The following is a 119,996-nucleotide window of genomic DNA, read 5'->3' as shown; positions in this document are numbered from 1 at the left end:
GGACAAGGGCTATAAGACAAAAAGGAAGGACTGTAGCTTGATGACGCACCATCTGTTTTGCATGCTGAAGGTCCCATGTCCAGTCCTATCTGGTGTCTCCGCATAGGGATCAGAACAATTTCTGTCTGAAAATATGAAGAGCTGTTTTCGTCAACGTTGACATTGGTGGTCCGGATGGGCCGTGGGTCTTGCCCAGGATATGTCAGCTTCTTTTGTTCCTAAGGGCACCATAATTAAAAAAAAATGTTCTGAAAATGTCTTCCTGAAAAGGATAAAGATGAACTTTCAAAAGGTAGCTCACCATCTCCAGCCATGCATGAGAATGTGCTCTTTGCACAAGTAAAGTCACTTTGAAGCTTGAGCGAGACTTTGGGTTTTAAAAATACATTTTTGCTTTCTTTCTTTTATTGAAAGAAGGGCAAGCAATGGGACTGTTTCTCTGCTAAGATAACAGTCCTTCAGGCAGTACCGATAGCAGGGGCATAATTAATGTTTACTTATAATCAGCATCTTTCTGTGCCAGCAATCATGACAGGCTGAAGCGAAGCGGAGGGAAACGAAAACCCTGCTGCTTTCAGCTGTCTGGAGCAATAATTACACAGCGCCACAGCACCTCTGGGAGTCTGGCACCATTTATCCCCCATGACTTCCCTCATTGGTCACCTGCCACGAGGCAATCCCTGAAGCGGCCAATCCGTGACATCATTTTCATACAAAAGGTGGAGAGAATGGCACTGGGGAGTGGGCTGAATACCCACCCCTCTTGCAGGAAAGCTTGGTCTGGTGCCTTAAACGAGGTTACAATGAGCTCCAATCAGAGAGGTAAAAACACAAGGCCACTTAATCTTGTCTAAATACAGGAGAGAAGCAAGTGAAAGAGGAAGAGAGAGAAGAATAAATGTCTCCTGTAGGGTTTCTCTAGAGAATAATAATTCACTAGGCACTGAACAGATCGAACCAGGAGCAAGGCTGCTTAGCATTCATGCCCCAGCGACTCAGGCGCAGAGTCACCAGCTAATTTGAATTTGAGGGTGGGCTCCCCCCTCCTTCCTTTTCATCTGCAGAAGGAAAGCAGCATGGTACTTATTCTTCCCTGGACAGTGATGGATAAAATCAATTGTCTTCTAATCTGCAGGCTCTATGCAGTTCCATATGTAATGGAGCAGGGTTTTCTGTGGCAGAACAGCACCTAGCTTATCTTTGAAAGCTAAGGTTGCAATCCTACCTAGGCTTACTGGGAAGTAAGTGCAATGGCTATACATAGGCCACAATCCCGTTGCTTAGTATAGTGCATCACACTAGAGTAGAGCCATTGAATCAGTGGGGATCTGGTGAGTCAACTCTTCCATATACAGTGGTGCCTCTCTAGATGATGATAATCCGTTCCACTGAAATCGCTGTTTAGCGAAATCATTGTCTAGTGAAAAGCATTTCCCTATTGGAATGCATTGAAACCTGTTTAATGCGTTCCAATGGGGAAGAATCGTCGTCGTCTAGCGAAGATTGGCCATAGGAAAGCCGCTTTGCAAACTGCCGATCAGCTGTTTAAATAGCTGTCTTGCGAAGTTTAGGTCCCGAAAACAAGCATTTTGCAAGTGCGGAGGGAGCTGTCAAAATCACTGTCTAGCGAAAATTGGTTTGCGAAGTAGGGACCAAACATTGTTCAGCGAAATTCCCCTATAGGAATCACTGTTTTGCAAATCACTATAGCGATCACAAAAAGTCAATGTCTAGTGAAAAAACTGTCATGCGGGGTAACTGTCTAGCGAGGCACCAGTCTCAACTCAAGTAGACCCATTTACATCTATGAGATGGACAATAATGTTGGCTAATAAGCCCCTGTGATTTAAATGGATCTACTCTAGTTAGAACTAAAATTGGATTTAGCTCTTAGAGCAGAGGCCCAAAGGACACCCATCTGCATAAAAGGTGCACATGTTGATTTTTATACACAGAAATTTACTAGTTACCAGTTATTATTTAAATTTCATAGAAGATAAAAGTTAGTCATTTCATTTCTTATTCAAACCACCTCAGTAGAAATCCATAATTAATCTGCCCTCCACCCAGATCTTCCCAAATGAGTACTTCTTATGAAATAAACTTGCCATGGTGTGTTCTGGAGGAATCAGGTTGGTTTGGAAAATACAACTCAGTTGATTGCATCACAGTATATCTATTCAAATGAAAGCAGCTTCTGGACTGCCAACTCTATTCTACAGGGCATTATTTTTGGATCCCTTTTAAGGCCAACATCTAAGGTAGAAGTCTTACAAGAGCTCCTGAGATGACACAGGGAATAAGGTAATGAACTGCTTCCATTTGGAGAAAGGTGCTGTCAAATCAGGTTTGCTAGTAGTGGATCACAAATTAATGCTAAGTTCCCCAAATCATGAGACAATGAAATCCCTTAGAGGACATGCTGTTTTAACTGCTTGTGAAACAATTCCTTCATTTTTAGCCTTAGTAACAACTAATGCAGGAGATGCCAGAAGTTTCCCACTGTGGGGAAAGTAGCTGCTACATGAATAGGCATGACACCTGTAATCAACAAAGTACTGGGGATGCGGCAGCAAGAATGAGATGAACTGAGTGAGTATCATCAGCATACCGGTAGCACCCAACCTCCAAACTCCTAATGACTTCTCCCAGCAGCTTTGTATAGATATTAGCTAGCATGGGAGAACTCTGTGGCACTCCATAGCCTAATCACCATGCGGCTGAGCAGTCCCCCAATGCCACACTTAGGAATGGCTTCTGAAGATAAGAATGGAACCACCGTAGTATAGTGACTCCCATGGAGCCTGTCCATGAAGATACCATGATCAATGGTATCAAAAGCTACCGAGAGGTCCAGGAGAGTCAACAGTGCTGTACGCCCTCTAGCGTGAAGCAGGTCTTCAGTCAGAGCAACTAAGGCTGTTTCTATACTAAATCCTGGTCTGAAACGAAACTGGAAAGAGTCCAGCTAATCAGTCTCCTACAAGGACCTCTGAAGTTGCCCAGCTACCACATATTCAAGTACCTTGCCCCAAAAGGGGATATTTTCAATGGGCTGGTAGTTTCCACATCCCTCTCAGTCCAGGGAGGTCCTCTTCAGGAGAGGGCACACCACTGTTTCTTTCAAGGCAGAAGGCACTATCTCCAGCCGTAACCAGTATCTACCACCTCCTGGAAACCACCTAGTCAATCCAGCCCTGGGAGATCTTATCAACCACAACAGGTCAGGGTCAAGTATACATGTAATGGGACAGCCTGATTCAAGCATCTCAACCCCATCATTGGGCTGCAACTATTGAAGCGGATTAAAAAAAAAAACCTCTGATTCGACAGTGCACTGGAGACCTCTCTAGACACTGTAAAACTGGCGCATCAAGTTTCAGGCGAATACGAGTGACTTTCTCCTCAAAGTGCCCAGCAAATTTCTCACAGGTGACTGAGGGTTCCACTCCTAACCTTTTTGCGTCTGATCCCAGCCAGCTCTCAACTACTGAGAACAGTTCTTCAGGGCAGCAGGTGGAGGATGAAATAATATTAGCAAAGTTAAAAAAAAACTGCCCTCTTAAATGCAATATAGTAGGCACAATGAGAAGTCCTCACTAGTTTCTGATTATACTCGCCAATTCTGATTGGCAGCCTTTTCCCAAGGTTTCAAGCAAGATTCGTTCTTAGCTCTACCTAGAGATCCCTGTTATTACTTGGTGATTGCCCAATTCAAGTATTAACCCAGCCTGACTCTGCTTGGCAGCGTACACTCATTGCAACCACTAAGTCTGAATCCCTTCCAATGTACATAAAGGACATGCCTGTTATAAACACCCTTGGGCTTCAGTCCTATGCACACTTATTGAATACCATGGCTTTACTTCCGAGTGGACATGCATCGGATTTTAACAGCTATAAAGAGGAAGGGGAAATGGTTCTGCTTCACGTACATTTGATCAGTTGAATGGCTCTTGTTTCCAGTCCAGACTCATTAGAAGGCAACGGCAGGCCTTATTCAAGCCCCCTTTTTTACACTGTCTGCAGGCAAAGCAGCAAAGCAGGAGTGCTTGCCAGGAAGTGCACATTCCTGCTTACATTCTCAATGAGGAGATTGTACAAATAAGGAAGCAAACAACCTCCAGTCACACTGACTTTCAGAGCAGGCAAAATAGCAGGTGGGTGGGTGAAGAGATGGAGGGGGAAAAAAATCTATCTGTGCTTACCAAAAAGGGAAAGGAATGAATAGCAATAAAAGGAATGGTTGTGAGGGAGGGATGGGTGGGAATAATAATAAAAAATAAAATAAAATGAGAGCAGGATCAAGACACTGAACCAAAGGCCTGGGAAAGAGAACTAAAAATGTATTTGAATTTGCAATGCAATGGGCAACCCAGTCCTCGGCAAGCTTATTCAGAAATAAACTCTATGGACACAACAGAGTTCAGCTGACTTCAGTGGCTTTTCCTTGGTACCATGTTCTGTATCTTTCCTTCATTGTCCCCAGAACTTGGAAAGTTGCTTTTATAAGTGATTCTTTCCTGCTACAGTGCAAGGAAGTAATTTCTTGCTGATATTTGTTCCACTGATTTAAAAGGTTGCTTGTTGAATTGCTCCCTACTTTTCGTGGCTTTTCAACACAAAAAAGCAAAACCAAACACACACTGCCCGTATCTTAGGATCAATAATGGGATGGCATAAAACTTGAAATGCTCAAAATGCCTTAAGTATATCCATTATAAGTATTTTTATACGTCGTGAGCATTCTCATTTCCTGAAGATTGTTTTCACATTTTGCTTGACTTTTGACATGTGACGTCCTCAACCCCCTTGGTGGGAGGGAAAAAAAATTCCACTGCAAGTAAATATTTTTACTTGAAAAACCTTGATGGTCTCAATGATTCCAAAACAACTTCCATTGAATGTATTCGTTTTATTGTGCTCCAAATTATATAGATTGCAATCTTACCACTAACACAGTACTTGGGAATAATTCTGTACATCCTGATTGTCTTAATGATTCGAAAGCAACTTTTAGTGAATATGCTGGTTTTACTGCAGCCCAAAATACTTGTCATTTCAATATTACCAATACTTGGGAATAATCCTAAAGGGATTTATTGGGGGTGTACTTCTGCATAAGCATATATAACAGCATTATGTTATGCTGCATTTCCAGATAAAACCCACGTTCTGTGGGATAAAGCAAAATAAACTTCTGTGGTGAAGCACAAAATTAATATACATTTATGTACATCATCAGCAACAATACAGAAATCGTTGGAGACCTGTCAAGAAAAGATGGTATGAAGTTAAAAGTATTCGGAAGTGGTAAGTCATTCAGGAAGTCTCTGAAAGAGAATGTGTCCAGTTTCTGCAGATCCACAGGTCCACCTGTCTTTGTCGCTGTAGAGCCTGGTGAGATTCTTACACGGACCACAAAATTACTTACTGCCATTCAATAATATTTTAACATTCAGATTATTCATTCCACTTCATATATTTGGTTCACTGAGGTTCTTTACTAAACATGTGCACTGGGCCCCAACATGGTCTCTCCCTAAATAAGGGCACATACATTGGGGCCCACTCTGTCCTTGTGTCCTTTTGGAGACACTCCAGTCAGATCCTTGCCCATCTCTGTTTCAGCATTTGTGTGAAATTCTGTTCTGACAAACAGGGAAACACAAACAGTTTCAGTCTGGTGTGAAGTTATACAGTAACATTAGAATAATTTCAGGCAGAAATATTTGCTCACCTCTAGCCCAAGAAAAAGGGGCGCGCACGACAGCTATTATGACCATTGGCATAGAACAAAAAAGTCAAGGCTGGGAGAGGGATGGAAAGATGGACCCAAATGCCAGTCAAGTTCTAACTTAACTACAATGCAGGCAGCCATCTGCTCACACAAAGTCAGTCCTAAGAGCCTGATAAAGTTTTCAAAAAGAAGGGGGAAAGGCTGGCAACACTGCAACTTTAAAAACACACACTGCAACTTTAAAAACATGCAGAGTGACAGCAAGAGCCCAGTGACATCATTCGGAGACCTTTCCTAGTTGTTCAGAAATTGGGGTGTCCAGAAGTCTTAGGCCAGGGGTGTCCAACCTTTCACCTTCCCTGGGCCACATTAGAAGATGAAAATTTGGTTTGGGCCGCACATACATTTGGTTTGGGCCGCATGGGGGGGCAAGCCCTAGCCGTCCTCCGCGCGCTTACCGTCAGCTGCGATCTCAGACAGCAGAGGCTGCCAGCTTCGACTCCGGCGGCTTTATGGGGCCGGGAGGGGGTCCACCTATTGACGGGGATGGCGCAATGCAGTCATGCAGCCCCTGTCCCCTCCCCTCCCACTCCTTCCTTCCTTCCCTCTCTCCCCCTCTGCTGTTGTGACATGCCCGGGCCACATTCCAGCCGCAAGCGCCGGCAGTATAACTTGAAACTTTGGAATTTCTTTTAAAATAAAAAATTGCACTGGGCCGCATTACGAGCTGACCTGGGCTGCATGCAACCCTTGGGCCGGCCATTGGACAAGCCTGTCTTAGGCCTTATTGTGAGTTCAGCTGTCAATCTCCGTCTACTCACTTTGGTGTCTACTCACTCCTCTTTAACTTCAGTTTATAACTCCAAGAGCGTTGTATGGAATAGGAAGAATCTGTACGGGGAGCTACTCCACTCTGTGGCTAAACAGGGTCTACTTGCTTAAAACCATGCTTATGTTTGGATCTGTATTTAACTTCTTTTAAAAAAGTTTGTTAACACCTCTATCTTTTACCAAAAGATCTGGGAATGGTCAGTTGTGGGGTCGAGGGTGAGCTGGCCCCTTCTGCTTGCCTCCCCTGGACTCCTACTGTGCCTCTGCATCAGGCACAGCATCAATAATTTCATGCTGCATTTTCCATATGCTGGTGACTACACGAGTCCATTTCTGAAAGAAGCCACGGACACATGGCAAATTTGACAGGCTGTGCTGTCAGTGTAATTTGTGACACAACAACAGACATTGGTGTCAACTGCACTGAAGCCTTTTGCACTTTGGCAGATTCTTCTGTCTGCTGGGTCTTAAATCTCTGTGAATTTGCCTCATTCTAAAACATAACAAAATTCTACTAGCACTTATATATAAACCTGTCGTTTTGTATAAAATTTGCAGCAATTCTAGCAAAGGTTTTCTAGATGTGATTATGTACAGTATAAACTACACAGAATCTAGACTTACTAGAGGTTTTTTCCCCCAGATAAGACAATACTACAGGTTTAATTACACATTCTTGAATACTGTCAGCATTCTTTGGACTTTATTCAGATCCAGCAAGGCACAAATAAAGAACCTCTAGGAAGTCAATAGCTTCGAAAGAGTTGTTCTCATATTGCTCGGTTCATCTTGTCTCCCTTCTACAGGAAAAAAAAGGATACAAATATAAAAAGACTGCTTTTTATTTTCTCAGAGAAAAGGTTTCTTTTGTGCAAGTTATTTGAAGAGGCAGTATTAAATGGATTAACACACACTCTACAAGCCTCCATGAGGAGACAACCCGCTAGCTACACATTTGTAAGCTGTTTCCCTGAAAATAAGACCTAAGCTGAAAATAAGACCTAGTATGATTTTTCAGGATGCTCATAATATAAGCCCTACCCCCAAAATAAGCCCCAGTTGAGTGAAACCCCAGCCTCTACCATTGTGCAGCAACCAGAAGATGATGACAGAACTGTATTTGAATAAATGTAGATTGCCATGCATGAAAAAAAAATAAGACATCCCCTGAAAATAAGACTTAATGCATTTTTTGGAGCAAAAATTAATATAAGACCCTGTCTTATTTTGAGGGGAACAGGGTAAATATCGCTAACATTCTGACTACTTTCCAATGAAAAATGCAAAGCCAAGAGCATTTCTTTAAAAAAAAAAACTCCTTTAGTCAAACCATTAAAATCAAAATGTAAAATTCTACCTTGTCAATTCTAGTTCATGATCTTCTGTACAGATAAAGGTAAGTAGAGAGACTTCAAGATGGCACAAATGCCTCATTTAAGCAAAACTATCATGTAGAAAACACTCACTTAACCACCATTATTATAAGAACAAGCTATTTTGTAGAAGTTTGATCCAGCAAAAAAAAAAAAAAAAGTCTCAGCAGCTGCTCATCCACATAAGACGCCCGGCAATTGTGAAAACTCATTAAGATTCCCTACAGCAGCTCCGTTCTCTTGCATGGCTTTAGAATGCCTCATTAGACATTCAGCAACCAGCTTCTTCTTCTTCAGACCACTGTGTCCAGCTGGTCCTAGCCAAAGTTTAGGGTGTATAAAGTAGCAATTCCAACAGATTGCTGCTTTTTCTGCCTCTGCATGGTTTTGGTTACTCACTGACTAAACTACCTGTGTTTAACTTTATCCATAACTGGGAGTTAGCTCTGGTAAACCAGGGTCAACTTTGAATACATACTTTGATTCTAACTTCTCCCAGTTATCACAGTCTGGCTTAAGATTCTGCACAGCCGCAATACAAGTAAAGGTGCTATCAAGATTTGCACAGGGCTCCCCAGTGCTACTAAGCGGTGAAGTGCAGAAACACATCAAGAGTTTGTATTATGCAATAAGCATTGATGGACTGGTTGGAGGAATATAGCTAAGTCAAGAATTAAAACTATATTTTAACATACCAAAAGAGCATGGTCTTCAGTCTTGCTGTTAGTCCTTCACAGTAATCCACAGTGACTACAGAAAGTTACTTAATTTGCAAAGCTCAAGGTATTCTGAATGTCACTAATTAGTACCCTCCTTTCTAGCACTCCAAGGAAAGCAATGCAACTCTTTCTAACAAAGCAGTCCCTGAGACAGCTGAACCCATTTCTTCTGGGGCACATCCACACTTCAGCAGAATAGATGCTGATGTGTAAGAGCTGACAACTTTGATATGTTAATTGCAATGTTATGCTCAACTCCAATTATTTATGAGCCTTCCTTCACGACAACCCTTACTATGGCCAGTCTGGGACTTGCATCACTTCCTCCCACTCCAGCTTAAATTATATCTTTACCATTGTTTATATGCTACACAAATAGAAAGTAGAGACACTGTACAGATTGATAAAGTCTGTAAGGATTTGCTTGTTCTAGAGAATACAGCCCACTCCTGGCACAACACACATTTATTTATACCATACATTAAGGCCAAAATCCTGTTGCTTAGCACAGTAAATCGTGCTAAAGTAGGCCCATTGAATCTATAGGGACTTAGTGAGTCAACCGCTCTGTAAGTTCCATTGATTCAAATGCTAAAGTAAATGGCTAATCAAGTTGCAGTTAGAGTATGCCCATTTGAATCAATGGAACTTGCAGTCTTTAAGACTGAAACTTAGGATAGTAAGTGAATTACACAGAGCCATGCTCAAAAGGACTGGCTGATAGTTTTCTGGTCGGTTTCATTTAAAAGTGCTGGAATTACTTAATAATGCTTCCAATAATCTGATCTCAGTTTTTGTCATTAAAAGGTAAAGAACACGGTCAGGGGCTTCTCCCATAGTACAGCCACAGTTTTGGCATCATTTAATCAAATAAAATGATTGAGACAATGATCCATCTTCTTGGAGAGAATTATAGGAGTACACAGGCACCAACATAGAGATGATTGGTTAGCTTGCACCCATGCATTTCAGCATATTTAGTATACTGTATTACCAACCAAATTCACAGCACCAAATTCGAAAACAGCTAACAGTTTTCTTTATTCAGATTCCACATAGCAAATGTCAGATACAGCAGTTAGTCTAGAAAAAATACATCTTAAAAAAAATCTTTCGCAGACCATGTCTCTTGTAACAAAATCTTCTGAAACCTATTTTACAAATTAATCTACATTATTAATGTAAAAGGAATCCTGAAACTTAGCATTTTCATTATATCCAGGCATCCATCTAGTCAAACATAGGTCTTGCTATTTATAGATGTTAGAATTTTAACATATTTATCTAATGTAGCTCCTGTACATATTAAATAATATCAGAGGTTCTGCTTGTAGTGCCTTCACCATGTAAGCAAACACACTCAGTATTCTTTCAGTACCATAGGCATCACAACGACTTGCATGCAGGTCTAATTACCATTTAAAAGTGCAGTTTTCCAAGTAGTCCATTGTTATGTAGAAACCCAGAATCTGCTGGTGGTACCACAATATCAGTTGGATGTGGTTAGAAATATAGGGCTACAAACTACTCTGAGATAATTGCCTTGTGAATAGAAATATTTAAGAAACCAAACACAGTGAAGGCTTCAGTCTATATTTCTGTCCAATTTCAGTACCACAGGTTAACACCAACAATTCAGCTCAGTGTTTAAAGCAGTCTTTCGTTAGGGTTGTTTGGCATGATAACATTTCGTTAGGGTTGTTTGGCATGATTTAGTTTTGGGCAAAACATAGCACAAAACAGACCCTGAAAAGGGAACTTATTAGCTGGAAATTCTAGTTCATCACAGACCATGTTATATCCTCTGTTGGATGCACGTACCAGTTCAACATTTGAGTTAGTACTACTGTGCATCAAGAAGAACCAGCAAGAGTCTGTGCAACAGAAGTTAAAAAAAATGCCAACAGCAAAAAAAACAAACCTCTTGTGAGGAACCTCCACTGGCCACTTTGCAACATTTGTTTAGATCTATTAAATGAACACAGAAATCCTAAAGAGAAGAGGAATTATCTTACAGGTTTTGCGTGTAAGCCTATTTTATAATTATTCATTAAAAATGTCCATGGCGATTTTCCAAGTCAGTTGATGAGGTTTATCATCCCCCAAACAAGTGAGCTAATATTAAAAATGAGTATTAAGTAAAAAGTTATTCCGGATTATTCAGACTGAAATTGAGATTCAGCTTCTCTCACCACAGAATCCAGTGTGAAAATCTATATTAGATGTGCAGTTTAAGTGTTACTAAAAATATATATAAACTTTGAAATATTCCACAATATTAATTGTAAGGAAATTCGAAGTCTGAATAGCTTCCAGGAAATCCCAGCTGACATAAATCACACTCTTCCATCTCCCACAAAAGTGCAAAAAATATCAAGTTGCTGCTTGGTCCACAAATACATCATGTACAAAAGAGATGAAGTATTTGCCAAAGAAAAATGGTACTCCTCCTAAGGCCAGCTTCGTTGGAGAAATGTCAGCGTCCAAAGATGGAGTTCAATTCCAGTAGAATTAATTCTACAATCTGGTTTTGATACACCGTGTGGACGGCTATGTTACCAGTCTCTTTCTCGGGTTTTAAAAGGGTTGGGCCAAAGACTATGGCTATACTCTGGTAAGTCATTCGGTTCTTCTCACCATTTTCTACGATTCTGAAGGGGAACAGAAGGGGGAAAAATACACTTCAGTCAAAGAAACTAAAAACGACAAAATGTCATTTACCAAAGACAGCTCCCTTGCCTCATCCTTGTAACTGCCCAGTCTGAAAAGGCTGTGTGTGTGTGACAAACACAGAGTTCTAGCTTCTCTGGACTCTTTATGAGGAAGGAAAAGACAAAAATAAAATAAACAAACTAAGCAATGGTTGTTGTGGGTTTTTCGGGCTCTTAGGCAGTGTTCTGAAGGTTGTTCTTCCTGATGTTTCGCCAGTCTCTGTGGCCGGCATCTTCAGAGGACTGGAGTAGGAACTCTGTCCATGCTCTGTTGCTGTTTGTTGGATAGTTAAGTATTTATAGCTGTGGGAAGAGCTTTTGTCTTTTTTCAGCAGATAAGGGTGATCAGCGTGTTTTTTGAAGATGCCGGCCACAGAGACTGACGAAACGTCAGGAAGAACAACCTTCAGAACACGTCCTAAGAGCCCGAAAAACCCACAAACACCATTAGATCTCAGCCGTGGAAGCCTTCGTGAATAAACTAAGCAATGGCTATTCCTTCTCCCCGTTCTGTATATGGAGCTTTGCCAGTCCACAAAATTAATTACACAACCCACACGCCAAGAGGTGGAACTTTGCAAGGTGTCAGAGCTGTGAGCTACGCACATCCCCAACTGGCAAGGCCATGTCATGACATTCTGCCAACAGTATTTCCCTTTAGAACACTAGTTTCTCCCCCTCCCACAAAACACAAGGGGACACAATACAGAGCTACATTGTGCTTATGCTCGTTTTTTGGGATGCCAAGGTCACGGGATGGCCTCGGGCATGGGGACCTGCAAGGGGGGAAAAGCCCGTCTTCCACTCTTAGCCTCCCCCACGTTTTTCATGTGAAACAGGTAAGAGATTTCATTTCTCTTCCACGCACTACTTGCCTCTTGAGGTGTTTGAAGAGTACTTGCATGGTATCTTGATTTGGCTTTGGCAACTGTTTAATCAGCTCTCTTACAGCCTGAACACGCTGTCTTGGCTCTTGTTCTAGACAGGAGAGGAAAAGACACACGAAGGGTTGGAATGAGAGGACATTAGCTAATATGTACTGCCACCTGGTGGCCGCAGTGAACATTACTTACAAAAACCGAGGGCTTGGCTACTAAGAGGTCTGTAGCATCTTAAATACTAAGCAAAGAATTCTGTTTGGACACACAAAACATAATGGCTCTGTGGGCAGAATGTTCTGTGCGATCTCCAGCTCACAGTTACACAAGTCAGAGATCGACTCCTTTGAAAGCAATTATGTTATTATGAAGACAGGAGGGCCTGGCGTGCTCTGGTCCATGGGGTCACGAAGAGTTGGACACAACTAAACAACATGTTATTATGTGTGCAAGGGGGCAGTAAGTACCCCCTCACACAGTAAAAAATGATGTTTATAGAGGCACCATTTAGCCTTCACAATACTACACTGTATCAGATGCCTGAAGTATTCAGCTAATGAGAACAAAACGATACTCTGAATAAAGTGAAGAAAAATACCGAAGATGACAAAATATGCATCCTTCATAATGAACTCAATGCAATCTGCTAACTGCAACTTCCTTCCTTTTTACAAAGGTTTGTTTCCAGGCAAGTAGAATAAGTAGGCAGAAATAAAAAAAGAATAATTAAGTGGGGAAGCATTTTGACCTCCCTGGAATTTCTGCAGCTGATGGCTTAAAACAAACAAGAAAGTTGATTTGAGCATGTACTTCCCAAACTGGAGTTGTTACCAATTGCAACTGCTGTGGAATTTGGTGTCATTGAAGCCTAGGAATGGTTATTACACCAAAAAACAAAATATTTTACACTATTAATCTTCCCAAGGCTATCCGTTACCAGTGGCTTCTAGGCAACAGTAGGTAAAATACACATCATTTCAATTCTGTATTCATATGTTTAAATGTATGGACATAACACTCTAATAAATTTATTATTATCTCTGGTATTTCTGGAACTTTTGGCCTAATTATCTAAAGGGGAAATGGTACTCTTCATTTTTCTGTACTCAGGAATCCATAAATGATCACTTCATAATCTGAATCATGAATGCTTAAACATGCTTAATCCTTGAGTCCCACTGCCAGCAGAAAGGTGGCATAGAAATGCAATAAATATATATATATATATATATATATATATAAACAGTGTCTACACTACAGTACTAGACACATGATTTTCTAAACAGGAACAAAATTTACAATAAACAGTATGTCAAACAGATATTAAGTGGCAAATTTCCTAAATTATAGCTATTCTACAGCGGAATTGCTGCAAGGCTGCACTTGGGTGAAAGGTTTCTTTAGTAAAGACTTACTGATTGCATTGACAAAGTCATTGAAATGACTGAAAGTGAACAGTGGTTCTGGCAATTCTCTGAAAAACATTTTCAGAGCTCCTGTAATGACATGGATGTCCTCCCATTTACTGTCATTCAGGTCCAGTTTTTCATCTGAAAGAGATAGAAGAAATACACTGTTAGCTGCCTCGACTAAATCAAAATGAGCTTCTGTTGGCACAGTTCATTTTCTTCAATGCAAGAGCACCAGATAAGGTAGCTAAGAATATTCTGATAGAATATTAATGCTCAAAACCTTAGTGATTCCGTTTTTGTTAAGATCAAATAGAATACAATTCCTCTGCCCCACAATGAAAATACAGTCTGTCAGGGCCTGATGTGAAATCACCTCGGTCTTGCTTTACGAAAAAAAAAACATTGTTACATATAGGAACTTACCATGATTAACTGCAAATCGTAGCTTCTGTATAACTGCAAGATTGCCACTCACTCTGTACAAACCATCAACATTCAAACCTGTAACAAAATTAAATTTCGTTCAATACATATTTTTTAAATGTCTGATATCTGTTTTTATTTCTTATATCATACATGGTATTTTCTAACATTTAGAAATGTAAAAAAGTAAAGCTTGAAGAACAAATGCAAAATTACTCATTAACATCTAGGATAGCTCATTTTTCCAGAGATTTAAAAATAGGTAGGTAGAAGTTTTAAAGTGTCAGAGAAAGTGATTTTCTCAGATTTGTTTAGGAGTCTGCTTTTAACAAAGCAAGAGATATGAAGTACTACTATTAGTACATTTGCCTTTTTCCCTTTCTGATATTTTAGGACCTCAATTTGCCAAGTTTATAATTCATAGATTCTAGGAACACACCATCTCATTCATACATGTTTAATGAACATGTGCACTAAAACTGAGGCTATGGCAAGAGACGGTGGTGAAATCTTGTTATTCCCTGTAAGGCTGATGATGCCATCAGCAGCTGAGGTTTTTCAGAAATTAAATATTTCTGACTTCTGTCCCAAATCTCTGAAGCTCCCATGTAATTCCTTTCATCATCAGGAGCCCATGGGGGCTAAAGGCTGAGAGACAGAAATCTTTAATTACAAAAAAATCACTGCCACCAGGTTGACATGACTGGTGGCATCTATTTTCATTAATTAAAGACTTCCTCCTTTTGCCCTATGGCCCCTGCAGCTTCCTGACAATTAAAAAGATTGCTTGGGAGCCTTGGGACTCAAGTCAGAAATGTTTAATTAAAAAAGGCACTATGTTGCTTAGGTAAGCAACCAACCTCGCTTTGGTACAAAACTCTTACGTTGTCTCCTCCTTCAGAGAATCTTACTTGTGGCTATCTCTTCAATGTTACCATTCCAAGATAGCTTACTGCGTCATTAAAGCAAACGTTAAAACCTAACATTTTTAAAAGCCAACCTAGATGTAAATGATGCAATCTTAAATACTTATCAAATGGTAAACCACCGAATCCAGTGGAACTTATTTCTGAGTAGAAATGTACTGCACTGCACATCAGAACACAGCAGAACAATACAAAATTAGCAGCAATATGACCACACAAAATGTTACCTTTACAGAATACACGGGAGTGAGGAGAATGAAACTTCAGACATTCACAATTAGGCAGAAATCGTTAAAACAGTTTATAAAATTTCAGTCCCAGTTTACAAATTTTTTAGAGAAAAGGTTTCCAGCAGTTAAGGAAGAAACAGTGTCGAGCCAGTAACATTTCCCCCCAAATCTGCTATATGGACATAGTATTCACATGAACTACGGAAATTTATTAAGGAAAAAAATTAATTAATTATATTGAAAGTATCTTCCACCTACCATGTTCTTCAACATGCTCAATACAGAGCTTCACAAATTTTGGCACAGTGCTGTTTTCTCTTTGACATAAGCTGCTGAGGTTGCAGCCAAATACTTGATCTGAAAAACAGAAGGTTTAGAAGTGACTGAAGTGAGCTTCTTAGATCTGAAAGAATATGATAACTAAATTGATTGAGTTAGAATGTAAGGAAGTGATCTGGAAGTCCACCCATTCCTTCTGTTCGATCATTGCCTCCCCTTTTGCCCTGACTGGTCAGTGAACCCTCCAGGAAGGCAATGTTGAACACTTTAGAAATGCCAATCCCATCTTGAGGACAAGCCATTTTCTACATCCTTAAAGAAACAATTGCCCACCCCAGAAACACTAGACAAAGCTACCTCAGATTTTGTTTCTCACAAGTTCAGTGACAGGAATGCCTCTCTACTATCTGAAGAGGGGTGGAAAATAAAGAGAGAACCAGATGACTGAAGATACAAGTTTGAGACTGTAGCCTCTGGGCTTATTCTTTTGAATGTCTGAATTTATCACCCCCCTAACTTAGATCACCAGTTACATGTCCTATTTCGAATACTTCAACATGTAATTATTCATGTACGTACAGAATATAATACCTTTTCTTTTCTTAAAATACAGTAAATTTCTAGTTACTAGAACCAGAGGCCCTGTTTTCTTTTTCTAGATTTGCCATGGTTGCTGAGGGGAAGCTCTCTCCTTACTGTCATTCTTGAATAATCTCACTGAATTGCTATACATCAGCTAACATGAGGCTGTTCTAGCCCAGAACATCTGAACACAAGTTTGAGTTTTCTCTTCCTAATCCACCAGCTACTCAAGCCTGCCTCGCCTCCAGGCCTGCTAAATATACACCAGTCTAATAGGCACATGGGATCTCTCCATGTAGGCCAAGCCCCATAGCCAACATCCCACATAAAATGTCCGGTATAGCCACACAACTTAGACCATCAAATGCTGAAAGTGAAAGCCCGACAGTAAACTCAAGAACTAATAGTACCTAGGGGAATCTGGAAGTCACACAGCTGCCAGCCAGGGAATAAAAGCACAGTCTCTCACTTTGCATGGAGAAGACGGCTCAAACTAGCCACGGAGTCATAGATAGTAAACCACTCAGAGTGGCCTTGGCAGCCAGATGGGTGGTATAAAAGTCAAATAAATAAATAAAATGAGGCACACAGAGAAGGATCTTTTAGTGCAAAATCTCATTGCAAGAGAGAGATTAGAAGCACGCTTATGGAAAACCCTGGAAAACACTTCTCGCCTCTGAAAGACACTTGCCTTTCCCATTTATATTTGAAAGGAATCTACAGTGGGCCCTCGACTTACGAACTTAATCCATTCCGGGAGTCCGTTCGTAAGCTGAAACGTTTGTTAGTCGAAACCAAATTTCCCCATAGGAATGCACTGAAAATTAATTAATGCGTTCATATGGGAAAAAAGGTCAGAAACTTAAAAATAAATAAAAGAAAGCCACTTACCAGGCCTTGGTAGCCCCCGAACTACAGGAAAAACAGCACCAAACAGCTAAAAACCGGGAGCCTGGCATCCATTTTGTGCTCTTCTCCTCTCCTGCCCCCCCTCTCCCCGCCTAACAGTTGATCGGATGGCTCTTAAGAGGCTTCGAAAGGCTTGCTCAGCACCTAAAAAGGCAGGGGAACAAAACTCCCCCGCTTTCAGAAGCCTCCCGGGGGCAAAGGAAAAGCAGCAATTTTTATTTCCAGCTTTATTCCCCTGCCTTTTTAGGTGCTGGGCAAGCCTCTGGAAGCCTCTTAAGTAGGGTTGCCAGATGTCAGGCGAAAGAACGACATGTCCTCCTTTTTAGCCTAATGTCCTCCGTCAGGCAGGCAAAGATAAAAATCTTTAAAATGTCAGGCTTTTGTATACTTTATGGCTTTCCCCACCCCCACCTGCCCACCCACTCCCGGTATTTTGAAAAAAAGCCTCCATTGAATTTATTTTTATTTTTTTTTAACATTACTGTTTCTTTGTCAATTCACTAAGAGACATTTATTGGCAGCTATTGTAATAAAATTGTATTGATTGTGGATTTAATCTGGAATGATTCAAATGAAACATTCAATATGTCCTCCTTTGTCCTCCTTTTCGTCTTTCTATGTCCTCCTTTTAGTATCCGTGTATCTGGCAACCCTACTCTTAAGAGCCAGCCGATCAACTGTTAGGCGGGGAGAGGGGGGGCAGGAGCAGAGAAGAGCACAAAATGGCGGCCAGGCTCCCGGCTTTTAGCTGTTTAGTGCTGTTTTTCCTGCCATTCGGAGGCTACCAAGGCCTGGTAAGTGACTTTTTTTATTTATTTTTAAGTTTCTGACCTTTTTTCCCCTCAGCTGAGAGGCGGGGAGGGAGGGGGGCACTTTTTTTTCTGTTCGTAACTGGAGGGAACTTCGCATGTTGGGTTCCCTATTTCCCTATTGGAGCGGTTCGTAAGTTGAATTGTTCGTAAGTGGGGCAGTTCATAAGTCGAGGGTTGGCTGTAGTTATGTTTTCTTTCAGGGCCACTAGAGAAATCACAGCCTCTATTTATTTACCACAAAAAAGTTCCTACAAGCTTGGTTGTGAAACTGGGTCTAGAGGAATAATGCTACAATTTCACTGCCACTTCTCCATTTCCTGGGAAACAGCTATTGCAGGAGATTTAATAAATCAGAACTAATATTCACTCACAAATGCCACAGGCAGGGGGAAAGAGGAGAGAAATCTCTTACCTTTGATGTACCCTTTCTCACGGACTGCTTGTAACGTAGGTCGTCGGGTCAAAAATTTCTTTAGTTTTGTTTTGGTTTTCTTCTGTTCCGAAGAATCAATGCTGCCAGATATTTTTATAGCTGAAAGCATAAAGCAAATGGAATATGCATTTTAAAAAATTGATTGTGTTATCAGCAAAATATATCTACTGCACAGCTAGCACTGATGTTAGAATTCTCATAAGAAGAAGGAAGTGCCACCCGTCAAAGTTGACTTAGCCATGTTGTAGACCATCAATAGGCAATTTCTGGAAGTGTATGGTGGGAAGCTGAAATGTAACACAAGGCCTGAGAACAGCGCATCCACAGTAATAACCTTTATTGTTGTTGTTGTTTAGTCGTTAAGTCATGTCTGACTCTCCGTGGCCCCATGGACCAGAGCACACCAGGTCCTCCTATCTTACACTGCCTCCCTGAGTTTGATCAAATTCATGTTGGTAGCTTCAGTGACACTGTCCATCCATCTCATCCTCTGCCGTCCCCTTCTCCTCTTGCCCTCATACTTTCCCAACATCGGGGTCTTTTCCAGGGAGTCTTCTCTTCTCATGAGATGGCCAAAGTACTGGAGCCTCAGCTTCAGGATCTGTCCTTCCAGTGAGCACTCAGGGTTGATTTCCTTCAAAATGGATAGTTTTGTTCTCCTTGCCCTTCAGGGGACTCTCAGGAGTCTCCTCCAGCACCACAATTCAAAAGCATCAATTCTTTGGCGGTCAGCCTTCTTTATGGTCCAGCTCTCACTTCCATACATCGCTACTGGAAAAACCATAGCTTTGACTATGCGGACCTTTGTCGGCAAAGTGATGTCTCTGCTTTTTAAGATGCTGTCTAGGTTTGTCACTGCTTTCCTACCAAGAAGCAGGGGTCTTTTAATTTCATGGCTGCTGTCACCATCTACTGTGATAATGGAACCCAAGAAAGTAAAATCTGTCACTGTCACATATCTTCCCCTTCTATTTGCCAGGAGGTGATGGGACCAGTGGCCATGATCTTAGTTTTTTTTTATGTTGAGCTTCATACCATTATTTGCGCTCTCCTCTTTCACCCTCATTAAGCGGTTCTTTAATTCCTCCTCACTTTCTGCCATCAGAGTGGTATCATCTGCATACCTGAGGTTGTTGATATTTCTTCCAGCAATCTTAATTCCAGCTTGGGATCCACCCAGTCCTCCCTCTCGCATGATGTATTCTTCATATAAGTTAAATAAGCCAGGAGACAATATACAGCCTTTCTCAATTTTGAGCTAATCAGTTATTCCATATCCAGTTCTAACTGTTGCTTCCTGTCCCATATATAGATTTCTCAGGAAATACATAAGGTGGTCAGGCACTCCCATTTCTTTAAGAACTTGCTATAGTTTGCTGGTGGTCCACACAGTCAAAAGCTTTTGGATAACCTTTATACAAACATTTAAAATAGGTAATAAGATTTACAGAAGACTGTATTCCTTAACATTTACATCATCCTCACACTGCTTGAGGGGCTCACAGAAGCCATCTTTCTATGAAAAGAACTGTGCCCTTAGATGGAACAAAAACATTCAAAAGAGGTAGCCATCTAGAAAGAAGGGTGATGGAAACACGTGTCTCATCTCCACAGTTACATAACCAGACCTCACCCATGAAGACCTTTAAAAACAAAACAAGCAGTGTGGTCTGAAAATAAACCACCAATCCATAAGGCTAAGACAGAATTAGTGTTCAGTGTTTCTTTGTAATCAATAGTGGTAACATATGGTTGTTACATGCTGCGCTAGTTGTAGCTTCTACCCTGTTTTCCCGACAATAAGAGCTAACCTGAAAATAAGCCCTAGTATGATTTTTCAAGGTGCTCATAATATAAGCCCTACTGCCAAAATAAGCCCCAGTTAAGTGAAACCCCGCCCTCCACCACTTTGCAGCATTGTGCAGCCACCAGAAGAAGATGGCATGACTGTATTCGAATAAATGTAGATTGTTGTACATGAAGAAAATAAGCCCTACTGCATTTTTGGAGCAAAAATTAATATAAGACCCTGTCTTATTTTTGGGGAAACACGGTAGACCATTTTCAACAGCAGCCACACAGAAAGTGTCCTAGATTATTGTTTTTATTTTTATTTTTTAAAAAAAGGGGGGGGGTTTACCAGGCATGTCACCATTCAAACCTCCTTGTCTCACAAAGGGTTAGGCTTGATCATATGTCCTTCTGATTCAACACTCCAACTTACGAATCTGGTAGTATGTTCAGATCCAGAACAGCTCCTGAGCTATGAACCTGTTTCTCATATCCTCCTCTAGAACAGATATTTCCACGGACCAACATGAGCAACACTGGATTGAGTTTCTACTTATTAAATCTTATCTAGTCCATGTCTATTTACTCAGGAATTAAAGTGATAAATAGGCAAGGAGAAACAGATCTGGCCTCCTCAACATGGATGTAATCCAGCACTATAACTTATGCCGTGTAAGGCTGTTGACATCATCAACCATATACAGCATAAATTACCATGCTGGATTTTAGCCAACATGTCAAGTGCACACAATTGCCATCCATAATGCAGATACCAGAGGAGATGGTGTGTGAAAATAAGCTAAACAAAAAGAGACAGCAACTTACAGCGAAGTTTTCTGGAGTCTTTATGGTCCTTCTCTTTGTCTTGTTTTTCTGCCCCAGGGGAATCTGGCATTTCATCATCTAATACTTCATCAGACTCCACTGCCTATTCAGATTACAGGAAAAAAATTAGTCTTCCTTTTACAAAATTTAGCAGCTTTCCTAATGAAGAAAAGCCTATGAAATGAAGAACATTCTTTACTCGTTGTTGTGGGTTTTTTGGGCTCTTTGGCCGTGTTCTGAAGGTTGTTCTTCCTAACGTTTCACCAGTCTCTGTGGCCGGCATCTTCAGAGGACAGCACAGAGTGCCGGCCACAGAGACTGGCGAAATGTTAGGAATAACAACCTTCAGAACACGGCCAAAGAGCTCGAAAAACCCACAACAGCCATTAGATCTGGCCGTGAAAGCCTTTGCAAATACAACATTCTTTACCTTTCCGAAACAGTAACACAGTAAGTTTTGTTTCAAACTGCTTTAATATAATTTAACGGAATTGAGGTTTCATGATATTTTATGTGTTTTCATCTGTTTGACAATTGAGTACTAATTTTTAACAGCTTCCTCTTCCACAGCTTCTGTAAACAACTTCTTCACACTGTGAACACATGTATCAGAAAACCAGAGATAACTTCTACACATGAGGCCACTGTTTAGCATAATACCTTCTCCTGATCATATTAATTTCATTGACAGCTTTTAAAAGTTTCTATTAGCCCTTCCCACAGTGTTCCAGAACCTAATGGAGGCTACAATCTCTCCAAAGGGTAAGGAACAACCTCCTTTCATCTTTCTTAAAGTATCTCTCTCCCCCACCCCCTTTCTTTTTAAAAATCAAAGCCCAATTCATTGGGAACAGATGTGGCTTTGATGAAAAGTTGACAATCACTCTGGGAAATATATTGGAAGTGTTAGTGCCACCATTTTCACTTCGCTACTCTGCAGAACTATGGTGTTAGTACATCTTCCTATGATGTGTGTGCGTTTGTGGGTGTGGGTGTACATTCCTGTTCCTTTGGCCCTCAAAGATGATAATATTCGGTGTGGGGCCCTCACAGTCAAAAGTTTGGAGAACCTGGACTAGAGATACCTGCTGCTGAAGTCTTGTACAACAGTAGGCCAGAGCCAGGCAGTGAAGTCAGTGTAACACTGTGATCTGCCAAGCCTCTGAAAGTTCATTTTTCTCTGTTAATAGCAGATAATAAGCTGAGTCATTCAGCTAGATGTTATCTGTATAGGCTTCTTGCCACTGCCAGGTATCCATTCCAAAATCCTGTACATTTCAGAAAGCTATTGAGAGCATCTCACTAATGTTACATACTTGCAAAATGATGCTCGGGATTCTTTACAGCCTATTGACAGTTCAGTGAATTCCCATTCACCATAATTACATTATGTGTTGTCAAGCTGGAACTCAGTTACAGCGACCCTAATAGGGTTTTCAAGGTAAGTGAGACATTTAAGGAATAGTTCATACTTCATGATTGCAAAAAAGTGATTGGCAACATTCCCTCTAATTTTCTGTCCCGCTAGACGTGAGCCTCACTCCATTCATGCAGCAGTAGGCGGGGCTTCATTCGAAATGGGAAGTAAACAAACTACATGCCCCTGTGCATCATCGATGGAACTCAATGAGCACACACACACAGTTTATAAGGAACACTCGGGATCGGTCTAGTGTTCCACATAGCTTCATATTTAATTGTATTTTAATTGTTTAATCTTTTTATTGTATTTTAATTGTTGTAAGCCGCCCAGAGACCTTTGGGTAGAGTGGACAGCATATAAGTTAAATAAATAAATATAAAGAGTAGTTAGATTCCAAACCTGAGCTACCAGAAAGTTCAGGCATGGATTCTGAACAATTTTTAACTCATTGCATACAGCTTATAATAAGTTTAAGAGGTCCACACATTCCTCATTATGTTCTCCTTTGCTATTCATTATTTTGTTCAAAATATTCAAAATATAGTAAAATCAATATGCAATTTTTACTGTCCATGCTATTTAACCATATTGCTGAGTGTGGGTTATCCAGCTGCACTAAGTATGATGTTTTAGAAAGATTTTGATTTTAATGCACTGAGAGAAAGCATCAAATTTGGGCATACTTTTCTCATCTGCTACCAGTTACAAAAACCCACCTCAACCGTTGTTCTTCCTGAACATTCAAAAACAGCTGAATAAGTTCCATGTCCAAACTATTGCTTCAACTAGTTGTTTTAGGCTCAAGTTTTTATCACACCGGCCAGTATACATTTTCGAGAACAGGAAGGGCAGTGTTTAAATACATACCTGATTACTGATAGCATTTTTAAGAACTTTAAACCATTCTGTTACAGAAATGTCATTATCTGACTGAATCAACAATTCAGTTCCTTGCCGTGTTTTCAGCTTTAAAATAAAAGGAATGCAAAAATTAGAATTAACGTACACATGTTAAATATCTCCCTCCATCTCTCCAAATGTAGGACAGTGGTTACACTGCATCTCGTTAATTGAAAACCATCAACACCTGCTTTTGAATTCTACTCTTATAAGGTTTATTAAGAAATTGCAATTTTTTAAAATGCCCAACACAGCATCCTTTTGTCCCTTCCATCAAGCCAGCACATTAAACTTGGGTGAAAAAATTAAAAACTTACTTCAATTACATTCTTCTTGCTAGATTTGTCCTTTGAAGCCCAGTCAACAACTGCACCTCTCAAATCCACCGTGAACTCTGGCTTAGACTGGTTGCCTCCGAACTTCTAGGGGAAAAACACAAGCATTTGTAACTTTTTTTCTAGAGGGCCTCCATAACTGAGCTCTCTGTTCCTTTCTGATCAATGCAAAGCCATGCAACTCAGAAAAAAGGACACAAGCCTTTCTGCACCCTCCGCAATAACATCCTTTTGGGGTCATCACTACCTAAAGCAATTTCTTGGCAGCAGTTTCAGAATTACAATTTGAACATGCTATTTTTGCCCATCTTGTCATCTCATCCCTTCCTTACTCTCTCTCTTTCTTTTACATTATATGTTGCCTGTGTCTTCCAGCTATCATGGAAATGGGTGTGGGAGGGGGTAGAGATTGCTAAGTAACGTTAAATTGTCAATAGTCCTCCTTCCTACACAACAGGAGGAAGGGAAAAGAGATGGCATGTACACAACATGTGGCAGCTCATTAATATGACCTTAACAATTGAAACAACAATAAAGTAGTACACATTCAGCTAACCTGCAGGCAGAAGAAGGGGCTCTACTCCTTCTCCAAAACCAGACTCCAAAGCTCTCACATCTTGTGGCATGATCACGATTAGTACACTGAGTACCAAATTCCTGAGCGCATGAAGACACTTAAATAGTCTATCCTGATTACCACTTTAAAACTTCAAAGCACTTCACAACAAGGACAAAGCTGTTTATAGCCGAAAGTGACTTAGCAAAGCACTAATATGAATCTAATATGTTAACAGAATCCAATACAAATTTCAAGAACGCAACTGGTAAAGTATTCTATACATACCAAAATTTTACAATTTCACCTTCATAAAGTTAAAAAATAGTAAAAGCAAACCATGTAGCACACATGAGGCAGAATAGCTTAGTTTATTTTCTATAAGAGTGTATATTTTAATGGCATGTGCCTATTTCTCACAGAACTTCCAAGACAGGAAGAAAAGATCTCAAAAAATCAGGATGTCCAATACAGGGCTTCTTAAGAGGAGGTAAAAGACTGTATAGGTTCACATGTGCACAGATTAATTATCACTATGTCAAAGCCTATGGAAAGGGATGCAAAATATCTGCAAAGCAGATGGTTCTGAAACAGCCACAGAGGATAAACTAGAGGCAGAAATGTGCTGATCTGTAGGCTGCTCAAATTTGGTATCTTAAATATACTTAAGGTTTTAATCATCAAGGGATGCCTAACAAATAACAAGCTTTGCTGATATTCCAAACTCCGATTATTGAGGGAATGCTTTTTAGCCTCATTTCGGAATCCCTACAATTTAACTTGCTAGCTATGATGAGACCGTTCACACAGGATCATAGTTCTGAACAGTTGCTCTTTTAGGTGGATAATGTGTGTTAAATCATCTGCTTGCGCTGGGACAGCTGCAGCAATTTCCATGACTGCAGCTGTTCTTTTTTTCAGCCAATATAATCACTTCTTCAATATGACTGCAGCTGATCCCTGCAGCCAATTCACAGTTTCTTAACTATGTTTGCATTAGTGGTAAAGGAGAGAGAACAGTGAGAATATTATAACAACAGGCAATAACATAATCCTTCTTTTGAAAAAGAGAATTATCTTCAACTACTTACCCAACTAGTCCCACCTCCTTGAGTCTTGGTAAACAGCAAAGAGGCACCTTGCAAGACTGCCCACGAGGACATCCAATTCTTTCTGTAAAAGAAGCAGACATTTGTACACAGTTAAGGATAATTATGTCAGCTCACCCAATGGTACTTGACAAAATCTCTTTTGTACAACTGTGGCTACAGGGACACCTATTAGAAAAAGTGCTGGTATTGTTTGCTGAAATCAAAAAGACATGACAGTTATGTAAAAACAACCCAACACTCCCCCACAGACTAACGTAGCACAGTAGCTCACAGATACAGAACAAACTTTGTCTGCACACATAAATGTTAAGTTTATCAGTCTACAGTTCTAACGATTCCCATCTGTCCTACACATAGATACAAAGAGAATGTAAAAAGCTAACTAGTAATGTTAGCAGTCGGAAATGGAAAACCTTCCTCCAAATTATATTCCCTGGGATTACTCTCAATACAGTCTTTAAAATGCTGATCTATTCTGTTTAAAATAAAGACCTTGTATTATTTAGTCTATTTATTATTTATTTGGTTCTTTCACAGGCCACGTTTCCCCCAATAAGGGGACTTTATTCTGACTAAAATAAACTGACAAACAGAATGTTTACAACATTTCCTCACTCTACTATTTGAGCAAAATTGATACAAAAATATTCAAGATTTCTATCTGGCACCAATACTGTATTTTTATCTGACACAATATTATTTTTTTTAAAGAAAGACCTAGACTGCAAACACTGGAAATGTTATTCTGATACTTGCCGAACTTTCTTCCCATTTTCTGTAATTTTCGTTACATTTAATAATCCATACTTCTCTTGGTCCTAAAGAAGAACACAAACAAAACATTTGGTAAAGAGGGGCTACTCCGTTCCTTACAACAGGAAATAAATTCTGTTCCTTTTCAAATATTTTCAAGAGGCGGCAATTGGCTGAAAGCTGAACTGCATAGAGGTGGCTTTCTGTATCTAATTAACAGGGCAATCCGATAAAAGTCTACTCCAACCTAAGTTCCAAATAAATGGGAAATGTACTGCAAGTGAGGTGAGCAACTGTAACGCAACCAAATGCTGGGGTTTTGCAAGACTTGCTTTTTTGATTTACTGGATCCAAAGTCTCTTCATTCCTTGGGGAGGAACTTGGATCTACATCAAACCTGTGCTGGTGCAGGAAATTTCCCACCTCCTGTTTTCAATGGGAGTGTTGTTCTAAAAACAAATGCTCAACCAGTCAATAAAAATGGGGGGGGGGGGGGGAATTGCTCTTTGTCGGTCTTGAAAAAGCCAGCAGGACTGTGGAAGGTTCCGTTCACCCACCCTGAAATGCCCGACTTCAGCTCCACTTACTGTGAATACTATATATATATATTGCAAGATTTTATACTGACTGTGCTTTGGTGCTTTGGTGAAGAAGGAGAGGAGTCACTTTCAGGGAATGTGGTTTTTGAAGCAATTGGAGAATCCTATGAAACAAGATGTATTGCAATAGTTATACCACAGAAATGAAGTTGAAGCTCCTTAAAATTTAAAGTATCTGGGACAAAAGTTGCAAAAAGGCATTTGAAATTAGAATTACAATGTACAGTACAGTATTCATTTTGTTCTACACAGGTAATTTTATCGCATAGTAACGTTTTAATTGTCTACTGATAATTAAATACTGTCTATAAACAGAGCATGTTTCAGATACTAACTTGCACCTGGTGGGTTGTAAACAAATATGCAGGATTAGGCAAGAGAAGTTCAGAAGAGTTAGCGGGCAACTGTAAAAATACAAGAACTACTTTAATATAACATTGCTATTTCATAGAGGAGTATCAGGAATGATTTGAAGTAATTTATATATATATATATATATATATATATATATATATATATATATATATATATATATATATATATAATTTTATTTTAAAACATTTATAGATCCTATATTACAGGATCTCAGAACAGGTTACAGCGCTTAAAATGTAAGATAATTAAATTAATTTAAAATCAAGCCATTTAAAACACAAAATTAAAACATTCAGACCTTCAAACCATTGCTCTAAAACCTTTGGAGGCTACTTAGTCTGCAAAACCTCTAAAAAAAGAGGTACATCTTGACTTGGTACCAAAACAATGCCAATGCCAGCATCAATCAAGCCTCCAAGGGGAAGGAATTTACACAGTTTCAACGTCTAGTAATAAATACTAATTTGCTTCATTTATTAAAAAAGAATCCTTTTCTTCAACTAAGGATAAATTACATATTCCATCATCCCATTTAAAAACCTGACATCAAAAGATTAGGAAGCTGGGAGATAAATTAGGGGCTTTTTAAAAAATGTGGCCAATGATCACTTTTCCTTAAAAAGCAATGCATATAAAAATAGTCCTTTGTAGTTGTATGTTTTCTTATTTGGGGCATTGCACTGCAGGCAATGATAGGCACTGTACTGCAGTAGTTAGACAGTCAAGAGCTACAAAAGTCGGCGTCCAAAATTGCTGTCGACAGTCCTGCTAGTGATTCCCAGACCAGCAACAGCTATTGTCATACATTAAGGAAATGCCCCCAAAGGCTTCCCCAGAACAAAGGGGATTCCTAATGATCTTCAGAACCTTGGATGGGGGGGGGGGGTCAGAAACATTTAATGAACACTGAAAGGATGTAGCCAATGCCTTGTGTGCACACTGCTACGTCAACAGGATTTCAGCCAGTTTCTCTCAGCCTAAACTACTCAACAGGATTGTTGGGAGAATAAGCGGGGGGAAAGAGACCCATGAATGCAGAGTTAAACCCAAATAAGTGTCTTATTACTAGAAATTATTTCAAAGTATGATGACAGACTAAGCATCTCTGAAATTCACATCTGTCTCCATTCAGTAGACTTTGGTCTAGATGGACAGGGTATTAATTATTAATTAATTAATTAATTAATTAATTAATTAATTAATTATTCAAACTACTTGGCATTACAGTTTGAGTACAACACCATTTCATTTACACAATGTATTTTGTTATAAGCTTAGACATAGAGGAGAAAATTGTTCCCTCTGATTCTGATGTTCAGGTCTGACTGCGGCTCATTTCCACTTCCAAATCCAACTACTGTACCTGTGATAGACTGGTCCTAACTGAGTGCAGCCCTTGAAAAAAGAAAAGGACCCAATCCAGCCCTAAATGGGGTTTGAATGTGAAGTATTCCCATACGAAACTGTCCTGTGCCTCAGGGTCATCTTGTACGACCTTACTAAGACTCTCTATATAGGAATTATAGCCAACTGAGGCAAAGAAGTCTTCCATTTTGTTACAGAACTCCCCCCATCAAGGAACCCTGTCTGTAAGTGAAGCAACAGTTGCTAAAGCTACAGCTGAGTTGACTTCCTTCCAAACTCTCACAGTTCCAATATAAGGGGTGGGATCCAGATCTCTCCCCCACGCCTAGACTTATGTATGCTCTCAACCCTAACCATTTTATTTTCCTTTATAAAAATGAATAGCTCCAGCTGATGTGAAGGAAGCTCCAGAAACTACCATCTGGAAATAAATTATGGTCAAAACTGAGCTTCCGCTGAACAGAACATTCTATCAGGGTAGTCATGTAGGATCAAGTCAACTACCATTGTGGAAGTTGAGGATGGATTTCTTCATAAAAATTGGTACTTTCACAACCAGCATGACCCCACATTGTTATTTTTGCAGAACTTTCCACACAGCAGAAGCTCAACAACAAACAGACATAATTTTTTAAAATCTAAATGAATATTTTTCCGTGTATAAGATGCCCCATGTATAAGATGCCCCCCACTTTTCTAATTCAAAATTAAGAAATCTAAGTGCGGCTTAGCAAGTGTAGGAGGAAAGGGATCAAAGTGCTGCTGGATCGCTTTGATCCCTGCTTTCCCCTCCACTTATTTTTGTTCTCTCCTCAGTTACTTCCATGTATAAAATGACCCTCAATTTTTAGTCTAAAGATTTTAGACAAAAGTATAGTTTTATACACGGGAAAATACAGTAATTCATATTCATCAGGAAATATTTTTTTAAAAAAGATTTTGCGGAACTCATTATTGAGACTAAGATCACAATTCAACATGCATTTATCTGGGAGTCATTCATTAGCATCTAGCTCACCATCTGGCACCAAGGATTTTATTTTCTTAGAACACTTTTATTTTAAAGGGTATAAAAACTATATATGTGACAGTAAATTCTTTACTGTTCTTTTAGAACATTTCCTACCTTGTCATTTATATCCAACACAATTGAGCTGTGCCTCCATTTCGTTAAAACTATTGGTTCCTGTAGCCTCCTGTCCAGACTCCTGCTTTTAATTATCTCCCTTGGCTGTTGCGGTGAAGCATTGTACTAAAGAAAAGAGGGGAGGAAAAAAGGGAAAGCCACACACTATAAATATACTCAAACTTACAACAAAAGCAAAGTAAAAGAGGGATAAGCCACAAACAGCTTCATATTTGTAGCTCCTCATACTACATCAGAAATAAAAATTACAATATCTACATTTTCTCCCACTCCACCTATTTTCTTGGAATTAGTTGGAAAAATGTTTTGTTCCCCCATGCAACCGTATCATCTACAATGCAAATCACACGTGGCAAAACATGCCAGGATTGCAGTCATGCAGGGCTACAGACACATCAGACCCCTTAATGTTTCATCCCTTGTATATATCCTTTATAGACCTTCTATCTCCAATTTGACCAAAACTCCATTGATGCTTTAAGATGGCGTACAGATGGTGTAATTTTTGGTGGCAAATTTTCTGAATAGAAGAAATGATCACGAACATTTCCTGCTGTGGTCAACTCAGTATGTAACAGAGCACCTTACAGTAATTTGTTAACTAAATGCAATTCACTTTCAGAAACCTTACAACCTGCACTCTGTTTGCCAACATAACAAACAAGATTTGGGCCATTACATTTTAAAGGATGTCAGTTTACCTGGGGGGGGGGGGGGGAGATGGTTAAAAAAAAAACATGAGAAAGAAGCCAAATTTCAAACTTCTCTCACTTTTTCCCATCGCAGTGACCCCGTATCCTGTTACACAGCTCTGTCAGTATGGTGGGAGTGACATCCCCAGCAGAGACAAACCGCTGCACTTTATGCATCCCCGCTTCGATTTTGATTTGCAACCAACTTGCAGACAATGAGAGGAAGTTGTGTGCAACTTGAAATCAAAGCAGGAATGTTAAAATTATCATTAGAGATTAGCACGAACTGCCAGTTTAGTGGTTCGTGCCAGTTTGTTTATCACCCAAACAGGTGTTCTGGGGCAGTGACTGGAGGAAGCAGGGCAGGGAAGCCAGTCCACTGCCTCCAGGTGGGTGTCCACTGGAAGAGGAGAGGCTCAGATGTACTGTTCAGGCAATAAATTGGCACAAGCGGCTGAACTGGCAGTTGGTGCCCATCTCTAATTAGCAAGAATGTCCTGTTGCCAGTGACATTATTCCCACTGGGTTGAGAAGCTACATGACAAATTTTAGCAAATGTTTACAAATATACAGCTGACAAGCCATTTATATATAAACAGCTGGACTAGTGCAAAAGTACAACATATGTACAACATGATTCAAATCATCAGGAGGGAAATGCCGCTTTTGACAATGATCTAAATCAGTGGTTCTTAACGTGGGCGATAATGCCCCCCAGGGGGCGATTTCATTTTTCAGGGGGGCAGTAGAACGAAAAGGGGCGGCGTGGGGGCGCTGGAGCAGAAGGGGGCGGTAGGGGGGCGCTGGAGCAAGCCAAACCTGTGCAGATGGCTGTAGCCTTTTTACAGTGTGCATGAATATATATTTTCCTCCAATTTTAATTTAGTTTCAGACTTTTTGTCTTGAAATTTTTAGTTCCTGCATTTGTTTTTATGCCCTTTTTATATTTCTTTTTGCGTCTTAAAATTCACTTGCAACTAAATTGTTAAATGTTACTTTTTGGGGGGCATTTCATTTTCTTGGAATTTAATTTTGTTTTCAGGGGTCATTGGATTTAAGTGTCTTAAATAAATAAATAAATAAATAAATAAATAAATAAATAAATAAATAAATAAATAAATAATAAAGATATCACCGCGGGGAGGGGGGCGATGATAACTTCCTCAATGGCTCAAGGGGGCGTTTCTTTCAAAAAGGTTAAGAACCACTGATCTAAATCATGCGTCCCACTGACGTTCTTCAGGTAAGTCCTATGACCACAAAACCATGTCCAGCCATTATTGAACGGAGTATTATTTAAACCTCTTAATTCTTCAGCCAGGTCTTTTCTGCTCTTTGTCACAGTATATGGATTCCTCATGCTTTCATTTTTCTTTAACCTATAGGATTGTCTTTGTAACATTTCCATACAGTGCCCTTTCTTACAAAAAATGATCACTGGTGAAATTCAGTGAGGGAACATTGATAAAACTGTAAAGACGACAACATTGTATTTTCTTCCTTGTATTGCTACTATTTCATCCTCAAGAAACCTCCCGTTTTCCAAGTAAAACTAATTATCAGAAAGTCTAGACAGCCAAACACAAGGTATAGTATAAATGAAAATCTAAATATCAGATTTAACACACAAACCAAAATTAACTCAAATTTTATACAAAAATACAGTATTGTGGCCACATTACCACGAACGTTCAGACAGAATGTTTTGTAAAATTTTAATCCTATAAACAGAAGTCTAAAGTGAGGTATACTGAAATACAAAACAGGCTGCAACTTTTATAGGACTGTACCTAATGTAATACACTTATGTGCATGTATTATGACAATACTCTTTCTGTACTTTACCAGAAGAGACTCGTCATTAATTCCTTTTCATGGAATCACAGAACAGTGAAGTTGGAAAAAGCCTAATCAAAACCAACTCTCTGCTCGATGCTGGAATACAAATCAGAGGATATCTGCCAGGTGTTTGTCTTAAGTTTCTCTTGAATGCCTCTAGCGTTGGAGCACTCACCACCTTTCGAGGCAACTGTCTTACTGCTCTAACAGTTAGGACGTTTTTCCTGATATTCAATCGATCTCTAGCTTCCTGTAACATGAGCCCATTCTTGCATGTCCTTTTGTACATATAGCAGCTTTTCTCAACTAAACAAACGGCAAGTTACTAGGGCATAGTAACTAGGTATTTCTATCTTACCTTCCTATAATAAGTCATACTCAAGGCAGGGGATAAATGAAAAATACATAATGCAATACATTTCCTAAAATCCCTGCAAAAAATAATGTTGTAAAAAAAAAAACACAGTGTAAGAACCATATCAACATGCACCAAACATAAAACCACGTAAACATGTGTTCTAATTTAAAATACTGCATAACATAAAATACTGTTTAAAGGCAGACAAAGGGGGAACCAGAGAAATCTGTCTTAGAAGGCTATCCAACAATTTAGCTGGCACATTTGAAAAGGCAGTCTCAGGATTAAATAATCTTTAAAATTATAACTTCTATCTGTTTTTTAAAAACTTTTTTCTAGTGGCTGCTTACATTAGAAGCCTATCAGGCAAAATCCAAGGACTGTCTTAATATTCAGCAAGACTACTAGTACTCCCACCAAAATAGGTGATCACAATGTTTCTAAGAAAGGGTGCATCCTTTGCACTTAAATTATTAAAATGCACAGAATATCACAAGCAACTTTTTATATCTCTTTTGTAGTTAATATACTTTACTATTCTGGTTTATGTATTTTTTTTTAACCAGGCAAAAAGCCTGTTACATAAAGTTACACCAGCATAAACTGGATCCAGTGCTGGAAATCATTTATTGAAACTAAATGAAACCTCCCCCGCACCTTTCGGATTGACAGGGATCCCTTCTTCCCTCTGGGAGCCTTGTGGGAAGGAAGCCTTTAATAGTAACCACCACTGCCGGGATTTGGACTGCTGGTACTGATGGGGCAGCCATTTTTGACTATTAAAGGCTTTGTTCCCAAAGGCTTCCCCAGGGCATTAAAGGGAGCCCTAGAGAGCCTCAGAACCTGAAAGAAGTTGGGGGGAACAGGAAGCTTTCAATTGTTTTAAATTGATTAATTTCAATCCAGTTTACACCGGCATAACCTTACACAACAGGGTTTTGTCCATTGTTTTGTATCGTGCCTGAGGTAGTCACTGAGTAGAAGGGTGTTACAAACTTAAATAAATGAAATTAAAATATTGTTCACACCAAAAACCCAACACACACACATTTTAGTTGGATCCAAAGTTGCACTTCTCTGATACAAGGCTCAGGATGTGGGAATTTGTACCAGTTTTTCTCTTCCTTTGCAGATTTTTTTTTTTAAAAAAAAGCCTCATGGACTGCTGAACCAGACAGTCCCCCAACACTTCATACTAGCTAGTTAAAAGACACTAAGAAAGGACTGACCTTTGAAAAACTGCCTCTATGCTGTACCTCCAGCACAAAGATTTTGTGACTAGACTTCTGTCCATTGGACCTCTAGATGCTATACATTAATTTTAGTTACAGAAGGTGTCAAATAGTTTTACAAGCAGTTTTGTGATGTTAGATGTAAAAACACAAAGACGCTCACTGCCTTTCATCTTGTGTACAGTCTGGATCATTTGTGAAATCAGGTCATTTAGGGGACATGTTTTGGTTATGGACAGACAAACCTGACCATCTTGGATCCTCTTCCAATTTTTCCACTTTTGTCACATTTCCACACGGGTTTCTGACCATTTTGAAGAAAGCCATGTGAAAACTCAACATGTATTTTTGGCAGATTTCTGCAAATGTACTCATTTTATATACTGTACTGTTTTCCCTAATATACACAAATTTTTCAAGGAAACTCCCTTAACTAATGCAAGACAGGTCTTATTTTAACCTCTCTATGTGTATTTGTGAGCAATTTACCCTAATACAGTGGTGCCTCACTTTACGATTGCCCCACATTACAACAAAACCTCTTAATGACGATCTTTTTGCGATCGCAATTGCGATCGCAAAATGATGGTCTGAATGGGGAAATTTCATTTTGCGATGATCGGTTCCCTGCTTCGGGAACCGATTCTTCGCAAAACGACGATTTTCCAACAGCTGATGGGTGGTTTCAAAATGGCCACCAGGTGATTAAAGTGGCTCCCCACTGTGTTTAGGGACGGATTCCTCGCTGTACAGGCAGCGAAAATCGCCGCCCTATGGAGGATCTTCGCTGGACGGTGAGTTTTTACCCCACTGGAACGCACTGAATGGGTTTCAATGCGTTTCAATGGGGATTTTTTTGCTTTACGATGTTTTCGCTTAACAGCGATTTTCCTGGAACAGATTATCACCGTTAAGCGAGGCACCACTGTACACATTTTATACGCTCTTTAAAATTGGGAAACTGCAGAAAAGTAAATAATGAAGAACCTCTTCCATTTACATACTCATTTCAAAAGTGTGATTGAGATAAGGCTAACATTATCTCTAGAGATGGACACATACCACCGATTCGGCAATTCTTGCCAGTTCATTTATAAGCCGAAAAGGTGTTTGGCACTTCTCAGCCCGGCCTCCCCGGGTGGGTGCCAAGTCAGAGGCAGTGCATGGATAAGTCAGGCACCAATTGACCAGCCAATTTATCAATGGACTAGAGGGAAAAAAATGAACTGCTGAACCTGCACTTCATGTCCATCTCTAAAATTTCTTTCATAAGTGGAATAAATATAAACACACCAACATCCATCTCAGCACATATCCAGACTATGCATAGAATTTCAAGAAATATCACACCTCTGCTGTTACATCTTGAGCATAGTTTCACATAAAGAAATCCTTGAACTACATCAAAGAATTCTGAATTAGCAGCACTGATTTAGCAGCACTCCAGCAGACAATTTAAAAATCTCTCATGTTGCAGGCACAGTGTTGTTCCCCCACCACCACCACTATCGGCTTCTAAAGTACAGAGGGACATCCTGCAGCCTGTAAGGCACATGAAGCCCCCAAGCCCCTCTAATACAAAATAAAACCACCCCAAACGGCATTGGTCCCAGCTGGCTTCATATCTTATCTCCAATAATTTTATACCTATGGTACTTTGTTTAAACTTGTTCAGTGGTTCGCTGTTGTTTACAACACTTAGCTAGAACTATATATTATTCACAACTGTGTGTATGTACACACACACACACACACACACACACACACACACACACACACACACACACACACCTTAATTGACTTAATAGATTCAGGAAATCTTCACTCAAATTAAATACTTCCCAGTTACCAACCATGTAAATTCACAGTTGGTACTTTGTCTGAGTGAAGACTTCCTGAACCCATGATGTAAATTAAGGTTTTAAAATGCTATTTTAAAAAGTTAACCACAAAACAAGTTTACACAAGAGTTTAGGTTTAAAATGTCTCCAGATAAGACAGGAAAGTGGCCGGGAGCTATGCCACCATTATTTTTCAGGAGCAGATTAACAAAGGGGCCATGCAGCGCGTGATCCAGAAGGCTGTGATTTAAGTCTCAACACAGATACACATTCACTAGGTGGCCTCAGCAAGCCACCATCTCTCAGCCTTAGCTGACCTATATGACCCTGTATAATTCAGAATAACAGAACTCTTAAAGGCTGTCGTGAAGATTAATAGGTATGTGGAGCCCCGAATGATGCTAACCGTTATGTTTTCTCTGGGACAAAGAGATCAAAAATATTGCTACAATTAATTTGACAGTTATTTCATTTTTTTTTTTTTGCAAAGTTAAAAAAATGTTCACACGGAAATGAAAACATGCCGAGACCAGTAGCATCATTCTGTGAAATAATTCAACCCATGCAACTCCATTTGCCTTATTACTCATGCCCCCCCCCAAAAGCGCTGGTTAAGAGATGGAAGGAGCGGAGGGAGCTCAGTCATACAGGCAGATGGCATGCATGCAAGACGGGTGATTTCCAAACCAAAATTTTGCATTCTGCAAGGCAGTGGTGAATAAAAAATATGGAACCCATACTTATTAAAGCTTGCAAGTAACACATTACAGTACAAGCAACAAGTAATAATGCTACATGTGATTCATTTTGGCATAACTTTTTAAAATTACTTATTTTTCTGCACAATGCAGCAAATGGCAACATCATTTTCAATGCAATGAATAACATTTTGGGTGATTTTATTTTTAGGTGTACTTTGTAAAACAGCCATAATAATGATAATAAACAAGACTGTGTCTTGTATATTATAATACTAATAATACTAATAATACTAATAATACTAATAATACTACTAATACTAATACTAATACTAATACTAATACTACTACTACTACTACTACTACTACTACTACTACTACTAATAATAATAATAATAATAATAATAATAATAATAATAATAATAATAATAATAATAATAATAATAATAATAATAATAATAATAAAAGTTTCGATTAGGAACTCATTACTATCTCATCAAGTAACAAGTATCACCTAATCATCCTGGGGCAGAGGATGACTAACAGCTATGTTACTTTAAAAACACAATCCCAAATTCTGATTCTTATTTTTTAGTTCTCCAGTGTACTACACCTGCTTGAGGGGGTGAAGTGGCTTGAGAAAGGGGGGCCCTATTATTTTACAATTCTCTCTTTTTTGGTATTACAAAAATTATAGCGTAAGCAGCCTTGACTCACCTGTCTGCAGAATGTGGGGCATGAATTTCTCTCTGTTTTCCCCCAGTAGCCATTAGATCCACAGCCAATTCTTTCCCTCTGCTGTGAATGGCTGCAGAAGGTAGATTGAATATAAGCCTACAGTATACACAAAAGATGCCTCCTGCTCATGCAGTGCCCAATCAATCTATTCGTCATGTCTACAGATCTCCCACAAAATGACAAGAGCAATGTAGCTATATCAGGTCCAAGCAACTTATGCACATAGTAGATTATCAAAACCAAAATGGAAACTTTGCCACTCAAATGCCAGATATAACCTTAGAAAAACATGAGCGCTCCTTCTATACAAAGCTTTACAAGTAAAAGAAGAAAGAGAAGACTGTAATGGCAGTGGAGATTTTATGAGTAAAAAACGTAAGGCATTTTAGCCCAGTTCCAGCAGAATTCCCTTCCCTTCCCTCTCTCCCTTCAATTTATATAACACCCAGCTGGTTACATAGGAAATAACCACAATTCCACTCTGAAATAAATTGAGTCCCCCTCTTAAATTACTTTTTCCTCCAGAGAATGTTCATCGGTGCAGGATTTCCTATTTAAAAAGCCAAGTGTGTTGCCTACATACCGCCCTATAGCACTTCAAACACTTTCTGGGCAGTTTACAATTTAAGCTACACATTGCCTCCTTCCTGGATATTCAATTTACCAACCTTGGAAAGATGGAAGGCTGACTCAATCCTGAGCCAGCTAGCTGGGATTGAACCCATGTTGAGAGCAGAGTTTTGGCTGCAGTACTACTGCAATTTAACCACTGCACCACAAGGCTCTATTACAGAAACACGGCTTAACAGTTTGAAAAACTTGCAGTGGACTTCCACTTAAAAGTAACAGATGCTTGTCCTAACATTTCTACAAACCTCTGTATAATTATTTGCAACTGTTTATGTCTAAACCTACTTCCAAATTCACTGATGACTGAAATCTAAACATTTCAGTACATCTGGCAAAAGACTGCAAACAGCAGCTGACTGCTCATTGAGTGTTTATGCCTTTTTTGTGTCAGGTGAGAGCCAGAGAAAAACTTGCTCTGAAGTTGTTTCCCTAGGATAAGGTGAAAAATCTGCCCTCCTATCATGACTTTCCCAGGCTCTCAGGAGACTCAAAGGTTGTTCTGTCTGTCACCACTTTTAAAACAGAGCCATTCAAATCCCTACCCATCTTGAATCTCATCTCATCTCATAAAAACAATCATTCATATGAATTTCATCAGATGAGTTTAAGTGTGGCAGCACTTAATTACAAGAAAGCATACACACAAAACGCAAAGATTTTCAAGCTACAGTGGAGTCTTGACTTAAGAACGGCTTGAGTTAAGAACATTTTGACTTAAGAACCACTCTCATAGGAAAATATTGACTTGACTTACATACTTAGATTTGAGTTAAGAACTGAAAAAAAACCCACGTGGGAGGCAGGGAAAGTGCAAAATTTGAACTTTCAGTTAACTGTTGGCCAGTGAAAAGGATGCCTGTCTGCTTCCTCACTCCTCCCAGCGTTTAGGGAGTGGATTGGGAGACAGTCTTCAGACTGCCTGGTACTGTACTGCCTGGACTGTATTTTCCCTGCCTTCCCTGAACCTTTCTTGACCTAAGAAAAAAAGAAACAAAATATCCCCCGCTAGTGGTCGAAGGCGGAATAGCGGCTTCCCATTAGTTTCTATGGACAAAAAAGAGCAGATACGAATCAAATGGTTTTCAATGCATTCCTATGGGAAATGCAGATTTGACCTGAGAACTTTTTGACTTGAGAACCGCCTTCCAATACGGATTAAGTTCTCAAGTCAAGACCCCACTGTATTCATGTCCAAAAGCTATCAACAGGTAAGATTTCCAGAGCACTGCCAAAATTTCTTTCCAAAGGTCATGTCAGTCACATTAACAGAATTAAAACAAATGAAGAAAAGAGAGATGTGATGGTTAAGGCGAGGTAAATGTGATTATTTGTTTTCCAAATAATCCAAAAATAGTCCAGCTATAGATATTGCCCTGAATCAGAATAACTTAATCCCATCTCTGAAGATACCATATGGGGACCTCAAGATGCACCATTCTTGGCTCCCTTAGGGAAGGGATGAAAAGTAACAGTTTTCCAGTGTTTATGCCACTATGGAATAATGACTGTGCTTTACTCTTTCCTCAAAATCAGATATTTAATAAAATTACTTACGACTAATTATAATTACAGGTATGTCCAGAATGTTAGCGTAATGCTGTAGCTACTATTAAAACCATGCAGACATATCAAAACTGGAATGTATTTTATCCTCAATTCATATCTCAAATAACCCAAGAAGCTTATCTCCTAAAAACAACATTCAACTGTTTCACATTTACAGGACTGAATAAATATTAACTTCCTATGTTGGGATTTCGACCCTGGACTCAAGATACCAAATATTTTCAAATGTCTCCTGCATACCTTTTCTCATGACTGGAAAAACTGTGACACAGTATTCCTCAAAACACTCCTTTAGATCCTGAAGTGTTTTTTTAAACACCCTTGTCTTTATTGATATCATGGATGTATAAATATACTGGGAAATAACACACATCCTGAAGCTAGTTCTAGCAACATTTGAGAGTGAGTCTTTATGCATTACCTCAAAGAGTACAGACACACACCAATACCTCTATAAGCACATTTCTGAGGAGTACATTCTAAGACTGTATCTTTTGCCTGCTTGCTACATGTAGTGCGGCAGGTTTGTGGGGTTACTGTCTTAACATAACATTGCTATTTTACTGAAAAGTAGCTGTTTAAGAATCCAAAGCCTAAATTTGAAGTGCCAGAGGATTATGTGCCACTTTCTCCTTTCCCTGAGCAAACAGTAAATATTACCACAATCAAGTCCAGATTTAACAAACAATAGGTTTGTTGTTATAAGCATGAATTGCAGAAAAACGTGACTGAAAATTTTCTCTTCCTCCTCTCCCTCGACTTTAGCATACAAGGAGAAGAGATAAGAAGGCACAGCTGGAACCTCCAAAAAAAAAACAGAGCTAAGAAGAGACTACAACTGTTCGTTCTTCCCACATGTGCAAACTCTTTTTATGTATTTAAACATTTAGAAGTGCAAATATTTTGCATGCAATTGAGAGCTGGCTTTGGCCAAGAGGGCAATATAAATTGCCTGCTCTTTGCTGCAGTCTGGGAAGTAGGAGGATTTTTCCTTTGACAGCCCTACCTCTAACCAACAATATTACACTACAGAATTTCAAGCTATTCTTCTCAGGGAGCCTCAAGGATGACCAGGATATGACAGTGGCATGTTTCAGAATTACTGTGCATTGCTCTAATCTGAACCTAAAATATGAAGATAGAATACAATGGATTACACTTGCAGTGTTGTTTTCAACCACCCTCTCAACCTTGGCCAAACCTCCGAAAGATAATTGCGGGGTTGCTGCAAACAAAGTAAAATGTAACACAAAGCCATCAACACTCTCTCCCACTAACATCTCTCCTCCCCCCAACTTGCTTGTACTTCTGGAATCCTGGGTTTCCCCAAGAATAATGATGTTTCACCCTTGTGCAGTGATGGTACCACTGGCACACCTGCCAACTTTACAGAAGGGAAAAATATAATAATGCGGGACTGTTCCTCTTCAGAGTTTCAGCCCAACCAACCATATCAATACAGTTGTTTCAGGACAATCTACTGCTTTTCCTCCTAAGTTTCCTCGTATTCTCCTCCCCCAGAAACTATATATTTGCAATCACTGAGCATGCTATTACTTCCAACTTTTCTGAAGGGGAGGAGCTTGGATCCTCTCCTACTTACACAAACCTTTGGGATTACTGTTCATGTGTTCAAAACTCCTCTCCTGTTTTGAAGTGGAGTCTTTCTAGCACCCTAGCTTCCATACCGCTATACTATCGCTTCAGTCCTAGTACATAACTCAATATATGGTTTGCATCATGCTGTTTATCTAAATGTGGCGTTCAACGGTTCACTGAAAATGTTGTTTGTTCCTTAGTTTGAGACAAAATGAAGAAAAGTTCTTTTTTATACATTGTGATCAGAAGAGTCTCATTTTTTTTTCTCCTACAGAAATTATGGAGAGTACAATGAAACATATGTGTTTAAGGCCTGGTAATAACTCATGCTTGTAACAAACCATTATTTGTTGTTATGTCAGAACCAGGTCAACAATTTGGTTTTTTTGTTTGTTTTTTTTATGCAGATTGCAAACCCGGGTCAAATATTCCACTGCAGCCCTGAAATGAAAGAAATGACAATATGCAGCAGCCTGGTGGGCTGTGTAACACCAATTTTACATAGAAATACTTATAGTATGGTAGAAATCATTAGAAAGAAATAATTATGCTATAATGGTCCAGTACATGTTTGTTCCCCTCTGTCAATGAAACCCTGTTAGAAATAAAGGTGCTGCAATATCTAAAAATATATCCTATGTGGGGCAGGATTAAATAAGATAGCAGCATCCCAGTACAATAAGGAACATAAGATTGTTAATTTTCTATTTCAAACAATAACGTTCTGTGCCACAAAATGACTTTGGATGTCCCTGAAGTTTCAAGAGGCTTGCTGTTATTGGGGAAATTCTGCTTTTTTGCTATCAAGAACAGCTTCATTATGCATCAAAATGGTGGTCCACTATTAGCTTACCAACTACTTTTCCAAAGTTAAAATGTGCTTCACAGCATTCAACTTGAATGAACTCTGAAGTTTCAAAGTGACTGTTTAAAGTGACTGTCCACAAGACACAACAATTCATCACAGGACTGCAAGAATAGTTGCATCTTTACTTGTGGGAAGCATGAGCCCTATTAAGCGTCACACTTACCTACTCTTCATTTTCAGGTGAGTGTCTTTATACTTTAAGAGCTTATCCTCACATTTGTGGTGATTCACAAAATTAAACATTCATGCTCTAGGAAAACACAAGCTAAACAAATGGTACACTAACATGCAAATTTACTTTTCACTAAATTATACAGTGGTGCCTCGCATAGCGATCGCTCCGTTTAGCGATGAAATCGCTTTGTGACACATTTTTTGCAATCGCTTTCCTATGGGGGAATTTCCCTTTGTGATGCTTGGTTCCCTGCTTCGGGAACCGAGCATCGCAAAGCGACGATTTTAAAACAGCTGACTGGCAGTTTCAAAATGGCGCCGGGTAAACAAAATGGCCACCCGCTGTATTTAGGGACGGATTCCTCGCTTAAGAGGCAGCGAAAATGGCCGCGCTATGGAGGATCTTCACTGAACTGTGAGTTTTAAGCCCATAGGAACGCATTGAAGGGCGTTCAATGCGTTTCTATGGGCTTTTTAATATCGCATTGCGACGTTTTCATTCTGCAGCAATTTTTGCGGAACGAATTAATGTCGCAATGCGAGGCACCACTGTATTTACTTTTCAATAAATTAAACCTCCGGCCTTAAAGAATTGGTGAAACTATTTATGGGCTTCCTTCACCAAGACTTTAAAAGCATCAGAAATAAATGTACAATAATCAAATGTAATTCTGTTCAAATTTCAAGCAAGATCCATTTTTTGAAGACGAGTTAGAAACGATGTTGTGTTTTACTTTATTCACTCACTTTTGGGAGTGTCCATTCTGATCGAGACCCATCAGCGTTGTAGTAGTATGACCGACCTTGTTCATCTATATGTCTTATCCACTATAAGAGCAGGAATTAAGGAAATATTTAATGTAAAAAACACGAATATCAACTTATTCATAAATAAATTGAAAGCAGCTTTGGTTCTGTATCTTCCTCTTTAAAAGAGCTAAATACATATTATTAGCCAATGATTTAATAACATCTCATATAAGGAACAATAGAAAAAACAGATTAAAAACGGAGATTTCAACATTAAGAAGAATATTAGAAAATAAATTCATTGGAGAGAAGCTCTGAACCAGACTATTGCTCTGTTGACACATTTTTTTATTTTATTTATTTATTTATTTATTTAAATTTATACCCCATCCATTTAGTGCGTATGCCACTGCTATAGGCGGCTTACAAAATATTATAAAACATACAGTTAAAAATATTAAACTAAAAGGCATCCATCACCAAAGCAAGAGACAGAATTAAGCACAGCACTGCTTCTTGAGGTTTTTTTTAATATATGTGATCAGATGTTATATACTCAAAGAATTCTTTCAGCCCATAAAACACAAAGCAAGAATCTCTTCATTATTCCATAAAGCATATGAAAAAATTGCAAAATTGAAAAAGAGTTTTCATAACGTACCCAGAACTATTAAGTTTTAAAGTAAGCTTTCCACAACTAGTTTGCATTTCAAACATCACAACTGATCAGATTTAAGTTCTGATAATTTCTAAATGGAAAAAAATCAATTTACATTAGAAACGCTTGTCTTCATTAAGGACTTCTTCCTGAGACATGGAGATCCTAAGGATCACATTTTTATTTACTTATAATGTAATTATCATGCATTTAAAAGTCTCGTGTTTCAAGTCTGAATCTAGTTTAACAGGGAGAAAATAACTTCAACCTTTCTCAATTTTATTTGTATTAGAATCCTTATCCCTCATCAGTGCATTTGAAGTCTGAAAAGCAAAGTGAAAGAACCTCATACCTCACAATGAAAGATATAACAACACATATTGAGTGATCTTGAATAGAGATGATTGTCTAACAGGATGAAAAAGGACTTAGGGGCAGACATCCTATTGCATAACAAAATCAAAGTCATAAGTTTCCTCACCAGTAAATAAACATCCTTGACACAAACCTAGGGGGTGTTGAACACACTCTGGTGCAAGTATGTTCATCCTTGAGACTTGTTGCAAGGTGTTTTTGTTTGTTTGTTTGTTTCTTTACCAGCAAAGAACAGACATAAACATTACATTAAGCAACAGTATTTTGACCATGAAATCCTACTAACTTCCACTTTGCACATTATTTGAATCATACCAAATTCCACCTAGCCCAGTATTATTTGAAAGAATCCCAAGTAACAGCACACCCTAAAATGGCAAAAAATATCTTCCCCGTCTATATTTCTAATGGGGTGTGCAGTTCACGTACAATGAAAAAGAGACCAGCATGATGCCAATGGTATGTATTAGGAGAGCAAGTACTTCAATAAAGCTCTTTGGGGAAAAGGGGAATAATAATATAATGGAGTACATTGTATTAATATGCATGTTTAATAGAACAACGCATGTCACTAAAGCTTTCCCACAAGTATGCTCCAAAGTGTGTTGATTCAGAAGTAATGCAACTGTAAACATATTAAACTAGAAACTCAATGCCAGTTTCCTCCTTGCTGATGATGGAAGGATGACTCACTTTCTGATGAAGACCTTACTACAGAAGAAAATGGGGAAAGGTGAAAAAATCTGTATTTTATAGAATATCAGTCCAGTATCCTACGTTCAGAAACCAAAAGTAATCCAAATTGGCTTCCTTAGGCGGTGGCCGATTTCAGTATCCTTGGGGCAGCCCAAGAACACTATGACTATGACTAGGCAAGTAATAACATTCCAGAAGGTTATGTAGTACCTACCCACCAAAGACTGCATTCTGCAATTACAAAAGAAAACAAGAACAGACAATCTGCTTTGCAAATCTGATCCAGATTGAAGCAACCCAAAAGATCATCATGGTTGCTGCTCTCCTAGCAGGATGTACTAGACTCCTTTGCAAGAGGTTCCCAAAGCTTCTGCTGCACATACTACTACATTTCAATCTCTTAGGCAATCCCTACATATCAGCTAAAAGCCATGGACACTGCTGTGACCATTCAGTTCCTACACACATTGTCTACCCATCCCCATTTACTTAATTTTTGAGATTATTGCAAAGTTCAAGACGGACACATGGAATTTCTATTGACACATAGTAATCAAATAAATCTATAGAAGAATTCAGGATGAAGATGAAGTGAAGCTTATCTCCACCATGTATGTTCTGTTCCTCTATTGGAGCAGAGAACAAAAAGCCAGAACTTTATTTGTTGAGTCTGATTGGCAAGGTGCACACAGTTGACCAGTTTCTCTTCTCTTCCCCCCCCCCCCTCGCTTCTGTGCCCATTGCTAGCAAGAAAAGGATGAAAAGAAAGTCAAGGCTGGCTGGCCACCATCCTTCCAAAGAGCTCCCACAGCTACATTACAGTGCCATATTGTTACATGGGACTAAACTCCACATCCACAGAAGGTTCACTTAGAGCACAGGCTTCAGAGCACAAAGAGGTTATTCCAGAGGTAGGCTTCTATCTCTCCGGTTATTTTTAAAGCCAATTCAGTACTAGAGTTGGGATATTAATATTCATCCCCCGGGGAGACAATTACGGATATCGCCAAAGTGGAGCGGCTGGTTACAGACACCCTCCAAACCAGATGATCCACTTATTCGCTTGCGGAATGGCACATGCAGCCATCAACTTTCATGCCATGCCGGTTACGGAAGTAGCCCAGCTGGCGCTTCCCTGCCTCCCTGAGCTGCTGACCATTCTGATGAGGAGGGTGGGATGATGAGTGTCCCAGCAATGGTCAGCAGCGCAGAGAGGCAGGGAAGTATTGGCCAGGCTACTTCTGTGATGGGAGCAGCATGAAAAACGACATCCCTGTGTACAACACTGCGAGTGGTAAGTGGATTGGCTGGTTCTGGGGGGGGGTCAGTCCAAACCGTGCGGCCACCTGTGGCGCCAATATTCGTATTCCTCAAATATCTCATCTCTATTCAGTCCCAGTCTACGTTAATCTCTCAAGTTTTCAAAATTACGCTTGTCAAATTAATTTTACAGAGATAACCACAATAACTGGATGATGGCCTCTTGATTCTAGCCAGAGAAAACTATGTCTCTTCCTCAAACACTAGTTTTAGAATAATCAATCTTGTAGTACAGATGGAAAACGGTCCATAAATGAGAAAAACGATGGAGTTACAGCAGCCTGCTGAATAAGATATTGAGCTTACGATACATATTTAAAGCAACACAATTTGCTACCTGTACTACAGAATAGCCACAAGAAATGAATATTAAAAACAGAATTGGAGGACACTGACCCTAATTCCCATCTTTTTATCACTACCAGCATAAAATTGCACCTATCTAATTTTTCCCCCACCAAGTTTTTGCCAGCTTTGAAGATATGTGATGAAGAAAAGTGTGTACCTTTTCATTAGTATAGTCACTGGTATATAGCGTTTGGCCATGTTCATCCATCTCTTCTGACCACCCTTGGGGAGATGAACCATACTGACTATCTGACTGGCTGTTACAAGAACTGTGGGAGTTTTCTTGTGATGAAAGAGTCTACAAATGGTCAAACACAGAGAAGTATGGAGAGATTAGATGAGTTTCGAAGTCTGGAGGAAATCAGAACTTATCTAGAATTTAAAACTTTTAAAGTAGAATGGATTCATATTTCATAGGAAATAAGAAGTAGAAACAGCAATGCATTTTCAGGAAGAAGATCTGGTTGCTGAACAGAAAGTTTTTGAAGCAGACAGACTAGACTAGATTCCTATGCCTTCTGTATGTGCCAGACCTGCAAAAGAGTAATTTTCACTTAGCTTTCATTTAGAGAGCAACATCCAGTCTGCTGATGTCAATGACAGAACTTAATGTTTGTCACCTGAAGTGCTGTATACATACTTAATTCCAATGACAAACACAGTATGGGTGGAACTGGGCAATTACAAAACAAAATTAATGGATGGGGATATAAGAAACCTACAAATTCATCTCTGCTAAGTCCAGTCCCACTCACCATCCAAAAGTTTAACATTTTTCCCTGGCCAGCCTTCTAGAACTTTAGTTTCCATATTTTATTTTTGCCTATCTGCTTATTTTTCTCAGATAAAAACAGCTACTTGTGACCCTGTCCTTAAACGTTTGATTTATACATTACACCAGCATTACAAAAATTTCAAACTTGTAATTCAAAGAAACCCCCAATGATCCTTTGAGATGCTGTTGTGATAGGGAAGGAAACAGAAATCAGCAAGGGTATTATAAGTTACCCAAAAGAGGAGGTGCATATCTCAATGCTATAGATTGCTTGTAGTCCCAGGTATGAAGGGAAAACTAAAGCAAATGTGAGACTTGGAACTAAGGACAAAGTATAGCTCTAATGTATCAGAGAATCTTACAAGGTAGAGGACAAAAAATAATTGAAATATTGATAAAGAAAGTGAAAGAAAAACTATTTTTGAGTGAGGAAATACGAAATAGCTGGCATGAATGTTCAAGGCAGTTCACATGGAATAACAATCTGAAAAACTAAACTCACGATAATATTTGAGTAAGTTAAATCCTACAACTTTGGGAACCATATCCCACGGCTATCACTTAGACTTACTCCTCAGTGGTGGCTCTGAATAGGTACACCTCTCGTTTCTTTCCCTCATCCACACACTATTTCTCTCCAGAAATTTAGAGCTGATAATGTAGCAGACAGCATAATGTGACAAACTGTGGCAGTGCTGCACACAAAACCATCAACCCATTGTTCTTTTTCTTCCCTGGAAGGGAAGGAGACTCTTTGCACTGCCCATTCATAGGGATCTTCGGTGTAGGAGGGCAATCCACCACCATAAAGGTTGTCATAGAATTACAGTGAAAACAGCACAGTCCTAGCCCGCTAAGAACTCATTCCACGGAGCTACAAAGGCCCACCCAATTCCAAGACTACATCAGATATAAAGAAATTAACCACCATGCTATTTTCCCCTTAAGTAAAGAAACAAAGGCACATGAGAATAGGATACTTTTCTCATTTGGGGAAACTATGTACCATTCATAAGGACCAAGGGAAGAAAGATTATCTTTCTTCAAGGCTACGGCAAAGACTAGACCCAATCCAAGAGGCCATTAAACATCTAATATTTTGAGCATCAGGGCACCAACGCAATCCAAAAAAATCAAAGTAACAACCAATGCAAGCATGTCACAAATTTTATACAGCCATCTCCTCATAGTTTAATAATCCTGGAATTATCAACAGCCTAAAGCTTTCCAATATGCTTGTTGTCACTGAATTAGACATAAAAAATATAGCCTAAAATCATGCCAGCTATGTTGAGAGACTGCTAGACAGACAACTCAGCGGTTTAGGTCTCTGGCTGTGGAGAGAGAGGTTTGGAGTTCGATCCTCCACTATGCCTCGTTCACAGGGGCTGGACTGGATGATCTCTAGAGTGCCTTCCAACTCTACAGTTCTAAGATTATCATTATAAAAATAAAACAGGATAACTGTACAGCAAGATGACATTACATGTGATGCTGTAAACCTCTTAAGAGTAATGCTTTGCACTAAGTCAGCAGTATATAACAGCATGAAATAATTAACATATATAACATTAGTCTGCTAGTTTTACCCTATTACTACTATATAGAAGGGACGTGGTGGCTCTGCGGGTTAAACCGCAAAGCCCCAGGGCTGCAAGGTCATAAGATCTGCAGTTTGAATCCACGCGACGGAGTGAGCTCCCGTCGCTTGTCCCAGCTCCTGCCAACCTAGCAGTTCGAAAGCATATAAAAATCCGAGTAGATAAACAGGTACCATCTTGGTGATAAGGTAACGGCATTCGTGTCTAGTCATGCTGGCCACGTGACCATGGAAACTGTTTTCAGACAAACGCTGGCTCTATGGCTTGGAAATGGGGATGAGCACCGCCCCCTAGATTCAGACACGACTGGACAATTTGTCAAGGGGAACCTTTACCTTACTATATAGTTATTACATGCATCACCACTGGGAGTTATGGTGGGAAATATTTTGTCTTACAAAGAGATTAAAGGCCAGTCTCAGAAGACAGTTACACAAGGGGTGATTCATTTTCCTTGGCTCTGGCATTGCTATGGAACCAAAATAAAAAGCTTAATAAAACAGTTCAACAATCAAGGTAAGAAAATTAAAACTATCTGAAACCAAACTTTCGTCCTTTGCTTACGCATATGCACAACTCATTCAAATATAACCCATTCCCTATTGGGCATCAGTTAAACTTGCCTCTTGATCTACTTGGTTTGGTGAGTCTCCTTTACTTATGCTCGGATCCCTGGTCCAACGTGGAGGTTTCCAGGTTCTTTCTTGTGTTCCTTTGTTGTAATAGTAACAGCGTCCTGTTGCATCTTTATGCGTCTCCCATTCCCCATTAATCTGGACTGGAGGACTTGTAGGTAAAGGTGGGAGTGCAGACTGAGATATTTTCAGTTCTTGCAAATTAGCATAAACTGGTGAATCTGGTCTTCCTTGGCTTGGTGGTGTTGTTGGCTGTAACAAAAGAAATTGCATTATTACTTAAAACATTTTTTAAAGTGCAACATAGATAAATGGGCACTGAATACAGTACTTGGCATGGAGCACACAAACATAATAATTTATAAGCTGGAATATACAGAGGGCTCAATCTTCACAATTAATTCAGTAGTTCCAATATGTTTTAGCATCACAGCCCTTTCCTAATTTTTAAGAAACCCACCTGCCTTCTAATCTCTCCTCTACCCAACCCCCTTTTAGCACAAAATCCTTTCCTGGTTTAACATTAAAAATAAACACAACTTAATTTAAAAAATTAAACTAAAAATAAGCACATTTTTTGACAAATCTTAAATTTTCATAAATACATCTATTACAGAAAATTGTTTAAGAGGATAAAACAATTATTTGATAACTCCATACTTTTATGCCCCCTTGCCAATTCTTCATGCTCCCTCCCCCCCACCACAAGATTGTGATCCTATGGATTAATTGTTCAAAATTGTTACAGAATGGAACATATGCTTCCAAACCATTGCCAATCAGATTTTTTAACACTAGCTCTGTTTCTGTGAACCATTATAACTAAATCCATATGAGGTGGTAGACAGGTATGTCATTTCTTGATGTAATGCACTGGAGCTAGGGAGACAACAGAGATGTGCCTATATAGTAAGTTATTTTTGCCCAGACAGCCATAACCCATGTGACATCAAAATTTGTGTTTTAAATGTGCCTTGTAACATCATAGGACATTTTTACTACATTTAAGCAGCAGAATAAATTGAAATCATTTAACTAGGAGAATCAATTGATGCCATTGTAATCAGTGCCTTGAACAGGCTTGATATGAGGCAGATTTCTTCAACTGCACTTGAAGTAACTTTGCTTTGGATTGAACTCTGACACTTGAAAACAGAAAATGAAGGGCCTTTGAATATTAAAGCTAGCATCCATTCCTTACCTGCACAATACGTAAGTGTTTGTTGCCTAATCATTCAATGAATAAATGCATATTTTGCTACAGAATTTATTATAACAGAAAGTGCCCCTGGAAAGATATGAGAACATCACACATTGAATATCCAAAGTTACTACATTAAAGGAATCTTGATCATTCCTTATCTGAAGGTTGCAAATTGATAAGAACCACAAGATCAAGAGTTTCAAAACCAAGGCAGATGAGTATCAGCTGTGAGTATAATTCTTCAAAAGGTCAGAATATAATCATTTTTAAGCTTTTCTCCCCCTCTACGGGATTCAGAACTAGAATCCCCCACACTCTGAATCAGAAGGCACCTATCTTAACCATGTAAACATCCACAAATCAATATCTTGTTTTTTTAAGGCTCCAAAACAGCACAACCTCTACAGCAACAGTTGGTATGTAAACTCATTCACACCTCCATGTCACAACAGCAACTCCCAACAGCAAAGCACAAATTGTCTTTTAACTCCACCAAATACACAGAGCAGTCAGGTACTGTAGTTCTTAAATAACTCTCACAAATGACTCAAGTAATATGTGACTCTGCCTCCTTCCATATGAACCTACTCGGCAGTTAAGGTCTAGCCAGGGGGCCGTCCCTCAAGGAGGTAAGAGGCATGGCTTGTAGACAAAGCGCCTTTTCAGCAGCTGCCCCCAGAGTATGGAATGCCCTCCCAACTGAGATTCGCTTACCGATTTTCGCACAGCAATGTTTTTAGAACAGCTGATCAGCAGTTCCAAAATGGCCGCCCGCTGTGTTTTCACGCCCATTCCTCGCTTACCAGGCAGCGAAAATGGCGGCCGTATGGGGGATTTTCGCATAACGGTGAGTTTTTAGCCCATAGGAACGCATTAAACATGTTTTAATACATTCCTATGGGCTTTTTTGTTCCGTATAGTGACGAATCCACATAGCGACGATTTTTCTGGAACAGATTATCGTCACTATGAGGGGCACCACTGTATTAATTAAAAGCACAGTGTCAATACTGCAATTTTATTACATTCTTTTTCACAACTCTATTCACTAAAAAGCCACACTGTAACATTAATATGCAAAGGCAATGAACTGACAGTTAACAAAAACTAAAAATTATCTCTTTTTAAGCAGAAAATTACTGCCAAAATTAGTTGGGATATAAATCCTGCTTGTCTAGATCTGTATATTTTCACACAGCAGTCACCACTATAGCAGTTTAAGCAATTACTGATTTTCCCAGAATGAACTGCAAAATCTATAATGCAAACTTTATCATATATTTATCATATGTTTTTAAGGCCACCCATGTTTTAAGGGCTTGTTTTGAAAGGTGTGACATAACTCTGTTGTTATTTATCAAAGAAAGTCACTATTAGTATTGTCCTCATCAAAAGGAAGCAGTTCAGATCACCAGCACCCCAAAGCTGAGATGACAAGAATTAGTTGTTTAAAGCTGACAAAGCAGCATGCAATAAATGGGTGGCATACCATTCACACGCTCTCACATGGCTCAATTACAAAACCATGCTCAGCATTTAGAGGATCAACTAGAACAGCAACTCTCTGGAGAATGTTCTCATTTAAAATTTGTAATAGGATAATAGGATAATAAAACAACACACATCCCCACTCATTGGAGTGCTTCCAACACACACTCACACACAAGGCCTCTGCGTGTTATCAAATACCTGCTTGCATCCAAAAATCTGTACATCCAAGAATACCTTCACAAAAAAGATTGAAAACTGCTAACCAAATGATAATCAGACAGCTGAAAAAAATGGCCATGAATCAGTTCTCACCCAAAGGAAGAAATAATTCTAGATGGTTTCTCGGCAATTTTACATCAGGAGCCAAATAACTACAGTGGGTAAGGGCCTCTCCCCAAAATAGGAAGGGCTACTCCACTTTTACTGTGTTGCACCCAACGCAACTGCTTAACTCAGAGCTGCTGGAAGTTTGTTCCCCATTCTCTTTCTCCCACCTCAAAACACATGAATCAGGATTCTTAAAAGCCCACATTCATGTCAATAAATTGTCCTCTCTCATTGCAGCAGAAAAACATTGTGAGGTAACAGCCTTGGAGAGGGTCAGCCCACTCTTCCCCATGAAAGACACCACCCTAAAAGTGCTCCCATGGACCAATAAGATTTTTGGAAGCCTGCCTTGAGACTAGCGAGGGCTTTAGGGGGGAAAAAGCCTTACAGCAGTACAGGAGAGAGGATGAGAAATCCTTGTATCCACCTGCTGGTCAAGAAAGAATAGCAGAAAAACAAACCTCTTGCAAGCTGTGTCTGACCACCAGGTGGTAGGATCCACAGCTAAGATCTAAAGTTTATTATGCCATCTACTTATTGTTAAGGGCAGGGAGAGTACTATTCCTTTAATGAAGACAGCACTTAAGAATTAAAAACTCAGTAATGTCTTTAAATTCCCCAAATATTTTGGAATTTTCAGCAGAGTACCAATACAAGCAAAATGCTATTGATGGACTGGGATCATGTGACAAAGGGCTGAAGCTATACAAATAGGTAGTTATTCCCGTGGTTTACAGAAAGCTGAAATGTACATTTCCTGATGAGATTTCTGCAAGTGACCACATCCTGTTTTAGGCTGACGGTTGGTCTTTGGCCTTTTTCGGGGAAGGGCGGCATGTTAGTTGCTAAGCGCTGAAACACCTCAGAGAAACTTTATGCTCTTAAAGCAACACTGTCAGTGAGTCCCAACTTTGTTGTATACTTGCATGGGTTGAAGCAGTGGTTCCCAACCTTTTTCAAGTCGAGAGCCCCTTTTTTAATAACCAAGTAACCCATGCCCCCCCATGTTTTAATTAAAAGGAATTTTTTTAATGGGGTAAAGTCATCCAGTCTCAGAAAGTAGAGGCTTCTTCCTCCCCCAAAGAGCCTGTTTCTCATACATGCACAGACACGATAATTTTAATATCTGGCTCCAAAAGGTCAAGGAAGAAATTATTTAACAAGGGCTGCAACACATAAGGAGACCTGCGACCCCACAGAAAATTCACATAAGGAGAGGAGCACACTCTGGCTGGTGAGTGCGACATTGGCCAGGGAAGCAGGGGAAGGTTTGTGCCCATCTCTATTGATGTCTGCTCACAGTACTAATAAACTACACAGCTTTTTTTTAAAAAAAATAAGAGCTCACAGCCTGTAGATAGTGTAATGTAGTGGTCCCCAACCTTGGGCCTCCAGATGTTCTTGGACTACAACTCCCAGAAGCCTTCACTACACCTCCGCTGGCCAGGATTTCTGGGAATTGAAGTCCAAGAACATCTGGAGGCCCAAGGTTGGAGACCTCTGGTGAAATGGATTTCAGAGCCCCAATTAGAATATCAAACTCTTATAGACTCTACCCTATCCCGCAGCTCCCCAAAAGCTGCCCCTGGACCAGAGGACTTCCATGGGAGCCTCAGGACTTTCGAGAAGGAAATAAAAAAGTGTTTCATTACAGAAAATTCACCATGACTGATGACGACTGTCTTAGCTGTGCAAACAGAATTTCAGGCCCTGTTTGCTAGTGCTTCTGCCAACACTCTGACCATAATTACTGTACTATCAATGCTACACTTCAACAACATCCTATAGCTTAGGGTTTTTTTTATTTGCAAGTTCTTCATAGAGTTTGTAGAAAAATACTTACAGCTATCCAAGGATGTTACACGAATACACTAAAGTCTTTAGAAATTATGTAGAAATATTTAACATATGAGAAATTCATCTAAGTCCTCAAATACATTTATTTTTACACTTTTTTTACAAGGAGATTGATATTTAATATTAACATGACCAGAGATTAATGATGATTTATTAGAGCTCCCTTTTGAAACAAGTAGCATTAGGTTCCCAAAGGATTATAGATTAGTTGCTGTAGCTTCCTTCTTTCCCCTAAAATGACCTTTAGGTTGGCATCTTAATTATACCTGAAATCAATGGCCTTAAGTAAAATGCCCTAGATTCACATTTAAATACTTACACACACACACACACACACACACACACACACACACACACACACACACACACACACACACACACACGGGGGGGGGGGGGGACAGACAGACACACATATCAAACTCAACTAATGGATGCAGGAAATTTGTTCCCCTCTGAACTTCTGCATCTGTTCTATAACACACATGAAAAACATTGTTTAGAATTACCAAAATACATTTTTAAAAACTGAATGCATTTACAAGAAAAACTAGCAACTAACATTATGGTACACTCATTTAAAAGCAACTGTCAAAACAAAGGGTGTCACCCAGAGCTTTAAACCATACAGTTAACTTTCCAATTGAAATCAAACTGTCTCAGTAAAATATTTACTGAGATCTGTCTGGCTCCCTCGTTGGGTGTTTTAAGAGCAAACCTAAGACCTGGCTCCTTAAGCAGCCTTTCCCTCTTGTCATCACCTGATTACTTTTGCCATCTTGAATTATATTATTACTGTTGTCTCTATTTTATATTGTTTTTACTTTTATCTATTATTGTTAGCCGCCCAGAGTAGACTTCGATCTAGATGGGCGGGATATGTATGTATATATGTATGTATAAATAAATAAATTTAACTTTCATTTACTCATGCTCATACTGAGGCACAAATAACATGTCTTTTAAACACTGTAAGAATAGTGAGTCATGTGTTTTACTACAGATCACATCCTACCAGGCTTCTCTAACATTTAAAGGTGCATAGCCGTGTGCATCCTAAGATCAGTCATCACATAGAGTAGGTCTTTCCTGTGGAATCAGTACAGTGGGGTCTTGACTTAAGAACGGCTTGAGTTAAGAACATTTTGACTTAAGAACCACTCTCATAGGAAAATATTGACTTGACTTACATACTTAGATTTGAGTTAAGAACTGAAAAAACCCACGTGGGAGGCAGGGAAAGTGCAAAATTTGAACTTTCAGTTAACTTTTGGCCAGTGAAAAGGGTGCCTGTCTGCTTCCTCACTCCTCTCAGCCTTTAGAGAGTGGATTGGGAGTCTTCAGACTGCCTGGTACTGCCTGGACTGTATTTTCCCTGCCTTCCCTGAACCTTTCTTGACCTAAGAAAAAAAGAAACAAAATATCCCCCCTCTAGTGGTTGAAGGCAGAATAGCAGCTTCCCATTAGTTTCTATGGACGGAAAAGAGCAGATACGGATCAAATGGTTTTCAATGCATTCCTATGGGAAATGCAGATTTGACCTGAGAACTTTTTGACTTGAGAACCACCTTCCAATACGGATTAAGTTCTCAAGTCAAGACCCCACTGTACCTGAAGCAATATTTGAAGAGAACCATCAGAGGCTTCTACACATTTATTCAGTCATTTGCCTGGAGAAATGGCCCACACTTGCCACCTGGAAGCAATGGGGTCCCTAAACTCAGGTTGCTGAGCTGTGGAATCACCTTCAAGGAAGATTCCGTATCTCTGGCTACTCCAAAAATGAGAATAATACAAGAACCTTCTCTTTCCCAAATTCTCTCACAAATACAGATGGCCTGAGAAAGCACAAAGTTAGTAGCAAATTAAGCCAAGACAAAACGGATAGATCTTTGTATTAAAATGTTCCCAATCAGCTCACATGCTTTCCTTACTGGAGAACTCTGTCCAATAAAACCAATGTCGTGTAATGGCCAGAGTACTGCACTATGACTCAAGAGATACGAGTTTAAATCTTTGCACCCTGAAAAGCCATGGGGGACTGGGGTGGATTAGTACACTGCTCCTTAAACATCTCACATACCTCAAAACCTCTACATGGGTGAATATATTTTGGAAGCGACTTGACAGCACTTAACAATAACTCTGCTTAAAGAGAGAGAAGAAATACTTGTGTAAGTAATGAATTTCTCTTTGTCCCCCTCTGTACTTACAGAAAGAGACTAAAGGTTTCCTAAAAAAAACCTTTAAAACATGGGTTCTTTTGTGTGAAAACACTGGTGCATATATTTAGCTTTCAAGGAAGAATGGGAAATATGCAATTTGAAAAGCCATCCCCAAAGGAACTGCACCAAAAAGATCAGGAATTATTGAGTCTGAACTAAGCCTAGGTGCCCAGGAGCAAAGTTCTATGGTTATGCAGCAGAATATCAAAACCCAGATACACAGACTATCTTTTTCTTTGTACATTCAGCAGCGGATGCTGGTAATACATGAGATGATGTGCCTGGAGTCAGTGGCTAAAATAAACTGTATCAATATAAAATAGATACATATAATTATAGTTTCATAAAGTCAGTCAGGGTAATAAAATTCCATTAAAACATGATAAAACAACCCCTTCTTTCCAGTTAATGACATCATATATCCTTAATATAAGTAAAACCTCAGCCAGTGTTATATTAAAAGCATTATATTATCCATCTAAAATCGCCTACCCAGACATCTGATTATGAATAACCATTGCTGCAGCACAAAATTTGGCCACTTGTGTCGTAATATAAGGGGTTTTGTCAGAGAGTAGGATCTGGACATAATCCTTCTCTGATCTCCCAGGAGATTTACAGATAATAGGTGATAAAAGCTCCATACGAAGATCCAGATAGCAAGTACTGTACAGAAAAAGGAGAACATGGCCAACTGATTCAACTTTATCACTATTACAAGGGCAGAGACAATCTGATGTAGGCAAACCTCGGAATCTTCCCTCCAGAAGCTTAGAAGGAAATACATTGAGCCTAGCTATTATAAAAGCCCTTATGGCTTTAGATCAGTGGTCCCCAACCTTGGGCCTCCAGATGTTCTTGGACTTCAACTCCCAGAAATCCTGGCCAGCAGAGATGGTGGTGGAGGCTTCTGGGAGTTGTAGTCCAAGAACATCTGGAGGCCCAAGGTTGGGGACCACTGCTTTAGATGACACAGGTGATAAAAGCAGATTTCTTAAGAAAGTTATATTTCCCTAACTGGCCAACATGGTCCTGTAGTTCAATATCCCATACCCTTAACTTCACCGCTTCGATGGCATCTGTGAGACCCATTGCTATAAGCATAGTGGGGGAAAAGCCTATTTTCAATATCTTTTCAGTTATATAGAAAAGTTTAAATTAAAGATTAAAATCTGTGGCTGATGAAACCACCAATCATTACACACATCGAGTTACACAAGAGGATTCTGGCCCATGTATGCATATTTTTTTCCAGAAATCTTTATTTTTCAGAATAAAGCCTGTAATATACACAGTACTTTATTTGTTAAGTGTTACACATTCACCTTAAGTGCACTGTTACAGTTAACAGATATTTTTTTTAAAAAAAAAGATACACCACTTTAGCAAATTTAAACATTCAAGAGACAGTAGGTTTAATATTTGCATTACATGTGTTTGTATTAAATTCCGAGTGCATTTAGACCCGCCTGTTACTGTTTCAAAGAGAAACAGTTACTCAAAGAATTAAACAAGACAATATAAACCAGAGCTGATATTTAAGCTTTTCTCTACACACCCTGTTTATTGTAAAACTATGGACAAAATCTCATCAGCCACTGCAGAGTGTGTCTCCATTGCAAGTAGAGCGCTCAGCACCTGCTCTTGCTTGCAGGTGCAGATGCTGAAAACTGCCTCTTGCACAAGTGAGGAAAAAAAGAAACCAACAACCATACACATAACAGACTGTTGCACACTGAAAAAACAAACAGGCTAGTGTTTACTTTTCTCCTCCTGTACATGCCCTCTGTTTAACCTCAGCAAATCTGTATAGTTGGTTTGTGTTGGACAACAAGGTACAAATTTCATTTAAAACAGGCAAAGTTCTGTACAATGACAGTAATCTCTCCCCACTGCCACACCTAGCAATGCAAGCAAAACATAGTTATAGACTTAAATTTGTTGTCTGACCACAAGAAAATTCCTGTGGTCTTCTACTCTTCAATTTTAGCAAGACCAATCCATCTCTCTTTTTCTCACAAAGACTAAAATATTACAGAGAAGCAGGTGGCAGCACTAACTGTTATCTCTTTCCACCATTTTCTTCCTGCAAGTTACATTTTTTCCAATTTTTTTTTTTTTGAGGAGATGTGGGAGCCAAGCTATGGCAATAAAACTAATAGTCATATATTAGATTCATGTGCATTTTCTACATTTCTAGTTTCTTTCTGTCTGTCTGTACTTTTGGACAAAACGGTTAGTCATAATATTTATTGGGCCACCAGACAAACACATTCTGGGCTTACCTTGCTCTCTGCATTAAAAAAAAAATTAAAGGTGACATTAAAGAAACAATCATTAAAACTATCTTGATTTAGGCTATTTCTATAGCAAGACAGAGCAATAAAGAAAATGTTTTTCAGTTGCTTAAATCCTATATATACAACTATATATATATATATATAGTGTATACATACACCGTGTTTCTCCGAAAATAAGACAGGGTCTTATATTAATTTTTGCTCCAAAAAAAATGCATTAGAGCTTATTTTCAGGGGATGTTTTTTTTTCATGTACAACGATCTACATTTATTCAAATACAGTTGTGTCATCTTCTGGTTGCTGCACAATGGTGGAGGGAGGGGTTTCACTCAACTGGGGCTTATTTTGGGGGGTAGGGCTTATATTATGAGCATTCTGAAAAATCATACTAGGGCTTATTTTCAGGTTAGGTCTTATTTTGGGGGAAACAGGGTATATATCACACACACACACACATACACACCATATAACAATATATGTTACCCCTCAGTTAATGTAATATTTCCTTGCTGCAGGCCTCAATTCTGCATATTTTGATGTTCTGTACCCTCCAAATATCTCTCTTGGAGATGTCATTTCATTCATTCCTCAGCTTTACATCACTAGTTCAATACAAAATGCCACTAGAAGTATCAACACTGAGAATACATGAACTTGAAGCAGCTAGTACATGAAAGCACATAACTGTGTTACAGAATGAAGAATAAACAAACTGAAAGGCTATCAGGCAAAATCCAAAGAAACAAAACAAAAAGTGGCATCTTAAATACTATTATATTTTAATGTAAGCTTTCAGGGACATGTCCACTTCATCAGACATATGGAAACAAAATGAAATGTTGAATGAAATATCAGTTCACAAATAGAACATTCTACATATTCATTGGCTCTTGGGTGTATGGTACATCTACATGCAGTAATTTATGGCTTATGTTGTTTTATGGTACTACTGTAAACAGTCCTCCGGGAGAAAAAACAGACACCAGGCCTGGGGGGGGGAGGGGGGGAGATCTCTCTCTCTCTCTCTCTCTCTCTCTCTCTCTCTCTCTCTCTCTCTCTCTCTCTCTCTCTCTCTCTCTCTCTCTCTCTCTCTCTCTCTCTCTCTCTCTCTATATATATATATATATATATATATATACACACACACACACACACACACACATATATACACACATATATACATACTGTACATATATACATACATATTTATTTATTTAGTTATTGGACTTATATACCGCCCCATAGCGCTACAAGCACTCTCCGGGCGGTTTACAATTTTAATTATAAAGGCTACACATTGCCCCCCCAGCAAGCTGGGTACTCATTTTACCAACCTCGGAAGGATGGAAGGCTGAGTCAACCTTGAGCCGGCTACCTGGGATTTGAACCCCAGGTTGTGAGCACAGTTTTAGCTGCAGTACAGCGTTTTAACCACTGCGCCATATATACACATATATACATATATATACATATATACACACACATATACATATATACATATATACATACACACACACACATATACATATATAAGTCAAAGAAGATAGCAAAGGAATCACATGTGTAAATGTAGGGAATACTGACAGTTTTTACCTTTGAGCTTTATGATGAGAAATGGGCTTGGTAGTTTAATTACTCAAAGGCTGGAAATCCCTATTATGGACATTCTCACTGAGGAATAAGAATTTAAAGATAACTAGGGACTCTATTAAGTCTAACTAGATGCATGCTTTTGGAAGAACCAACAACAACGGATCCAAATAGACATCAGTTTTGGAGTAAATGGAGGAACACCAAGGTAGCACCAAACTACTTAAATAATACAAAATAATATTTTTTGCAAAGAATTTTCACATAACTGACAGACTTTTATAACTTAACAGATATTAACAACAGATTCAGGCTCAAAATGCCATTTCCTTTATGAAACTATAATAGCATTACAATTCTTAATTATTTCAATATTAACATTTACATGTAGAAGCAATAAATCTAGAACTGATGAAAGCAAAGCACTGATACATGGAACAATTTCACTCAGTAACTACTCCTGGTCTTTGGCAATCATCCTTACATGCCTACAACTACTTGTATGTATACTTGCTACAGTTAAAGCAACAACTCAAATATCCCTGTAATATTTGCAAGACCACTTGTTTTTATTTTACTTAAGACACTGGCTAAGATCTTTCATCGCCTCTCTACGTGATTAAAATGTCATTTTTACATTAACACATTAATGTACATAGTAAAAACATTTGATTGGGGGGGAAACTACTGTAATCCATACACAGTGTGTCTTTCAGACGTGCAAACTTATGTACAAAAACTATCAATCTACTAACATGCCAGCTGCTACAGGAACTTTAAACAGAAAAACGTAGCACACTTACTTGAATACTTTTCATTTCTACGATTGCTACAGCTTCTCTTTCCATCTTTATTTAACTACTGGAGAGACCGAATATTATCCTGAACAAAACAAATGCTAACTAAGTCGGAAACAAGTCTTTACCAAACCATACACCAAGAAGCTGTTCCTCGGGAATAGAAGTATTTACCCAGCATTAGTTATATCTCATGTAAAAAGCCAAAGTTCAAGATATCTGCCCCTTGAACTCTTACATAAAATTAACACACTCCCTTTGGTACAGGATTTCGAACATAATGATACCAAGAAAGCTCAACGTGTTCAGCGTCTTAAAGAAGTTATGAAGAGCTTGTTGGGCTAGCCCTAATAAAATAATATTGCTGACCCTTGGGAAGTGAGCAATTTTCCTTTTAATTATATCCTCAATCTCATGTTAGAGCTGTATAAAGCAATATGTGTGGACATACATTGAAATCACTCAATTTATATTCTTCCTACAGACTTGCTTTTTTTTTCCAGAACAGAGTCTGTACACATCACCAAATACTTGTTTGACAAGTGCTCTCTAGTATGGCTCATGTATACAGTGAGCTTAGTTTAACCTTCCCTGGTTGTTTGAGGCCAGTTAGATAACTTTATACTGCATTCAAGAGCCTTAAAAGAAGAGCTGGCTACAATATAACCAGAGATGGACACAAAACCAGGGGTTTAGCGGTTCATGTTGGTCTGTTTATCCCCCAAACAGGTGTTTTTGAGGTGGTGCCTGGAGGAGGTGGGGCAGGAAAGTCAGACTACTCCCTTCGAATGGGCACCTGCCAAAGGAGGTGGAGCGCTGAGGTATCAAACACCTGTTTGGCCAATAAACGAACCAGCACAAAACTGCCGAACCAGCACTTCACGCCCATCTCTAAATATCATTAATAGGCCATAAGTCTGAACTGGGTGAAGAAAATGCAGTATACGTCAACTACTGACGGCATGACCCAAGCTGTCATTTCAGGAAAAGGTTTTGAAAACCGAACTGCTTAAGCTTTATCAACCTCTCCTTTGTTGAGCTGAACCGACCAATTGCCAAGAGCGTCCCAGTACAATTTAGGAAAAAAGTAAGGAAACCTATCTTATTAAAACATACATTAGGAAAGCAATGGCTTTAACAACACACAGTGAAACATATGTTATCAGCAGAAACTAGGCTGGGTCACTTCCTCATTTCTGACAGCTTAATTTGACTGACTCAGTTAACACGTTAGCTCTTTTTCTAAGTGCATACTTGTCCTTTTTTTTTCATTAAATGGCTTTCCTGTTGGTTTTGGTCAGTTGGTTCATCGCCTACAGATCACTGGCTCTTTGTATTGTCGCCAATGTGTCAAATGAGGCTATAACGCAATGCAAAGGAATAATCTAATTTTAATCAGGATATTCAAATGCCTTCTTAAGAATTTTGCAAGAACACTTACACTGAAATTATTTGATTTACAAATATAAAATGTTCACTTTAGATACCAACGCAGCCTGTATGTGTGTGATATCATTAGACTTTTTTCCCTGTAGAATAAATTCAAGCTGAATTCACAAGACCGTCAGACATTTTAAAAAAAAGGCTCTTAAAAGTTTAAAAACTCTAGAAGAACAATAACGCCAGCTTAATAAAATGGGGGGGGGGGAATAAGCAAATAATGTAGCTGGGAGTCCAGTAGTAATGAGATATAGAATCTCTCTGCTTTCAAATCCATCATTTTTATCCATAATATTATTTGTGACAGAAGGAGACTACCATCTGCCATTTGATATAAGATAAAGGAATGAATCTCGTCTCAGTTCCTCAAAGCCATATGTCAGCATGAACAATTTTGATCATGATTAGCATTCTTGTTGGCTCACAGCACAAAGAATAGGACCAAATATGTATCTCAGACAGAAGAATAAATCTACCAAATGACAGAAGAACAAAGGGCACCTGTTTTCTTAAGATATCAACACCATTGTGGGCATACATTAAAATGTCTAATGGCATGCAAATTTCAAGTGCTAGATATGAAAAGCAAACATTGTTATGCTACTACTTCAGTATGCTTACACTGTCTTTGCATCAAAAGTGCTCTGTGGGTTTTTTAAAAAAGCCTACCTAACATAAACTTACTTATGGCCTTAAGAGCACACATATATCAAATTCCTACTTCTCCATCAAAATATCAATAGGCTGAAATCCTGTTGGTGCAGCTCCATTCTTGCAAGGGTGATAATATGATCGGCTATGGTCTTTTATTGCTAGTTAAAAGTTTCCAGTATCCTCCGAGTTCCAAGGCTTCAGGATCACTTTCATCCTGGGGAATCCTTTGGGGATCTTAGGACAGGAGGAAGTCTTTAAGATTTGAAAATCACCATTGCTGGCCCTGGTCTCATCGGCAGAACCAGCAGTGGCAATTTTCAAATAATGACGATTTTGTCCCCTAGTCCCAAGACCCCCAAAGGTTTCTGAAGAATGAAAAGGGTGCCTAAGGAGCCTCAGGAACCGGGGGGGGGGGCTGGCAATTTTTAATTAGCACTAAAAAGCTGTAGCTCTTAATGTCATCAGCCTTATGCATGTGGAGCTGTGCCTACAGGATTTCAGCCAATGACAGAACAATTTAATGACAGCCACCATCAGTGAAAAAAAAATCACACAGCATCTTTAAAGTATTTAAACTTCACAATTTTAACAGAAGGATTCATCTGAGGCGATAGTAGGCAAAAAGGATGTTTTACATACATTTCCTTAAGAATTCTACACAATTGTGAATTTGAGCAAAGTAACCTTGCTAAGTTAGGAAAGTATCTTTTTCCAGGATCATTATTACCCAAAATTCATCAAAGCACGACACAGTCTCCCTAGTGATAATCCCCTTTAGTGCTTTCACAGTTTATGCAATAGTCAATTACTAAAGAAGATGAAAGACAAAGGACTCATTGCAAGTAGGCCAGTGTCTATATTTGTAACGATTAACACTGCTTTCTACTAATAGTACATGTCTATAAATAGGAAATGGCAACAAATCCATATGCCAAACGGTCAGATCTTATACAACCACAGGTAAGCACCATACAAAATTAGGGATAAGCATACTAGTCTATTTCTACTGCCCATCAGTTTTGCATACATGCATTCACAGGCCTGAATTTCTCAGTCAATGTTATTTTCTTTAAAATAAGTGTACATCATCTTGAGTTGGGCCCAACATGAGAACGTGATTTTAACATGGAGGCTAGAGTCCTCCAGAAGCAAGAGTGTTCAAAACTACCTGCAGATCTAACCCAATTTTCTGATTTAAAAAAAAGGTCTCCAGAAACTCACCTGCTAGAAGCAAGCATCCCTAATGTTCTTTTTTAAAAGTATGCCTTGTGGACCAAATTTCTACCCAGCTCAAGTTCCCACTCATGTTGCACTTTGAAGGCAGTAAACAGCAGGAGTGCCTTACATTTTCTTATGTTCTCCAAATATCAGTGCAGGTAAGATAAGAACCTCCCCTGTCCCTCCACCCTTCTTGAACACACAGAGTGCTTACCTCATTTGTCCTGAGGTCTGGAGATCAACACACAGAAACTGTGGCTTATTCTTAATCCCTCGTTATACACATACTCAAAAACAAAGGAAGCTTATGCCCAGTCAAACCACTTGCCCATCTAGCTTGGTACAGTTTATACTGACTGATAAAATCTCTTAGCAATTTCAGAAAACTGTTTTCCTTAGTTGTAACTGGAGATGCAAGGGCCTGAACACAAGACCTGTGCTCCACCACTGAACGACCATCTTTCCTCAAAACTTGATGGGAGAGTGCCAGGGAAGAAAGTGAAAAGAGCCTGGGGAGTAAGCCACACCACTATTTGTGGACCTCCAAATTACAATGATAAATTACAAGTGTTTCGTATATAAACTGCAAATATTTGTAAGAATGGACATTTACGCACTGTATAAACATGGAAAACTAGACACAGCATCAAATCATTCCAGACCCTTTTGGAAAATGTGAATGAAGTCCCTTAAAATAGAAACTGTACATGGTGAATCTGCTTCATCGTTTTGGATTTGGAACTGAGAACAAAAGAATGCAACCTGCCCAACATCAGATAAAAAGGCTGTGGTAATAAATCTTTACACAGAAGCAGCATGCACAGGAACAAATAAACAGAGACATCCACCATACACATCCTTCTCACAGAAGGAGGTGTTTGTGTTTCACAGAAACACAGGTATCTCATTGCTTTCACAATAAAATTCTAAAAACCTCCCCAGGTTACAATAGGATGGAGGAAATGAGCATACATGGGTGGTAAAACCCACAAGATAAAAAGAACAGCATGTGGCGCTGCCATGGAGACTTTATGTTCTGGCATAGACATCACAACACTGCAAAGGTATTTATTCGTATTATGCATTGTTGCATTGCTCATTTCCTGATTTTGGCAGGGGAAACACTCAGACCATTCCCACAGATAGACAGAAAGAAAGACAGAGATACCGAATCCAACCACTCTGTGATTAAAAATGAGAGTTAGAAATTGCAAATGAAAGCCCTGAAATTGATCTGCAAATAGCAAGAGACTGTTGATGGAATGTTTAGGGCTCTACTTAGATCAGTCTCCCGTAATAACTGTCTATTCCTACTAAGCAGAGATGGGGACTCAAGTCACAGGATCCGCTATCAAATTGGACTTAAATCGCAGGAGTGAGTTGGCTCGAGTTTTTCCCTCAATGTCTTGGGCTTGATTCAGAACCCACCCGCCCATCCTCCCTTTTTTTCTGGGGGAAAAAGCTTGCTTTTTAATAGAGACTTGGACTTGGTATTTGGTGCCAAAGACTCAGATTCAGGCATGGATCCAAAGATTGCCAACATTCCTGCTATTAACAACATCCTGCCCTGGCTAACTCATATCCAATCCCTATGGCATGTTTACACCATCTTTAAACATACTGGCCAGAATCCTGTTGATTTATGTGACCATGGAAGGGCCATCACAGAAAGTAGTCACTCTCCTTGGCAGGTTTCCTTTGTGTGACTGGCTTGTGCTGTCATATCAGATGATCACTCACACTAAGAACTGCTCACTACCCTGTTTCCCCAATAATAAGACCTAACCTGAAAATAAACCCTAGTATGATTTTTCAGGATGCTCATAATATAAGCCCTACCCCCCAAATAAGCCCCAGTAGAGTGAAACCCCACCCTCCACCCTTGTACAGCAACCAGATGATGACATGACTGTATTTGAATAAATGTAGATTGTTGTACATGAAAAAAATAAAACATCTCCTGAAAATAAGCCCTAATACGTTTTTGGAGCAAAAATTAATATAAAGCCCTGTCTTCTTTTCAGGAAAACACAGTAGATGGGGGGGAAATGTGTAACTATCCTTCTATGTGTACTTTTTGCTAACTGGATTTTAGCAAATATTACTTCCCTATGATGACGGGATTCTGCCACACAGAAATACAAATTCAACCATTACTTCCCAGCAGATTTGTATCAGTTCTTTTTATAACTATTACGCTGGTTTTCTTTATCTGGTGGTTACACAATCTGGTAAACTGAAAGGAAAACACTCACTGACTTTTTACAGCAAGAATATTTCACACACAAAAATTAGTAATGCAAAAACTCAACAAAATGTATATGTATATCTTTAATAAGTGATACTTTAAAATAGCTGATTTAATACATGACTTCCCACCCCCAAACATTAAAAAATGCTGCTCTAAACGTTTAGCTGCAAGGAAAAAATACAAACTTAGTGGCTACCAGTGCTATGTGTTCATTATCACCCATTGTGGGCAACCATAATAGGGCATCTTATTCATGCTAGGAAAGTATAACTTCTTCTGTTTTCTGAATGATAAAATACACCTTTTAACACAGATGTCAGAAAATACAAGAGTCGGATTATTACAATAGTAAAGTGTGATTGTGATTTGTTTGTCAGCCTACACATAAACTCACCGAAAAGGGAATCATCATCTGAAATTCACTGTACAATGCACACACAGATTCAGCTTTGTTTCAGGATAAGTATATTCAGCCTAGAACTCCATGTTCTGGCAACTAGCAACCATAAGAACAGCTTGCTAAGCTCTTAATTTGTGCACAGCTGATTTCTGCCAAACAATGGTAATTACTGAAAGATTTACAGAAAGCATGAGGGTTGTTCCACTGCCTCAGTTTGGCATTCAATTCTCTCGGTTTGTGTGATTAAGAGGAAACAAGTTTCCTTAATTTCTATCCTGATGTACTACCCTGAATTTCTGTTACTTATGCTGTTTTGGGCCCAGAGAACTTTCTCATTTTGTTTACCACATAAATTCAATACTGTTTCCAACAGTAATTTCATATATGCGGCTTAAAAGATAACTTTAAAAATCAGTACTTTTGTTTTTGCAATTCTACTATCTACACTGGGAAAAATTAAATGGGACTTTCTATGTTATTTTAATAACATTGATATAAAAGTACAATATATTTGCACTATTCATGATTATTTGGAAAGCCCACATTTTAAAAAATGGTTTTGACTGTCATCTAACAGGACTTTGCATTAAGTCACTGCTGTGGCATTTTCTGGGAACATGAGAATTACAAAGTACTGAAGGTTAGCTGTACAGTTAAAGTTCTCTTAGACTTTATCTCCTAAAGCTACTCAAAAAGCCTCAGTGAAGGTTAGGAGTAGATTAAAATTAGTGGTGCTCCGCAAGATGATGTTAATTCATTCCACTGAAATCGCTGTTTTGCAAAAACATCGTCTTGCAAAAAGCATTTCCCCATTGGAATGCACTGAAATCCATTTAATGCATTCCAATGGGGAAAAATAGTCCAGCGAAAATTGCCCACAGGGAAGCCATTTTGCGAAGCGCCAATCAGGTGTAAAATCGTCGTCTTGCGAAAAACGGTCTGTGAAGCACAGACCAAATCATAATCCAGCAAAATCCCTCATAGGAAAAACTGTTTTGCAAATCATTATAGTGATCACAAAACGTCACCGTCCTGCGGATTACCCATTTTGCAGAGTAATCGTCTAGCGGGGCCCCACTGTATATCTTTGCACATACATTGCTACATTCACAGGGTCACAGAATAAATTGGCCAAAACATGTTGGACACTTTTAAACGTGCATAAACACATTTCTTCAACACCCTGAGACGTTAGTCTCACCTTCTTTTTTGGGGCCAGTGGATGATTCCACGGTGTGTTTGTTTGGTTGGTTGGTTTATGAAGAAAAGCTACTCAACTCAAAAACTACTTCCAACTCACAAGAATATTAAGCACTACCTACCTACCTACCTACCTACCTACCTTTTTGTCCACTGCAGCTGTCTTGATGAGATATTTCAAAAAGGAATCAAAACCCAGAGATCCCTTGTCTGGACAAGGGAGAAACAGGAATGTTATTTTTCTTCTCAAGGTCTCCATAACATCTGCAAACTGTCTGCATAAAACGTGTCTTTTCTCTTGAAATGTATAGGAAAGACCAATGATATTTCCAGTCCTTAAAAGTCTATGCAAAAAAGCAACAACTGCTGTCATTTTGGACAAGTTTGCATTTACATTAAAGTATTAATTGTATTAAAGCATTATTTCGCACAGTTCACTGTTTTGCTTAATTTATGCAATCATCTTGTCTTTTATCAAAAGTACAACAAAGAACTCTGTTCCCTTCATACAAGCAAGAATATTTCTATAGCTTCTCATTCTCTCCTGCAAAGACGAGACAAATAAGGATTTACCTCTCTTGTACAAGGCAACAGTAACTATTCTCACAAATATTAGTAACAACAACAGTAACTATTGCAAACAGCAAGCAGAAGTACTGTATCTATTCTGTTAGTAGAATTAGCTCTAATACAGAGGCAAACTCCACTCCTTGATATCTATGTTCGGTACATTTCATATATGAATTAAGAACTGACAATCAAATGTATGCATAGGAGCTTATTACTGGAATGTCATTTCAGATTTTTTTCTTTTAGATTTATAGATTTAGTCATTTTAATATTTCGTTCCCAAATGTGTGACCAGGCACTTAGTTCTATATTATGACCTATATTTTGAGCCCATTTTACCATGCAATCCTTCACAATTTCATCTTCCATTTTTTGCTCCATTAAAGTATTATATAAACCTTTAATCAATTTTTCCTCTGAGTCCAGCAACCCCTTATCCAAAGGTATTTTGTCTTTCTGAAACCCTGTAGCTTTATCTTTTACATATGTTGATTTCAACAAGTTTATCGACCACCAATCTAAGATAAAACCTTTTTCTGCCAGTTCATCTTTGTTCTTTAGATTAAAATCACTATCTAATATTTCGGCATATCTCCCGTTTGTCCCTTGAGATGTCCTTGCCAGATCAGAGAACACTTCTAACGGAGCTACCCATAACGATATAATGTTGTGCCTTAACTGTCTTCCAAACCCGTAACAGAGCTCTCCTGATCAAAAGTAAATTAAATGTTTTGTATTGCTTATCATCTTGGTATCATATGTAGGTATGCCAGCCTAGCCTTAAATCATGCCCCTCAATTTTTAAAAGTTTCCCATTTTGTAGAATAACCGATTCCTTCACCCAGTAGATTTTTTTCTTAAGAGAACTGTGTTTGAAAGAAGAATATTTACTGAGCTTTACCTCTTCAGCTGCCTAGATAGCTCAGTGAATTAGGTTGTGGGGCCAGTGGTTGGGAGTTCAATTCCCCACTCTTCCTCCTAAGAAAACAGCCACCTGTGTAGCCTTGGCCAAGCTGCACAGTCCCAAGGCACCTGCATTAGAAGAGGTAAACCAACTCTTCACTGTATACCTAGAAAACACTGGAAAGGGTCATCATAAGTTGGAATCAACTTGCCAGTATGTAACTATTATTACTACATCATCTTACCTGTGCTTGTTCTGTAGAACTGCTGCTAAGTTCATCTCCAGATTCTGAATCCTGGTGGATTTTTTCTGAACCTTCTCCTGCAGAGTCACAAGACTGCTCTTGCAAGAAGCTAGTATTTTCTGTTTCCATATATTCAGAACAAGGAAAGTGGGACATGGAGAAGGTCCTGCTCTGGTTAGAAACTTTAGGAAACTGGAATTCATTAAATTTCCCATTGTTTTGGGCAAGGTCCGGATTCAGGCCGGTATTCTGACCTGGACTGCCATTTGGTCCCAGATTTTGATTAGCATCCCGTACTAGTTCAGACACTTGAACTGGAGATGATTTTCCAAAGCTGGAAAGCTCTGGAGACTTGTTCACATTTTCCGTTGACCTCTGTAACCCATGCATAAGTTTTAGCGAACTGTTTGGCAGCGCACCTGAGGGCTTAATAGGTGGCATCAATGCTTTGCGAGTTACTTCCTTCACATACTGCGCTGGCACATAGAAGGGCTTGGAATTTTCATCACTTTTGACTTGCCACCAGTCATCGTTAGTCTTTTTCACCAAGATGTATCGCTCCCCTTGTTTTATCACAATCCTTTTGTCTTTTGCTTCATACTCATAGTCGTATTCAACTTCAATGTATAATGGTCCTGGAAGTATTTTTCCACTCTTGTCAGCCATCTCTTTTTAAAAGTTATGTTCACCTTTCTAGGTGAAAGATAAGCCACATTATGCTTTTTTCTTCGTTTTTATTCTCAGCACTGCTGTAAGAAAAAAAAACCCACATATATTATCCAACAATAGATTACTAAGTGTCAACTATACAGTACTTGATTTACTGACCAGTCCCATATTTTGAAAAAGCTCAGTTATAAAATTTCCCAGACATCTTGCAGAAAATCCCCAGAATCAGAGAAAGCAAGGAAAAATGGATTAGATCAACAGAGATCTCATTTTACATCAAAAACTAATCAGGTTTTTAAAAGCGGTATAATGTAACTGGTGTAAATCTCAGTGGTAAACCATCCTAAGTTAAGAAGTTGGCATAGGCATTTGCTGTTGTGCATCAAATTGTGCAATACAATAGGTCACAATAAATGCCTACACTTTTCAACTTGCTGCTATACATCACCCCAGATTTAAGCCAACTGAGTTACACCAGAAACTCACAGATCAGTATGTTTGACATATATTTACCAAAAAAATATATATTAAAATTTGAAATTAAACTTAAAATCTTTTGTTCATGTTACCTGCAGAAGAAATATTGAAAAGTTTCCCTAAATACTACATGTAGCTGAACTGGGACAGTCTTTTTCTGCATTGAGCAGGGGGTTGGACTCAATGGCCTTATAGGCCCCTTCCAATTCAATTACAATATTATATGATTCTCTGACTTGGAAAATTGCAGCAGTTGACAATTGAGATGTATGTCATTGGAATTATGGTGGAAGACATAACTGCTGGAACTGTGGCCATTATTGTGGTTTTACTAATGCATTTTGACTTTATTTGTAACTCATATTAGAAAAATCGATGTCTAGAATATGGAATATTAATATTAGCAAATGCTTCCCTGTCTACCCTACCTACTTACTAGAATCCATTTTCACAGCCATCCAGTCTGCTCAGTAAATGTTATTGAGCTACTGGATTTGCTCTTACTTCATAATCCCTTAGTGTGAGAATCACTGCAGTGAAATCCCAAGAAGTTGCTAGATGCATATTCTGCTGAAGTGGTACACAGATGTTTTAGTTTAATCTGCATAAATTCTGTGGGACTATAATATATAATAAACAATGACACAGCTCTTCAGGACAAGCCTACTGTTTCAGTAACTTAGCAAAATGGATAACGTCTTTTTTTAGTGCAAGACAATCTCCTGCTTACGTAGAGGATTTATTTAGCTCAAGCATTATTAAATCTTGGGGGGGGGGGAACAGAGTATTTTGCTTATTTTGTATCCTATCTTCTTTTCACAGAGGTTCCTTTAGTGCAGATCTCTGGATATCTTATTATTCTTCTAAAATTTAATTCTCTCCAAATTTAATGGCTGAAATCCCACTGCTTAGCCTAGTAAGTTGCAACTAGAGCAGACCGATTTGAATCAGTGGAATCAATGGAGGAACTGACTTGACAAATCCTCATTTGGGTGGGGCTACTGTAACACCACTTACAAGACTAAGCAACATGATTTCAACCAATATATCAGAAATCAGTATCCATCATCCCTCCCTCAAGGTAGTACAGCAGGCATACTCATCAAAAGCAGAATTCTATTGTCTGATTTTATAATTAGCACTACTCTGACCTCGGGGAATCAGAATGTACCCTCTTTAACCACACTTAAATTATCTAGGAAGCACTTCTAACAACATGGCATTGTAAGACATTAATACAACAGTGTTTCTACTAAGTGCCTCTTCATTCTGATGGTTTACGAAGCCCACCTTCTGATTTCACCTGTATTACTGAAACAATTAGCATTTTATCCTGTGTGCACAGTAAATGCACCGGTTAATTCCCAGACTGAATGTGTATTTTCACATGTTTGAAATCTATTGTGTAAAGACATAAAAACCATTTCCCAGATGTTGTTTCTCAAAAATCTCCTTTTTGGAATACACCAGTAGCTACTGGTAGAAAAAAATGTATATGACAGAGTGACAAGAGGTACATAGTCTCAATATTACTAAGCTATAATCATTAAAATGCCAGTTCTGGGAATAAGTTCCATTCAATTCAGTGGTGATTAATTCTAAGTAGGCATGACTGGGACTGTTGCAAAAACCAGAACTGGCATTGAGGGGTTAATACAGTGAACCGCATTATAAACAGAACTTTTGAAAGAGTAAAGGGAGAGAAAGTATACATTTCACCAAACCAACGCAAGTCAAGGCAGGGTCGGGAAAGGCTGAAATTGGTATTAGAGTCCAAGTACTTCTCTGATCTTCAAAACAGAAACAGCTTTAGCAAACAGATTACATACGCAAAAATATTTAACTAATACTACAGTAAACCATGGCACATCTAAATATTTACTGCATTTCTGATCCCCTTATTGATGCTCTTTAAAACCAATTAAAGTGTGAGACAATGTTTCCTGTTAATGCAATATAACAGCAGAGAAAAAGCTGAAGGTTTTGAATTAATCTTTCCAGTCTCTAGTGAAAAAAAACCCCTATGATGCTATTTACATAACCCAAAATGAAGCCCCTCACACACACATTCACACCATTACTTCATTCACAGACGGTTGTACTAACAAACATTATTCCCTTTAGCTCCAATAAACACACAAGTAATGTACGAGACAAACAAAGTTAAATCACAGAAACTCTGGTTAGAGAATGTTTAGATCCTCATAATCTGACGTTCTTACCACTGAAGGCCAACTGAAGTACAGTCCAGCCAACTGTCCTTCATACAATGCATGTTTTCTTTTGTGTTGTGACTTGTCAGCATCTCAGGAACAAGCTTTAATTCAAGCATATTTCCGTTAAGCCCACGACTTCTGAGTACATATAAGAACAAAACATTTCCCTCTGCCTTAACAGCTCTGTCCTCTACACAGCCCTTTTCTGTATCCTATCGTCTCAGTTCGGACAAAGATTTTGTTTCACAAAGGCAGGCAAATAACAGAATTGCATTATTCTCCATGTGTAAGATCAAAATTCCAAACAAAAACCAAGAACACAGCAATCATCTATCCTACAGCAAAAACAATAGCATTTCTAGTCACCATGGCAGAAAAGTAAACATTCCATGCAATGCCAAGTTCATGGTTTTCATAACAACATTCTCTCCCCATTTTCTGAGGGGAATCAATTTCACACACAGAAATGTCATCAGAATAATTTTTTGACAGTCTGTATGACTCATTTGTACTCAGTTTTATATGAAATAGTTTCATACAAATGGAATGATAAAAACAATTAAAATACAGATACAAAATGCAGAAACAGTGGTCTAAAAACAAGTTGCCCTACCTAAACATTCACATTTCCCCTTGAATTTGGCCCTCCTTCGAAATGAAAGCTACATTTATCTCATAAACTCTCTTCAGAGTTTACTAGTGACTCATGTTTGGCAACCTCTGAATGGCATTTAAACCCACTCGGTAAACAACATTAAAAAGCAATTTTTCACAAGTTAACAAAAATTAAGGGTATGCAGCAATACCATTAATTGCATAGGGTACTGAATAGAATCAGCAGCCATGAATAGCTAGAGAAAAAAATAGGTGGTTAATACACTGTGGTTGAGTTACACAGGCAAGGCAGCCTCAAACCATTTAAAGGAGGTGAGGCAGGGAAAATGTAGACCGTTCCCTCAAAATAATCACAAACCTTTTCCTCGCCACGCCCTCCACTCTTGACTATTTACCTTAACCGGTGAAATGAAGTTACACAACACATTCTTTCTTTACCTTGGGCATACGTTGGTATCAACTATTATTTGGTCACCCACTATCCTCATATACACCGCGCACAATATAGGCAGACAAAAAGAACGACTTGGCTTTCTACCCAAACCAGGATCTACTGCAAAAACAAAACAAACAAAAGGTACAATACTCCCTGTATTGGAACTCTTCCACCCCCCAAAATGGTCAAGGTAAGTGCCATATCTGAACTGTGCGCGAACAGCACACACCAGTTTCTGGTTGCTGAGCTGGGGGGGGGGCAGGCGGGTGGAGAAAGAATCTCCCTGTGGGGATGTCTTAGCACCAGGCTCCTGCATATTTCCGGAAGCAGGTTGAACTAGTTAGAGAAAGAGAAAATCTAAAACTAGGCCTAGCAGGGAAAAGGCTGGAATGCAGGTCTTCCCCCTTTCCATGTACCTGAAGTTACCAGATCACTCCAGAAATGGAAAGGAAGCCTACACAGAATATCCACAAAACTCATGGAATCAGGCAAGACTTTGTAAAACTACCTTCCCAAGGCTGGTTTAATACCATACTGACTCTCCCCACAGGAATGCAAACACGTGTACACAAATGCTCTTCCTCAACCGTTGTTGAGTTGTTTGATCCTCACCCAGGAAGCGTTGCGGAAAGGCACCTGACGGATCCTCACCTTCGCGCCACTATCAACCCAGGCAGACAGCAAAGCCTTAAGACACCCGCCGATCCAGAGAACATCGTGTGTCTACTACACCAGGCGCATTAATTAAAGACCTTATCAATTCACCTACCACACTTCCCTGCAAGGCGATTAAAAGTGTTGCTAAAAGGAAGGATTTCCTCCACCACTCCCAACGCCACTCCCACGCCCACCCCTTGCCATCCTCCACCTGTGGCTGCTAGAAACGAGTAACCTCTAATTCTGGGGAATTGGGAAAGGGGGGAGTGGGAGAGTTGCGCTCAGGGGGGAGACACGAAGGCTTATGGAGACAGGGGGAAGGCTAAGAGGAAGCGGGTCCACCGTCTGTCCTTCCACCTTCTGGCAAGCAGATGGGGCTGGAAGAGGAGGGGGGGAGGAATGCCTTTGAGGCTCACAGCGCTCTCCTCCGCCCCCCCCCCGGGCAGCAAAGAAAGGAAGCCCGGGGGAAAAGCCTTTCCTTCCCTCTCCTCCCCCCCCCCGGCCCGGGAAGGGAAAGACCGCCCCGCCCGCTCGCCCGGCCCCCCTCACCCGAAGCGGGGGCGTCCGGGTGGTGGCGCGGCGCTCCTCCGGCACCCAAGGCGGCGGTTCTTCGACGGGCTCCCGCGGCTTCCTTCTCCGCCCGCCCCGCCTCCCTTCCCAGCCTCTCCGCCTGCCCCGCCTGCCTCCCTGCCTGGCCGCCGCGACCCAGTCCCGAAACCCCGCCCTCGCCAAGCTCCACGCCGAGCCCGTGTCAGCGCCGGGCCACTCGCGCTCGCCGCCCTGCCCTGCCTGCCCGCCTGGCGTCAGAAGGCCCCGTCACGTGTCGAGGGGGGGGCGGACGGAAAGGCGGAGCAAGGGTTAAAAGGAGGAGGGGGCGAGGAAGGCGGGAAGAAAGGAGGTTGTCTGAAGCGGGGGTAGGCGGGTTGCAACGTAACCTCTAATTCTGGGAAACGCTGCTTCTCTGCCTCCCTTCGTGCGCCCTACGAGCCGCGACAGAGAAGCCACACCGAGGCAGAGGCGCTGCGTTAGGGATCCCGAGGGAGCTGTTAGTTCGGCTCCTGACCGGGGCAGGTCTGGACCGCCACCCCCGTCCCGGCCCACGAGCTGCCCATGCAATTGTACATTTTTTTAAAATCTCATGTTCCCCTGCACTATCCATGAAGTGGTGGTGCTTAGCAAGTGTAAGCTTGCATTTTGTTTTACTTTTTTAGTGGCCCAATAAAAGGTATCACTCACTCTTACCTTAGTGATATGGCAAGTTGACAGTGGAAGAAGTCTTCAGAGCCCCAAGCTGGCTTTGGTTTGTTTCCAGTGATCACATGCATTGGAAATCAACCAAAATAGAGCAATCCTACCCACATCAAAAATTAGAAGCCCCTAAGAGGGGACCCAGAAAGGCATAGGTAGGAGTGCTCTGAGATGAATTGGTTCACTCCACTGATTACATCATGTGATCACTGGAAAAAGAAGGGAACCAGCTTGTCCCAACAACGGAACGAACCACACGCTAAATGCCCCTCTGACTGCACACTCAGTTGCAGTGGAAACAATAAAGGATCCAGTTGGCACCTTACAAACAAAACAAATTTATGTTTTGCATCTGATGAAATATTTTCTGGATGTCCATATGTGTGCAGAGTGGTTTGCTTTTTTTGGCACTACTGTAGGTATAAATTGCAATATTTTTCTCTAGAAATCAGTCATTAAAATTATGCCTAATTTCAGCTTGTTTTCACTGTAGTGATAAACTTTGTCTCAGTGTCTGTAGCATTTCCTCTTAATTTTTTTCTATATCTTGTGTTTCAGGAGTTGTTTAAGCTATCATAGTCCGTTCAAGCCGATAGGATCTCACTGCGCCTCTGTTCCCTCTCAAGTAGCTGCAGTTCACTCCAGCAATAATTTGAGCAGTACATACTTCCTCTTCTGTGCCATCTCCCTTGGAATTATTCCTCTTCTTCTGCACTTTAATGTTCATCAGGGTTTGTTATTGCATTTTGTCTCTCCCTCCCTTTTGGTGTAACCTGTTGACAGCTGACATATTTTGGTGCAAAAAGGCCTGGGTTCAGTTCATACCATCTCCACGCACAGCTGGAAAAGACTCTTACCCAGAATCTGGGAAAGTGATTGCAAGTCAGATCAGCGTAGATAATACTGCTCTCCCTGATATAAGGCACTTCATTTCGTTCTCCTTTTGTTTCCCTCCCCCTTTTTAGTACTGTAACCTCGCTGGGAGCGGGGCCCTGCCAGAATTGCCTACGGAACTGTAAGATGTACTATAAGATGCACCGTACACTCATGATGCGATCATGGCCTTCAGCAGGAGTGTGGTGAGCCCGTAAAATTGGTCTGAACTTGCAGCTTTCAGAATGAATAATTCTTCAAAGGAAAGTAATTGTTGCGTAAGGCTGGTGCCAGAAGAGACATATATGCAAAAATTGGCCTCAGGGAACAGTTCCCTGATTAGTTCATTTTACTTTTTATTTTTGTTGAGCGCTCTTCGTCAGTTCCCCCTCCACTGTTGGGTGTTGCCATATACACAGCTAAAAGGTCATTCCCCTCCTACCAGGTGCCTAAGTCTTTCTGCTGTTGCTTATGCTAACAAACAGAAGCAGGAAGTTTGCGGAGGGCATGTGAAGACCGCTCCTGTTTTGAGGAACAAAATACCCCTGACAGCAGAAATCTGAAATATGCTCTCCCTCATCCTTCATGTAATTCATCCACAAATCTCAACTCCAAATACTAACATTCCTTTCTCGTCACCTCCTCCTCTCTCTTTTTTATTAAATTCCCTCCTACTCACATTCTCTGCTCTAATAAACTAACTTAAGACTTAGTTCTTCGGCATCCCACTGAAGGCTGTATAAAACAATTCTTTTCACACACATCATGGCCACCAGAGAAGGACACTGACCACTCAACAAACAACCCATTGGAAAGATTTCTCACAGCACTTTGGAGATAAATTTTCTCAGATCCAGAGGTCCTGTTGATGTAATTTTGGATCCTGCTTGTCCCATTATAATGGATACATTTTAGGTGGTGCATCCTGATGATATGGACAGGATCTTTTGGGAGGTTAAAGCCACCGCAGGTGTGTTGAACCCTTGCCCTTCCTGGTTTGTCAAACCAGCCAGAGGGGTGGTGAACGCCTCTTTGTAACCAAGCATGGTAGCAGAATGCCCAAAAGAGGCAGCAATAAGACCTTTGATTTAAAAAAAGCCCTCCTTGAATCTCACTGTATTAGATGATTATTAGCCAATCCCCATTTTTGGACAAGGTTTTAGAGCATGGGGTGGTGTCAAGGCTCCTGAGATTCCTGGATGAAGCGGGTGATCCAGATCCATTTCAATCTGGCTTCAGGCCTAGTTATGGAACAAGAGACGGCTTTGGTCACCTCGATGGATGACCTACTCCGGGAAGTGGAGAAGGGGAGTGTGTGTCCCTGTTGGTTGTGACGGACCTCTCAGTGGCATTTGATATCATCAAATAGTGTATCTTTCTGAGGTGCCTTTCTGGAGGTATTGTTTGACAGTAGTTCCAATCCTTCCTGGGTGGCTGAGCTCTCTGGGGGAATCCTGTTTGACATTCTGGCCATTGGTCTTGGCGTTCTTTGGCGCTCAGTCCTGTCCCCATGTCAGCATCTACATAAATCCATTGAGAAAGGTTGTCCAGAGGTTTAGGGTTTGATGTCATCAGTATGCAAATGACACCCAATGCTCTGTCTCCTCCCCATCTGATTCCAGTGTCTGTTGTCAGTAATGGACTGGATGAGGGCTGACAAACTGAAACTTGATTCAGACAAGACAGTGCTCCTGGCCAGTCAAAAGTCAAATCAGGGAACAGGGATTCAGCCTGTACTGGATGGGATTTCACTTCTCCTGAAAAGTCAGATTCACAGCTTGGGTGTGCTCCTGGACTCAACCTTGAGCTTAGACACATAGGTTTTAATGGTGGCCAGAAGTACAGTTGCATGCTAGTGCACTAGTTGTGTCCATTTCTTGAGATGTCCAATCTGGCCTTAGTTATCTCCCATTTGGATTGCTGCAACATGGTCTCTGTGGAATTGTCTTTGAAGAGTGTTCAGAAACTAACATCTGGTTCAAAATGCTGCAGCCAGACTGCTGATTGATGCTGATTACAGGGAGCATATTCTTTATTACAACAGCTTCGCTCTGCGTCAGTCTCTTTCCAGGCCTAATTCAAAGTGCTGGTTATTATCTGTAAAGCCCTATACGGCTTGGGTCCAGGCTATTTGAAGGACTATATCACCCTATATGAGCCTACACAGCTTTTACGATCTTCTAGGGAGGCCCTTCTCTTGATTCCACCACCTTCCAAGCTCATTTGGAGAGGATGGGCGTGAGGGCCTTCTCAGTGGCTACTCCCAGGCTTTGAAATACACGGCCTCAAGAAGCCAAGTTGGCCTCCTCCCTCTTATCTTTCTGTGATCAGGCAAAGACCTTCCTTTTCATGCAGATTTTTAAGAAACAAGTGTGTCTCAGGAATGTTTTGTTTATTGATGTACAGACTTTTAAATGTTTGAAACATATTTTAAAATTGTTTTAAGCTTGGTTTCAATCTTGATAACGTTGCTGTTTCTGCATTCAGGATTATCTCAGTAATTTTAACATGAACCAATTGCTATTGCCCACAAAAACAAGGGACTCCACAACATCTCAGAACCAGAATGACTTATCCTAGGTTATTTACAGGGATTTGTATTTCTTTCCGGCCAAAACTCCACCCATCAAAGATAACAAGCCTGCTATTGTTTCCCTTACCACTTATTCTAAGGTTATAGAAGAACCATGGATCTTGTGGTTGGCATTTTTCAGGGATTAATGTTCTCAGACAAAGCATTATGTAAAAATGACTTCAACTGCTAACATTCCATTTCTGTTTTATTTACAAACTCTTCGAAATGCAAGGAGATATACTATGACTGTTGATATGTGTTGTCAAGTCACACATGATTTTATGGTGGCCCTAATAGGATTTCTGAAGTATTCAAGATGTTTAGGGAGCCATATACTCTTGCTTCCTCCACTGAGTTCCCATTTCTAAGCAAGGATTTGAACCCAGGTCCCCAAATCCCAGTGTGACACTATCCAATACATCACACTGGCTCAGAAATACCATTGGATCCTTTAAAATGCTGTTCCACTTCCACTGAAAATTAGCTATTGATCAAATGTCTCTTCTGTTCCAAATGCTTGAATTACAGTGCGTTGATCTGGTGGACTTGAGCAACCCTAGGCTTATTGTTGCCGTCCTTTATGTGACAAAGGTAAATTGTAAAAAATACTTTGGGGATTTTAAGTAATTAATTTAGCTGTCATAGTTTAACAACAGTTACATGTCATTGGGCTGATTCTGACGTATGGCAACGTTTGTCAGGCTTTCTAGCATACTCAGAAAGGTTTACCGTTCCCTTCTTCTGGGGGTGCCCTGGGATTGCACAGTTTGCCCAAGGCTACACAGGCTGGCTCTTCTGCCATGAGGCACATGGGGGAATTAAATTCCCAACCACAATCAACCCAATGAGCTAGCCAGCCATAGCTTACCACCACACATGTTATTCTTGAAAAGTTGTAGTGCTTGTAGTTCACTGACAGATGTCCTATATGAAAATCAGTTTTAAAGGGCCTACTGAATCGGATCAGGGATTCATCTACATCACTATCCTGTTTCCAGATTGGTCAGTCAGAACTACACAAATCCACAAGCAGAGCAAAAAGAGAATAACCGTCTCCTATTGGTTACTGTTCTGGTACATAATATATTGGTGGAACATATTAATACTAACCACAACATTACAAGTGAGTGAACAATATTTTGTATTCTGTAGGCTAGCTCTTGACCAGGATGTATCATAAAGTGAAGTCAATGTTGGGGAGGAAGGAACTGAAAAATTTTGAAGCCATGATACCAAAAGACAGACTTCAAACCAGTATCGGATAGAAGTCATTGTGACAGTTTTTTTCCCCTCAGTCCATTCTTTGCTTGCTTTCAACCCAACCCAGAGTTCTGGAGAAATTAAAATAGTGATCACTATTTTATCTATCTTAATACCAGCCTGTGTGGCCTTGGGCAAGCTGTACAGTCCCAGGGCACCCCAGAAGAAGAGAATCATAATCCTACCTCTGTTCTCTACCCAAAAGACCCTTAAAAAGGGTTTCCATAAGTTGGAATTGATTTGACAGCACACAATGATTACTATAATACAAATATTGCCTAACAGCTTTGGATGTATTAAACCATTGTTAGTTGTTCTGTATAGATAATGGTCTGGTTCATGAGAATGAAGTGATGCACAAAATGGTTAGTCATGCAGTGGTTCAATGTTTTCACGAAGGCTTTCATGGCCGGGATCTAATGGTTGTTGTGGGTTTTTCGGGCTCTTTGGCCGTGTTCTGAAGGTTGTTCTTCCTAATGTTTCGCCAGTCTCTGTGGCCGGCATCTTCAGAGGACAGCACTCTGCGCTCTGGTGTAGTTTGCTTGGGAGTGGAGTATCTGCAGAAAAATCTGCAGTAGCTGAACATGCCCTAAAACAAGCCGGACATGAAATTCTATTTCAGAATACTGAAATACTGGACAACACCAGCAATCATTACATCAGACTGCACAGGGAAGCCATTGAAATCCACAAGCACCAGCAGAACTTCAACAGAAAAGAGGAAAGTTTGAAACTCAACAAAACTTGGCTGCCAGCTCTGAAAAATACGGCATGCAAAAGGTCAGCGACCTCTACCCAGCCACAAGGACCAGGGATCACTACATAAAAGACCAGCTAATGACACCCATCAACCACAGTGACAGATAATCTCTTCTCCTTATCACAACAATACACCCACAATAGACACACTTATCACCCATCTCCTGAATAGGACAAAAGCCTATCTCACAGCCATATATACTCCACTTCCAAGCAAACTACACCAGAGCACAAAGTGCTGTCCTCTGAAGATGCCGGCCACAGAGACTGGCAAAACGTTATGAAGAACAACCTTCAGAACACGGCCAAAGAGCCCGAAAAACCCACAACAACCATGCAGTGGTTCTCAAACTGGAGTCCCCAGATGTTCTCAGACGGTAATTCCCAGAACTTTTACCACTTGCTCTGCTGGCCAGGATTTCTGGGAGTTGCAGTCTAAGAACCTCTGGAGACCCAAATTTGAGAACCACTCCCTCTGCCCCTCCCTTTGCTGTGACTTTTGCTTCCTATTAATAACACATCAGTGTTCTGTGAATCCAAATACTAAATTGTAGTTAATTTTAACTGTGGTATGCAAATATGCCAACTTGATACATCACGGTTAAGACAAGCCACAATGTGGCTGGATTCACAGATAAATTTCAATTGTGGTTACTTAAAAACAGAAGATAAAGCTTCAGATCTGTTACTTGTGGCCACACCAAAGAAGAATGAGGAAAGGAGAATAACACTATCCTTAGACTCATACTTATAATGATGTATCATAGGTAGAGATGGGGGTATTCGTATACAAATATTCCTGCACAAGTGGTGTTAACAAGGATCCATCCCCATGGGGCCGGACGGTCCACTCACCGATCCACCATGGACATGGACGGCACGATTCTCCGAATGGCTCCGCTTGCCACTCTTCGACCTTGCAGTGAGGTTTGTCCTCCCACCTTCTGCCAGAAATGGCAAGCGGATTGCGCACTGCGGATATATTGGTAGAATCGTGCTGTCCACATCCATGGCGGATTGTTGAGTGAACCATCCAGCCCCTTGGGGCTGGACCTTCGTTAACACCACATGTGTAGGGATATTCATATTCGAATATGAAAAGGCATCTCTAATCATAGGCCAAAATTTCTTCATCCACTACACCTTATTGAATGTAGTTCTCTTCCTACCTGTGAAACTGCACAAGTAGATGTTCATTACCCCACCCTGGCACATGCATAAGCCATGTTGTTTTTAACAGGATGATCCACCATCTTGAGTAACTGTGAGCTAAAGGTTGCTGGAGCAGCTGCAAAGTGCTTTACATTCAGAGCAGTTATGCTCCAATTGCTAAGATGATTTTGGTTGCTGTTTCTTGTGACATCTGGATGAAGCAACTGTCTATTTCCTCATGTATTGTGGCTGCTCCTTATACTTCTGGGAGTGTTTAAGGATGAAATCACATTTAACATATGTCATGTCATATCATATCCGACTGTCTATAGGTACATTATATTTGTATACTGTCTCTTCACCCTTTTTGATGAGCAAAATTAATAGTAATGTATGACATAGGAAATGAAAGAGGATTAGAAACATACACAGTGGTTTTGGTCTGGAACCAAAACCAGCCACTGAGGAGTTTCAAATTCAATGGTGAATCAGATTACACACATATACAACATACGTTGTTGTTAGAGATGGGGATGAATCGAAAAAAATTGTGCTTCAGCAGGATTTGTGATCAGCCAAAGTTAACGAATGGACAAAGTGACAAAGCACCAACTTTTAGCAACACATTGACGAATATTCCACAATTCATCCTTAAAACACAACGTTCCACTGAACAGCTAGCTGATCAGCGGGACATTGACAAGCAGTCTGGCTGTGAAAAGGCAAACCCCGGTTTCAGTTCTGGCAGCCAGCCTGCTTGTCAATGACCTGACAATCAGCTAATGCTCTGGATATTGACAAGCAGGCTGAGTGCAGGAACTGAACCTGGAGTTTGCCTTCCCACAGCTAGCTTGCTTGTCAATGACCCAACCATCAGCTTACAGGCAGGACATTGACAAGTAGGCTGGCTGCCCAACAAAACTGGGGGTTGCCTTTCTGCAGACAGCCTGCTTGGTGGAACACTGACAAGCAGGCTGGCTGTAGGAAGGAAACCCCCATTTCTTTTCTGCAGCCAGCCTGCATGAAGGGACGAACAAAATGGGTAATGATTCATCCCTTCATATTTGTTGCAGTCTCTGGACCTGATGAATACGAAGGGATTAATATCCCACAAATCAGCAATATTTCACAGATATTTCTTTTTTTGTCCCTATGTCTAGTTGTCCCCTTCACAGATTGCTGCCTTGTCATGGCAAAGGGGCTTGAGTAATTCAAAGAAGCTATGGGCTAGGCCGTGCAGGGACACCCAAGACGGACAGGTCATAGTGGAGAGTCCTGACTAAACGCGATCCACCTGGAGCAGGAACTGGCAAGCCATTCCAGTATCTTTGCCAAGAAAACTCCATGAACAGAAACAAAAGTCCAAAAGATATGATGCTGGAAGATGAGCCCCTCAGGTCAGAAGGCGTCCAACATGCTATGAGGAAGAGTGGAGGACAAGGACAAGTAGCTCCACTCCAGGAGGCAGTGGAAGACAGGAAGGCCTGGCGTGCTCTGGTCCATGGGGTCATGAAGAGTTGGACACAACTGAATGACTAAACAACAAAACAATGTCTAGTTGTTGTTGCCATGTGCAGTCAAGTTGCCTTTGACCTATGGTGACCCTATGAGTGAGTGATCTCCGAAATGTCCTGTCCTCAACATCTCTGCTCAGCTCTTGTAAACCCAAGCCTGTGGCTTCCTTTAGAGATTCGATCCATCTCGTATTTGGTCTTCCTCTTTTACTGCTGTCTTCCATTTTTCCCAGCATCATTGTATTTTCCAGAGAATCCTGCCTTCTCATAATGTGCCCAAAGTAGGAGAGCCTCGGTTTCAAAATGTTTGCCTCAAGACATGCATCAAGATCAATTTGATCTAAAACCTTTTTGTCTGTCTTTCTGGGAGTCCAGGATATCTGCAAAGTTCTCCTCCAGCACCACATTTCAGACTAACCAATCTTTGGAAAAAATTACATGAGAACTGAATTTTGGATTTTACTTCCTACATATGTGGGAGAAACTTAAACATTGCTGTTTTTCAAATAAAGTGACATATTAAAATCAAAAATTAGGCCAATATGTTCAGAATGCTGTCCGTATAAAAGTATCAGTTCCACTAAGTTACAGATTTCTTAGCCTTGCTAAAGCTTTACCTGAGGGGCAGAAAATATAAACTTGAGGGGAGAAACAAGCTAAGAATTAAAACCAACCTTTTAAGCTAAAATACGAGACTGCTCGAGGATTCTCCCAAGTTATATTGTATGTGCCTAGGTACAATGACATCCATGAATTAAACATGCCACCTAGCAAAGGGGAGCATGCAGTAGGTGAATGGGAAGTAAAAGGGATGTGGAAAGAGCCTTAGTACATGTACCAAAGAACGGATGACCTCCTCAGTCTACTGCAGGTGCTCTCCTTGCTGAACTGGGAGCAGTGTATGATGCAGCAGGAAGAGTTACAATCCGACATTCCTGGCACGTCTGTACGTACACACAAGGACTATGTTTTTAGTTACAGTATATTATATAATATGATCTGACTGTTCTCAATGTTATTTGGGAGTGGATACAATTGGCTCTGAACTGCTAATAATGTACATCTGGCTTTCATTAATCTATTTTTGTCATCCTCTTGAGTGGTGCAGTTTTTAAAAGAATGAAACATGCCTGAACTTAAACATCCTTAGGTAAAGGTAAAGGTTTTCCTTGACATTTTGTCCAGTCATGGCTGACTCTAGGGTGCAGTGCTCATTCCCGTATCCAAGCCATAGAGTCAGCATTTGTCCATAGACAGTTTCTGTGGCCAGTGCGACTAGACATGGAACGCCGTTACCTTCCCACCAAGGTAGTACCTATTTATCTACTCGCATTTGCATGCTTTCGAACTGCCAGGTTGGCAGGAGCTGGGACAAGCAACAGGAGCTCACTCCGTTGCGTGGATTCAATCTTACGACTGCTGGTCTTCTGACCCTGCAGCACAGGGGCTTCTGCGGTTTAACCCGCAGTGCCACCACGTCCCTTTAAACATCCTATAAATCTAATAAATAAAGAAACCTAATAAATAAATAAATTCTTGCTCAAGACTAAATTCACAACCTAATACAGCTGTCTTAGACTACCATTCTTATCACTCCAAAACCAGTATACCCAATGGCCATTCTGATTTGGGATGAAGGTAATGGTAGTCCAAGCTATCTAGAAGGCACTACGTTGACAAGATTCCCCTTTATTTTTTTCATCATATCTGAGCACTGGACAATTTAAAATTATGGACATATATGAAAAACAGGTAAAGTCAGAGACAAATTAAATGTTAAGATCATTAGACTATACTGTATTTTACCAGAAGCAGGCTACTTCAATAGTGCTATCTCAGCCATTTGCTAGATCTTCTTTTGTACACATGGTGGGACTAGAATTGCATGCACATAAGTGTTGCATTGACTGAACTTCTCCACAGTGACACAAAATTGGACCTGTATCCAAATACTTTCATTTCACTTGATTATTCTTGGATCTTCCTACTTTGATTTAAAATCTATGAAGTGACTTCCAGATCGTCCAGCTGGAGTCTTGCTCTGGTGGGAGACACTCTTTGGCATTTATCCATTCAGCAAAATGTGTTGTTTTTGTTCTCCATAGGATTGGCTTATCCGCTTCTGGTTTACTATTTAGAGTTTGAGATGTGCGCAGGAAACTTTTCCTCGATTTTAGCTGCTGTCTAAGGGGTTGGTGTCCATGAGGTAGATGGGTTCAGTGTTGCATTACCTTTTTTCGCTCATTATTTGCTAACACCTCTTGAGCTACTTCTGGAGGGCCAATGCCAGCCAAATAATAGGACTTTTGTGACTGCCATGATCTCACAGGGATGCTTTTCAGACACATATGTCACTTTCTGTCTAGTTGCCTTAGTAGCTGAAGTCAGTGCAATGCAGAAATCAGTGGGGATTTTGGTAGTTAACTACAGTACTCTATAAAAGTTTTGTTGATTCAAATGGGCCTACTCTAAACACAACTTACAATAGCACAGTAAATCACAGAGTAGGCCCACTTGAATCAATAGAACATGCCGGGGAACTGGCTCATTAAATTCTGTTGATTCAATGGGCCTACTCTAGTGTAATTTACTATGTCAAGTAAAAGGATTTTGACCAGTATGTAATGTTGCTATCCTTACCTTGCTCCCATATGTTTCAATGCTAGACTGGCTGGCTAGACAAATTCTGGATGATGCGTACATGAGAGCGATTTGGGTTGTTCTGCTTCTTAACCTTATCCTGATGTTCCTTTTGTGTCCTACAATTTTGGGCAACACCACTGGGAGAACTTAAAATCTCATTTAATGTTTTGTATGTGGAATTAAGAAAATGGATGGCAAAATGAGTGCAGGAGCTTTCAGACAGTTAAAGCAATTAAATTAAAGGCTTGAACTGTGCCTGCTCCATTAATCTCATCATACCTCCAATAACAGCATTAACATCTTAACTGCTCATGATTGCCAGTAAAGTACGGAAGAAAAGAGGCACAGAATCCACCAAAAGCAACAGCTGTGGCTTGCAAAAGGCACTGCCAATAAATGATACAGAAAGATAATCTGCAAGAAAGGACAAAGAAAAAAATCGGTTCATGATGATCTCAAATATGAACAAAATTTCCCCATGAATGAGTTTCCTAAATACAGACAAAGGAACCTATAAAATACATAAAATGCTTCAAATCATTTTAACTTACCTGGACACTCTGCACTAGACCTGAAAGTTGTCATTCTGGAGAAGGAAAAATACATGACAAGAATCCAGAGACGGACAGCTGGGATAAAATATATGCACATTAAAAAAAAACCATCTCAATGGACTCAGTACAAGCCAAGTTTTCTTAGATCATTATAAAATGTAAAATATTCTCTTGCATCTGCTGAAATTCCCAGCTATATTTCCTTACTATCTACCAGTGCCACCTCACACGACCCATTGGTGATTAAAGATCCTCATTACCACACTGTTCCTGCTCGTTATCTATAGCCTAGGATTAATTTAGCCACCAATCATTCATTGTTTACAGAACAATGCTTCCTGAGAGGGGGAAAAATATCAGCAGGACTTTTAAAGGTCATTGTCAATTCAGCAACTTGCACTCAAATACAATCTCTGATTTCGGGGCATGTATAAATATTCGTCATGCAGTCTTACTTTTGTGCCTGAGGAAGTGGACTGGTTCATGAAAGCTCACATTAAAATATAGCTACTACTCTTAAAGGTGCCACAACATTTTTGTCTTCTTCATTTTTTATTTTTCTTTTGTTTTTGCCTGATACAAAATACATGTTTCATTTCTTGACAAACTTTATTTTGCAGCTGTTTATTTGTGCTGCTGCTTCACCAGTGATGTAAATTGAGCTCAGCTGCAAACTCAAGTGGAAAAAAATGTGTTTCTCCCCAGACACCTGCTTGACACTTTAGTCATAAGCCTTCCATTTCTCAAAATAGGGCCATGTTGCATGTTGGCTGAAATCCTGGCATTGCGTGTAGTAAATCACAATTAGAATAGGCCCCAGTGAATCAATGAAAGTTACAGAGGAAATGACTCCTTAAATACTTACTGATTCAAGGGGCTTTCTCTAGTTACGACTTAGTATACATAACCACAGGATTTTAGGCATTCTGTTAATTACACAACTTGCCCTTGTCATTTTTATTTTGACAGATGTTATGGAACTCCGATCTGTTATCCTGTCCCTGGTACAAATTGGGTCTGTGCAATGATTTCTACTACAGTGTGCTCTCTGTTTGCTCCAAAATAACAAGGGATTGACAGTTTTCTGTATGTTTGCAAGTTGTTTCTCCAGATCAGGCATCCCCAATCCCCAAGCCACAGAACGGTCTAGGATAGATTTTTTTTAGGGCCAAAGGAATGTGTGCATGTACTCCCACCCAACCCTCACAGACATACTCCTGCATGGACACACGCACCCCTGCTCGCCTCCTGCATGCATGCACCCCTGTCCACCTCCTGCACACACACATGCACTGCTGCACACACACACCCTATCCCCTCCCCCGGTTGCTTAGGAGAATGGTCTTCAATTAAACCGGTCCCTGGTGTCAAAAGCGTTGGGACCCACTGCTCTAGAGAGTTGGAAACAGGCAATTGATTTTACATACCTTGAAATGCAAATTATAACACCACATCACAAGCTGCGCTCTAAGCTTGAATTCCCCATTTTACAACTTAAGTAACTCTAGCTTCTGTGGTTATTAAATTAATATTTACTTCAAGCAGCTATTTACTGACTTACTGGATGCTGAGCAGCAAGAGGTTTGGCTTCAAGAGTGAGATAAGATTTATCTGGTCAGGTACAGAGAAAAGGAGCAGAGGAAGCATTATATGTTAATAGTATGCAAAGCAGATGTATTGGCTGAAATTAAAATGCCTTAATGTTTAGTAATATGAAATCTAGTTTCATCTTCCTGGAAAAGCTAAAGAATAGGTGGCCTAAATCCATACTAAGGAGCAGTTTACTAAAATAATCTATTGAAGCCCTATGCATTTCAGATGTAAACCCTTTATTTAGGAGCAGAGTTGAGTAACATACCCTATTTCCTGGGCTACCAAAATACAGGTATGGTTTTAGGAGATATTTTAGGTTTCAGAACTCTTCATGAGGCCAGGCATTACAAAACTTAAAAACAGCAATGCTGAAAGAAGGATGGGAAAAATTAAGCATTCTCCCTGGCCAGATGATAGAACCAAAGAAGCTGGAGTTACTTAGGTTCCAAGATGGGGAAAATCATGGTTAGAGAGCAGCTGGAGATATGGTGTGACCATGTTGCACTTCAAGGGATGTAAAACTGATGGCTTATTTCCAACTGTCTCTAGACCTGTGGTTCCCAACCTTGGGTAATCCAGGTCTTAGACCGCAATTCTCAGAAACAGCACAGCTGGTGGTGAAGGACACTAATTCTGGGAATTGCAGGCTAAGAATACTTGAGCTAACCAACGTTGGGAGCCACTGGTCTAGAAAAAGGGCTTGCCCAGCAAATTGCCCGTATTTTGCTTTTCAGACAGAGCAAATGGTTTCTGTGCAGACTTGAAACAGAAGCACAAAGTAATCTGTATATAAACCAAAATGGAAATTAACAGTAGGCAAAAGCAGCCAACTGAAGCCGTATTATAATATGACTTACTGTTTGCAGGAAGACACAGTCCTGAGCTTGGAACCTTTTGAATGACGGCAAAACTCCCTCCTCTAGTAGTATATACAAGATGTGAAGATTAAGACATGAATAACAGTTGGCTGTATATGTAAGTAATAATTTGCTTTACCCCACTCACAAGGACAGCTGTTCAGTGTGCCATGGGTTGAGAAATGTTTACACACCTTATTGAAAATGCTAAATAGAATTATACAGACAATGAAGCATTCCAATAACTATATTGCCATATACCTGTGTGCCACTGCCGGCTGGTCAGCTCTCAAGCCTACAAGAGCAGAGCAAAGTGATCCCTTTGGGATCTGTTGATGCATTGTTGCTAAATATTTGCAAAGCAGAGACAGGAAATATATTGTTCAAGGTTAATTAGTTGCTTTTATAGTTCTAGAAGGGAAGTAAGTAATTACTTACTATTAAACTTGCAGTGTAAAAAGTAATTGGTTCCTTTATTTTTCTGTCAGTTCATCCTTGTACTCCAGAAGTACCACAGAATTGCTTCTGAAATGAACAAAACAAAAAACTGAAACATGTGCCTGTTGCTGCTTTAGTCCCTGGGGCAAACACATTTTGAAACATGTTCTTCCACCTCATGAAATGTGTGGTCTCGACTTAGCCCAACCGGAGCAGGATAATATATAAGTGTCTAATTTCCCGGAATGTAATGGAAACAGCTCAATAAAAAGAATATCTGCAGCTAAAGAACACCTCCCAAGTTCATCTTACTCTTTTGTAACAAAAAGCAAAGTGATTCAGGTGTCTACACTCAGCCATTTAATGTCCTCAAACCATTTTGCACAACTCCCACGGCGATTGCATAAATTAAATCTAAAGCCCTGTGGGATGAAATGTGCTGCATAAATGAAAGGTGGTGTCATTTTGAAGGTTATAAAGGATCAGATACTAGATTGTAGAAGGAGGTCTGCTGGGATTTCTTTACAATTAAAAAAAATACTTTCTTTTGCTACTTTAAGATTTCATGGTAACTTTCAAATGACCTGCATTCCTTCCCAAAAACGTTAAGAAAATATAGTATCTATAATGTCTCTATTTGACTTTTGTCATTGACCTTTCTTTTGTCACAAATATCTCTATGTTGTTATATCTTCAACCTCCATCAGTTTGATAAAAAGCTAGACCAAAAGTCAGTTCTGAGGTCTATATAATCTAGAAACCACTCCTGGTCACTCCTCAACATGGGTCTTATTGGTTTGAGAATAGGTCGGGACCTACAAGATCCAGTTTCACAGTCTGCACTGAACCATGAAACAGATTTGATCACCTCAGGTCGGGCAGTTTCCCTCAGCAAAACCCACCTCACATAGTTGTTGTGAGGATAAAGTACTGTAGAAAGGACGAGGATACAAACCATGTACAGGTATGCCACGTTAAGCTAATTGAAGGAAAGGAGGGATATAAATTTAAGACATAAACGATTCTAGCTTCATCCTGAGGGAATAGAGTCTACTACATCTGGAGGGCCTCATGATACGCCCATCCTTCCAGAACAAATGGCAATTTCCGTACTTGAACCTAAGGCTAATGATCTCACTATACAGCACTTTGCGGTTAGAAGTAGAACATCTTGGAGAAATAAAGGACATTTGATTGTTCTTGCATTAGGCTTCTGCAGCTCTGCAATTTTGGCAGTTGTTTCTTCAGGGGAAAATATGGAGTTTATAGCTGGAACAGTGGGGCAACCCTGAAATATTGAGATGAGCCTTCCCCACCCCCCATCCCCCCAAATCTGACCATGAGCCAAGCCACCAGGAAGGAAAAAATGGGCTTAATCTGCAAGCTGGTAGCACTATTATGGCAGGAAAAGAAAAAAAACAACAAATATGTATTATATCACCAACTTTCATGCATTTGAGCCCTAATATTGGTACACACACTGGCTCATGATTCAAAATATTTCCATCAGTTCTTTCTTCTGAAGAATCCAAAGCTGCATCTCTGAAATGAAGTTTGACTTAAGAGCATTGCACCCAAAGACTGATTCCTTTGGCTGAACAGCAAAGACACATATACAAGGATGAAAAAGCTGCTTATGGGTAGGATTGCTGAATGGCACGTCACCCTTAGACCAACAATGAGTCAGCAGCAAGAAATGGTGTCTCTTTTCACAGTCATAATCAGCTTTGTGTTTTCTGGATGTGCAGTAAGGTTGCTTTTCCCTTCGCTAAGGGTGATTGTCACTGCTTCTTGTTAGCGGGAGGCAGAATAACACAGTTCTACATACATCATATGTAATAATGAGATCTGAGTTAGAAGGAACAGAGTCAGAGAAAGTTACATTCTGGAGAACTTTTTGAACTGTAATCTTCAAAAAAATAGACACTGTTTATGCATAAGACTGTCAAATATCCATCAAAGATTTGTAAATGACTGCACCATCTATTAACCACATGGCCGCACCATCTTGCGCTTGCCTGGTCTTTAAGATCTTCTCTACCCTCAAGGTACTTCAGTACTTTAAGTAACATGACTTTGCAACATATGTCTTGGCCCTGCTATGCCTCTTTAAATCAACTGATAATGGAAAAACACCAGACCCCATAAAATGACACTAGAAGCCCAAATTCTATTATTGTGAATCACTGGTTCCTAGCTGTTTAACAAGATCCAGCAGGATTTTTAACACTTCTTTATTCCCAAAGCCAGGAACAAAAACAGTGTTTGGTAACTAATGGTGACATGCTGCTTAAAAGGGATACATTACCTGTAATCTGTGTTTTCCTTGTGATTGTTTTTCCTAACATGACTTAGTTGTTTTGTGACTGCAAAGGTCATCCAGTGATAGATCCAGGAATGCCACCAAACTATGCATCTGCTATTTCAGGAGGAGAGCAAGCCATCTGAAACAGGTTGCTTAAGCAACTACTTGACAATCCACAGTACCTTCTGGGAATTCGACTTTAGTGTACTGGCCTTCATCCAGCCGATTACAACTTCTAAACAGTGGTTCAGCAGCTGCACAACCTCAGTTGACCCCAGCAACAAGGAAAATTAGAGTCAAGTATCATCAGCATCCTGATAGCAGTCAACCCAAAAAATCTTCATGACTTCTTCCAGTGACATTTTATAGATATCAAACAGCCTATTTCTGAAAGCAACTTTCTGTTTGATGTTTAGACAATGTTTTTTGTTCCAATAAGGGTCTTATATTAAGATTTACTAGCAAATAGAAGAGTGGTTTAATACCATGTTTCCCCAAAAATAACAGACCAAAGAGGTGCCAAAGGTGTTGCAAGCTACAAGACCTTGGCAGCTGAGGGCCATTCAGGGTTGGGACTCAGGTAGCTCCCCTACTGATACTCCATCTTCAAGTCTGTGTCTAAAGCACTGGGGGACTCCTGAAACATGAGAGGTTGCAGCGTTTTTATAAGCCCTTGAGTAAGCTTTATGTGTCACTAGAAGGAGCTTCTCTAGTGTGCTCCTTTGCTTTGTTCTTTGGCAAATTATTCCCACTCAACTCTTTATAGCAGTACTTTTCCTGCTCCTTCACATGAAACAATATAATTATCTCCTCTTCTGAGTTTCCCCTGAGCATCTCCAAAAACACACACCTCATGTTTTTGAGCTGAACATTCGCAACTTCAGTGATCGTAACTTGTATTCATATTTTAGTCATAAATAAATGTAATTTCCACCCTGTTTATATACACAATGATCCCTCTACTGGCTATCTCACAAATTGTTTTGCCACCATTTTTGTAACAGTTGTTTTTTTACATACAGTAAGTATAGGACGTTATTTTCCCCTTTGTTTGCTGTTTTAACTATGTGCTATGTTTTAACTATGTGCTATGTTCCTTTTTAGTTCCTTTGAACTTCTTAGGTGAGAAACTTATGTCTATTATTCAGTTTTATTTTGTGTCTATGTCATTTGCTGTCAGCCACGCAAAGTAGTGGACTGGCCACTAGATGGGCGGGGTGAAATTTTTTGAAAAAGAAATAAAAGAAATAAATTGCAATACTAGAAGAGGATGAGCAAAGGTTGGAATGAATCATCTCTGCTAAGGTGGATGTGGATCCCTGCAGCCATCACCTTTATTTTATCTGATCATCATCACCATCTGTTTTTCCTGAAGAAGAAGCTGAGGCAGGAGGTGAGCTGTGTTTGAGAGGCCATTTTAATTAGTGAGGTATTTTCTTCTAGGCTGACCTTTGTTCTCCCTGACTGCATGGTCAGAGGAGGCAGGGTTTCGGCTTTGATTGTGGGCTGGCAGAAGCGTGCACCTAACGGTGCATGAAATTCTCTGATTCTATTTTTTACTCTAATCTGGTAAATAGGAAAGCCAAACAGCATTGCATACACCTGGGGGGAGGGGGGAAGGAAAGTTTTAGGGGTAGGATCAGACATCCTCCTTTTTTAATTCACTGACCAATCAGTCGAGATGGAGAGTGCAGGATCTGTTGCACTTGTAACACCTGTGGCATGTTTGTTTTCTTTGCCAATGAGGTCCCTGGGTAGAAATGCTCCAAGTGTTAGTTGGTGGTCCTCTTGGAAGACAAGGTCTGGCAGCTGGAGGCCTGTGTTCTAATCTCTGCACTATTAGGGAGCAGGCTGGGTAGGTGGGGCTCGTCAGCCTTGGAAGGCAGCCCATCTAGGAGAAGGAAAACTCCAATTCCAAACCTCCACCACCTTGTGGCTATATCCACTGATGCAAAAGGCTTCAGGAGTTAACCTCGAGGCAAAATCCGGAGCCAGAGTCCCAGAGGCAGTTTGTGTCGTTCTGGCAGCACCTGCGACGTCACTGGAACCAGTTGTATTGGCTCTTGCCTTTCTATTGGACTATTTCAGTGATGTGAAGAGGGGGGATTTGCTGCAGTCTATCCTCCATGTTATTTTACCCAGGCTTTGTGCTCTGGAGAGGACACTCCAGCTCTGCATACAGCGTTGAAACAACATGGGAAGTAGCAGTTACCGGTTATAAGTCTTTGCTCAATTGGCATGGAGCATCACACCAGGGGCTACTTGCAACGGTGGGAGAGGTCATTGCACCTCATTAGGTAGCTACTGCCTGCCTTAAGCTCGGCAGCCCCCAGCCAGTAAGGTGCTGCCTCGCCACAGTCTGTTAACCTCACGGGATGCATGGGGTTTAGGGTGAAAGCCGACAAGCAGATTGATAACCCTGCACCATGCAACAATCATAAGAAAACTTCTGCCCTAAAGTTGAGCACCTGGAATGTTCAGACAATGACCCCTGGTTTTTCTGACGACCTGCAGGAAATAGACGATGTGCGCAAGCCAATTGTCATCGATATGGAACTGAGTAGACTGCAGATGGTCATTGTTGCCCTGCAAGAGACAAGATTGCCAGACATGGGATCTGTCAAAGAAAAAAACTTCTCATTCTTCTGGCAGAGAAAACCATTGAATGAGACCAGGGAACATGGTGTTGGCTTTGTAGTCAGAAATACTCTGCTGAGATCCCCCTGGACAGGGGACAGACTGTATTTTCCAGTGTGGAAGGGATTGTCACTCTTGAATTGGCCTTCTCAGCCACACTAGATGCTGTTCCAAGTCCTCCATACAGAGCACATTACCATAGTCTCTCGAGACTGAAGGATGCCTAAACAAATAAATAAAAAAACAACATCTGGCTTTAAGGATACTGTGTGCATACTCTGATCCTCTGCCTCTTCCCTGTTTGAATTCTTTCTCATTCCTTTGCAATTCATTATGCAGCGATCTTCCATGTTTCCTCCAGGAAAGAACTCTCACAATTCTCTTTGAACGTAGCACCCGCATAGACAAATAGTAAGGCTTTCCTGTGGATAGAATGGTGGATAGAAGGACAGACTAGGACTCAGGAGACTTGGGTTCAAATCCTCACTTGACCATAGAAACTCACTGGAGGATAGAGCTGTTTCTTAAGTATATCACATATCTTGACAACCGCTTCTTAAATATATCACATACCTTGATAACTCTACTTGGGCTGCCATCTGTAAAATGTCACTTGATGTCATATCATATAATATCCCCTACTTTAGAAAACCATCAGTGCCTTTGTGATATAAACTGGCAGCAGTGTAGCCTCTACCCACAATCCTAAATACGTACTTAAAACGTGTTTCCTTAAATCTTCAGCAACTGCTCTTTTCATCATTCAACCAATTAAAGTGATGTAGGTCACTTGCCTTCTGTGGAACTGGTTTCCCCTTCCTTCTTCATTTCTGCAGATTGCCATTATTTACATAACTAGTTTAAAATTCTGAAAGAAAAAAATGTCACAGAAGTGTCGAGTATGAAATCTTGTTTGTACAGTATTAATAATCCCAAACCTGCTGTGCTGAATCAGCACAGTAAACAGCAAACTTTGCAGACTTGATTAGCTGGAACAATAGAAGAACAGGAAACAAGGCGATTTTAACTTGGTGAAACTAGTTTCTTTCCTGTGTTTTGCTGCAGAAACCGTAAAAGTGATCTGACACATTCCAGTGCTTGACTAAAAACTGTTCATTTGTTACAAAACTCTCTAAAAGGTATAGGGAATTAACTTGGTGCAGTAAGAAAAATACACATCCATTTTAGTTCTGGGGCCCAGTTCACTTGTGTCTGTGACAGTAAATACAACCAGTGTGTATATGTAGAATCAGTAATACTGACATCTATATATAGATACACACACACACACACACACACACACACACACACACACACACGTCCATATGTGCATAGAAAATAAACACACACATGCATATACACATCTCTCAGTGTGGGTGCGGGTACAGCCAGACACATGCATTTTAAGGGGAGAAAGTAACAACGCAAAAATACAACACACATACTTCTTCAAACAGTGAGAAATTTCAAGGTAGAACACTTACTGGTGTTGGCTCACAGGAGACTTGTATTTTGTAATGTTTGATTTATTTAAAAATCAAACATGCATTTTGAGAACAGGTGGTTTAAGTATAAATAGATACCCAAATATAGTTACCCTGTTTCAGATCTTTCAGAGGGGCCCTTAAATGTTTAGACTCTAGAACAAAATCAAAATATACAAATGCTGGAAATCATGAACAAAATAGACTTATTGTGCAATTGTTCTTTTTAACTTGCCAACGTACTGTATCTTCTTGAACTAAAGCAATATTGAGAAGACCTGCCCATCAAAGATTGGCAGAATGACACTTCCTTGCCCATCTTAGGTGTGACTACACTGTGATTTGATTCACCACCTCTTTTATGTTTGAAATCACAGTAGTGCTCACACAGGGGTTGTGAATTGATTCAGAAGTTCACTCTTCATACTGGATGCAATGTGAGTCACATTCCAGTGTACTGTTCACAGTCCCCTCCCCTTTCTATCTTTACTTCCTCTGGCCCTACCTCTGCTGAACCTTTTATGGTTCGCTGTGAAACCAATTTCTAATGTAATGCTTCAGACTACATTTCTCAAAAACTTCATTAGAGAAAAATAACATGGAAAGGTACTTAACAGTCTAGAGTGCAGAACCAAAGACTGAGCAGGAATTTCATTAAATACATCATAAATCATACATCAGAATGATTCCATAACAGGAATCACCACCTTCCCCTTTGCATCTGTTACTCATTTCCATTACTTTCAGGTAACACATGCAGGAATTACGTCATCTCTGGTCACATATGGTTCTAAACAATGAGCATGATAAACTTTTGAAGTCCTGTTTCAGACCTGTCAATTAGGGAATGAAGCTTTTGCTTCACAACAAAAGGGTCTTCCCACAAGATCTGAAGCTTGCTGTGTTTGACAGAATCCAGGTCTACAATCCCCACATTAAAATCACAGTGCTTTGCATTTGCATGTCTCCCAGGCCTGAACATAACACCCCAACTACCTACATCAACGAAACACCACCTACAGAGACACACACCCATATTTACAAGAATATACTAAGCACACAGGGAAAAGCCCATTCAAATCATTCCAGCTCAAAAAACTAGAAGCCTTCCCCCCCCCCTCCCAGGAGCAGAGTTCCTTTAGGAGCAAAAAGGGCTGGCTCAATTCAAAACAGCCTTTGTGGTTAGTTTTTTTTTTAAAGACCCTTCAAGTTCACCCATTTTACAATCCCGCAGTATTTGATCATGTAGTTGCACTCTTACGTTTTCTTGCCGTTCCCCCCTTTTTGAATAATCCAGGAAAGGCCCTAGCCTGTCTATAGAGTTTTGAAAAGTATGTTTTTATAAAGGGAAAAGTGCAGATGAGACAACCACCTCCTTTTCATACTTGTCATGGTTACATATGGGGAATTGTTTCTTACCCGTCATAAATTGCACAGACGGAATACAAAAACAGGAACGTCCCGTTACCAAAGATGACTAACGTTAAAATAAAAATGCAAATTGTCTTTGGTTCTTGGTGTGACTGGTTCACCAAAGATTAACCTTGAAGGTGGCAATGAATAGACCCTTGAGCTTGTATCTTGCTAGCATTATCAACTAAGTGCTTGAATATGGTTGCTTTGCTATTTTTCTCCCTTTTTCATACACAAGGAAAACACACTGCCACTCCTAATTAAGTCACATTCATTTAAAATTTCAACAATGAAGCAGTATCCATTGGGGTTTCAGCTTCAAGCACATGCTTCAGACTACAAACATGAACCATTAGTGAGAGGACAAACAGCCAGTGGACTGCATCTACAGTGGAGCTGCTTGGGCCTAGCCCCAGGGCAACAGAATTTAGAGGGAGCCCAACTCTAGAGGTGAATCTACTACTGTTGGGAAGACCGACAGCAATACCTCTTGGCCTTGTTCATCTTCCTTGTTCTTTGAAAGCATACCTTTTCTCTTTCTTTCGGAGGAGCACCACATTCTCATCCCTTCCCTTCCCCACTGGGAGCTTGGGCCCATGCCTCAGGACAGAGTGATACAAGATGGTGCTGTGTGCACCAGGTACCAGCATAGCGAATTACAGCTCTGATAGTCAGTCCTATTCAAAGCTTGGGCGGGATAATTTGTTGACAACAGTTCCTAAAGCCTCCCAGCCAGCATGGCAGCGGCCATTTTGGCTATAGGGTTTAGGGTACTATAGTCCAGAAAACTAACTTTTTGAAGCTCCGGGTGAGCTGCCCTGCGTAGACTTTGTCTAGAGAGGCGGGGTATAAGTCTAAATAAAGTAAAAGTAAAGTGCAGGCTTGCCCATCTTTCTCTCTCTCTCTGCCCTGTGCAAGAGAACATGTATTTACATGAGTATTTGGAACCTGGTACCCAGTCTTGTGCTTTGTTACAGCCACATAGCCCAAGCTGTGAGTTTTGTGATGACTGTGTACAGGCTACACAAGGAACAGCACAAATTAGAGGAAACCCTGCAGGACTTCTACTTATCATAGCTTTGATGCATAATTCATCTTGATATTGTCATTGCTCTGATGTATAATTTATCTTGCTTCTATTTTCTCCACCAGGTTTTTCGGGACTTCTCCTCAGCCACTTGTTTAAATAATCACGTCTTTCTCCTAGCAAAACAAGGAAGAGGTTATTCTACTCTTACCACTTTGAAAAAAATATTTTTGAGGAAGCAAGGTCACTAAAGGCACCGCTCTTGTAACAGCAGTTTTCTTCAGAATGAGATATCAGTATGACACATGAATGAATGAATGAATGAATGAATGAATGAATGAATGAATGAATGAATGAATACTTTATTATGGTCAAAGACCAGTAACACCAAATCAATATAAAATATATACATATAATTATAGTTTCGTAAAATCAGGCAGAGTTATAAAATTTTCCATTGAAACATGATAAAATAACCCCTACTTTCCAGCTAATAACAACATATATCCTTTGTATAAGTAAAACCTCAGCCAGTGTTATATTAAAAGCATTATATTATCCATCTAAAATCACCTACCAAAACATCTGAACACGAATAACCATTGCTGCACCACAAAATTTGGCCACTTGTCTCATAATATAAGGGGTATTGTCAAAGAGTATCATCTGTACATAATCCTCCACTAATCTCCTGGGAGATTTACAGATAATAGGTAGTAAGAGCTCCATATGTAGATCCCAATAGCAAGTACAGAAAATGGAGAACATGACCAACTGATTCAACGTTATCACTATTACAAGGGCAGAGACAATCTGACGTAGGCAAACCTCGAAATCTTCCCTCCGAAAGCTTAGCTTAAGTAAAGAAAATATGTTTTATTCTTTCTCCTACCAATGTCTCCAGTTATTGAGACTGTGCCAGTGAATGAGAAAAAGGAGCAGACTATTCTGGGGAACTAGAAACTATTCTGCTTTGCAAATCTCTGCACTTCTGCTGCGCAGCCTGAGGAATTTTAACCAAATTTTGAAATATTCCAGCAAAACCAAACTTCACATAAAATAATGACACCACAGAGAGCTCTACAAAGCTGTAACTGTGATCAGATTTATTACAATTAGTGGATTTTTCTGTGTCCATACAAAGTGGCCAGTGTGAAGGCACCACAGAGAATTGCACAATGACATCAAAATTCATGTATCATTCAGATATCAGAATGTTTTCGCTGGAATGTTTCAAAATTTGGTTAAATGGAGGGGGGGTTGTTAGCTACATTTTTACTCCAACCTTCCTCCATGGAGTTTGAGTAAGCACGTGGGGCTTTTTGTCTTCACTTTACCCTGAGCCTCACAACAGCCCTATGAAGTAAGTTAGTTTGTGACATGAACTATCCCAAGATTACCTAGAAGCCTGGTGGGGACTGATGTTTCATCTCACAAATCCCCCTCCAACTCTCTACCTACAACACGGACTCTCAAGAAATCTAAAGGATTTGAGCCTTAAAATATTAACTCACCAGGTTAAGCACCAGGGTGTGACATTTTAGTGCTCTGAAGTCACGCTTTGTTGCAGAAGCCACACAGAACTAGGTCTACAATGGAGGCATGCAGAATTGTACACAATGTTGCCTGGTTTTATTCATTTGTCATGGGTTGTTACGGGCTTAGCTATTTTGTTGTTATTCGTGACATAAACAGTTTGTAAGAATTCTGGGGAATTTTACCAACAGCTGGGACAAAAACATTCCACCAAATCCATTGCATTTTGCTGTTGGGATTCTTCTTCTTCTTTTTGTTCCAGCCAGTGTAATACAGTGGAACAACAAAGAGCCGGTTACTTGTTTCTTTGATGCCAAGAATCAGGAGTAAGATTCCAGTTGTCCAGAAGTTGACCTCATTTAGCACAACCGTGGAATTCTCCTGTATGTCAATAAAATAAATATGCCATCTGGCCAATTTGGGCAGCGATCATTTTGGGGTGGGTTGGTTGGGTTTTTCTTTGTTTATTTGGTGTAGAGGATTCAGAGGTGGTTTACTATCCCCTTATTCTATTCTGGGAGTGCTCTGAGACTCTTCAACTAGCCCAAGGCTACACAGACTAGCTCCTGTCCCATAAACCACAGTGGGCAAAACTCCCCATCTCTAACTCCCTACTGAGCCAGCCAGCCAGCCCAGAAAATAAAAAAGAATCGTGCCCTGAACCGCTGTTATTTATGACTTATAGAGAACCTAGTAGGGCTTTCAAGGTGAGATAGCTAAGGAGTGGTTTTAGCAGCTTCACACTCCGAGTGAGGTGCCAGTGGCTGAGCAGGCATTCAAACCTAGGCTTCCTGAGTCCTTGTCCATCAGCTTATCCACCACACCACACTGATTATCTCCATGGACCTTTACGCTAACTTTATTTCTAGCCCCAAATACAGTAATTCCCAATACACTGGAATTCTAATGCAGTCAGAATGTATCTGACAACTTAGTCAATGCAAGTTTATATTGTTAGTCTATTTGTTTTACATTTTGCTCCACGAAGTTCAAGCATGAAAGATTTTTTAAACATCTGATCATCTGAAAAGGGAATTATATGGAGGGCAAGAGGCCCCAGTGAGGGAAGCACATCGCTGTGTCCAGTTCTTGCTGGTTATGAAACAAGAACAGTTCTGCTGAATTCTCTTCATTGTTGGGGTGATGTTCTTTTTAAAGCTAGGAATTGCAGAGCTAAACAACGCTGAATGCCAAAGAGGACATGATGAGTTTTCATAATACTATAGAGGCACCTGTGAACTTTCATTCCCACTTGGCCAGAGAGCTGGCTGAATTTTTTGGCGACGTCCTTCCCCCCCCCTTTTTTTTAAATGTTGCTAGGTGAGGGAAGGCCATTTCCTACAAGGAAAATGATCTCTTGCCTAATGTGTGCTATGGTCGTGTTCTTCTCCTGCAGTAGACTCACAAAGAGCTACGTTTTGTGCAGTAGGTAGGGAAGGACTTCTGATTTTCTCTCCCTTCTCCATGATCATTGGGCCAAAATGGGTTTTACAGTTTATCGCTGCTTTTAAGAGAACCTGCCTAACACTATAAGGCAGTGCTTCCCAACCTCGGGTAACTCAGATGTTCTTGGACTGCAACTCCCAAAAGTCTTCACCACTCGCTGTGGTGGGTGGGGTTTCTGGGAGTTGCAGTCCAAGAACTCCTGGGTTACCCAAGGTTGGGAACCACTGCTGTTCAGAGAACCAACAGTGAAAATTATGAATACTCACTTGGCAATACATTTTTTTAAAAAAAAATCCACAAAAGCCTGATGTTTATAAAAATGCTTGGACTGGTCTTGCTACGAAAATATTATTGTCTCTTAAACTGAAAACCACACTGAAATTAATGAACTAGCTATGATACTGGGGGTTTTTAAGGACAGAAATGCCAGCATGTGTGGTCAGCACTGTAAAACGCTAGCCAAAGCCAGAAATGGGGGAAAATCAATATTGTTAAGATAACCATTCCCAGAATCCCACAGCCTGGAATCCATGCTATTTGTGGCATTTCGGAAGTTGTAGTCCAAAAAAAGTAACTTTTCCGGTCTCTGGCAAGGATCAGGTTGCAGTAAGGTTGCCAACTATTCATCCCTACAGTTCTGCCATGCTCTGAGTTTGGAAACTTGGGTGAGGTGGGGTACAGCCAGTTGCGGATGAAGGGATATACAGCCCCAAAAGGAACATTTCGAAGTCAAGATGGACACAAACCAGAAAAACAATGAAACCACAAACCGTGAACAGTCACAAACCACCAGGAAATGAAAACGAAATCTTATTCCATTTGGGATCCAGCTGAAAATGAATTTATTTAAAAGGCAAGATATTTATAAGATGGTGTTACTCAAACAGCCCAGCTCCAGGCTGTCAGGCCAACAAAACAGGAAATGTGGCGGGCAACCAGTTCAGAGTGCCATGCATAGGGCATGCATTTTGTTCTTGCTGAACAAAACTCACTGTCCGTTCCCTGCTGGGTCTGCCAGAACCCAGCTGTGTAGGCTGGTAGTGCACTTAATCACTTTATCATGCTCTAAATATGCAAGGGTCAGCTGGCCAGAAATGCAGAGGAGAACAGATGGAGAGAAATCAGCCCAGCCCTGGCACCTTAGGAGTGTGTTGCTCTGAAGTGTATATTCAACATGTGACACCCCCACCCCAAAAATGTTTCCTGTACATCCTATAAGTAAATCATATGCTGGCAGGGTATCTATTTATTAGCCACCCATACTCAAATGGGCATTTGAATAAAAACATGCCAAGATATTAAACACCAGAAGAAGGTCAGACCAGAATAGTTCATACTACCTGCTATGCAGTGCACAGGGAGTTACAAATTATTGTTTGCTGATGTGTCATGTTTTCTTTCTTTGTTGCTACAAACCCAGATTTGGAAACACATAGCCCTATAGCTATTCCTGGACAGTAGCTCCAATTGTGTCTGGATAATATACCTTACGATGAAGAATGATGAGGAATGTAGTCTAATATCTAAAATCCCATCCTCTTCTCTAATCTAAACCATCTAAACTAGAGGAACTTTGTTACCGAGTAGCATATCAATCGTTGAAGTAAAATTGACCAGTCCATGAAGGTATAAGAGACTGAATGAGGAAGCAGCTTGTCAAACTCAACAAAGGAATACAGTACTGTACACACAAAATATTCTCCGAAATTGACCAGTTTTGAGATTAGCAGGAAGGCCAAACCCAACTCCTGGCATTCTTCATAATTAATTATGCTGGCTGTGGCTGATAGGAGTTGTAGTCCAATGACATCTAAAGGGCCACAATTTGCCTCCTGTGATTTGGGAAAAATATCATTTAACGATTTTTTAAAAAAACTTTTGTCAGGTGATTCTAAGAAACACCTATTGATAAAAGAAATTAATACCAATACCGATATTACGACTCTAACAGGTGCTTTTGTTGGGAGTTTTTACAACCTTACATGCTGCCTATAGTTTGTTTGGCTGGGAGGGGCCTTTCTGGAATGGGGTGACTGTCAATCTATCCAGCATTGACCAATCATTCTGTTCTGCCTCAGAATTCAAAGACAGGCTCACCTCTCTGCTGATTCTTCTATTTCCATCTTTTTTGTCTGTTAAAAGCAGTCAGTTGTCGGTCTGTTTGATTGTTTGCTGTTCTCAGCTGCAAGCAACAAAATGTTTTTATTCTTTTTATTACTTGTCTCAGAGTGCGTTATTGAGACTGTAAGTGCCAATTAATGGGAAAGGGGTGGACTGCCTGTGAACTTGAAACTATTCTCCTTTATGGATCTGTGTACTTCTGCTATGTATCAAAAGAAGAACTTTAATCAGAACTTCATACCTTACAATACTTTCCAGCTTCTCTAGATTCTCAACAATAATCCAGAAACATAGTGCCACATGTCCCTTTCCACTCATGTTTAAGAGATCAATAAGAGAGTTAGAAACATGCCTAGTCGAAATCACGTTGAAAGGATTGTAAATAAATTATGCATTCCTTCCCTCTCTGGTACAAGCATGTCTCTAACAATTTCCCCAATCCATTATTTATTGTTTCTGTATCTCCATTTCTCCGGGAATACAGAGCTCCCCTCCAGCCCCACCCGACTCCCCATTACAGCAGTGGAAGGTCATGGTTTCCTTCTAATGTTCACACCCAATCCAGGCACACATACCCAAACATTCCATTTCTCCTGCTCATCTGCTATGACTTATTGCCATCTGCTGGAAAGACAAGACCGACTACCACATAATAACCTCGGGATTCTTGGAAGTCAAGTCACAAAGCTCAAGCAGTAAACAGAAGGAATTCGTATCTTTCCTCTGTCACCCAGGTTTCAAAATACAAATAGGTACAGTATATTCTCTCTTCCTCTCTTGCCTTGTGTATATACTTCTCATGCTAGATTCTAGTCTTGTGAGTAAGCTGTTCATAAATCATGAAATTAGAATCCAAGAGAAAGGTGGGTGCATACACTTAGTTTGCAAGGCACAGAGTGGGCAGCAGATTTCATGTGACTGAATAATATATATGCCCTGCAGGGTTGTGAGTGAGTCACAGAAACACCCATGTTGCCAGAGTGATGAGGCCATTACTTGATTTTTCATCATGGCACATTACACTTTAATAAGGCTAGAAGGCAGAACATCTCAAAGGGCTTTTAACCCAGATTAAATAAGTGAAACAAGCACTGTTGAACAATGTAGGATTAAGAAGTATAGCTACTGTTCTTAAGATCTCAAACTCATTCATTCTGGCTGGAGACTGGCTGGTATTGCACAACAAAGAGAAGACTGTCATTATCTATAGATAGGAAGAAGTGATATTTCTGCCAGATGTGCATAATCAACTTATACAAGCATTATCATTTTCAGAATCTGCAGCCATTTTATAGGGCTGATCAAAAGTTGAACATGACAACTCCTGGACTCTTCCAGCCAGGGAAGGTCACTAGTGTTATCAAAAGCAACGTTTCCAGTCACTGAAGTTGGTAATGGCATAATTTAGGGGGGAAAGCAAAGGTATTTTTGGAAGAGACAAGAACCAACCAAATAGTAGAAGTAGTTATACTGGATAGCATGAAATTATAAAAAAGTAACCAGGGGACATCCACTCAAATTGAGTGTTGGGAAAGCAAGAACAGGCAAAAGAAAATATTTCTTTACCCAGTGTGTTGTTAGTCTGTGGAATTCCTTGCCACAGGATGTGGTGATTGCATCTGGCCTAGATGCCTAAAAAAGGGGATTGGACACATTTCTGGAGAAAAAAGTCCATCACAGGTTATAAGTCATGATGGGGATGTACAATCTAAGCCTGGATGCAGGGGAGGGGCATCAGGAGACAGGTATCTAGTTGTCTCATATGCTCCCAGAGGCATCTGGTGGGGCCACTGAGAGATACAGGGAGCTGGACTAGATGGGTCCTTGGCTTGATCCAGCAGGCCTCTTCTTATGTTCTTATGTCCCCCACTCTTGAATGCCTGTGTTTACAGCCACAGCCCTATCTGACTTCCTTACACGTCTACAAAAATTGATTTCCCCAGAGACGGGGGGGGGGGGGGGGGGGGGAAGAACTGCAACTCTGTGCAACCTCCAGAAGTAGAGAATTTACTTTCCAAATTGGAAACAGCGCTCTTTGAAGTGTTTTCGCACATGCTCTCTCAATGTTTCAAAAGCAGAAGGGGACCTCTGGCCCTTGAGGTGGGTACCTTGCTGCTGAGCCAGTGGCAGAGAATTCAGTTATTTACTGTGCCGCCTGTGTAGCCTTGAACAGACTGCATAGCCCCAGGGCACACCAGAAAAAAATTGTAAACTACTTTTGAGTACTCTCTACCTAGAAAACCCATAGATTTGCCATAAGTTGGGAATGACTGGATGGCAAATTTATGTTCTGAACACATGGAGAATTCTACTGTTGCCTTAAAGGAGGTCAGCCTCTGGACAACCAGTGTTAACTCTGCTTCTTGGCATTAAAGGGATAAGTAACAGGCCATTTATTGTTCCATTTGCTGGAACAAAAAGTATCTCAGTTGCAAAATGCAGTGGGTTGCTTGAAACATTTTTGTTCCTAGCTGTTTGTTTGAAAAACCCCTTAACATTGTCATGTTGTTTGTGTATTAAAAACCCTGAACCACTAATAATCCATGAGAAGGACATGAAACTTGACAGCACAATTAATTAGAAGTGGACTACTTGCACCTGGCAGATATCCTTTGATTTGCATTCATGCATTGAGTAGTAGGTTGCTCTTGATGACCTCATAGGCCCCTTCCAAATCCATGTTTCTGTGATATTTGTTGTTTTCATTTTTGGCAGCCCATTTAGTGCCCAGAAGATACGTGGGACATAAGATGCAGAACCATCATAGATGCCCACCAACTCTAAATCAAGAGTAGGTAAATATATTCTGCCTATCAGAAATGAGTTCTTTTTGGCTGATAATGCCAAGGCAGTATTGTTGTGCTCCTTCATTTGGAGAAGGACTCATACAATCTCTGTGCACAAGGCCCTAGGTTCAATATCTGCCATCTTGAGAGCAAATTCTCTGAAACATAGGAGAACCATTGCCAGTTAAGATGGAACACAAGGCAGCTTCCTACATTCTGAAACTGTTAATAGAATTGTCACGGAGTATACATTAATGAGTTGCTTTCATAACATTGGCACATTCCAAAATACCACCATATTGCTTGTTCAAGTCTGGAGCTTTCATCACCATACTTCTTAAGATCTTCTCTGTACACAAAGACAGAGACATATACACATTCAATAACACTGCTGTAGCTTCAGGCTGTACATTTTGGAGATGCAGCTTATAGCAAACCACATCAGGAGAGGTGTGGTATTTAATCCTGTTCCATTTGTGTTCATATAACTGTTCAAATTGCACTGTCAAAATACTTCGAGCCCAATGCTGTGGTAGTTCGAATGAGTCACTTTAGTACACTGCCCTCTCCAGCAACTCTAGAGACGAATCTTTGTCAGGTATGCTTTGAATAGATACACTGATTAACGAATATCAGAGTTTTTAACTTAGCAGAGATGCTAACCAGTGCACTGAAACTGTGAATTAACTACATCAGTGAGAGTCCAAAGTAGTCCTGTATCCAGACCATAGATACAAATAGTTCTAAAGGATGAACATATCTAGTCTGAAACGGAAGTGAATGCTACTTCTTGTCTCCAGGATGACAACCAAGGCCTGCACACCAATTTTAAAAAATCTATATCTATTCAGAGAAGGATTACAGTGCACGTTTCTGAGGACAGCAGAGAGCGAGCGAGCACACTGGGATTCCAAAGTAAATCCAATGGAAAAGAGGGAAGTGATGGGTTCCTTCACGAACTAAGAACTATATACAGAGATGTTTGTTCAGGATGCAAAACAGCAGCAGCTTACACTAGGCAGCCTTTTTCAGAGGATTGATTAAGGATCCCCATTTATTTTCTCCATGCAGGATTCAGATTTTTAGCACTGAGCTAGCTAACTTGGCACAATGAGAACACAGCTGAATATATTCACCAGAGAAGCATTCTCAAAGTTTTGGCATCTGCAATGTTTTTGACTCAGCACCCATTCTTGCCAGCGTGTTAAAACTGTGAATTAAATAAATAAATAAATAAATGAGTGTTCAAACTCATCTTGCAGCTCCCTATTCCTGGGGTGGGTGTCCTGAGTTCCTGATGCCCAGGGACCTCATTTAGGGCCTGTCTGTTCTCTGAACTCTCTCTAATTTCAGATTCACAATCTCTAAAGTTAGCAGAGGACAAACAGCCCTTTCAAACAGCCTGTTTTCCCAGAGTGTTTTTTTTTCCTGAACATCTGCTCTCATTATCTGGCACTTACGTGTGGACGTTCTTGGAACCTCACAATTAATTTGTAACCGCCCTGAGAAGCTCCAAGTATGAAATGATACTTGCTAAGAGAAACAGGATTCTTAATGTCATAAGAATTTTCTTTCCTTCCAACAATTCTATTTCTGTACAGCAGGGAGGAAGGAGCAGGAGGAGATGAATGACATTATGCTGTCTGAATAGGAGGGCCTGCCTTTCCACTCTTCAAACAGAACAAGTCATAGGCCCAGCCCATGTATTCTTCTTAATCTGATATTTGTGGTGCCATTAGCCATTAGCCTATGCCAGTTAGGAATATGAATACTGTCACATGAGGTTTTAAAAAATGTTTTTTAATGTGATGTAAGTGTCTGGGAGTCACCAACTGCATTTTAAGTAAGCCTTTCCCTAGACTCCTGCACAATTGTTCAAAAGTTATAAAAGAGCTAAAAGGTTTCCAGAGAAGCATAAAAGGATGGGAACCAAGTAGACTGATATGGAAGGTTTTTGCTTGCTTCTTTGACTGATTGGTTGGTTTCGGGAGTGTGTGTGTGTGTGTGTGTGTGCTAATAAAGGGTGATATATTGTTCACTTTGAAAATATTGGATCAGAAAGAACATGAGCTAGAGATGTTATAATTACTGTATTCACTGTTTATATTCACCGAATGCACAGGAACAATCACTCTGCAAACTGTATTATGCAAAGAGGGGGTTCCTGTTTTTTTCTTAAACGAATCCATTTTTGGATAGTGCTGGAAGTGAGATCAGTAAACTTTGTTACAGAATCCTCAGGGGCTGGTTTTTCTTTGCACAGACTCCCTCTCTAATTGGCTATGCTGGAAGAAAAGAAGAAGCAGGAAGTGATTTTCAAGGAAGGAAGGAAACATGAGAGTAGTAATCTGCGAGTAACTAGGCAAGACAATAGAGGAAATACCTGGGCATTCTGTTGGCCCCACCCACACTGGTACAATAATGCTCCATTCCAACCTGACAGCACGAAATTAAAAGATGCCTGCTTCTTGGGAGGAAAGCGATGACAAATCTTGACAGCATCTTAAAAAGCAGAGACATTACCTTGCCAACAAAAGTCCGAATAGTCAAAGCTATGGTTTTTCCTGTCGTGATGTATGGAAGTGAGAGCTGGACCATAAAGAAAGCAGACCGCCGAAGAATTGATGCCTTTGAACTGTGGTGCTGGAGGAGACTCTTGAGAATCCCCTGGACTGCAAGGAGAACAAACCTATCAATTCTAAAGGAAATCAACCCTGAGTGCTCACTGGAAGGACAGATCCTGAAGCTGAGGCTCCAGTACTTTGGCCATCTCATGAGAAGAAAAGAGTCCTTGGAAAAAACCTTGATGTTAGGAAGGTGTGATGGCAAGAGGAGAAGGGGACGACCGAGGATGAGATGGCTGGACAGTGTCTGCGAATCAACCAACATGAATTTGACACAACTCCGGGTGGCAGTAGAAGATAGGAGGGCCTGGCGTGCTCTGGTCCATGGGGGTCACCAAGAGTCGGACACGACTAAACGACTAAATGAAACGAAACCAACCTGACAGAATGACAGTGGATCAACTACTCACTTGTATTAGTTAGAACCGCTGCTTTGGAACTGATATAGTGGCATGTCCTTGACTTGCACAGAACATACTTCAGGTTGGATAGGAAATAACATGTGTATGAGGAGGATGGCATCTAGAGGGTACTGGGAGTGGCACTACCAGGTCAGCAGCTTCACAGATGCTGCATGTTCTTTACCCCATCCCCTGCCAGCTTCCCCACTCACTTGCCAGCGCGTGCTGCTCGTTCCTTCCTCATCACATGAACGAGCAGGACACGCTGGCAATCTTCCAGTTCCAACAGGATCACAGACTTCCCTTCTCTGCCTCCTTCAGCAGCTGCCCACTTAGATGAGGAGGCAGAGCAGGGATTCCTGCAGCACTGCCTGTGAATGGGCAGCTGGGGGAGGAGGCAAAGAAGGGAAGTCTGTGCTCCTGTTGGGACTGGAAGATCACACGACAGGGAGGAAACGAGCCATGTGTGCTGGCCGGTGAATGGGCGAGCCAGTGGGGTGAGTGGGGATAGGAAACACAAAGCATCTGTGATGCTAAGCTGGCAATTTATGACAATCCAGCACGAAACCATTCATGCCCATCTCTACGAGGAAATCTCACATCATAGCAACTCTGTAATGTCAGCTCAGATATAGGTAGAACTTACTGTATTCACTCACTCACTCACTCATTCATTTTCATTAATTCATTCATTCCTATTTCTATACTTCCCAGTTAACATTGCTACTCTAGACAGTTCAGAATGTGCAATAAAGCCATAACCACAATGAACTGCAGTGTGGAGGGGAGAATGGCTTCCAAAGGACAACCTATGTACTAGATACCCACTAGATCCTGACTTATATGGTAATTTCTATGCTAAATTTCAGAGTCCAGTGCCCAGTTAAATTGACTCCAGAGTTTAAAGGGACAGTACAAGCTGCAGAGAAAGGCAGCCATTCAAACTCTACAAAATTTCTTTGTGTCTTTACAATACCACTGCAGGTTAAAGAACATTTTTCTGTCATAGCTGTACAATCTAGAAAGCAGGGCCAGAAACTTTTTCCAAACTAATGGGAACATAGATGGTAGATGAAATAATGAGGCCAGTATCTTGAGTATGCTTTGGGGAAATTAATATATTCACTTATATTGAAGAGCCCTGGAAGCAGCTGATTAGAGAATTCTCTGTGAGACAATTAAAATATACATTTAAAAAGAATTCTAAGGCTCTGAGCACATGCATAAATGAGATAATTTTCTTGTGATCCTAAGGAAGGAAAACATGGTCATGAGATAAGAGTTTGAGCTATGTTGTTCAGAGGCAAAAATCTGACACAGGCTATCAAAAACACAAACATCCGTTGTGTTTGTGTTGCTAGGACTTACAACAAAATCCACCAGGAATAAAATATCCATTACATCAGAAAGAAAAGTAAGATGCTTGTAATTTAATAAGGAATTTATTAAAAAGGGATTTAATATACTTCTCACTACGGGCTAAATCCAAATTTACTCCCAACTAGAATACACCCTTTGAAATGCATGGGACTTTTATTTAACACAACCATTAAGTCCTGTTGATTTCAATGGATCTGATTTAATTGGGACCGGAAATTCTGTTTATATGACAGTTTCGTGGGATTCAGGGACGTGTGGTTTCCATTTCTTCTTCTGTTCCATTTCCGAGTAGCAGCATCCTTAGTTGTGAGAAAGGAAAATGCAAGACCATGCACCAAAAACATATGGACTAGTCTGATATGAGAAGAATGGCAAGCAGCTATCCCCGGAGGCTCTTGTCATTCTAAGAGTTTGGAACGGACAGTAACAGCATGTGGCCGTTTCAGCTTCCTTATACATCAACAAGCCTTTCAACGCAGGCATGTTATGATCTCCTGAAAATTAGTCTGGCAATGGAACTATTGACTGACACGTTAATGTATGCCAATCTAGTGCTGCTCAGTAGGTTAATCATTGCTTGCAGACATTTCCAACTGATACAACGCGATGTGTGGGATTTTTAACACAGTATTTTAAAACGTGCCTTTCATTACCATGTGGTAACTGTATGTGGCAATGCACAAATAATATACTACACTGTTTCAATTAAGTGGTTCTGTCAGTCTGCTAGAAAGACCACACTTCAACAGTGTTCTGCGACTTCCTTTTCAATCAAATGAACAAGCTGACAAATGAATTATAATAGACAGGAGGTTCCATGTTTTAGGTGGCTAGAATGTGGTGCAAGATCCCTACCGCAAAACTCATTTCTGTGGATCGTTTTGGCTACATCGGGGGGGGGGGGAAGCCTGATCATGTCCCTGGAGAGCTATGGAATTTCTCTGCTTCAGACTCTTATATAGTTTCTTTACATTGGAGACTTGGGTATAGGATACCATGGAAGTGTGATTGGAAGCACAAAGACAAAGATGAGAAGGGGAAGAGCAGAGAGGAGAAAGTTAGTAGGAAAAAAGTTAACTATTTGTGGCTAAAATACGGCAACTAGAGTAGGCCTATTAATCAAAGGAACTTACTTAGGGAGGATTTCACCATGAAATTTCCACTAATTCAATAGCCCTACTCTAGGTGCAACTTACTAGTGGATTTCAGCCAGTAAGTTTTAACTGAAACCATCTTTCCGCTAGCTAACCCTTTTCTACTAACTTGCCTCTCTCTGTGCAATAGTAGTGCTTACATATAAAAGGCAACAGACTACAAGAGCTGTATATCCGTATTCTGTAAATAAAGGTACCTAGTGTGTGGTGTAGTGGATAAAGTGATGGGCTACTACTCTTTAGAACAGGGTTTGAATCCCCACTTGGCCATGGAAACCACTGTAAGTTGGTTGTGACTCAACGGTGCATAACTAACTATAGTTAGTAAATGCGTGTGGATATGTTTTGGAAAAATAACAAAATTCCTGCTGCGTGGCTAAAACATTGGAGTAGGATACAAGAAACCTAGGTTCAGAACCTCAGTTGAGCAGGAAGTTCAGTGAGACCTTCAGCTAAGCACACCGTCTCAACTTAACTTACTTCTGAGAGTCACTGCAAAGATAAAATGGGCAGAAAAGTCATATTCATTGCCTTGAGGTTATTGAGAAAAGGTGGTATATACATGTAACAAGTAAATGAATGTTTATCATTGCGTTCCAAAAACCTTTTAAAGAGAAAAACAGAGAGAATCTTTCTTTTATGCGTGAAATTTAACATATTGTGAGCCGTGTTGCTTAATGAAAAGGTGCAAGAATTCTCGGAGTACGTAATGTGATGATGTTATCATTAGTGACTGGACAGGAAATGTCAATTATAAAGTACTTGACATTATTAAAAGAAAACAAGGATAAAAGAGCAATAGCAAATTACATTACAGATGGTAGTCAGATTGGAAAAACCTTGTCATACCAATCCAAGCCATGCATACATCATCCTTCCATATGTATACAGAGTCAAATTGGATCATGAGCACACAGAAGAAGGGTGTTTAATGTGATTAGATGGTGATTCTTTCTTCCAAACCCAGCCAACTGGTCAGCTATGACACAAGATCCTCTGAGATGCAGCCATGGTGGGGAGAGGCAGCAGGTTCTTCCCCAAATCCTAGCCAGCCACTAATCAGTTCATTATGAGTAATGCACTGTTAATCACATCACTGCTAGCAATACATTCATTGTTGTTGTTTAGTCGTTAAGTCATGTCCAACTCTTCAGTGGACCAGAGCACACCAGGCCCTTCTGTCTTCCATTGCCTCCCGGAGTTGGGTCAAATAATATATTCATTACAAAGACATATATACAACTGCAATTAGAATAGCTCCATTGAATCAACTGATTAGTGGTATGGAAACATTTCTGCAAATCCCTTTGATTTAATGAGTGTAGTCTGGTAGATTGATTGATCGATCGATCGATCGATCTATCTAATCTATCTATCATATAAATATTATATATATATAGAAAACACACACAGACATATATATATATAAATTAAACACAAACATATATTACTTAAAAAAAGGTCACTATATTATCTCTGAAAATACCAATTAAGTGTTCTGAAATATTGTTACTCAACCTGTATTTGCAATGGTTAGAACAATGAATTTTAAATTTTTTTAAAGCAACAAATTGAGGAGAACATAGATTTAACAAATTATTTGTACACTCTGCAAGTGCCAGTGGTGAACAATTTTTTTAAAAAAAATCCCACTAGGTTAGCCCTGCTGTTCAAATACAGCTCAGACTATTTTATCCGAGCATGAAGATTACAAAAGAACAGTAAGGTTTGTAAAGGACGCTTTATTCCAGGGGGACAATTGTCAAATTTGTTTCCATGGCCAGCACAGCTTGTTTCAGGTCTCTGTTGCACCAGAGAGCAGGAGATGAATCACAGCTATGCTGTTTTTCCTGGTGCCAAAAACACATGTTCCTTATTGACTCAATCACCTTGTGAGAATTTATTACATCAGAAGTTCATGGTGCTCCTTGTGCAATTAAAATTACTTCCCTTTTCACCTCCTGCCTATTAAAGTTACTGAGCAGTTCTGTCACAAGTAGGAAGATGCTAGAAAGGTTTGTAAACATGCCTGCCTTGAGATACATACTATTTATTTATTTATTTATTTATTTATTTATTTATTTATTTATTTATTTATTTATTTATTTATTTATTTATTTATTTATTTATTTATTTATTTATTTATTTATTTATTTATTTATTTTCATTTATTTATTTATTTATTTATTTATTTATTTATTCATTTGCCGCGTTTCATGAAAACATAATAATAAAAAAAGATTAAAATTATCTGCTAAAATGGGGTTCAGGATTCAGTTATAATTGTTAAAAGCCTGCTTAAAGAGATGGGTCTTTAGCTTTTTTTGGAAGGATAAAAGTGGCTATCTTGATCTCCCAAGGGAGAGTGTTCCATAGCCTGGGGAGCTGCCCCAGCGAAGGCCCTCTCCTGTGTCCCCATCACTGTGCTTGTGCTGGCAATGGGACCGAGAGGAGGGTCTCCTCTGCTGATCTGCCGAGAAGGCGCATAAAAGAATACTGCCATTGAACGAGCAGACTTCCTGTTCTGTTTAGGCTCCATCCACGTATACTACCTTAAAAAACTATCAATATCTTGATCACATAATTTAATGCAACTTGTTGTTTGGAGGGAGAAATGCCGAGCGTTGCTGACTACTGGCAGCCCTTTGTTTGATGGGTTGGGAATAAAATCCAAACATCGGCTAGCAGGGGTGGAATTTGAAAGCCTTGTCTGCAGCCTACGTTTTTAAAGTCCGCTTTAAGAAATAGACCTGGCAAAGACATCTGCCACAACTTTGGGGACTTTTTGAGTGTTTCTCTTTCCTCCCTGCACTGTCCACAACATATTGTACACAGCCTCATGAAGACCAGTGTAGATCGTAAGTCAACTTTTAAAAAAAAATTATTGGACCATTAAAAGTATTACCTGACCTTGATTTTGTATTGTGTAGGAACCACATGCCTTTATTTTGTTCTATGTGGGGCTCTCACCAAAGTATTATCAACATGGCTCAAATAATTTGGATACCAGATGCAGAAAATCTAAATGGTATTGTCCCCCCAGTTTCTTAATAATCATGTGATTTCAAGTGAGTTTTGACCAGGTCAGAATTTAGAACAGGGTTTTACCATTCTCTTGTCCTGGGGGTATTCTGGTACTACCATGTAGCTTGCTTATGGCTGCACAGCCTGTCTCTTCTCCCCAGAGGCACAGTGGGGGAACTGGACTCCCAAACTCTGGGTCGGTAGTGAGCTAAACCAGTGAGATATCTAGCCAGCTACAGAACCCTTAAACATCATCCTTCCATATGTACACAGAGGCAAATTGATTCATGAGCATGCAACAACACTAGATTTTGGTCTGGTGGAAAAAAAGAGAAACAGTTTTAATTAAATACATTAATTTGTATTAATTTGTTTCAGATCCAATACAGAGTTAGGGCAAAGCTATCTTACAGCAATTTAAAGATGCTTCCAGGTTGTCGCGAAGCTCTCCACTCTAAAGATCACATCCATATGGTACTTAATACATTCCTTCCATAGATACTTGGGCCAAGTCAGTTATCTTCGTAAACCTATTTGAGCAACAGATGACACACTTTTCCCTTTGCCCATCCACTTCCTGTTGGAACCTCTATTCATAGCTTTCTCAGACTGAAGTAACGGTGCTTGTATGAATGAGCTTCTTCTATATTTTACACAAATTCAGCTAATTTTTAATAATACTTGGATTGTTTATTGATCTCCCACTAGACCAGGATGCAGTTTTATGGTCATGAAAGCAAAGTACGTCTCATTACAGTGCAAATGTGATAGTTGGGAAAACTAAGGAGTCAGTGAAATTTGTTCATGGAGAAAGGACTCCCCCACTCCATTGCAAAGCTGCAATAGAATTCTTAGCCCTCATTCATTCTTCTCCCAAAACATAAAGTAACTAACAGGTGCTTATCCAACTTTTGTCAGACTCCCCTTACTGGTTCGAAATGGGATTTATTTTAATTTACCATGTAAGCCTAAGCAACTCCACTTCCCATTTCATGTCACTCCATTATCTATCTAAGCTACCTACACTGCTTTCTAATAAATGCCCTCTTGAAGAGTCAGAGAATTTAGCCTCTTTTTGTACTAACTCTACCACTTATCATTTTTAGATCCAAAGTACTTTAGAATGGTAACAGGCTGGATCGAGGCTACTGTCACCGGGTTGATTTCAGTGGAAACTAAGTTGTAACTTCTCTCACTGATACTTATCGGACTTTGTCTGGATCAACCCTGCTGTGTTCAGCACTGAAGAGTCAAAGGATATCCTCCATGTTCAGAAACCTTTAAAATATCAATTCCATTCAGTAAAATAAGGCAATTGGGTTTGACAAGAACGCTGACACTTTTCAACGTGATATGCCGGTGACAGTACACCACATGTAATAAAGTAAAGAAATGCAGGTAAGACCCACTTAATTTGACTTTTTCCCCCTTTCTTTGCACAAAATGTGCTCCAAATTAACAAATACATGTTTTTTCTCCTGGAAATTTACAACCTAATAGATACATTTACTGTAACTTTAGTGTAGCACATTGAAATTTCTCATGCAACAATCCTATACATACACTTGGGAGTAAGTCGCTGAATGTCGTGGGGTGAACTTTTGGGCAGTCATGCATAGGACTGTGGTGCCAATTTCACCGCACTGCTGCAGAAGGAAAAACTGGCCTGCAGAGTAGCTGAAATAACACCATGCCAAAATCCTCTCTCAAAAGTAGCAACCATGAAAGATTATGCCAAGCATTCATCTTTATAAACATTTAAAGATATAAACACACACAAACCAAAACTACTTTAAGCAGGTGGCACTTGTGAATTTGTGAAGTAAGAAAGTAAACCATACCCTCTGATACAGGGTACTTCAGGATCTCAATTGCTTTAAATTGAGTGCAAGCTAATATATATTGCAGTGGATACCATAACATTTTGCATAGGCAGGCAGGGATTAATTAGTAAAACATCAGTCATGTACTCCTTAACCCCTTCATCGTGTGAATCAGTGCATGTGTAATTCTCTGAAACAATGCCAAAAGACAACACTGAACTACAGTAACAACAAAACCACTCTTGCTAGCCTGACGTTGGTTTTTGAAATCACTGAGGATGCACGTTCTTTTCCTTTCCGCTGCCTCTCCCAAATGGGTATGCTTTAGTTTTGATCTTTATTCCCTGCATTTCTCTCCAAACTCCTCACATCTCCTAGAGAAACAATGCTTGCCTTGTTTCTATTCAGCGACCTGACGCAAAGATTAACATGCTTGAGTGACTGTTCCGCTATATTCCATTGTGCTCATTCCCTTCAACGGGGGATGCTGTCAGGGCAGACAGAGAAAGCCAGCAGGACCAGACCTCAGCTGTCATGCCGGACACACCAACTCATCTACTTTGGTCATTCCAACAACGTGCACAATGATCAGTCCAACAGCATAGCATGCACAATGATCAGTCTTTTGAAACAGAACATTTGAAACCAGCAAGAAACTGAAATGCAATTATTCCTAAAATGGATATTGCACATTGGAGAAATAGGCTGAACTCTGCTACATAAAGTAAGAGGAATGTCTGCTTTATTTGTACAGAACCAAACAGACGCCTGGTTATTCTAACAAGAACACAAAGTGGCGAGCTTATCCAAATTAGAGAAATTCAGGTCAAGTCAAAACCTATTCATGCTTGATGAATCATTCACATTCTACACTGTCTGTTCAGTAACTTTCACAAATGCAGCAATATGTGAACATCTACTACTCTTTCTCCATCCCACCTTTATTTCTTCTGCTGCTGCATCCTTCACCTTGGGCTTGGACTTTCCGCAAGACAGGAAGGGGCCACCTAATTTTACTCACTTTATTTAAATAATTTTAGAGGTCATGAGTAAGATCAAACCACTTTCAACGGAATAATCATAGTAATAATAGCCTTAGGGGCCACGCTGTCCTCTAGCAGATGCAACTCTAGTCACAAAAACAGCAGGTCACTTGAAAGTCTTCCAAAATCATCACTGGCAGAGGAGGAAGGCTGCTAGAGAAGAACACTGTGCATTTTATAGGCCACAGGGAGGATGAACAATGCTATTCTCAAAGGAAAATCAAGATATTATTGCTAATAATTATTATTGTATATAAGGACAGATTGCCTTGCCTTCTTTTGAAACTCTTCTTGTTTTCATACTATGTGGAGTTTTCCTGATGCAGTCAGTCAGTCTGTATGTATACTACCCCTACAAAGCATCCCCAGAAGGCTCTGGTTCAAGTCATGAGCCCCCCCCCTTTTATAATAGTCCAATAATCTGCAGACACCTCACACGTTTGCATAAATAGGTCACTGTCATCGTCCCCCAACATGGCAGCATCATGTTGTTCACTCTCCTACTGCTCCTGCCACCAACTCTGCCGCTGCCACGTCAAAATGGTGAGGGAACAGGCTGGGGGAGGTTCAAGGACTTCAAAGATGGGCTGCCTGGGGGTGGAAGGACACCACAATGCGCAGGGAGGGGGAGAAGTCTTCATGCAGAGAGGATCCCCCTCAGAACCCCACTTCTGTTTAATCACAGCTGTAGTCGAGACAAAATATTCTAAAGATCCTTCATAAGCTAGAATCTTTCAAGGTCTTCCCCAGAAAATGTTAACAATTTGCATGGTTCAGTGTTTTGTCTGCATCCATTATTTACATCCACAATTAGAAAAGAGAGCTGTGAAGGAAAGGCTTTTTCTCCTCTGATGATGAGTGCTGAAGAACAGTATTTTGTGACCTTTGATTTAGGCCAATTAACACGGGTTTGACTATTTTCTTTTGATTAACAGAGCTACCTTTTCTTCTTTCCAAGAGCTACTGACAGTATCATTGTTTCAAGACTCTGATGTAAAGGACAGTATTTGATTACAACAGCCCTGTATAATCAAGTCAATGGCAACCCTTTCCAGGGTTTTCCAGGTAGAAAGTACGCAGTAGTAGTTTGCCATTCCATGCTTCTGGGAGTGCCCTGGGACTGTGCAGCCTGCCCATGGCCAATGGTTCTTCTTGTAGGAAGCACAGTGGGGGTGGGGGTGGGGACTGAACTCCCAACTTCTGGCTCCACAACCAGATATATAAACCATGGAGCTTTCCAAGGAGTAAATTCCCACTTTAATTTGAAATGAAATAGGCATGTCCTTGTAATGTTCAAATAACCAGCTGCAAAAGGTGACTGTCACCTTTGACTATCTGCATATCACATATGTAATCCAACCAGTTTTTCTAGATTCTTTTCCTAGAATCCAAGACAAGTTTAAAAAAAAACTCCATAAAACCTGAATTTATGATGCTGTAGTTCCTTTGTAGTCAATGGCTTAAATAAATGCTTCCAGCAAGACTAATAGAAGGGATTATTGCACCACCTGGTGGATAATATTTTAGATTAATTTGTTTTTGCCGGCCATGGAAAGCAATTCTATTAGCAAGATCAAGGGACTCAATAGCTATAATTTACTTTCAGGAATTCACTTAAATGGACCAGGCATAACAGAATGACATTGAAAGTTAGTATCAAAGTACAACTGTGCAGCCAATATTACAATTTTAAAGTTCAAAGATTTTTTTCTTATAGGAGGAACTGGTTTTCCCAAGTCAGGTTTCTGAGTCCT

The 119,996-nt window shown here is 40.0% G+C and overlaps 1 protein-coding gene and 1 long non-coding RNA gene across 31 annotated transcripts; one reads left to right on the top strand and one right to left on the bottom strand.

Annotated features, from left to right (window-relative positions):
• Positions 1-9,679: 9,679 nt before the first annotated feature.
• On the bottom strand, positions 9,680-75,261 carry ARHGAP12 (Rho GTPase activating protein 12). Of its 30 annotated transcripts, none has more exons than XM_073002962.2 (20): positions 75,122-75,243; positions 72,871-72,965; positions 69,503-70,251; positions 48,821-49,084; positions 45,979-46,119; positions 42,422-42,502; positions 29,419-29,544; positions 26,888-26,956; positions 26,582-26,656; positions 25,953-26,018; positions 25,180-25,257; positions 23,515-23,619; positions 23,165-23,263; positions 20,875-20,977; positions 18,238-18,357; positions 15,502-15,600; positions 14,088-14,165; positions 13,668-13,802; positions 12,250-12,352; positions 9,680-11,314 (listed from the first exon to the last, which is right to left on the bottom strand). In XM_073002962.2, exons 3-20 carry the CDS (start codon positions 70,166-70,168, stop codon positions 11,140-11,142), a joined length of 2,583 nt encoding a protein of 860 aa, XP_072859063.2. In that variant the 5' UTR covers positions 70,169-70,251; positions 72,871-72,965; positions 75,122-75,243; the 3' UTR covers positions 9,680-11,139. The 30 variants fall into 30 exon arrangements, with proteins under 30 accessions (XP_072859063.2, XP_072859064.2, XP_072859061.2 ...); XM_073002963.2 differs by lacking the exon at positions 75,122-75,243 and adding an exon at positions 74,528-74,938; XM_073002960.2 differs by lacking the exon at positions 72,871-72,965 and having other exon boundaries at positions 75,122-75,261.
• A 1,526-nt stretch (positions 75,262-76,787) lies between these two features.
• LOC140707974 (uncharacterized) lies at positions 76,788-90,215 on the top strand. Its single transcript, XR_013537755.1, has 3 exons — positions 76,788-76,899; positions 89,610-89,718; positions 90,089-90,215. It is a non-coding gene; the product is annotated as an uncharacterized LOC140707974 (long non-coding RNA).
• The last annotated feature ends 29,781 nt before the right edge of the window (positions 90,216-119,996 follow it).

This window comes from Pogona vitticeps, chromosome 6 (genome assembly GCF_051106095.1).
Source record: "Pogona vitticeps strain Pit_001003342236 chromosome 6, PviZW2.1, whole genome shotgun sequence".
In the NCBI taxonomy this organism is placed as follows: domain Eukaryota; kingdom Metazoa; phylum Chordata; class Lepidosauria; order Squamata; family Agamidae; genus Pogona; species Pogona vitticeps.
This window is presented reverse-complemented; position numbering and strand designations above follow the sequence as displayed.

Bases quoted from the DNA above. Each gene is read 5' to 3' on its own strand.
- ARHGAP12 (XM_073002960.2), bottom strand. From the start codon at position 70,168: ATGGCTGACAAGAGTGGAAAAATACTTCCAGGACCATTATACATTGAA. The intron at 26,019-26,581 runs GTCAGTATAAAA...GTTCTTCTTTAG, and splicing joins CACCAAAGCACCAAAGCACA to GACCAAGAGAAGTATGGATT. The intron at 20,978-23,164 runs GTATGTATTTAA...TAATCTGAATAG, and splicing joins AAAATGCTATCAGTAATCAG to GCAGTGGAGTCTGATGAAGT.